Source organism: Oryctolagus cuniculus, chromosome 19 (assembly GCF_964237555.1).
Source record: "Oryctolagus cuniculus chromosome 19, mOryCun1.1, whole genome shotgun sequence".
In the NCBI taxonomy this organism is placed as follows: Eukaryota; Metazoa; Chordata; class Mammalia; order Lagomorpha; family Leporidae; genus Oryctolagus; species Oryctolagus cuniculus.
In genome coordinates, this window is record NC_091450.1 from 41565728 (window position 1) to 41701641 (window position 135914).

At 54.3% G+C, this 135914-nt stretch overlaps 8 protein-coding genes, 1 long non-coding RNA gene and 2 other non-coding genes across 28 annotated transcripts; 7 read left to right on the plus strand and 4 right to left on the minus strand.

Moving 5' to 3' along the window:
- The first annotated feature begins 7805 nt into the window (after positions 1 to 7805).
- On the plus strand, positions 7806 to 36407 carry ARPC1A (actin related protein 2/3 complex subunit 1A). Its single transcript, XM_002721868.5, has 10 exons — positions 7806 to 7961; positions 13154 to 13246; positions 18844 to 18948; positions 24877 to 25099; positions 28913 to 29020; positions 30708 to 30920; positions 31875 to 31950; positions 32152 to 32345; positions 34858 to 34948; positions 36032 to 36407. The coding sequence occupies exons 2-10, from the start codon at positions 13183 to 13185 to the stop codon at positions 36068 to 36070; spliced, it is 1113 nt and encodes a 370-aa protein (XP_002721914.1). The 5' UTR covers positions 7806 to 7961; positions 13154 to 13182; the 3' UTR covers positions 36071 to 36407.
- Positions 36030 to 40264, minus strand: LOC108175666 (uncharacterized). The gene is made up of 2 exons (XR_011384546.1): positions 39907 to 40264; positions 36030 to 39643 (listed from the first exon to the last, which is right to left on the minus strand). It is a non-coding gene; the product is annotated as an uncharacterized lncRNA (long non-coding RNA).
- A 156-nt stretch (positions 40265 to 40420) lies between these two features.
- Positions 40421 to 49414, plus strand: ARPC1B (actin related protein 2/3 complex subunit 1B). The gene is made up of 10 exons (XM_051847765.2): positions 40421 to 40553; positions 45131 to 45207; positions 45503 to 45607; positions 45966 to 46188; positions 46505 to 46612; positions 47541 to 47747; positions 47825 to 47900; positions 48113 to 48318; positions 48822 to 48912; positions 49112 to 49414. The coding sequence occupies exons 2-10, from the start codon at positions 45144 to 45146 to the stop codon at positions 49148 to 49150; spliced, it is 1119 nt and encodes a 372-aa protein (XP_051703725.1). The 5' UTR covers positions 40421 to 40553; positions 45131 to 45143; the 3' UTR covers positions 49151 to 49414.
- A 1270-nt stretch (positions 49415 to 50684) lies between these two features.
- PDAP1 (PDGFA associated protein 1) lies at positions 50685 to 61529 on the minus strand. The gene is made up of 6 exons (XM_008248922.4): positions 61392 to 61529; positions 58604 to 58695; positions 57244 to 57351; positions 55267 to 55388; positions 52359 to 52510; positions 50685 to 51383 (listed from the first exon to the last, which is right to left on the minus strand). The coding sequence occupies exons 1-6, from the start codon at positions 61399 to 61401 to the stop codon at positions 51325 to 51327; spliced, it is 543 nt and encodes a 180-aa protein (XP_008247144.1). The 5' UTR covers positions 61402 to 61529; the 3' UTR covers positions 50685 to 51324.
- A 223-nt stretch (positions 61530 to 61752) lies between these two features.
- BUD31 (BUD31 homolog) lies at positions 61753 to 68701 on the plus strand. 11 transcript variants are annotated; one of them, XM_008248926.4, is made up of 6 exons: positions 61753 to 61887; positions 62674 to 62822; positions 63055 to 63176; positions 66480 to 66602; positions 66776 to 66942; positions 68482 to 68701. In XM_008248926.4, the coding sequence occupies exons 3-6, from the start codon at positions 63083 to 63085 to the stop codon at positions 68530 to 68532; spliced, it is 435 nt and encodes a 144-aa protein (XP_008247148.1). In that variant the 5' UTR covers positions 61753 to 61887; positions 62674 to 62822; positions 63055 to 63082; the 3' UTR covers positions 68533 to 68701. The 11 variants fall into 11 exon arrangements, with proteins under 11 accessions (XP_008247148.1, XP_008247146.1, XP_008247149.1 ...); XM_008248924.4 differs by having other exon boundaries at positions 63065 to 63176; XM_008248927.4 differs by having other exon boundaries at positions 62674 to 62797.
- PTCD1 (pentatricopeptide repeat domain 1) lies at positions 68233 to 85717 on the minus strand. 2 transcript variants are annotated; one of them, XM_008248917.4, is made up of 9 exons: positions 85587 to 85717; positions 82361 to 82844; positions 78771 to 78911; positions 77276 to 77494; positions 74219 to 74320; positions 71989 to 72693; positions 70950 to 71066; positions 70686 to 70868; positions 68233 to 69214 (listed from the first exon to the last, which is right to left on the minus strand). In XM_008248917.4, exons 2-9 carry the CDS (start codon positions 82817 to 82819, stop codon positions 68990 to 68992), a joined length of 2151 nt encoding a protein of 716 aa, XP_008247139.2. In that variant the 5' UTR covers positions 82820 to 82844; positions 85587 to 85717; the 3' UTR covers positions 68233 to 68989. The 2 variants fall into 2 exon arrangements, with proteins under 2 accessions (XP_008247139.2, XP_008247138.2); XM_008248916.4 differs by lacking the exon at positions 85587 to 85717 and adding an exon at positions 85333 to 85575.
- Positions 85718 to 85721: 4 nt separating this feature from the next.
- CPSF4 (cleavage and polyadenylation specific factor 4) lies at positions 85722 to 99636 on the plus strand. Of its 7 annotated transcripts, none has more exons than XM_002721865.5 (8): positions 85722 to 85983; positions 89025 to 89075; positions 91234 to 91386; positions 93171 to 93266; positions 93559 to 93652; positions 94776 to 94848; positions 96244 to 96414; positions 98773 to 99636. In XM_002721865.5, the coding sequence occupies exons 1-8, from the start codon at positions 85881 to 85883 to the stop codon at positions 98839 to 98841; spliced, it is 810 nt and encodes a 269-aa protein (XP_002721911.1). In that variant the 5' UTR covers positions 85722 to 85880; the 3' UTR covers positions 98842 to 99636. The 7 variants fall into 7 exon arrangements, with proteins under 7 accessions (XP_002721911.1, XP_002721910.1, XP_008247143.1 ...); XM_002721864.5 differs by having other exon boundaries at positions 96319 to 96414; XM_008248921.4 differs by having other exon boundaries at positions 96322 to 96414.
- Positions 99637 to 100348: 712 nt separating this feature from the next.
- On the minus strand, positions 100349 to 108054 carry ATP5MF (ATP synthase membrane subunit f). Its single transcript, XM_017337872.3, has 4 exons — positions 107919 to 108054; positions 102578 to 102685; positions 101121 to 101237; positions 100349 to 100501 (listed from the first exon to the last, which is right to left on the minus strand). Exons 1-4 carry the CDS (start codon positions 107929 to 107931, stop codon positions 100473 to 100475), a joined length of 267 nt encoding a protein of 88 aa, XP_017193361.3. The 5' UTR covers positions 107932 to 108054; the 3' UTR covers positions 100349 to 100472.
- Positions 108055 to 112617: 4563 nt separating this feature from the next.
- TRNAW-CCA (transfer RNA tryptophan (anticodon CCA)) lies at positions 112618 to 112689 on the plus strand. The gene has a single exon. It is a non-coding gene; the product is annotated as a tRNA-Trp (tRNA).
- A 5238-nt stretch (positions 112690 to 117927) lies between these two features.
- On the plus strand, positions 117928 to 130950 carry LOC103345259 (zinc finger protein 892). The gene is made up of 5 exons (XM_017337861.3): positions 117928 to 118128; positions 118938 to 119100; positions 120436 to 120524; positions 123481 to 123607; positions 129639 to 130950. Exons 1-5 carry the CDS (start codon positions 117994 to 117996, stop codon positions 130823 to 130825), a joined length of 1701 nt encoding a protein of 566 aa, XP_017193350.3. The 5' UTR covers positions 117928 to 117993; the 3' UTR covers positions 130826 to 130950.
- On the plus strand, positions 127761 to 127867 carry LOC127491505 (U6 spliceosomal RNA). Its single transcript, XR_007920225.1, has one exon. It is a non-coding gene; the product is annotated as a U6 spliceosomal RNA (small nuclear RNA).
- Positions 130951 to 135914: the final 4964 nt, after the last annotated feature.

A 135914-nucleotide genomic window follows, 5' to 3' on the forward strand; every position in this document is an offset into this window, starting at 1 on the left:
ACACCGAACCTCTTTCCTAAGGAAACCAGAAGCTTGCCTCTGGAGCCCTATCATTTTTTTTTTTTTTTTTTTTGACAGGCAAAGTGGACAGTGAGAGAGAGAGAGACAGAGAGAAAGGTCTTCCTTTTGCTGTTGGTCCACCCTTCAATGGCCGCTGCTGCAGGTACGCTGCGGCCGGCGCACCGCGCTGATCCGATGGCAGGAGCCAGGTACTTATCCTGGTCTCCCATGGGGTGCAGGGCCCAAGGACTTGGGCCATCCTCCACTGCACTCCTGGGCCACAGCAGAGAGCTGGCCTGGAAGAGGGGCAACCGGGACAGAACCCGGCGCCCCGACCGGGACTAGAACCTGGTGTGCCGGCACCGCAAGGCAGAGGATTAGCCTAGTGAGCTGTGGCGCCGGCCATGGAGCCCTGTCATTCACACATAACCACCTCCTTCCAGGGGAAAACCCTGAAAGGGACCCTCCGGTTGACAGGGACCCTCCGGTTGAGTTCCTGCCTCGGCAGGGGCTATTCCCGAGGCTTCCAGCACACCCAGACCCAACAGGTGTTTCAGTCCCTTCCACCTGCTAAGCCTCAGCCCCCAGCATTGGGCTCCTCTCCAGCACATTCACCAGTCCTGGTGTGGTGTGGCGACTTTTTATTCCTGGAGTCCACTGGCCCTGATCCCACTTCTCTGTCACAGCAAGGCTCTGCTTCCTTCAGGATGCAGTCCTGCCATCAGCACCCAGAGGTGACAGGGCTGGGCCGCCAAGGTCTGCTGTCCATGTCCAGATCCAGCCTCCCTCCTGACATGTTTCCCCTGGTCCGCCGCAGGGTTGTGGGGATGTCTTAGGAAGCCAGTGCGCTGATGAGCACTGAGCCTAGACCTTGCCTTCGTGTTCACAAGCCACAGGGCTTAGTTTCCCAAGGCAGCATGAGATCCATTCCTGCATACATTGACCAAACCCTGAACATGGGCCAGGCCTGAGATCTGGAATACAGAGGTGAGTGAGAAACCAGCGTTCTCCCTGGAGTCCACAATCTGGTGGAGCGGGAGATGGAAACGGATACTACAAGGCCGTGGGCCAGTGTTCTGGGACGCATTGTCTGCATTTCACAGGAGCATCTAGTTCACCCCAGGGTGGTTAGGTGGAGCCACATCCACAGGGACATGACCTGTACCAGAGTCCAGGGCAGTGTCACTTGATGGGTAGTCCCTGACTGCCCATGATGACAACAAAAGCACAGAAACTGGAAGATTTTAGAAATTTCTGTAGCAACTGACACTATGACATTCCAATGCATGTCGGGTATATTTTACAGAACAAAGAATCTGTTTCTGGTAATGGTTAAAATTTAAAACCAAAAACATAACATTGATAAAATATTTTAACTTTTTTTATTTATTTGACAGATAAAGTTAGACAGTGAGAGAGAGACAGAGAGAAAGGTCTTCCTTCCGTTGGTTCACCCCACAAATGGCCACAACAGCCCCCCTTTCGTGGGGTCTGATGAGCAGTAGCTTTCTTCTCCTGGGAAAACACACCACAACAGCGAAGCGAGTCTCTTGGCCCCTCAAGAGACAGCACAACTCAGGGACCACTGGGTCCCAGGGGATCACAGATGCCTGTGTAGAGTTCAGGCTACATGACCATGCCAAGCCCAAAGAAAGCAGCTCTCAGCGCCTCCCAGCCTCACGCAGAACAAACCAGCCACGACCCCAGGGTATCTGAAGAGGAAGAAAGCCTGCGCAGAAGTAGCCCAGCATCTCAAGAAGGGCCTTTCTCACAACAAGGGAGCAAAAATGTCAGAATCCCCAGCTCAGCCCACATACTCTTTTCTCTCTCCCTCGCTCTCTCTCTCTCTCTCTTCCAGAGTGAACAGCAGTGCACTGAGAGGAGGAAGATATGAAAATCGAAAAGTGAGCCTATCCTGAGTAACTTTACTATGCAAAGGAAAGTACAAGCCCAGAGAGAGGAAGGCGCTGAACAAAACAGGTTTGGGTGTAAACGCACTACCAGAATAAGACGTAAAATTAGTGTGGCTTCTCAGAGCAGAGTGTGGTATACAGCATCTACATGAGAGCAACCACAGGTCTGTTGTACTTGAGATCCTACAAGTTCATGTCAAGGGTGGCATGTGGAATGTCTGTGACCTGGCGGTTTCTAGAAAGAATTCTTCATCTTGAATATTTTACTGCCTTGTCCCAATACAGCTCAAATCAAAGAAACATGAAAAAGGCTGACTAGAGCTTGTCTTTATTTTTTATTTACTTGAGAGACAGAGAGAAATAGCCAGACAGCACTCCCATCAGGTTGTTTACTCCTCAATTGTCTGCAATGGCCAGGGCTGGGCCAGGCCAAAGCCAGGAGCCAGGAACTCAATCCAGGTCTCCCATGTGGGTGGCAGGGAATCAGCCACTTGAGCCACTTGAGCTGCTGCCTCCCAGGGTCTGCATTAGCTTGGAGCTGGAATCAGAAGCCAGAGTCAGAATTAAACCAAGACGCTCAAATACAAAATGCAGGCATCTTAACTACTAGGTCAAACAGACACCCCCAGAGTTTGTTTTCAAATGAAGAAATTTTATTTTTCTAAGACTTCCAAATCCAGAGGCAATGCAATTGCTGAGTATCAGCGTTTTGTTATATCTCCTTCTCCTAATTCATAGGCCTGCTTCTATTGGAAACCATGAAAATTATGCAATTTTGGTGAACTTCTTTCCAAATTTTGAAAAGGTTCATCAGAAAACAGAAGACAAATGAGGTTCCTTAAAGTTGAAAAAGTTGCAGAATTGCCTGAGGGGACATGAAGACCTCTCATGGGTCAGGTCCCACAGGGCCCTCCAGGTTTGGCCTCATCGTCTCCTAGGAGACTTGGACACAGGCAGAGCAGCTCTGACGCGGGTCATTTCATGTGTTCTCTTGTTCCCTCAGCAACCAGAGTGTGCCAGGGCTGAAATGTGCACATGGTAAATACGTGCACGTGGTAAATACAAGGGTACTTCAAAAAGTTTGTGGAAAATGAATTAAAGGTTTTATTTTGTTATAAAAATTTTTTAATCCAGGCAGTTTTTTCATAATATCCATTTTGTATGAACTTTTCCTTATACGCCTGGATTTTTTTTGCAGTCAAATGTACTTATCTTTTAACCCTTTCTTTCCACAATTTTTTGAAGTGCCCTCTTATGTGTGGAGTGAATTAATGACAACATGAGCTGCCTCCCAAGGTAGTCCTCCGTAACATTGCCAGAACATTCCTCCTTAGATCAAGCTGAGACCTGCCCCCGATGCTGTCCACGTGCTGACCCTAGTTTTGACAACAAAGACCCTACAGAACAGCCTTAATGGGAGACAGTCTTCATGGTCCCTTCAAGTTTTCTACTACTAAGTCCTTCAATTTTCCCCCACGTGACAGAAGTTTCTCCAGTGACCTTCTGGCCCCTGATCTGGTTCCATTCCTCGCTTTTCTAGTTTTTGGAAGGCTCCCTGCTAGTTCATAGCCCTCAGAATACATTGAAAATGACAGATCTTTCACACTCCAACCTCTTTCCCACCCACTGGCAGACAGAAATCACCTATCAGGGTGGTGGAGGGAAGGATACTGTTTCTTTGGTGGGCCTCTCTCCATTTTCCCAAAAGGCCATGTCACACTTGCATTAGTTCTGAATAGGACACTCTCTAGGCAGCTCCTAAGATAACGTTGATTCTATTGATGCGATTTGCCCAAATGTGCAAACACTGCCCTCTTGTGGCAGGGTCTCTAACTGCTGTGTGTGCATTTCCTAGAACATACCAAGTCACAGGATCTTGGAACTCCAGTTGGCCCTCAGTTGCCGGGAGAGAGCGCTCAGGCTGATGGCTGGACTCTTCAGATAGTGGTGTGTCTAGCAGTCCAGGCAGGGTGGAACTGGACAAGGAAGGGCAGGGCTGGTCAAGGCAGGGTGGGGCTGTATTAGCAGGGCAGAGAAATAGGGGCCTGCTTGTTGTTAGGTAGGTGATGGGTCAATATGGATCTACGGCTTTTTGTCTTTGCTCCATCACCTGGGAAAGCAGCGGAGGATGGCCTAAGGGCTTGGGCCCCTGAACCCACATGGGAGACAAAGAAGACATACCTGGCTTTGGCCTGGCCCAGCCTCAGCCACTACAGCCATTTGGAGAATGAACTAGCAGATGGAAACTTTCTCTCTCTGTGTGTGTCTCTCCTTCTCTCTCTCTGAGTAACTGCCTTTCAATAAATAAATAAATTAATAATAGTAAAAAAGCTGAAGCTCCTGTAGAACCAGACAGGGCTGATGTTCTAGTTCAAAGGCAGTCAGGCAGAACTCTCTCTCTCTCTTACTCAAGACAGGGTCAGCCTTTTGTTTGATTCAAGCCTTCAAGTGAGTAGATGAGACTCATCTATATCAAGGAGGGCAACCTGCTGTACTTGATCTACCAATTTAAATGTCACCCAAAACACCTTCACAAAAAGACTCGGGATAATGTTTGGCCCAGTACCTGGTCTAATCATGTTAACACATAAAAATAAGAATCTACGACAAAGTGAGAAATAGAGGTGGTCCTGGTTTAGGATGGTTCGACCTACATTTTTCAACTTTATGATGGTGCAAAAGCCACAAAAAACAATAAAAACTCCACTTCAAAAATTGAATTTGGATCTTTTCCTGGGATAACAATACACAGTAAGACGCTCTCTGGCAATGCTGAGCAGCAGCAACAAGCCATAGTTCCCGGTCGGCCACACGATCATCAAGGGACATGATCACTATTCTAGTGTGATGTCCTGCTAAGCTTTGATGGCTGGTGAGTTTGGGGTAATAAACACATTTTTAAAAATATTTGTAGGGGGCAGCGCTGTGGCAGAGTAGGTAAAGCCGCCCCCCACAGTGCCGGCATCCCATATGGGCGCTGGCTTCTCAGCTGCTCCATTTCCAATCCAGCTTTCTGCTGTGGCCTGGGAAAGCAGCAGAGGATGGCCCAAGTCCTTGGGTCCCTGCATCCATGTGGAAGACCCAGAAGAAGCTCCTGGCTCCTGGCTTCATATAGGCCCAGCTCTACCCGTTGCAGCCATTTGGGGAGTGAACCAGCAGATGGAAGACCTCTCTCTCTCTGTCTCTCTGTAACGCTACCTTTCAAATAAATAAATCTTCAAAAAATATTTGTATTTATTTGAAAGACAGAAAGACACACAGAGACAAAGAGACCTTCATCTGCTGGTTCACCCCCAAATGCCCACAACGGCCAGGGTTGTTTGGTCAGGCCAAAGCTAGAAACTGAGAACTCAATCCAGGTCTCCCACTTGAGAGATAGGGCGACTACTTGAGCTGTTGACTGCTGCCCCCAGCATTAATGGGAAGCTGGAATTGGAAGTCGAGCCTGGATTCAAACCTGGCCCTCTGATATGGAATGTAGGTGTTCTAATCAGTGTCCTAAGCTTGGCACCAAACACCTGCTCCTAAATACATTTTCTATTTATGATCTTTTCAAGTTACAATGGCTTTAATCTGTACATAAATTCATCATAAGTCAAGAAGCATCAGGGGCCTGCACTGGTGGTGTGGCATAGCAGGTAAAGCCACTGCCTGCAGTGCCATGCTGGTTCGAGTGCTGGCTGGTTCGAGTGCTGCTCCACTTCCAATCCAGCTACCTGCTAATGTGCCTGGGAAAGCAGTAGAAGGTGGCCCAAGTGCTTGGGCCCCTGCACCCATGTGGGAGACCCGGAAGACTCCTGGCTCCTGGCTCCCGGCTTCAGATGGACTCAGCTCCAGCTGATTCGGCCAATTGGGGAGTGAACCAGAGGATGGGAAATCTCTCTGCTTCTGCCTCTCTCTCTGCCTCTCTCTCTCTCTGTGACTTTGCCTTTCAAATAAATAAATAAATCCTTAAAAAAAGAAAAAACAGCATCAATACTTGGCACTTGGTCAGTACTCATTTAAATTAATATCTAATGACTTGAATCTTGACAAAATCCTGATTCAACCCAATTAATAAAGTAAGCAAAATCATCCCATGTGAGTGTCCAACCCTACCTTCTTTCCAATTACTGTTTACTTTTTTTTTTTTTTTTTTTTTTTGAGAGAAAGAGAAAGAGAGAGAGAACGAGCTCCCAATCACTGGTTCACTCCCCATATGGCCAGAACAGCTAGGACTAAGCCAGGCCAAAACTGAGAACTCAATCCAGGTCTACCATGTGGGTGGCAGGGACCCAAATCTTTAGCCATCACCTACTGCTGCCTCCTACAATCTGCATTAACAGCTGGAATTGGGAGCAGAAGCCAGGATTTAACCCCAGGCACTCCAACATGGGATCTGAGAGGCCTAACCAGTGGCTTAAACACTAGGCCAAATGTCTCTGCCCATATTCCCACTTCTAAATACCACCTTCGCTGGTATCAGTTTTTTATAAGGCAGTCTTCATTTTCAATACTCACTCAGTGCCATTACATAAGCCTAAAAAAGAAAAACTCAAATACTAAAAGTAACTCACCCTCCTTGGAACTACAGTGGCTCTTATCTCAGGACATGACAGCACTTGGGAAACAGCAGAGCAGGAAGCTAGCCCTGGTCCTGCCTTGAAGATGTTGATCTTCATCAAGTTTCTGGTGCTATTTCCTCACTTACAGAATAAGGTGGTTAAAGAGCCCCGTTTAGACCTAAGATTCCACCGTCTGGAATGACATAAAATATGCAATACATCAAATGGGAAGCTTTGTTTAGGCTGAAACACAAGATGCTGACTCAAATGGTAGAATCAGAGACTACTGTTAAATGCGGTTACTTTTCTGGGGTTAACCTTTCTTTTTCTTTCTGGTTTTTGTTTGTTTGTTTGTTTTTGTTTTTGCCACTATCAAGTCAGACTTCATGTTCCTTCACATAAGGAACTGTCCTTTGTAAAGAGGTGGGATCTGAATAGACCATTATTAGTCTTTCACTCCAGGTACCGACCCCGCACACCTGGGGCCTGGCTCCCGCCACCTGCAGACCCACGAAGAATCCTGGCTTCCACCGCTGCTGTCCTGCTTTTGCCAGGCTGTCTCTAGGAGGGGGTGGTTTATGGTTTACAATGACCTTCCTGCTCTGTCCTTGTTCCCCCTATGACCAAAAACTGTAGTAAAATCAGTGACTTCGAGTGCATGAATGCGCCGCCAACAGTTGGATTAATTCACTCCAAACACGCTTAAAGTACAAAACTGGGGTGTCGGACGAGTTCACCTTGGTGAACACCACCCTCCATTCAGATGTTGGCAGGGAAAGACACGCCGGGCGTGGGAGGGGGATTTCCAGGCAGCGCCCACTGGAGGCTGGCTTCGGGGCATTCCTTCGAAACTGCCCTCCGCTGAGCAAACACATTTTCCTCACAGGTTTCGGGGGAGTTGCTAAGTCCCCCCAACTCTCATTTCCTGTGGCGAACAAGAGGTTCTAGCTGAGGAAGGGTCGAGAAGTTCCTCGGGGGTGGAGTCTCAGGTTTTTCAGAGGGGGCACAGTGGAGACGAAGGCTGAGGCTGCCCTCAGGGAACAGCAGCGCACGAGTCGACGGGTTTGGACTCGGATTCTCTCCAGGGAGAAAAAACTTGGTTGTTCCAAGTCCTTCTCGAAGGTCGAAGACCCCAATCCTCAGTCACTCGTGGGACACAAGCGCTTGGGAAACGTCCCGTAATCCTGAAGATATTCCGGCTGCCTGGCCCGCACCTTCCACCCGCTTCTGTGGCGCGGCTCCTCAGGGACCACCGCAGGAGCTCGGACGCCCAGCCCGCCCCCGCCACCCCCGGCTCAGCCCCCAACTGCGCGCCAGAGCCGTGCGCATGCGCACCCCGGCCGGGCGGCCGCGCTGCGCAGGCGCAGTGGCCGTTTCCGGGATCTGTCAGCCGCTCCCTCTGGGCCTCCGTTCTCCGCCCGCGCCCGCCGGAGCCTGTTCGCGTCGACTGACCAGAGTCCGCGAATTCGCCGCTCCGAGCCCTTCCGCACCTCCCCAAGCCCAGGTAAGGGGCGGCAGGGGCCAGCGTTTGGCCTTGGTGGCCTCCAGTGCCTGGGACTTAGACCGCGGGGGCGGTGAGTTGGGGGCTTAGGCCGCGGGGCCCCGAGGCTGAGGGGGCCGACAGGGGTCTTCGCTGCCGGGCCTCGCGAGGAAGTGGAGGACCCCCGGGGCCACCGAACCCCCACCCGCAAGTCTCTGGGGTCCCCACGCAGACAGATCGCTTCTTGCGGGGGTTCCGCGCCCCCAGCCGCCTCCGATGCCCCTTGTCCGGCGCCGCCGTCCTGTTTGCACTTGGGCGGGCATTGGTTTCGCAGCCCGCGCGTTCGTGTTCCTGCGGGAACATCCCGTGTCCGTCCCTTGTTCACGCGGGATGCGCTCCCGCTCACCGAGCGTCACGAGGGGCCATTCATCGCTTGCCTCGGTTTCTGCACCCGGGAGGGGCGCCCGTGGAGCGCGTACCTGCTGTCCGGGGCGGCTCTGCATCCTTGCGACGGGGGACCCTCTCGGGCCGCTCCTCTGCGCTCGGGTTGGCCCTAGGGAGTCTTGTATGTGGCCCTGCCGAAGTGCCGGTCCTGGACCGGTGACTTGTTGGATGGCCCTGGGGAGATCGTTTGTCCGTGCCTCCGTTTCCCCACTTACCATAAGGGTCTTCTGAGGACCAAGTGCGATTACTCGTATAACTTGCATAGAATGCTTCCCTAGCCCAGGGGAGGTGCGCAGTCGATATTGGCTATTGTTTCTGCTTCGGGCATGGCTGTGCGTACCTGTCTGACCTCCCTTCCCTACCTGCCTGCCCTCCACCCCCAGACTTTAGGACCAGAAAGATCTGGGATTTATTTATGTTTCTGGCACCAACCGTGTGCCTACGTCTGCTGAGAACACAGTAGGCGCTTAGACTGTGTCTTTGGACTCTTTGATTATAAAGCCATCTGTTCCTTGTATTGCAGCCTTAGACTCTTTTATCTACTTCAGCTCATTGCCTGAATTACTAAAGCCATCTTAGTTCTGCCCTCATTTATCAATTTTAGCAGAGCTTTCGGTTTCAGAAATCCTGGGTTTCCAGGTCTCTCAAAACAGAAGAGAGGTTACCAATTTTATGCCTTAACTGTGTGGCTGCTTCCGACACGGGGTGTTCAGGAAGCCTCTGGGGTTCGTCTGCTAAAAGGAAGGGATCACTTTGGAAAATTAAGTCTTGCTTTGGAGGGAGAGTAGCTGTGTTTTGATCTAGTTAATATGATGCTATGCTAAGACGGGTCCTGCATAGAGACATTTAAGATGGTCTGCTCGTGAGGCTGGCGCTTGGAGTCAGAGCCTGTCTCAATGTTGGGGAGGGTGTGGTGACCTTGTTAGAGTACCTGTGCTAGGTTGGGTAATGAGGGCAATTAGAAACCAGATGAATCACAATCTTGAAAACTGACCCTGAACAGGAAACTGAAATTCACACTCGCAGGAATACTTTCCAGCTCCGTAGGAGTAGGGCCAAGAATTTGCAGCATAAGTTGACATTTCCACTTTCAGAGGATACTAACCAAGTTCAGAGGCTACTTCTACAGAGGATTCAAAAGCCCTGGGTCAAGAGAAGAAAGGGAACTAACCTACTGAGATCTATTTTGGGCGAGACTGTATACTACCTGTTTTCCATTTTGTTCCATTTAGTCCTTCTACCAGAAGCCTTGTGATTTCAGTGGGATATTAGAGATAGGGAGTAGCTTGTTCATGGTCTCATCCAGTATGTGTCCAAGCCAGGATTGAAACCCAAGTCCCCTTGACCCAAAGCCCATGGCTAGTTATACATGGATGTGACTGTCTGCTCTGAGTAGTAGGAAAAGCACAGGAGTGAGGGTTCCCTGGCATCATACCATTGCCAGGCAGTGCAGTCAGCAGCAGAAATTGGTTCAGTTTGATGTCACCTCCTTTTTGTCTCAGTGTCTCTCTAGCCCAATTAAGACAAAGATTTTCAGACTTCATTTAACTATCAGCCACAGTTTAGAAATTATAATTATTACCCTATGACAGAAGGTACAAAATTCATGCTATTAGAATTTCTTCTGTATTCACTGAGTTTGGTAAACGTAAGATGTGTTGACCAGGTACATTATAAGTTTGATAGGCATGAGTAGTGTCTTGGCCTGCAGGCTTGAAATAGCTGCATGATTATAAAAGAAGTATGGGTCTGAATGTATGTCCAGCTGTGGAACTTAAATGACTGAACGAAGTTAGAAAATAATTGTGCCATCCTGTGAAAGCTTTGCTACCGTGCTTGTAAAACTGAATTATAAAACTGAATTGAAGGAGACAGTCTTTGCAGCAGTACCTCTTTAACTGTACATTAAATGTGTGTTTTTGTTGCACATAGATATATACATTAAATAATTAATTTGCAGACTAGTTTTGTTTTAGTTAACAATGGAGCTTATCAGATGTGGCTTTTGAACGCTTTTAGTTAAGGAGATCTCTGTGACGTGACATGTTATTTTGAGTAGCTCTGAATAAAACCAGTTGTGACAGAACAATTTGGGGTAAGTGTTTGATACCAGAGATGAGAGAAGCATTCAGTGAGCATCTGGAAACTTCCTTTTAGAGAATAAATTAAGCAATGTCATTTACAATTTTTTTTTTAGATTTTTCAGTTAAAGTGGTTTTTTAAGATCTATTTATATACTTGAAAGTCAGAGAGAGAGAGTGCTATCTTCCATTCATTGCTTCACTCCCCAAGTGGCTGCAATGGCCAGGGCTGGGTCAGGCCAAAGCCGGGAGCCCAGAACTCCATCCAGGTCTCCTAGGTAGGTACCAGGGCCCCAAGTTCTTGAGCCATCCTCTTCTGCTGTCCCAGGCGCATGAACAGGGAGCTGGATCAGAAGTGGAGCCGCTGGGACTCAACAGACCCCCATATGGGATGCCGGCATCGCAGGTGGCAGCTTAATGTGCTGCACCACAGCGCAGGCCCCAGTGAAAGTCTTTTTCTTTGTGAATTGCAGTTTGAATTCCAGAACATATCTAAGAAAAAAAGTAATGTCTCATTCTCAGAACGGAACGTGAAACGCTGTCAGTTGTGTGTCCGTTCAGGATATCAGATGTGTTTTATTTCATGGTGCACTTACTTCTTCTGCCCCTTGGGTTCCGCTTTCCTTGTGCCTCTCACATCCTCTGATGACCCTTCCTTTCATTCCCTGCTTTCATCAGGAACCCTGTCTCATTTCTTCTCCACCCTGTGTTAACATGACTACGGGCACCTGAATGTATTGCAACTTGAGTTTGTAGTGAGAGAGCCTCTTAGAAATGATAAAGTCAGGAGTGGTGGAAGACGAGTTGCTTTTCTGAAGAATTTCCTCCCATTTCAAGTAATGGTTGCTTCTTAAGTGAGTCTAGATTTGAGTATCTGTACAGAGAAGTTCATTTCATTTTTAGTCTAATGATGTTTAAAAAGTAGTATCACAACCCCCTGCCTGAATTCACCAGTTAACATTTCACCACATATACATACTCTCTGTTTTTTGGTTTTTTTTTTTTTTTTTTTTTCCTGAATCAAAATAAGTTACAGAAGACATCATGACTCTTCATCCCTAAACACTTCATAGTCTTTATACCCTGATAGCTAGGACATTCTCCTACCCACTGGCAATATCATAATCAGAGTCCAGAGTGCTCACCATTACACCATGGAACCAGGCTGGCAATATCATAATCATAGTTAAGAAAAATGAAAATAATTTCCATACTGTTACGTATACAGATTATTCTGTTGTACAGCATACATCGTTTATTGATATTTTAAAATACATAGATTATAATCCTGTTTTGTTTATTGAATTTGTTTTTGATAGCTCTTTAAATTTAGAATGGTTCTCCCTTTCTCCCTATATTGCCTTTTTTTTTTTTTTTTTTTTTTTTGACAGGCAGAGTGAATAGTGAGAGAGAGAGACAGAGAGAAAGGTCTTCCTTTGCCGTTGGTTCACCCTCCAATGGCCACTGCGGCCGGCACACCGCACTGATCTGATGGCAGGAGCCAGGTGCTTCTCCTGGTCTCCCATGGGGTGCAGGGCCCAAGCACTTGGGCCATCCTCTACTGCCTTCCCTGGCCACAGCAGAGAGCTGGACTGGAAGAGGGGCAACCGGGACAGAATCCGGCGCCCCGAGTGGGACTAGAACCCGGTGTGCCAGTGCTGCAAGGCGGAGGATTAGCCTATTGAGCCACAGCACCTGCCCCTATATTGCCTTTTAAAATATTTATTGATTTGAACGGCAGAGAGGAAGACAAGAGAGATCTTCCTTCTCCTGGTTCACTCGCAAATGCCTGTGCAACAGCCAGGATTGGGTCCGGCTGAAGCCAAGAGCCTGAAGCTCAGTCTGGGTGTCCTGTTTGAGCAGCAGGGACCTGAGTGCCTGGGCCACCGTTTGCTGCCTCCCAGGATGCACATTACTGAAACTGGAAACCTGATAGGGGGTCTATAGTCTTACCCCTGCACCAGTGCCCACGCATTTGTTGCCATTTTTGAGCAGTCTAAGATAATTGTTCTGTGGAATGGTACATGTCCTGGTTATAATTCTTTATTTCCTTCTGTGTTGTTTAACCAATTCCTCTCTTTTATTTTCTATAAACTGGAAATTAGGTCTGGATCATGATTAGATTTAGAGTCACTGCTGTTGGCCTTGATGCTTTGTAGATAAGTGATGTTCCTAGGTTTCTCTAGGGTAGTCCTGTGACCTGTTGTCTCACTGTAATTATTAATAGTGTCCCTTTTGATCTCAAAGATATTCTGGTCTGGATGATAATTTGACTCACTATTTATAAGTGATGATGTACGCAGTTGCCACCCATCAGGGTAGATTGTTCCACTATTTGTGATTCTAAGTTTGATCGCTTGTTTAAGGCGGTGACTGCCAGTTTTCTTCATTGTGAAGTTGTGTTTTTCCCTTTGTAATTAGTAAATAATCTGTGGTGTGATCATCTGAGACTGAATATACTGTATCCAGTAATCTAACCTATGGTTTGAGAATCCATTGATGATCGTTAATAGAATAAATTCTGTATTCATGATTACAATGCTAGTTCTATTTTAAATGGTTAAGTTTTGAAATTCAGATTGGTTCTTTTCTTATGGGGCAACAATGATTTATTTATCCCCAAACATATTAAGATCCTCAGATAACTTAAATACTGTGTTTAATTTGTGATTTTGTTGTTGTTCGTTGCAGCTTTCTATCTTTTGAAAACACTAAGAATAATGTCTCTGCATCAGTTTTTACTAGAGCCAATCACCTGTCATGCCTGGAACAGGGATCGTACCCGTAAGTATGCTGTCAGCTTTGCTGCTGTATTTTGGCACCTTTGCTGCATCTCAGATTCAAGCACTTTTCAGATTCACATATTTCAGTGTCGTGTAGAAAGGACATAAAGCTATTGATACCGGTTCACAAGGTACCCTGGTCAGTCCTTTGGCTTATAGAAAGTTCAGCTGACAACTGATAGATTCTTTGGCTTATGGGGCCAGCAGCCAGGCCCAGGGTGGCAGAAGGACTTTCCAGTGGTTGCATACCAAGTTAATGTTGGAAATGTTGCTAGCACCCAAGCCTTCTGGCTCCTTGTCGACCTCTTTTTCTACAGTACCACTTAAAGGTTTACATCAAATAGACCCCTTTCAGTACCCTGACAGCTCAGGGATCTTTTTTGTTAAAGGTTGGTTTATTTATTTGAAAGGCAGAGTTACAGAGAAGAAGGGGCAGAGAGAGAGAGATAGAGGTCTCCATCTGCTCGTTCACTCCCCAAATGGCCGCAGTGGCCAAACCTGCACCGATCCGAAGCCAGGAGCCAGGAGCCAGGAGCCTCCTCCGGGTCTCCCATGTGGGTTCAGGGTCCCAAGGACTTGGGCCGTCTTCTGCTGCTTTCCCAGGCCATAGTAGAGAGCTGGATCGGAAGTGGAGCAGCCAGGACTCCAGCTGGTGCTCTTATGGGATGTGGCTTTACCTGCTACACCACAGCGCCAGCCCCAACTTAGGGTCTTGTGCGGTTATGCCATGATGCCACACTCATCCAGTGTTTAATCAGAACATTACAACCTAGAAATAAGCTGTTATAGAGCTATAGGGTACTGCGTCCTTCATCAGCTTGAGTTTCTAGTCTTCTAGTACAAGCAGACTAGAAAGGGATAGAGAAGTCTCTTAGAAGTAGGCACAGTTTATGGGGCCAGCACTGTGGCATAGCAGGTAAAGCCACCGCCTGCAGTGCCAGCATCCCATGTGGGCACTGGTTCGAGTCCAGCAGTTGCGGCCATCTGGGGAGTGAACGAGCAGATGGAAGACCTCTTTCTCTTTCTCTGCCTCTGCTTCTCTATAACTCTGCCTTTCAAATAAATATAAATATGTCTTTAAGAAAAAAAAGTAGGCATAGTTTAGCATACAAAGTGATCATCAAAAAGTAAAAACATCTATAGAGATAGATATATAATATGCCCATGAATTTTTTTAAAAGATTTACTTATTTATTTGAAAGGCAGAGCTATGCAGAGGCAGAGAGAGAGAGGTCTTCCATCCACTGGTTCACTCTCCAAATGGCTGCAATGGTCAGAGCTGAGCCGATCCGAAGCCAGGAGCCAGGAGTTTCTTCTAGGTCTCCCACGCAGGTTGTAGGGACCCAAGGACTTGGGCCATTTTCTACTGCCTTCCCAGACCATAGCAGAGAACTGGATCTGAAATAGAGCAGCCGGGTCTCTAACCAGTGCCCATATGGGATGCCAGCATTGCAGGCAATGGCTTTACCCACTACACCACAGTGCTGGCCCCCCATATAAGTTATTTAAAAAGGTAAATATTTAGTGTCCTTAAAGTTTTGTTTTTTTTTCTCTTTAATTTTTTTATTTGAAAGGCGAAGAGACAGAGAGCTCTCACCCACTGTTGCACTTCCCTAAATACTTGGAACAGCGAGGCTAGGTTAGGACTGGAACCTGGAACTGGGAACACAGGTTTCCCACATGGGTGACAGTAGCTCCGTTACTGGAGCCGTCAGTGCTGCCCATCCAGGTCTGTATCGTTGGGAAGCTGGAGTCAGGAGTTGGGCCATGAACCTAACCCAGGTCCTGCAGTATTGAAGCAGGCATCCTATTTGGCATCTTTTTTTTTTTTTTTTTACAGGCAGAGTGGACAGTGAGAGAGAGAGACAGAGAGAAAGGTCTTCCTTTTACTGTTGGTTCACCCTCCAATGGCCACTGTGGCTGGCATGCTGCGGCCGGCGCACTGCGCTGATCCGAAGGCAGGAGCCAGGTGCTTCTCCTGGTCTCCCATGGGGTGCAGGGCCCAAGCACTTGGGCCATCCTCCACTGCCTTCCGGGCCACAGCAGAGAGCTGGCCTGGAAGAGGGGCAACTGGGACAGAATCCGGTGCCCCGACCGGGACTAGAACCCGGTGTGCTGGCGCCGCTAGGTGGAGGATTAGCCTATTGAGCCGCGGCGCCTGACCCTATTTGGCATCTTAACTGCTAGGCTGAATGCCCACCCCTCAAGTATCTTTTTTTAAATAACTTTAATAATTTTGTTAAGATGTAATTCATATAACATAAAATTAACTCTTTTATTTTTTTTTTTTTATTTATTTTTTTTTTTGACAGGCAGAGTGGACAGTGAGAGATAGAGAGACAGAGAGAGAAAGGTCTTCCTTTGCCGTTGGATCACCCTCCAATGGCCGCCGCTGCAGCCGGCGCACCGTGCTGATCCGATGGCAGGAGCCAGGATCCAGGTGCTTTTCCTGGTCTCCCATGGGGTGCAGGGCCCAAGCACCTGGGCCATCCTCCACTGCACTCCCTGGCCATAGCAGAGAGCTGGCCTGGAAGAGGGGCAACCAGGACAGAATCCGGCGCCCCAACCAGGACTAGAACCCGGTGTGCCGGCGCCGCATGGTGGAGGATTAGCCTATTGAGCCACGGCGCCGGCTAAAATTAACTCTTTTAAAGTGTACGATTCAGTGGGATTTTTTTTTAGCATATTCACAGTTTTTCAACAATCACTACCAACTGATTTCTGTTTTCATCTCCCCAGAAAGAGACTCTATGTCCATTAGTAGTCATTCTCTTTTTTGAAAATTTATTTTTTTATTTTTTTATTTTTGACAGGACGAGTGGACAGTGAGAAAGAGATAGAGAGAAAGGTCTTGCTTTGCCATTGGTTCACCCTCCAGTGGCCACCGCGGCTGGCGCGCTGCGGCCGGCGCACCGCACTGATCCGATGGCAGGAGCCAGGTACTTCTCCTGGTCTCCCATGGGGTGCAGGGCCCAAGCACTTGGGCCATCCTCCACTGCACTCCCGGGCCACAGCAGAGAGCTGGCCTGGAAGAGGGGCAACCAGGACAGAATCCGGGGCCCCGACCGGGACTAGAACCCGGTGTGCTAGCGCCGCAGGCAGAGGCTTAGCCTAGTGAGCCGCAGCGCTGGCCTGAAAATTTTAAAATCTTAAGTACCTCTTTGCACCTGGCTTCTTTCATTGTGCCTTATCTTTTCAGGGTTCACCCACAGTAGGGGACCTTACAGTACCACTGACCTGTCCCTCTGCGTCTGCAGGATCTGCTGTCGTGGACTTAACCAACCATATGTTCAGAGGGGAAAAAAATTATGCCTGCTCTGAACAAATGTGCTTTTCCCCCTTGTCATTATTTCTTAATACATATAACAACTGTTTATATAAAATTTACATTTTTTTAGATATTGTAAGTAATCCAAAGATTTGAAGTATATGGGAGAATGTGTGAAGGTTATATGCAAATACTATTCATTCTGTGTAAGGCACTGCAGCATCCACAGATGCTAGTATCTTAGGGGCTCCTGGAACCATTCTCCCTTCATTCCTTTTCATGGCTGAATACTGTTCCATTGTAGCAATATACCACATTGTATTTGTTTTTCTTGGTGGACTTTTGGGTTGTTTCGTCACACTGGCTAGTTAGAATAAACTGCGAAGACCATTCAAATATGTTTTTATGCAGACATGTGTTTTCAGTTCCCTTGATGTACCTAGGACTTGAATTGTGAGGTTACATGATGACTATGCTGACCATCCTAAGGAATTAGCAGACCATTTTCCAAAATGTCCATTTTACATTCTCACTACCAATACTTGGGTCCCTGCCCACAAGAAAGACCTGAATTGAATTTCTGGCTCCTGACTTTGGCCCTGGCCCAGCCCTGGCTGTTTTAGGCATTTGGTGAGTGAACTACTAGATGTGAGCTCTCCCTGTCTATCTCTCCATCTCTCTGTCTCTGCATCTCAAATAAATAAAAAGGAATAGATAAAATTTTTTTAAAAGATTTATTTCTTTATTTGAAAGTCAGAGTTACACAGAGAGAGGAGAGGCAGAGGCAGAGGGAGAGAGAGAGAGAGAGGTGCCTTCCATCCGATGGTTCACTCCCCAATTGGCCACAGAGAGAGAGAGAGAGGTGTCTTCCATCCGATGGTTCGCTCCCCAATTGGCCTCAGAGAGAGAGAGAGAGAGAGAGAGAGAGGTGTCTTCCACCCGCTTGTTCACTCCCCAATTGGCCACAATAGCCAGAGCTGTGTTGATCCGAAGCCAGGAGCCAGGAGCTTCCTCTGGGTCTCCCATGTGGGTGCAGGGGTCCAAGGACTTGGGCCATCTTCTACTGCTTTCCCAGGCCATAGCAGAGAGCTGGATTGGAAGTGGAGCAGCCGGACTCAAACCAGCGCCCATATGGGATGCCAGCGCTTCAGGCCAGGGTGTTAACCTGCTGTACCACAGCACCAGCTAGATAAAATTTTTAAAAAGATAATTTTAGGGGCTGGCCTTGTGGCATAGCTGGTAAGGCTGCCACCTGAAATGCTGGCATTGCATATGGGCAATGGTTCATGTCCTGGCTGCTTCACTTCCAACCCAGTTCTCTGCTAATGATCTGGGAAAAGCAGCAGAGGATGGCCCAAGTGCTTGGGCCCCTGCTACCTGCATGGGAGACACCAATGAAAAGAACATCAATAAGAGTTTAAAAATCCACTTCTCATATATTTTGGATTGGTCAAGGAGATTTCTCTTGAAAACATAATTTTGTTTTGTGATTTTAAAAAAAGGTTTATTTCATATATTTGAAAAGCAGTGACAGAAAGTGAAGGAAAGATAGAAAAAGAGATCTTCCATCTGCTGGTTCACTCCCCAAATGGCTGCAGTGGCTGGGGCTAGGCTGGCTGAAGCCAGGAGCCTGGAACTCCGTCTGGATCTCCCACATGGATGGCAGGGGCTCAGGCGCTTGGCCCATCTCTTACTTTCCCAGAGGTGTTGTCTGCGAGTGAGATCAGAAACAGCAGCCCAGACTTGTACGGGTGCTCTGATGGGGACGCCAGCATCACAGGTGACGGCCTAGCGTGCTACACCACATTGCTGGTCCCAGTCTTGTGATTTGTGTTGACTTTATTATAAAGGAGAACTTCAGTATAGTTCATCAACAGAATCAAAGTTTTCTGATAAACTAGTGGTTTCAGCCTGGGTTCATGAAGCAGTTACGCAAGTCTGTAAGTTATTTTCAGCATTTCAGAAAGTCAAAGAGACATTAAATATTTATCTCTAATAAAATTGCACATGTGAACTAATACGTCACCATTTTTACTGTGAGCTAAAATTATTTTAGCTAAGGATAACAATATTTATTTCTTGCTGGTTAGAATATATAACTGGCAGTTACATGTGTCTCTAGGAAAATGTGTTGTTAAATTTAGTTCCCCTATAAAATATTTTAAAATACAAGGACCAAATAGAAGTAAAGAAGGCTTCTTCGGGGTGAGTTTGGAGACTGCTTTCTGGAAACAGCCTTCCTGTTCCTTCAGTCTGTTTTAAACACCTGCTGTCTTTTGATGGCCGTTTCACGTTCAGGTGTTAACCACTGTGCTGACCTCTTTCTCCAGAGATCGCCCTTAGTCCCAATAACCACGAAGTGCACATCTACAAGAAGAACGGGAGCCAGTGGGTGAAAGCTCATGAACTCAAGGAGCACAACGGACACATCACAGGTAAAGGAAGACAGCCACGGGCTTGGAGTGGTGTTTCCGGCTGAAGCGCGCTTCCATTCAGAGAGAGTCTGATAAACCAGGAGGGCTGTGGTGGTCACAGTCGTGCAGTAACTCACTGCATATTCTTTAGACAACAAAGAAAATGCAGTCATGGTGTCGATTGTTACGGATGTCTTGTAGCCCAGCTGGTACCCAGCGCTCCACTAGTGTTACAGAAAGCCCTAAACCAAGTGCGTGTGAGCACTGAAGAGCTCAGACCAGGCGATGGAATGTGAAAATGTAAGCCAGACTGCTCCCGAGCGCTGAGGGGCCTAGTGTCTGGAAGGAATTTCCTTTGTGTTGTTTTGGGGCAAGGAAGACCTTCCAAAAGACTGAGAAGAACAAAACTTAATGTAACAGGTACTCCACAGCAGATTGTCTGCCGTCGGAATTACCAGTATTTCCCCTGTGCCAGGAAAGTTAGGAGGAAGGATGGAATAGTGTCGCTGTAGATACTGGTAAGAGTCTCCTCACCAACAGTCCTAGTCCTCGCCCCCAGAAGACAGGCTCCACCTGGCTATGACATCATCCTGCGCTGCGCTCTCTGGTGCTCTCAGCTGGTATTTTTACTGCTAAATAAATGACATCACACCGTACATCTCCTGTGGCTGGCTTTCGCATTTGATATTTATTCTGAGATCTATCTATGTTGATGTATTTAAATTAAGTTTATTCCTTTCAACTGCTCTTTGGCATTTTATACCTCATTCATTTACCCTTTCCTCCCCTGAAGGATGTTTAGGCTGTTTCCAGGTTTTCCGTATTACATTGAAGGGTCCTGCAGCGCTGTACCTGTGTGTGCTCACCTGTGAGCGTCCGTGGGGGTGGACTTGTGCTGTGGAGGTGTGCACATCCTCAGCCTTGCTGGGCAGCATCACGTTCCCTTCATTCCTCAGCCCTGTAATTTATGGGAGTGCCCATTTTCCCACACACAACACATATTTTAGTTTTCAAGAAGATTATTTATTTATTTTAAAGGCAGAGTGTCAGAGAGAGGAGGAGAGACAGAGAGTGATCTTCAGTTTATTAGTTTACTCTCCAGATGCCTGCAACAGCTGGGGCTGGATATAAGGCAGCCAGGAGCCAGGAACTCCATCCAGATCTCCCATGTAGGTGGCAGGGACTCAAAGACTTGAGCGATCATCTGCCTCCCAGGTGTGTTAGCAGGAAACTGAATATTTGATCCCAGGCCCTCTGATAGGTCCTTAACCCACTGTAACACAATGCCTGTCCCCTCCCAGCCATACTTGATAGTATCTGATGAGTGAAAGGTAGTAGTGTCTCTGTAAATTGTATTTTCATGATTTAAGAAGAATTGAGCATACTTTCAGATGTGTGTTAGGCAACTGAGTTCTCTGGTTTTTCCGTTCTTAACTCTTAAACCATTTTCCCACTGAGGGGATGTCTCATTGACATGTGGAAGGTGAGATTTTTGGAGCGTGTGGCTCAGGGCAGATTCCTGAGTATACATCAGCTTTTCTCTTTGACAAAAGATCAGTCAATAGATGGGTAGTGGTGGCAAGCCATGCAGTTTGTTAAGCAAGTGTCGGAGGAGGAGGAATGAGAGGTAAAAGTGGAAAACTTTTTACAATGGTTTTCACAGTTTGGTAAACCAAATTTAGATATCAAATTTCAAAAGAATTAATTCTGATCTGTTTAGAGAGCTTCCTTGATCTTTACTATCATAGTGGCTTCTTTTTTTATCCTATTTTATGGCAGAATAGTTTGACTTAATCACTTATTTTGAACAGTTTGAGCATAACCATAACTTTTTATGTACAGATTTCTCACAGTCATTAGATTGGGGTTTCCCCCTCCTCGCAACGACATTTGCATTTAAGTGGGCAGCAGTAGGATTTACAGTGATTTTTCTTTCTTTTAGTTAGATCCTGGAATTTTGCCTCTAATCCCCTAAAATACTGATTTGCATAAATATCTTTGCCCCTGTCCAGGGGAAGAAATTAGCATGCTTTGAGAGTCCAGCTCTTTTACCTAAGTTGTCACATTCACCAGCAGAGACTGCCTGGCCTTCTTGCTGTGATCAGTGATTTGCATGTGCCGCTCCTGTGCACTGGGAGCCACGCAGACCACAAACCAGCTCCAGACTTCAGTTCTGTTTTTGTTTTAATAAAGATTTATTTTTTATTTATTTGAAGGACAGAGTTACGGAGAGAGACAGAGACAGAGAGAGAGGTCTTCCATCCACAGGTTCACTCCCCAGTTGGCCTCAATGGCTGGTGCTATGCCGATCCGAAGCCAGGAGCCAGGAGCTTCCTCTGGGTCCCCCATGTGGGTGCGGGGGCCCAAGGACTTGGGCCATCCTCCACTGCTTTCCCAGGCTGCAGCAGAGAGCTGGATGGGAAATAGAGCAGCCAGGAATGGAACCGGCGCCCATATGGGATGCCGGCAGTGTGGCGGCGGCTTTACCCGCTATGCCACAGCGCCGGCCCCTTCAGTTCTATTTTTGTTGCTATTGTTTTCCCGTGGCCTTATTTCTATTAGGTTTGGCCTATTTTCTTTAAATCCCTTTGCCCATGGCCTAAGAATAAGTCCTCTTTAATTTGGAATAATAACATTAGGAAATACTTTTTTTTAGATGAGAAAAGGCTAAGATGAAAGACCAAAGAAACAGAAATGTGAAGCCGTCAGTCTGTCCTTTCCTCCCCGTACTTCCCTTTTGGGGTCTTTTGAACTTGGGCCTGTTTTCTGTCTTAAGTGCTCAAATGACATTTTTTTAGATCTTAAAAAAACTGCTGCTGGAGAAATCTAACTCTGTGGCAGGAGCCCAAGATCAGACGTGCTTTCCCAGAAAGCCTGGTGACCGTGGGGGAGGACCTCGTGACGCACTGGAGAGGAGGCGACAGCACTGCACAGAAGGCGCGCCCTGTGCTGGGGCCGCTCTCTGGAGTCGGGTTTTTGCGTGTTACATATTTGATCACTCTGTTTTTTAAAAAGTTCTATTGTAGAAAATTTTAAGCATTTAACAAACAGGATAGCATAATGAGCCCTTGTACTCACCACCCACGTTCAGCGACAGCTCACAGCCAGTCTTGAAGCACAGCCGAGACATTGTGTCATTTCAGATTTCAGTCTGAACCTCTAAAAGATAAGGATACTTTTTAATAATAACCAGTATTTTTTGATAATATCCACTAACTTAATTGGGATCCAAATGGATGCACAAATGGTTGCAGTTAGTTGGTATCTCTTTGAGTCTTTGGATATTTTGCATTTTCTTAAAGATTTATTTATTTGTTGGAGAGGGAGAGACAGAGAGAAGACTTCTGTCTGCTGGTTCACTCCCCAAATGGCCACAATAGCTGGAGTTGGGCTGATTCAAATCCAGGAGCCAGGAGCTTCTTCTAGGTCTCCCACAGGGATGCAGGGGCCCAAGCACTTGGGCTGCCTTCCACTGCTTTCCCAGGCCACAGCAGGGAGCTGGATCAGAAGAGGAGCAGCCGGGACTCGAACCGATGCCCATATAGGACGCTGGTGCTATAGGCAGAAACTTGGGCAATGTACCACAGCACCAGTCCCAGTGTAATGAAATTTTTAAGGAATCCATAGTGAGCCGCCAAAATTTCTTTTATGTTGTAGGAAAAAAAAAAAAGTCTTGAGTTTTATGCTATACTCATTTTAAGCCATTCTAAATCCCTGCACTTAAAAGAAGAAAGATAAAAGTAAGGCATTCTGAGTTAGGCCCTCTGAAAGATAAAAGTTCTGGGGTGGGCATTTTGTCCAGCAGTTAGGACACTGCTTGGGAAACTGACATCCTGTATCAGAATGCTTGGGTCAAGTCCCAACTCCTCTGCCTCGGATCCAACTTCCTGCTAATGTGCAAGGAGACTGTGGGTCATAGGTCAAGTACTTAGGTCCCTGCTACCTAAATGGGATACCTGGATTGAATTCCAGGCTCTTGCCTTTGCCTGGCTCAACCCTGGCTGTTACAGGCATTTGGTACTGAATGAGCTGATAGAAGATTGCCCTCTGTCTCTGTCTTTCAAATAAAGTGAAAAGAAATAAATTTAAAATAAATAACAATTAATAAAGGATAAAATTTCACGTAATGCACACAGTTAAGTAAAAGTAAAGAAAAATAAAGTGAAAAAATCTGTTTCAAATGTAATATCACAAAACTTTATTAAATCTATAAGTTTTGACCTCATAAGATTTATAAAATTGGTCTCTTCATCTACAAAAATCTGCTGACTTGATAATTTTCCAAGATATAATACTAAAATTATGACAATCTTATTATACTACTATGAGATAATCCTACATCATTAAAAAAATTTCCACTTTTTTTTTTTTTTTTTTTTTTGACAGGCAGAGTGGACAGTGAGAGACAGAGACAGACAGGAAGGTCTTCCTTTGCCGTTGGTTCACCCTCCAATGGCCGACTCGGCCGGCGCGCTGCGGCCGGCGCACCGCGCTGATCCGATGGCAGGAGCCAGGTACTTATCCTGGTCTCCCATGGGGTGCAGGGCCCAATTACTTGGGCCATCCTCCACTGCACTCCCTGGCCACAGCAGAGAGCTGGCCTGGAAGAGGGGCAACCGGGACAGAATCCGGCACCCCGACCGGGACTAGAACCTGGTGTGCCGGCGCCGCAAGGCGGAGGATTAGCCTAGTGAGCCGCGGCGCCGGCCGAAAAATTTCCACTTTTATTTATCTATTTTAACAAATGAGTGGAAACCAATAAAATGTTCAGCACTGAGGAGATGAGTTAGGAAATGAGGATAAGATTACCGTCCTGAAATAATGTTCACTAATTTACAGAAAACAAGGGGTAATGTTTGCCATGATAGTTGTACCATTTGGGAGGGGAGGGATGTGTATGCGGGCAGGTCTTATGATTTCTCTATGGGTCTCTTTGTGATGTTTATCTTGTAATGGTAGATAGGTATTGCCTTTGTAGTTAAAAAGTGAAATTTAATAAAGAGGATTGCAAGATAATCCTTTGATGAATGGATCTAAAATCAAAATATACTCCTCTTAAATACAATCTCCCATATTTTTTCCCTTCAATGATTCAAATAATTGAGCTACTGATATAGCTAACAAATGAATGAACTTCTCATACTGTTGAAGTCACTATGATTTATGATTATTGAGGCTGATTTATATGAATACAGAATACCAACTATTGATTTTTAGGGAAACATAATAAAAATTAATAATATTTCTGTACTTTTCAGTGTGAAATTTTATTTGTAGAAAATGAAGCATTAATAAATATAAAATGACTGAGTCATAGTAAATTTGCTATGGGTGTGTAACGAAGTGACCTTGACTTTGAGATCCTTCATGGAAGTACAGGATGAGTAGAAGTCTGCTAAAATAAGAGAAGGAAACCATACGTTCAGCTACGCACTTAGGTGTCTTCCTAGCTTAGATGCAAAGATGCTGACATACTCTTCACAGAGCCAGCATTTTGTAGAGAAGATATTTGGGGTGGAGAGACCTTCAGAGACCTTCAGGAGACTATGCAATGGATCACAGTTTAGACTCTTTCCTTGTTTATGGAAGATGGTTTTTTATTCTGGATGCTGTTTTAGTTGTATGTCATGTATTAAACCCTCCGTTAGTATCATGGAATGACATCTGTTAGTAAATAAATAAGGTTATTTTTAAACCAAAGAAAAATCTAATAAAGAGGAAAGAAACAGGAATGGAGCTCAGACCTCGAGGCGCTGTGTAGTGTGGGAGGGGTGAAGGAGTGCCCGTGCTGCGCTCTGCCTGCTCTGGCCACCCTGCCTCCCGAGCCCCAGACCCTTGCGGAGAAACGTCCTTGCGTTTGTGTGAAGTGTGCCCCCCCGCCCCGGCCTGCCAATCACTGTCACACCGTCACTGCCTGGGCAAAGCACACAGCCTACGTCTCACTTGCAGGTATCGACTGGGCTCCCAAGAGCGACCGCATTGTCACCTGCGGGGCAGACCGCAACGCCTACGTGTGGAGTCAGAAGGACGGCGTCTGGAAGCCGACCCTGGTGATCCTGCGGATTAACCGCGCAGCGACTTTTGTGAAGTGGTCGCCCCTAGAAAACAAATTTGCTGTGGGAAGTGGAGCACGGCTCATTTCTGTTTGTTACTTCGAGTCTGAGAATGACTGGTAAGCAGTAGTGAAATGTTTTTTTTTGTTTGTTTGTTTGTTTTTTTTTTTTTTTTTTATAATTAATCTTTCTGAGAGGTACAATTGGGGATGGGGAGTAGGACAGGAAGACATCATCCATCCGCTGGTTCACTCTACAAACAGCTGCAATGGCCAGGGCTAGGCCAGGCCAAACCCAGGATCCCAGAACTCCATCCAAATCCCCGACATGAGTGGCAGGGGTCCAAGGACCTGGGCCATCTTCCATTGCTTTCCCAGGCACATTAGCAGGGGGAGCTGGATCAGAAGTGGAGCACCAGGAATCTAATCAGTGCTCAGATGGGATGCCAGCATTGCAGGCAGCTTAACCCACTGCCACATGCCAGCCCCACATTGGAACCTTTTACATTAGGGCTGCCGTGTTCGTCCTGCCTTCTTGAAGCCCTGGGCGAAGGTTTAACTGTAAGTCCAGCTTTTCTCATTAGCAGACTTTTTTTGTTCCCATTCTGTCTGAGCATCTTTCCTCCTTATGTGTACTTCGGGCTAAATCTCATCTCATTAATATAGAGGTACTGTTTCCACGCTCTGATCTCCTAACTTGTTTTGCAGGCTGCTCCTCCTCTTCTCCCTCTGTTCTGCCCAACTTGCTGTGTTCTTACTCTGGTATATACATCAAGCTTGAAAGAGGCTCAGTGATTTCCTTTCCCACTGTGTTTGTTCACTTAGAATACCTTGGATTTTACAGATAACTGTGTTCTCCTTTCCTTGAAGCTTATGTGCTGACCGAATCTGTGTCTTGGTATATGCAATATTTTACTTGCTGCTGCAGTACAAATTCACCAGAATCTTATAAGTATAAATCACTTGCAGCCGAGCCAATCAAAATACAAGGGTTTATTATGTGGCTACTTATTTTAACTACTCCCTCCTGCTTATTTTGATAGGAAAGCAACTCTGTTCTGCCTGGCACGTATTCAGAATGGTGGTAAATGTCCTTCAACATGGCATTGATTGTTAGTGCAGAAGTGGCCATGTTTGTGTACCAGGAAAAACAGCAGGGAACACATTTCACTCTCGTGGTCTCTCTCTGCGTTCTGCTGCAGCAGCGACGGGAAGGGACCATCGTGCTGCATTTCATAACTCAGAAAAACTGCAGAAATTTTTTATCCTTTGGAAAGAAAGTCAGTTTGCAACAAGATTGAATTATGAATTCAAGACACACATTTTGCTTCCGCATGTGTGTTAAAAATAAGGTTAGCGGAATGCTGCCTGTCAGAAATCACCTGGGAGCTTCATTGGCATGCACAGATAAGAAACAAACGTCGTTAATGTTCCTACATGGCTACACTTTACGGCAGCTAAGTCCCAGCAGTCTTAGGAATTTGTACAGAAAACCCTTCTCCTAGCTGGGCGTCCGACTCAGTACTTGTTTACATTTGTATTCACTGAGTGGTCTCAAATAGAGGAAAATCGGACTTCGCTTCGGTATAAGGTGTCATGTTCAGGGCGGTTTCTCAACTGTTGGACAATATTTCATTATCCAGTATTCAGAAGCCTGCAATTCAGTCACTTGAACTGATTGTTTTGCTTGCTACTCTTTTCCTTAAATAATTTTTTTTGAAAAACGGCATTATAAAACAATTCAGAATGTTGACTTTTTGACAATAAGCATTCTCAAGTTTGTAAGAAAAAGATTCCATAGAAATTTTATTCAGTATTAAGTGTCCAAACTTTTGAACAACTTGGCATGATTCGTTTTTAAACAGTAGTTTTGGGGCTGAAATTGAATTACGTAAGCCTAAATAGTGACTGATTGTAAACATAAATAATCTTTTCTGAATGGCACTGGGGAATTAGTTAGTGGCTAATACCCCCCAGAAAAATGTTCTTCTAATTTCTTGGTTGTGATTTCTTTGTGAAAAAATAAAAGAAGTTGCAGATCATGGAGACTTGTGAAGAAATTAAGCTCTCTTACAACCCAAAATGAAATAACAAATCACTGAATATTTATAATAAAATTTAAATAATTTCCTTTTTTAATTAGTTTATTTATTTGAACGACAGAGTTACAGAGAGAGATCTCCCATCCATTGGTTTACTCCCCAAATGGTAGCAATGGCCGGGGCTGTCACATGGATGGCAGGGACCCAGATACTTGGGCTCTCTTCCCCTGCTTTCCCAGGCTTGTTGGCAGGAAGCTGGATTGGAAGCACTCAGGCATTGCTCGAAGTGGCTCTCAGACAGGACGCCGGCATCACAGGTGGTGGCTTTAATCCGCTGTGCCAGGAGTCAGCTCCAAAGTTCAGAGAACTTCCAACTTTAACTTTTGTCCAGTGGTAACATTATATGTATTCTGAAATCCCAAGGGGAGAGCCAGAGTTAATCAGGTTCTTCTCCATCCTTTACCAGGAGACCTAGTGGCCAGCGAGGGAACCTTGCTAAGGCACTTTCACCGTGGCCAGTGGGCCCTGGCTGGGCTTAAGCCAGGCTCTTCCCTCCGCGTATGAAAGAATCCAAGGTGGAGGCGTAAAGGGGTACAGAAAGCAAGGTTTTTTAAAAAAGATTTATCTGTGTATTTGAAAGACAGAAATACAGAGAGAGGGAGAAACAGGGAGAAGTCTTTATCTGCTGGTTCACGCCCCAAATGGCCGCAATGACTGGGGCTTCCTCTGGGTCTCCCACATGGGTGCAAGGGCTTGAACACTTGGGCCATCTTGCACTGCTTTCCCAGGCACATTAGCAGGGAGCTGGATCAGAAGTGGAGCAGCCAGGACTTCAACCAGTGCCCACATGGGATGCTGGCACTGCAGGCGGCAGCTTTAGCAGCTACACCGTAGCAGGACTTACTTAAAGCAAAGGAAAAGTGCACACTCCAGAACTGAGTGCTGGCAAGCTTAAGAGAGAGAGAATACGAACAAAAAGCTCAACACAGAAGCCCCTCTCGAGATTCAAGCTGTTGGGGCCAGTGCTGTGGCGTAGCAGGTAAAGCCCCCGCCTGCATGTGGGTGCATGTGGGTGCCAGTTCGAGTCCTTGCTGCTCCACTTTCGATCCAGCTCTCTGCTGTGGCCTGGGAAAGCAGTGGAAAATGGCCCAAGTCCTTGGGTCCCAGTACCCATGTCGAGACCCTGTCTCCTGCCATCGGATTGGTGCAGCTCTGGCTGTTGTGGCCAACTGGGGAGTGAACCATCGGATGAAGGACCTCTCTCTCTCTCTGCCTCTCCTCTCTCTCTGTAACTCTGACTTTCAAATACATAAATAAATCTTTTTAAAAATTGCATATTTAAAAAAAAGATTCAAGCTGTCCTAGCACACACAACGGGTGGTATTTGGGGTCGGGCTTAATTGAACATCCAAAGGGAGTGGAGGGTGGGGCAGGGCCTGATTGCCGCCCACTTCTGTGCCCTTTTTTGGATATATTGGAAGTGTCATGGCATGAGGTACGTGATGGGAATGGGAGTGTCCCCCACGGTAAGTAATTTGATTATAGTGACATTGTAATGGTCCACAGATGTTTGACCGCATCCTGCAGCCATATTGGATCGTTCCAGCTGGTGCTGGTCCTAGATTTGCAGCGTTGGGAACATGGAAGATAAGATTCAGGGGCATGGAAAGGAAAGGGGACTTGGGTGGTACATCTCGGGCCATCACTCGGGCTGTCCTGCCGGAAGTCGGCAGAGCTGTCACACACTGTGCAGGTTGGCTGGGGCTAACCTCAGCTCCTCTCTCCAGCTGCCTACCTTCCCACGTCATTTAGACGTGATACACATCTGTAGATTGCTTGGGGACTGTTGCTTGATGTGTAGATAAGCTATAATGATTTTCTCCTCTTGCAGGTGGGTAAGCAAACACATTAAAAAGCCAATACGCTCCACAGTCCTCAGCCTGGACTGGCATCCAAACAATGTTTTGCTGGCAGCAGGATCGTGCGACTTCAAATGCAGGTGGGCATGAGGGGAAGCTGATGGACTTGCTGAACATTGCTCCTCCTTCAGCGGGCACCGTGAGGGGCCCACGTGACAGGAGCTCGTGGTCCAGAAAAGGAGCCGTGCACAGGGACTAAAGCAGCGAGTGTGCACGTCACTGATGTCACTGATGAGGAAGGAAGCGGATGTGGAAGTGGGGGAGGAGGGAGATCAAAGGTGGGGCGGGGACAGCTTCCCTGGGCAGAATGTCCGTGGTTTCCAGTGTAGGGATAGGACGTGCAGACATGCTCTCTGTCGGTCTCTCTCTGTCTCCCTTCCTCCCCTTTTCTTCCTGTATGGCTCCTCTACAGCGTTATTTCTCCTTTCATACTCCAGGCAACAGAGTGCAAATTCCAGAGTGAAACTAAGATGAACAGAACAGAGCCAGACAGTGCACTGCTGAGCGGTTCCTGTGCTGTGCTGTCCTTGTCCTGGAAACGTGTTTGTTGTTAGCCTGAGGCTGGAGGCGAGGCAGCCACTTTGCTAAGAGCTTTAAGGGTCCTGTCGGGTAATTGCTTTATCAGGAAGGCCTTTCCGCCCACCCGTTAGCTGAAGAAAAGCACGGAGACGATGCCTCAGGTGGACTGGACTCCAGGGTGGGCGGGAGATAGGACACACCCTGAACCTGGCCGTGACTTGTATCCAGGGATTCTCAGGTTTTCAAACAGTTCCACGTGTGAGTGGTTCCAGGGGTGGGATTATGGTGGTGACAGTTCACTTCATATTCTGCGGTTTTGTTGGTGGTGATCTCTCTGCCAGAGTCCTTCTGACTCCCTTAGAAAATGGGAGGAGGTGGCACTGAACCCACCGTGTGGATTCTTGGGATCGACTGAAACGCCCGGTGAGGGAATAGGTTGCAGTCTTGTTGAGATCGATTTCCACAAATGGAGCTGCTTTGACACGGTCCTGTGGGGCCTGTGGGGCCTGTGGAGCCCGTGGGGCCTGTGGGGCCTGTGGGGCCTGTGGGGCCTGTGGGGCCTGTGGGGCCTGTGGAGCCCGTGGGGCCTGTGGGGCCTGTGGGGCCTGTGGGGCCTGTGGGGCCCGTGGGGCCTGTGGGGCCTGTGGGGCCTGTGGAGCCCGTGGGGCCTGTGGGGCCTGTGGGGCCTGTGGAGCCCGTGGGGCCTGTGGGGCCTGTGGGGCCTGTGGAGCCCGTGGAGCCCAGGACCACAGGTCCCTTCTCGGCGCTCGTGACAAAAGCGCTGCTGTTGTGATGCTGATGGGAAACGCAGATGCGATCCTGGCAGCATGTGACAGCATGGCGTTAGACTGACAGCTGACGCGCCAGCCTCGGCCCGTCTCATGCTGTGTGTCTCCCAGAGCTCCCACTGTCCTTGTCATCTGGGGTGGCGGGCACCCCCGTTCTTGTGGGAAGTTTTCAGGTTCAGAGGGGGTGAAATGCACACAGCAGCAGAGCATTGGTGGGCAGAGGGCCAGATTCCTTTGTCCCTTTCCCTTTCACGGAACAAAGAGAGAGAATTTGAAAAAGCCTGGTGACACCTGACTGTAGGACCCACCTTCGTCACAGAGGGTTCCGGCCACGGCGCCGGCCAGCACTGAGAGTTCTAATGAGTCAGCCTTGGGGTTCTGAGATACTTAGAGTGGCCTATTTGTATATACATGTATCTTCATCTTCTTTTTCCTTCCTTCTTTGCCCTTTGAATCACAGGGTGTTTTCTGCCTACATTAAAGAAGTGGATGAAAAGCCAGCCAGTACACCCTGGGGCAGCAAGATGCCTTTCGGCCAGCTGATGTCAGAGTTTGGGGGCAGTGGCACTGGTGGCTGGGTCCACGGGGTCAGCTTCTCTGCCAGTGGAAGCCGCCTGGCCTGGGTCAGCCACGACAGCACCGTATCCGTGGCCGATGCCTCAAAAAGCGTGCAGTGAGTATTTGCCTTTTGTTTGGGAGGTGCAGGCAGTGGGTGGGATTTCTCGCCCACCAGGCTGGGGCTGCCTCTGTCTGGTTGTACACACGGGACACAGGCATAGGAACCCCAGTGCAGTGTGCCAGGCAGCCTTGCAAGGTACACACACCCCAGCCTTAGATGAAACAGGACGTGTGTTCTTACCGCGTGCGGTCAGCCAGCAGTGACTGTTCATGGGGGCTCCCCACTTGTGTGTGCCGGAAGAACTGGAGGTGTGATGACTCACGGGTGACGGGGAGCCGCTCTGCCGTAGGCACCTCGTGGGGCATCGCAGCTCACGTCTGCTCACCTCGCGTCAGGGCGGGGGCGTTGGGATGCCTCTCGCCCTGTGACTGCCCTCCCTGGGGTCTTGGGTGTCTAGGGCCAGTCCCGCCGGGTGCAGCACAGACATGTTTCAGGGATGATGGCTTCTTCCTAACTGAATTGAATGTAGTTTTTTGGTTAATTTCATGTTTGTTTTTTTAAAGATATTATTATAAATGTGGTCTTCCAGAAGATTTCTGTACATTTCTAGGTTACATCTTTTTTCATTTTTTTCTAAAATGAGTACTTTATTAAAGTTTATTTTTTTGAGAGATGAGAACTCCCATCCACTGGTTTACTCCCCAAACGCCCACGAATGTCAGGGGCCAAAGCTGGAAGCCGGGAACTCAACCCCGGTTTCCCCCATGGGTGGCAGGAGCCCCACGGCTTGACAGGCTGGAGATTGCCGAGGGCCTCAGTTTCTGGGGGTCACCCCAGGGCCGCCTTGTGCTTGAGATTCCTGCGAGTCGAGGTCACGGGGCTCCTGGGTCAGCAAGCGTTCACTGGTGCTGTGGGGCCCCCCGGAGAACGGGCGCTTTGTTGGCCTCTGTGCTGTAAGGCAGCTGTGTGGCTGCTTCGTCTCCGTGTGACAAGTGTTCTTGTGTCCAGGGTCTCCACTCTGAAAACCGAGTTTCTGCCACTGCTCAGTGTGTCGTTTGTCTCCGAGAACAGCGTCGTGGCCGCCGTGAGTATTCCCCTTCATTCTTCCTCATAACGCACCGTGTCATCCTCCAGACGGGAACAATGTGTCCTCTGTGACGTGAGCTCAAAGCAGAGCGGCCCTGTAGACGCGACAGAGTTAGCCTTGAAGAGAGGAGAGGCCTGTCGGGGTGGGCGCTCTGCTGGGCAGGGTGCCCTCCGGGGGCTGACGGGGACCTTGTTTCAGGGCCATGACTGCTGCCCGATGCTGTTCAACTACGACGACCGCGGCTGCCTGACCTTTGTCTCCAAGCTGGACATTCCGAAACAGAGCATCCAGCGCAACATGTCCGCCATGGAACGCTTCCGCAACATGGACAAGAGGGCCACGACCGAGGACCGCAACACGGCCCTGGAGACGCTGCACCAGAACAGCATCACGTAGGTGCCGCTGCTTGTCCCCGGGCCTGGCCCCCTTAGAGCAGCGGTAGGGGACCCACCTGTCCCCTGCCGCCTTCCCCGCATACCGCCCATACAGGCGCGGGCCCCCCCATTTCAGCAGTGCACACCCCGAGAAGTGTGACTTCTGACTGCCAGGCTTGTATTTCCCGCTTCTAACAGACCGCGCAGAGCTGGGGCCCGGTGGGCAGCTCCTCCCGCTCGCTTTCTCAGCGACTTGGTGGGGAGCATAAGGAGACCTTCCTGGCCGGCGCCGCGGCTCACTAGGCTAATCCTCTGCCTTGCAGTGCCGGCACACCGGGTTCTAGTCCCAGTCAGGGCGCCGGATTCTGTCCCGGTTGCCCCTCTTCCAGGCCAGCTCTCTGCTGTGGCCAGGGAAGGCAGTGGAGGATGGCCCAGGTCCTTGGGCCCTGCACCCGCATGGGAGACCAGGAGAAGCACCTGGCTCCTGCCATCGGATCAGCATGGTGCGCCGGCCGCAGCGGCCATTGGAGGGTGAACCAACAGCAAAGGAAGACCTTTCTCTCTATCTCTCTCTTCACTGTCCACTCTGCCTGTCAAAAACAAAACAAAACAAAAAAAAACAAACAAACAAAAAAGACCTTCCTGCAGGCTGAGTGTAGGGGTGAGCACATGACAGGACTCAGGTCTGCTGTGTTTGGAAAGGTGACTCCAGCCACCATTCCAGTCGCAGCTTCTGCTAATGCAGTGATGTCAGATCCTCTACTTACGAAGGGAGCGGAGCCCTTAGCCTCCTTACAACAAAGCTGAGGGGTCTCCGGACTGCTGTGCCACCAGGCTCTGTGGGTTTACAGGACAGAAGAATTGTGTCTGGTCCTGAAAGTTTGATTGTTTTAAAATCTAGAGAAAAAAATTCTTGATATTTTGAGTTATTTGGGTACCATGGGATTTTTTCTTTCTGATTAGACCTTTTGTGTTGAGACTTTGATTGTGTCGGTGGCGGGAGGGCTAGTGGAGCCCTCTGGACTTTCTCCTCGAGACACTATTAAGTACAGGCTGTGCCTCTCATGTTCAGTGAGAGGCGGCTGAGTTGTCTGCTCCTCCTGAGCGGGGTGTACCTTCTCTCCTCACTTTAGAGTTCTGTCTGGAGTGACCCCGTTATCCTTGTGAATTTCTCCGAAGCTCCCCTGCCGGCCGTGTGTCCGCAGACCCCCAGCGCCGCTCAGCCTTGTGGGTGGGAGACGAAGAACCAAGCCCTTGCGGACTGCAAAGTGCACTTTTCTTGCCGGCAGTCAGGGCGTCTGTCCCTGGAGCCGTCAGCGGCTCCTCCTGTGAGGCCCCGAGAGTAGATGTGTCAGGCTCCGAGGAGCCGTGTGGCCCCTCTTGCAGCTGCTCACCTCTGCCTTTGGTGCAGACGCGGCCACGACGACACGGAAATGAGTGAGCTGGCTGTGGTGCAGGGAAGCTCGAATTGAACGTACTTCTCGCATGCCGTGAGACAGCAGTCTTCCTTGAATTTTTGGCCAACCGTTTAAAAACACGGAAGCCATCCTTAGCCCCCAGGCTGTACAAAAGCAAGCAGTGTGTGCCCTAGGCCGCCATCCCCTTCCCTAGCGGGAAGGTTCTAGACGCTGCAGAGGAGAAGGAGAAAGACTGTCTGAGCTGGGAATTGATTTTCTTGAAAGCTTTCCAGGTAGCGAGGCTGTTCGTCTGCTTTGCCTGCCTGACAGCCGCTAACATTGAGAATGAATGGTTAATTTCAAATGCAAGGAGGGCCCGGCTCAGTGCTCCGGCTGTCCTAGTGGGCCATGGGGAGGTTTGGTTTGGAGCCAGTTGGATTTCAGTCACGCTTCATCGCACCCCTGGTTTTGAATATTTATACATATATGTGTGTGTATACATATGTGTGTGTATATATACATACGTGTGTATGTGTGTGTGTGTATACACACGTCCTTTCCATTTCCATCCACACTGTGGCCTGCCCACAGCCTGCTTGCCAGCGTTCACCTGTCCTGGGGGCCAGATCTCCCGGCCTCGCCCAGCCACTCTCATCTGGACTCTCACCTGGTAGTAAGATGGTTTGGGTCTTTTCGGAGTTAGATTTCCACAGCCTCATACTGATGGGCAAGTGAATATTTAGGAGTGAACTGGGCCAGGGTTGTGGTGTGGGTTAAGCTGCAGCGTGCAACGCGGCATCTCCTATCAGAGCGCTGGTTCAGGCCTGGCTGCTCTGCTTTGGATCCGGCTTCCTGGTAACAGTGGAGAGTGGCCCAAGCACTGCCACCCATTTGGGGGACCCGGATGGAGTTCCTGGCTCCTGGCTTTGACATGGCCAAGCTGACTTGTGTGTGTGTGTGTGTGTGTGTGTGTGTGTGCTTTCCTTCTCAGCCTTTTGGATGTGTAAACCTTTAAAGAGCATATCCAGGAGTTAAAAGCAGCCCATTCCCTTACATTGCCCGTACACGGTGAGGAAGGCCAGGCTCACTTCCACCACGTGCCGGCAATCTCATTTGCTTTGCTTTCCTTTCAGTCAAGTGTCTATTTATGAGGTGGACAAGCAAGACTGTCGCAAATTTTGCACAACTGGCATCGATGGAGCCATGACAATTTGGGATTTCAAGGTATTTCTGCCTTTCGGAACGAATCTGTTTGTGTTCAGACTCTTCCTATAGAATAATGTTTCTTAGTTCTTGAAATGTTGTCCAACATTGTCAAGATGGAGAAGGAGGAGCCCCTGAGGGTCTTGTCAGGTCAGGGAGCGGTGGAGGGAAGAGTCAGAGCTCCGCAGAGGCCGGCACCCCTGTTTCTGCTGGAGGGAGGTGTCGGGAGGGCGGGACTTGGAGAGTAAACTGATGTGAGCAGGCTCAGAGCATACAGGGCGCTCCCGGCACCGCCCTGGCCTGGGCCCTATGGAGGCACAGGAGCTGGAGGGAGGAGCCAGGCGAGGCCGTGTGTGCAGAGGGCTGCGACTCCTCGGAACCCCAGGAGGAAGAGCAGGCCGCAGGCGAGGGCCCCGGACTGCAGCGCTGAGGACGGGCGCTCCGGCACAGGGCCGCGGCCGGGAGGTTCTAGAGGGCCCAAGAGGAGGGCCCAGTGACAGTCAGGGGCAAATCTGGACTCCGCCCTTTCTCACTGGGACTGCACCTGGTGGGCGAAAGAGGGAACCAGGAGGAAGAGCCAGGGCAAGAGAAAGGTTGGCTCGGGATTTAACTCCTTCCGGTCGTGAACCTCCGAAACAGATGCACACCGACACAGTTTTACCACTGGCTGCGCCTTCCACGGTGATGGACCCCATCCCCGTCTAGCCCAGGCTCGGAGCCTTCAGACGAAGAGCGGGCAGCACCTCCTCCCCTTCCTCCGCTCCTGGGCGGTTGGCACCACCTGGGCAGTTGGCACCCAGCCCCCAACCAGCTCGCCTGTTCCCTCTGACCCATGTGGGCCAGGAGCCATGGAGCATTTCTCCCCTTAATGCACGTGCGGGCTGTACCCAGCTGGCTGCCGTTCGGGCATTTAGTGTGGTGAAGAGGCAGGGCATGCAGCCAGGGGCCCTCGTCCACAAAGGCCAGTGACACAGGACGGGGAGCTAGGCCGGCCCTATGGGCTGGGAAGGCCAAGGGAGAGCCCCGCTGGCGCGGCTCTGCAGGGCGGAGGCGGGGAGGGGCTCAGCCGCGGGGAGTGACCGGCCCCTTCCTGCCTCTCTGCAGACCTTGGAGTCGTCCATCCAGGGCCTCCGGATAATGTGAAGCTGCGCGAGCCTCCGCCATCCAGCATGACCGCTGCGGCTCTGCCATTAGCATGATGGTGAGGAAAGCCAGCCCCGAGGAGACACAGCGCGCAGACCCCGCGAGTGTCTGACTGTAATTGGTGAAAGTGTCGGTTTTTTAAAGCAGCAGTGTTTTTTTTTCTTTCTTTCTTTCTTTCTTTTTTTTTTTTTTTTTTTTTTTTGCGATTTCATTCCATTCTTGACCAAAGCTTCTCTTTAAGTAGTTTATTATGGAAGATTGTCCACTAACTTAAAGGAAAGGGTGAGGGGGGTATGTAAATTGTCCACTAGAAAAGTAAATAAAAATCCTCAATGTGTTCGGTTTTTGTTTGCATTTTTAGTAGGAAAATCTGGTGAACAGGGTGAGGTTCTTCATCAGAGTGAATGTTCATTTATAGGCTGAAGTCTTAGATGTCAGCCTCTTAAACTGCCCGTCCTAGACAGCCTGTGACCAGAGAACCATGGACCGGGAGGGGAGGTCCCCGGGGGCCGTGCCCGTGGCGTCTGAGTAACAGGGCAGCCCGTGGCCCAGAGCGCCCGGCCGGCATGGGGCTCTGGAGTGTGCGAGTGGGAGGGAGGAGCCGCCGAGGGGTTCAGAGGTTGTGGGGCCCAGACTGACCGGGCTCGTCGTCCTCAGCTCTCGTGTGTGGCCCCCAAGGCCGAGTCTTAAGAGGCACAGCATACATGAAGAGCGAAGGACATGCACCGGGCGCTCGTGAGCGCGGCCCTGCCGCCGCCTCCCTGCACGGGTGACCAGGGCGGCGGGGCCGGCGCGCGGGCGGGCTGCCTGCTCTCGGAAGCGGCTCACTTTGCCCTCTTGGTGGCTTCCGGGAAGCCTCCCTTCCTCTAAGAGAGAATCTTAGCGCGGGGGTGCTGGCCGGCGGCGCTGCCTCCTCGCCTGTGCCGTGGCCAGCGAGAGCACCCCGTGACTGGTGTTTCTGTACGCACTGCGCCGGCAGGGCCATCAGCCACAGACTGGGGGAGCAGAGCCGGCCGGGAGGCAGGAATCGGCTGCCATCTGTAGTTTCATTACATCACACAGTTGACCAGCAGGCCTGGAGCTCTTTGGAGAGACAGTGTATGTAGAGAAACAACAAAAAGGAAACAGGATGTGCCGGCTTCGGTTGTTTCGGTGGTGGTGTAGGTGTAACCCAGGCCCCTGTAGTCGCGGCGCGTCCCACGCCTGCACACTCGGCCGTCACAGCTCAGAAGTGCGAGCACACCGATGCCGACGCGTGCTGGCTGTCTTCCTCGTCACTCCCCAGCCGTCTATAGCGTTTCCATCGTATTAGGGATCACAGGCAATCCAGAGATGACTGTAAGCATATGGGAGGGGGTGTTGGGCACGCGGTTCAGGCGCTGCCCGGGACGTCTGCGTCCTGGCTCAGAGGGCGTGGGTGTCAGTCCCAGCTCCGCTCCGGCTTCCGGCTCCCTGCTAATGCACACCCTGGGGTCAGCACCTGGGCCCCTGCCGCCCGCACGCACGGCAGACCTGGACTGAGTTGCTGAGTCGCAGGCATTTGGGAAGTGAACCAGCTGAGGGGACTGTGGGCTCGCTCTCTCTGCAGACTACCTGCAGACTACACCGTTTCACACAAGCGGCTCGGACGTCTGCCCATCTTGCTTCCTGCCGGGGCGGCCAGAGCCAGGCTCCTCCCTCTCGCCCTCCCCTTAGACTCCGGCCAGGCTGTAGCCCACTGTGCCCGAATCTGGCCAAGGCCCGAGATCTGAGCCCGGGCTTTCCTGTCAGTTTATCGTCCTAACAGGTCCTGTGACCTGGGCGAGTTAACCTTAAGGTCTCAGAACCTTAGCGCCTCCCTCTGTAAAACCAGGGTATTGCAGAATTGGCATTTCATAGTGGACGGCCCAGGGAGTTAGGGTTCGCTTTCAGACTTGGCACTGACTCGGGTAGGCCCCAGAGATCCTTACCCTAAAACGGGGAGAGGGACGGAGGGGAGCCATGAATGCGGGAATGTGCCAGCCGAAAGAGGTTCAAGAGTTTCCCCCAGAATATTAGCCTGAGCACACTGGGCCAGCCTTGGCGGCACTCTGCAGTCCTGTGTGAGCCCAGCTCTGCAGGCAGCCACGTGAAGACCCCAGACCTTCCCCCCCAGAGCCTGCCGGGCAGCCGAGGGGGCGCCATTACCCCCTGAGGAACAGGCCACCCTACCCAGCACGAGCAGGAGCCGGTTAGGACGCTCGGCTGGGGGTGTGCGGTGACCTGGACGCTAGCACAGTGCCACCCACCCCCTCCCAAAAACGTCCTGATCTCCAGGACGTGCGCATTTTACAAAAGCGATTCGAGATCTTGGGGTGGGAGCTGACCCTGGATTGCCCAGGCGGGGCCAGTGCAATCACAAAGATCAGGATCCGGGGAAGCACGGGTTGAAGAGATGCTGGGCGCGAGCCAAAAGCCAGGACGTGGACTTTCCCCCGCTGCCGGCTGAGCCCACCGCACACTTCCCACCCCCACCGCTCTACGAACCCCGGTGTATATGGTTTGCGGCCACTGCGTTTGTGGTCATTTGTTTTAGCAGCAATGGGAAAGTGATACCCCAGGTCAAGTTAGAAAAGGGAAGCAAATCCAGCCCTCGAGGTTCTCAAACCCAGGGTCGCAGCCCACCGGTGGGTGTCAGAGTCCATTGCTTTGCCTTCTTCTACTGACCGCCACCACGACTCTCGGGGTGATCCTGTCCTTGCTGCATTTCACATGTGACCCGGGGGTAGCCACTAAGCCCGTTCCCCACTGGCTAGGATTGGGGTGGAGGTGTGGGAGTGACAGCCCAGCCCTGCACCCAAGTGCAGGGGCGGGGCGGGTGGATGTCACAGGAACCCATGGGAGGGGACTCTGACCGCTTGTGGGGTTTCCCTGGACACCTGACTCAGATGAACTGAAGGTGGTCTTGGGAGGGAGGACCGACGGTGTCCCCCTCCCCTGCCACTGACAGTCACTATCAGGGGCTCCTCGGATACCTGAATCTCTGGAGGACCAGCAGTGCCCCCTCTGCCCCCACCAACAGTTACCGGGGGGACTCCTCTGATCTCGGAGACGGGCACCCACAGCTCCCATGCGAGGATGGACACACGTCCCTCTTATGGCCACGGAGACGCAAGGGAGATTGTGCCAAGCAGCCTTCCCGCCTGGCTTCCTGCTGCTTGGGCCAGCGCCCTGCCCTGCTTGCCTGCCGGCAACCTGGCCATCGTCGTCCCGTGACCAGGAGGAGGCCGCCCGGCTGCAGCTCAGCCAGCCCTGAAACCTGAGCAAGGGGGCGGGGCGTCTCCACCGCAGCCATCCCGCGGAAGCCGGTTCCAGGAAGCAGCAGCTCTCTCTCCGGTCCCCAGGCTCCGCTAACCTGGGGGAGGGGGGTGCTGAGGGGATGCGGCCCAGGGCTCCCCAGTGTGAGGTCCGTGTCCCGTCCCCAGGCCCCTCGGCCTCACCTTAGGGACGTGGAAATGGGCACGGCTGCAGTGGCAGGACCAGGATCGACTGCCCAGTCGCTCATCCCCGCACACTCCCGCATGCCAGGCGCCAGACACCCTGAGGTCCATGTTCCTAAGTAGGAGGTGGGCTTTTGAGGATGGGCAGCAGAGGAAAAACAAACAGCCCTCAAGCCAGCTTTAAAGCAAAGCAGGTCACCCGGGAAGCGGACCTGAGCCTGGGCTGCGGGCTGGGCTCAGGCTGACCTGTTTTCTGTGGGATTCCCGCAGCCGGGGGCCGGGCTTGGATGGGGTCGTCCCAGGTCCCAGGTCCCAGGTCCCAGGTCCAGGAAGGAGGCGGGGGACAACGTGGGATGAGCAGCCCTTGTTTGAACAAACCTGCGGGAGCAGCGAGCTGGGGGCCCCGGCTAAGGACCCCCGCTCCGCGCCGGGAGCAATGGCCCTCCTGGAAAGCCCGGGCGCCCCCACGCGCTCGGACACGGCGAGTCCTCCCAGCCCCGCGGACGCGTGGAACGCAGCGTGCCCGGGGCTGAGTGGCCCGAGGGGCACGGCCACACCCTGCAGCGCGGAGCCCTGCCGCCCCGCTGACCGGGGGCTGGAGCGGCCCGAGCCGGCGCCGGGGAGCGCGGTCCCCCCGCCCCTGGGCCTCCCCCGCCTTGCCCCGGGAGGGCGGCACCGGCGCCGTCTACACCCGCGAAGGGGCGGCGCCCGCGGCCGGGGACCGAGTCTGTGGGGGTCCTCCTGCCCTGGCAGGTGGGGGCAGTCGCCCCTCGCCCCCAGCCTCAGTTTCCCCTTCCGGAGCTGCGCCGGGCGCGCCGGGCGCCGACGTCCGCCCCTCTACCCCGAGGGCTGGGCGGGCCCTCGCCTCCCGCGACCGCCGTCGCCCCGGGTCCCCGCCCCCGGCCCTGGGGCTCGGCCCCGAGGCCCCGCCCCCCGCCCACGAGGAAGTGGCTGCGGCGCGGCGCGGGGCGCAGAGCCGGCTCGGCGCGTCGACTGCCCAGAGTCCGCGGCCGCGGCGCCCCGAGGTGAGGGGCTCGGGCTGGGGCGGGGGCGCGGGGGCCGCCCGCAGGTGGGGCGCGCGGGGGCGGAGGGGGCCCGGAGGTGCGGGGCGCGGGCGGCGGTGGGCGAGGGGCGCGCTGAGCCGGCTGTGCGCCCCGGGAGCGCTCGGGGGGGGGGGGCTCCGGCCCGCGTGCGCCGCCCCGCCGCGCGCCCCCTCCGGCCCGGCCTCGCCGCCGCCGCGGTGGCCCCGTTACTTGGGGCCGGCGGGCCCCCTGCCCAGTCACTTCCCCCGAGCCTTCCGGGTTGCGGCGGCCGGGAAATGAGCTGGCGCCCACGCCCAGCCGCACCCGCCCCGCCCGCGGGGTCCCAGGCTGCGGGGTCCCAGGCTGCGCCGCTCTGAGCTGCGGGGCGCCCGGAGCCGTGCGGCGCCTCCCTTGCTGGAGGGGCGCACCCGGGGGCAGTGGCCGCGGAAGCCACGGCTCCCGGAAGTCAGGCGCACCCGTGGCTTTTTAAGTCTCAGAGACACTGGGTAAAAATGTCCGCTTTACGGACCGCTGACCTAGGCTTGGCGAGCCTCAACATGCCCCATCTGGAAAATGGGCACCTTACGAGGTCTCATAAGACAGCTGGCGACGGGCCGGGCACAGGCGGACAACAAATGGGTGCTATTGTGGCCGGTGTAAAGCCGGCCCAGGGTGGCCAGTGAGTCTGCCCAGGTGGCCCTGACCTCCTGACCGCTGGGGTTTGGAGCTGGCGCCCTCAGCTGTGCCATTCCCAAGCTGCGGTCTCAGTCTGTTTCCTCCTGTGGCTAAGCAGAGGGAGAACGGGTCGGGCTAGCCCGGGGCTGTGTACCGCTGGCCGGGCTGGGGAGGGCAGTGGGCTTGGTCGTGTGGCCAGGGGTCTGTTCCGAGAGTTGCGCTCCTCGCCCGGTCACATCACAGCGCACCGTGGCCTTGTCCCCCGTGACGCTCAGGGTGACCCCGTGTGCAGAAGGCCGCGCCCGAGTGGGTGCGGGTGAGCGGGGTGCTGCCCGTGTCCAGCGATGCTTTCTGTACAGCCGCGCCAGCACTGGGTGTTCCGTGTGTCTTAGCTCTGGGTGGGTGACGCGCGCTGGTGCGTTACGGTGTCTTGTGACTGTTGTGTGACCGTCCCGTGTCCCTGGACTCTGCCTTCGCTTGTAAGGATTCTAGAGCCGAGGAGGGGAGGAGCCCCCGGGGGGCTGCTGCACGGAGTTGAGCAACCGCCTAGCGCGGAGCGCAGTGGCTCTGAGCACTCCGCTGGGCGGGGACTTCCCGGAGCGCCTGCTTGGTTTGGCCTGGGATGCAGCCTAGAGTCTCTGGGCTGAGCGCAAAGCCAGGCGAGGAGGGGCTGCCCGCGGGGGCCCTGGCCGGCCACCCCTTCCCCCGTCATTTCTGGAGAAGCTCCCCTCGCCGGGGGGGGGGGGGGTTGCCCCACCAGGAATACCCCACCAGCCCCTGCCCTGTGAGCTAAGCTGTGTCCCCCCATTCTGGCACTCCTGGACGGAAGCCCTGGCCCCACCCTGCAGACCCAAGCCCGCCCGCCCCGGCCCCTGCTGCGGAGAGCTCTGGCCTCCCTGCTCCGCCCCCACGCCATCCCTGGGTCCCTTGCTGGGCGTGGGCTGCGTGGGCTGCGCTCCTGGGAGTGCGGGATGGTGAGGCTCTGCGGGAGCCAGTGGGGGAGTGTGTCAGGGACTGGGCCCCTGGCCCTGCCCCCCGCTGGTTGCACTTGGCCTCTGGGGGCTGGGGTGGGCACAGCCTTGAAAGAGCCCCCCCCCTCTAGTTCAGCAGCCAAGGAGGCCATGGTGATGTGTGGCTGGGAGTCCTGGGGGCCACGGCCACCACCAGCCTTTGCCTCCCACGGCGCCACGGCTGAGTGCTGATGCCGTGGGCACAGCCCCAGCTGCATTCTTGCAGTAGGGGGCTGGCAGCGGGCGGGCCTGCCCCACCCGGCCCCTGTGCCGTGTCCTAGGCTTAGGGGACTTCTTGAGAAGGAGTGAGTCGTGGGCAGAGTGGCGGGGCTTGGGGGCTGCTTCCCAGGTCTGTCTGGAGCCCCCGCTCAGCCCTCTGACTCCCACTTCCTCCTTAGTCCAAGCTGCAGCCGGGGCGTCATCGCTGAGCCCCCGCGGGAGCCACCCACATGGGGAAGTGGACCGTTCCTCTCTGCCACCCCCTTGTCTCTGCCCTGCCCATTTAAGGGGTGGGTTCTGTTTCAGTTCCTGCCGCAGTGTGATTGGCACATAGGCTCCCCCTGAACCTCCTGCCCCCACTGAGAACCTGTGTGTGCCAGGAATTGGGGGACAGTGCTCCCCAAGTCCTCTCGGCTGCATCCCCCACGGGGACCTGCGGCTGTGCTCCGTCCTCACGGCCTGGGGCACACGGCGTGTGTGAGAGCCGAGGCCCTGACACTGGGATCTGCCCCCCGAGTCTGGGCTCCACCAGCCCCCCAGTTCCTGCTTCCTGGGCTGTGGTTGCGGGCTGGGGTGGGATGGGGGAGGGTTAGCCTCCTCCGGGCCCTGGCCGGATGTCACAGTGTTGCAGGTGGGCTTCCGGCCTTGGCCTGCTTCTGCCCGGGGTGGTGACCTTGGCAGTGGGGGTGGGGCGGGCGAGCATGGTCACCCCTCCCCTGTGCCCTGTCCCCTTTGTGAGCAGCCATTGCCCGGCCCAGGGTACCCAGCAGCCTGCTGGGCTGGCCAAGGGTTCTGAGGTGGCGCTTCTGGTGGCTACTTCACAAAGAGACCTTGTGAGGAGACAGGCAGGGAGGTGGCGCCCCGGGGGCCGCCTGCTTGCTCGCGCGGCTGCATGCGTCTGGCCCCGGCCCAGTCCAGCCAGGCTGAGGACCCTCCTGGGACCTCACTCTGGGCATGGGGGAACCAGACGCGACCCCGCCCCCTACACGTGTGCACGCATGTACGTGCCCTGTGCTGCTCCCGGGGACTCTACTGGGCCCTGCGACCAAGGAGAGCAGTGCTTGCATCGCCTTGAGGGGTCAGGGGCCGGACAGGACGGGCAGGGCTCACCGGGCTCTGCTGGGCATCCTCGGGTGCCTGTGCCTGGTCCCTGAGCCCTGGGCGCCGCAGCCCCTGCCTCCCACCTGGGTCTGAAGTCGGCACACACACACACACACACACACACACACCCCCGGTGAGGGAAACCAGGTGTCTGTGAGATCAGCAGCGCCCCCTGGGCCAGCTCCAACCGAGCCGGCAGCTCTCGAGGGGCCAGGTGGGCACCGGGGCTCCTGGTCCAGTCCCGGCCCCTGTCCCAAGGTGAGCTGCAGCCTCCCCAGGTGCCGCCCTTGGGCGCAAACACCTGCCAGTCTGACGAGGGAGGCAGCCAAGTTACAAGTGCCACCACCTTGGGGGCACCGACGCGGCTGGAGCCCAGCGTCTCCCACCCAGCGTGGCCGAGGCATTCCTGCCCGAGCCGCCTTGGTGGATGTAGGCTGCTGGTGTTTAAAATAGCTGTGTAAGGCTGAGAACTCCGGCAGGGAGACGAGAAAGATTATCTACCGAGTGCCAGGCTTGCAGCCCTGGGGGCAGGAAGTGAACCAGATAAGAAGCATGAATGAAGGTGTGTACTCGCCGTATCCGCAGGCGAGGCTGAGCTGGGCTGGGGACGGCTCCCTGGAAGGTGGCACTGGAGCCTAGGGTGGCACAGCAGCAGGTGCAGAGGGAAGAGTGTCGCAGGCCGCGGGGACAGCCAGTGTGGACGCCTGAGGCGGGAGCGTGTCTGTGCTTCAGCACTGGTCTGGCTGGGTGCCATCACGCTGTAGCGGCCAGGGGGTGCCACATCGTGGCCACCTGTGGGGTGCCGGGTGTGGCAGATCCTGTCTCACCGTCTCGGCACATCCAGGGGGAGGCAGGATTCCTGTTCCCATTCTGCAGGTGAGAAAACTGAGGTTCAGAGAGGGCGCCCAGCCAGCAAGCTGGGCTGCAGGCCCCTGCGTCTCTGGGACAGGGAGGCAGGGAGGCGGGGGGAGGGCAGCACCCACTCGAGGGAGTGACCTGTGTTCTACGCCTTCTGAACGGGAGGACTTGGCCACGTAGAGCTGGGTAGGCATTCGGGGGGGGGGGGGGGGCGCTGGGCTGCACACGGGCACGGCCTTCCCTGTGGCAGGAATGGCACAGTAGAGGCCCAGGAGGCGGACCTGCTTCTGGCCAGACACGGTCAAGGGCGGCACGCAGTGTCCTGAGGAGGCGGAGTGGCCAGCAGGCCAGGGACAGCCCGGGAGGAGGCGCCTGGGCTCGGAATGAGCGGGGCTGGGTGGAGGGATGAGGGTGCTGGAGGCTGCCCATGAGCGCAGGGGCAGGGGCAAGGCGAGGCGGGAGGCATGGTCGTGGGGCTGCTGTCACACCCCCCTCCTCCAGGTACCCAGCTGCCCTCTGTCCCATCCTTGACCTCTGTGGCTGGGCCTGGTGGGCACCTCAGGCGGGGTCTGCCTGGCCAGGGTTCCCCTGCGGCACGCCCCCACTGCTCCCTCCCGGAACCGCCCCGGGATGCCGGCCAGTGGGGAGCCCTTCCCTGCGAGCTGTGGGCCGCTGGAGCCCAGGGCCCACGGATTCTCTCCCCCGTGTCGGGCGCAGGAGCCGAGCGGCCATGGCCTACCACAGCTTCCTGGTGGAGCCCATCAGCTGCCACGCCTGGAACAAGGACCGCACCCGTGAGTGGTGGAGTGGGAGCTCCGGGGGCACGCAGCAGCCCTGAGGCCCAGGGCACAGCCTGACCCCGGCACTGGGCTGCGTGAGGCCGAGGGGTCGTTGGGAGCACTCGGGGGGCAGAGAGCCATAACAGGGCAGCCGCCAGCCAGGGCAGAGGGTCCCGTGGCCACGGCAGGGGCGTCCAGGGGTAGTGTGGGTGCAGGTGAGAGGTGGCCAGGCCCGGGAGCAGGAGGGGCAGAGGGCAGGCCCCGGCTGGGCACCCACACCTTGCACTGCCATCCCCCCTACCCCCCGCAGAGATCGCCATCTGCCCCAACAACCACGAGGTCCACATCTACGAGAAGAATGGGGCCAAGTGGACCAAGGTGCACGAGCTGAAGGAGCACAACGGGCAGGTGACCGGTGAGTCGGGCCGGCGGGACCCCGGGGCCGGCGCGAGGCAGGATGCAGGGGACGCGCCCCGGTGCAGCCTGGCTCAGGTCGCAGGAGGAGGACCCTGTGAGGGCTGTGGGCGTCCGGAGGCTGGATCCCGCAGCTCGGCGGTACCACGCCTGCTATTTTCTTCCTCTCGTCTCTTGGAGGGGCTGTAGACCCCCTCCTAGCCTCTAGGAGCCCCCCACCCCCACCCCACATAAACGCTGGATCCCAGGAAAAAGCCCACATGCTGGGCACACGCGCCCCAACGTGGCCAAGGCCACTGAGCAGCCATGGCTGCCTGGGTGGCTTCAGCCTCGGGTGTGCCCGGCCCCTCCCCGCACAGGCATCGACTGGGCCCCCGAGAGTAACCGCATCGTGACCTGCGGCACGGACCGCAACGCCTACGTGTGGACGTTGAAGGGGCGCACGTGGAAGCCCACGCTCGTCATCCTGCGCATCAACCGGGCCGCCCGCTGCGTGCGCTGGGCCCCCAACGAGAACAAGTTCGCCGTGGGCAGCGGCTCCAGGGTCATCTCCATCTGCTACTTCGAGCAGGAGAATGACTGGTGGGTCCCCCGGGCAGGGCCGGCGTGGGCTGGGGGAGCCTGGGGGCCCGCCGAGAGCGTCTGCAGACAGCGGGGACACAGGCCATGGCGCCCACCTTGCCGATGCGCTGAGGGAGGCCCGCGGCACTCACCTGTCAGACCCCCAGCACAGCCCCACCCACCCCACGATGCCGAGATCCAGCCGAGGCAGAGGGGCCCCGCCCTAGGGGACCAGAGCATCGCCGCCCGCCCGCACCCTTCCCTTCGGGGACCTGGGTGGCTGCCGGGGCCCGGAGCTCCGGCCACCCACCTGCCGTGTCTGCCCCTGCCCGTCCAGGTGGGTATGCAAGCACATCAAGAAGCCCATCCGCTCCACCGTCCTCAGCCTGGACTGGCACCCCAACAACGTGCTCCTGGCGGCCGGCTCCTGCGACTTCAAGTGCCGGTGAGGGGGCAGCCGTGGGGGCGGGGTGCCCCGCTTCCCCAGAGCGCCCGTGAGGGCTTGGGGTCGTCTCAGCAGGATGCACCCTTTGTCACCTGGGAACACCAGCAGGGTCCTTCCCAGGCCCCCGTCCACTGCCTCATTGGAGCTTCTCACCCCTACAGCATCCTGGCTTGTTTGAAGGAACATGAGTGGGTGTACTTATTCATACTAGGGTGTGAATGACCGACATGCTGGGAAAACCCTGCTCACTGGCTTACGGCTTGGAATTTTCTTGTTGGTTAAGATTTATCTATTTACTTATTTGAAAGAGATATAGAGAGAAGGGCAGAGAGAGACAATGCTATCTTTTCATCTGCTGGTTCATTCCCCAAATGGTTCCAGCAGCCAGGGCTCGGGCCAGGCCAAACCCAGAGATTCAACCACTTGGGCCACCCTCCGCTGCTTTCCCAGGTGTGTTAGCAGGGAGCTGGATCGGAAGTGGAGCAGCCGGGACTCGGACTGGTGCCCATATGGGATGCTGGGCTGCAGGCAGAGGCTTAACCTACGCCACAGCGCCCGCCTGGAATGTCGAGTCTGCAGTTGCTTTTCACTGCTGGGCCCAGGGCCATAATCCCCCTGCACCAACTGCCCCTTCGGACCCTGGCTGTGTGCAGCGTGTATCCTAGAGGCTGGGGGCCGGGACAGCCACGGGCTCCCATCAGCTATAGATGCTCAGCTCGCCTGAGGTCCCCCAGGCTGTCACACAGAGTGGGGCACTGAGGCCCAGGGTTAGCCAACAGGAAGACGAGGTCGAGCAGGGCCAGTTTGGGCAGGTGACCCCCCCACGCCCTGACTGCTGGGGAGGTTGCCTCACTGGCCAGCGTGGGGAGGGGCTCCCCTTCCCAGGCCCCGCGAGTCCCCAGAACCCCCTTTCGGCCTCTCCGGGCAGGATCTTCTCGGCCTACATCAAGGAGGTGGAGGAGCGGCCGGCGCCCACCCCGTGGGGCTCCAAGATGCCCTTTGGGGAGCTGATGTTCGAGTCCAGCAGCAGCTGTGGCTGGGTGCACGGCGTCTGCTTCTCGGCCAGCGGCAGCCGTGTGGCGTGGGTCAGCCACGACAGCACCGTGTGCCTGGCTGATGCTGACAAGAAGATGGCGTGAGTGGAGAGGGAAAGGGCGTGGGGAACCCGCGGGGACGGGGCGGGCGGAGGGGCTGACGCTCTGTCCCCCTCAGCGTGGCCACCCTGGCGTCTGAAACGCTGCCGCTGCTGGCCGTCACCTTCATCACGGACAACAGTCTGGTGGCCGCGGTAAGTCAGGTGGCCGCGCGGGCCTCCCTCCCCCTGGCGCCCGGGATGAACAGGGCAGCGGCTGGGCACAGGACAGGGCCATCCTTGCGCCGTCTCTGTGACCAGTGCGTGGCTGGGGAGGGCGGGAATGCGCTCCCCGCAGGGCCGTCAGGGGAACTGTGCGGGCTGGACTCCCCCCGGCCACACCAACGCCCCCTCCCCCGCCCGCCCAGGGCCACGACTGCTTCCCGGTGCTGTTTACCTACGACAGCGGCGCGGGGACGCTGAGCTGCGGCGGGCGGCTGGACGTGCCCAAGCAGAGCTCGCAGCGCGGCCTCACGGCCCGCGAGCGCTTCCAGAACCTGGACAAGAAAGCCAGCTCGGAGGGCGGCGCGGCCGCGGGGGCCGGCCTCGACTCGCTGCACAAGAACAGCGTCAGGTGAGGGCGTGGCTGCGTGGAGGGGGCCCCCCAGAGCGCACAGACCCTGGTGTCACACACGAGGGACCGGGGGGGGGGGGGGGCCAGCCAGTGGGGGCAGAGCCGGTGAGGGGCTGGGGCCTGCAGCTCTGGATGGCCAGCAGCCAGCAGGGTGAGGACAGAGCTAAGGGTTCCTCCACACCTCCCTGAGGACCAGGGCTGGGGTGGGGCAGAGCACCTTCAGAGAGCCACAGGGGTGCACGCCCTGCGGAACGGAGGGAGCGCTCTGCCTGCACCCTCCCGTTGCTGCCCCATGGACTGCACCCCTCTGCCCCTTCTGGCCTCACCTCACCTCTGTGCCGCCTTTCCTGCCACCTGCCAGCGTCTGGTGCTGTTTGCTTTCCTGCTGCTGACCCCCAAGCAGGCACTTGAGCCCACTGGCCGTGCCGTCCCTAGCCGGGCACACCCACCCCCACTTCTCCCCAGAACTTCGGGGAGCAGTCAGCCCTCCATCCTCTTTGCAGCCAGATCTCGGTGCTCAGCGGGGGCAAGGCCAAGTGTTCGCAGTTCTGCACCACGGGCATGGACGGCGGCATGAGCATCTGGGACGTAAAGGTGAGGCTGCCTGCCCGCACCCGGGGGCCGACCCCTCCTCTCCCGCCCTCCCCGGCGGCTGCCTTGGGTGGCTGGGGGCTCATCTCACAGCACCATTCAAACCCGGGTCTGCGGGACCCCATATCCTCTGCGGTGGTGGAGCACGATGGGGGTGTCCCTGGCAGCCTGGACCCAGCCTGTCCCCTCTGCCTCCTTGCAGAGCCTGGAGTCGGCCTTGAAGGACCTGAAGATCAAGTGACCTGCGCGGAGTGCCGCCCTCATCCCTGTTGCCGGGAACGGGGACAGGCTAGGGGTCGCAGTGCAGGTTCCCACGGGCTGCTCCCTCAGAAGGGGGCAGGGGTGGCTGGGGACTCTTACCTACTCAAGAAATATGTGCCTTTTTCGGAAAGAAATGCTTTTGTTTACTGTCAGACGATGCCCCCAAAGCACTATGCTGGTCATGAACTGCTTCAAAACGTGGAGGTAATAAAATGCAGCGTGGACACGCTTGACCGTTGGCAAAGAGCCTGGTGTTGCATGGGCACCGCTGGCCTTCCCAAGCCCTGACCCCTGCGCCCAGCCCTGGGTGTGCCCTTCTCAGAGCGGCCTGGAGGAGGTTCCTGTGAATCAGGTTCCTGGACAGACTGCGCGTCCCGGCTGCTAGGGACCTCAGTGAAGACGCATCCCTCACTGCTTTCTGATAAACGCGCCTCGTTTAGGAAGACCTTCCCCTTTCCTAGTTTTGTTTTGGATTTTCACTTTATTTGAAAGGTGGACTTCTCCATCTGCTATTTCACTCCCCCAGTGCATGCAACAACCAGGGCAGGGCCAGGCGGAAGCCCAGAACTCCGTCTGCGTCACCCGCTTCCTCCCAGGGTACTCGTTAGCGGGAGGCTGGATTGAAAGCAGCTGGGTGTGCAAGCCACACGTGCCAGTACAGCTGTGGGCACCCCAGTGGCAGAAACTCCTGCTTACTCAGGTCGTCCGTGCCCTTTGGTTACCTACTTACGTAGTCCTGGTTTTTCTTTTAGTCTGAGAGAGGTTTCCTAGTGGAGCATCTTACAGCTGTAGGATAAGTGGAATCTAAAGAGCCCTCATCCCCCACTGTTCTAGTGCCTGTCCCTCAGGTCACTGCAGGAGCTCAGGTGACCACAGGTCAGGCCACGCAGGCCCAGTGCCAGCCTTCTCAGCCCACTGCCCAGACACCTGCACACTGCTGTGGCTCCCTCAGACAGAATGGCCCTGGCACATGCCTTCTCTGAGACGCCCTCAGCGGTGTGAGGCAGGGGCTCTGCAGACATCAGCCGCAGTCTGCCTCAGAGGGGCACAGGCCACCGTCAGGTGCTTCCTGCAGGGAGGGAGACAGCAGATGGCGTGGTCAGGGGTGTCGGGCACCTCCACAGGTGCTCAGTTCCATCTCTGCAACCCCGCCCCCAGCGTGGCACCCAGTTGTATCCACCGACCCACAGAGCTCTTGGGGCCATGCACAAATGTGAAGCGCCCCTCAGAGGACAGGCACCGTGGGGAAGGTAGTGTCCCCACCCTGCTGTTCCTGCCTGTGTGGCACATGATGGGTGCCTGGCTGCCCTTGCCTACGACCCCTGCTTGGTTCAAGGAGGGAGGGGCACTGGATCTGGCATCAGAGGTGTGTCCTCGCCCCGTCCAGAGGTCCAGCCCACACACCCTGCTTGGTCCTGCCTGGGTACGTGCTCTCTGCACCTGCCTCAGCGTTGTACCACACCTCGCAGTGTGGAAGCGGGGTGGGCACAGAAGCCAGACTGTAGTACAAGGACTACGATAATGTCAAGTTTAATCTGCCAAATATACAAGTTGAATTTGTGGAGCATGTCTTGCCTGGGTGCTACACAGTACACAGAGGTTCCTTGAAATGATTGATGGGCAGGGTTAAAAACGGGCACTGACCTTGGCCAGGTGGGCAGGAATGGGGCAGGGATAGGCAGAGAAGAGGCCTCAGTCGGAGGGGACTGGCCAGGGAGAAGCTGGGACCCTCAGGGACCTAGGGGCCCAGACTTGCGGACAGCAGCCCCTCTGAGCGAGCACCCAGGCAACACAGACTAGGGCCGGCCGTCGGGTCTGTCAGCAGCTGCCTCCGGCACAGCCGCCCGCTAACGTGCATCTACCAGACAAATAGAAGCTCTTCTTCCCCCACCTCCCCGGCACCCCCAACAAGGGTTCTGACTTCTAAAAACAGCAAACATTCACATGGTTACACAGGAGGTGCCGTCCTGCATCTTTCTGTCTCAAAGGTCGCAGCTGCCCCCCCCCACACCCCCACACCCCCGCCGGGTTCTGTGCCGGGATGAAGAGGCGGCCCCAGGCCGTGGGGGCTGCTGCAGTGGTGCCAGGGCAGGCGACAGGGGGCGGTCCCGGCGGTGCGGCCGTCTCCCCGGCACGTCCTCCCACAGGCCGCGCCTACTTGTTCAGGGACAGCGCCTGCATTCGTTTTCCTGACAAGGTTGCATCGTCTTTTGCTGAGGGGTCAGAAGGAAGGCAGGAGTTAGAACCAAGCACCTGGAACCACAGAACTGTCCACCTAAGTGGCTTTGTGACACATCTTGTGCAGTTGGCTTGGGGGGGAATGAGAAAGAGGCCACGAAGGGGTCCCCGGGGGACCTTCCTGGTAGTGCCCTGGCTGCCCCTACCTCACGGAGCACTGCACCTGCACAAAGCCACCAGCATGCACCCTGGCAGGCACACGGAAGCCCTTACCACGCTTCCCTGCCAGCGGCCTGCAGCGCCCACCCTGCCCCACGGGCACTGAAGACAGCGCCAGCATCCGGGTAGCTACACAGGCAGCAGCTCTGTCCTGCTGCGTTGTGGGACACACAGCTGGGATCATGACCTCGGGTGTGGGTTACAATGCCCCTGAGCAACTCAATTCTTATTCCCAGGCCTCAGTTTCCCCATGATCTGGTGAGGACACAGGACAGCAGGGTCACGAAGGGCTACGGACCCCTAGGAGGCAGAAGGTCATGTGTGTCATGCTCCTATGTACCAGACAAATCTCCCCTGGCCCCCAGGGGCCGTCACTCTCTCTGACCACCCGGCGGGAAGACCACGCCTGGTCTGCCCACCCGCTCAGGCCCCTCAGATGGACAGCGTTGCCCAGGCGCTCGCCCAGCTTTCACAGAGCACCAGGGACCCAGTGGGACACTGGAGGCCTATGGCCGCTGGGGCGTTCCACTGCTGGAGCAGAACCCCACTGTGGGCAGAGCTCCGAGACTCCAACCACGTGCAGCTCCTCAACGTCGCGGGACACTCTGACACGCGGGAGGTGGCAGGCAGGAGCACCCCTTCCCTGAAGCGCGAGCGAGGTGGGCCTCTCACGCTGACGCGGTCAGGCAGCTGACGCTCCGCTCCTGCGCGTCTCGCAGGCCGGGACACTGCAGGTTTGGCAGCTGGCCCAGAACCAGGCAGGTGGTCCCGGCGAGCAGTCCAAGGCTTACCTTTCCTCTCCTCCTCCTTCTTCCTCGCTGCCTCCTCCCTCTGTTTCCGGATAATTGCCAGCCGGGCGAGGTCAGCCTTGGCTTGCTCTGTCTTCCCAGCTAGATGCATTTTCATGTAACGCTCTTTTGCTTTCTGCTTCTCAATTTCTTCTCTGTTTGGATAAAATGGTGTCAATGGGGACATCTTCTTCCCTATACTGTGAGCTGAGCTGGACGTGGAGCCAGAGTAATGGCCAAGTACTCCGGCCCAGGGCCAAAGCAGAAGAGGGCGCCCCAGCTGAGGCAGGGTGCTGGCTCCACACACCCCACTTGATGGACACTCGCCAAACAAATAAGCAGACAGAAAACACTGTGAGGAAACAACGAACTACAGGAGGGGAGGGGAGGGTGGCCAAGGGCCTCAGGACTAGGGTCTGGTGGCCATGGTGAGAAAGGTGGGCACAAGTGGACCGTGTGTCCCAGAGAAGCCACGCTATAAGGAACCGAGAAACAAGTGGACCAAGTAGGGGCTGGCATCCCACATGAGTGCCGGTTCAGGTCCTGGCTGTTCCACTTTGGATTCAGCTCCCTGCTAATGTACCTGGAAAGCAGCGGATGATAGTCCATGCACTTGGAGCCCTGCTACCCATGTGGGAGACCCAGATGGAGTTCTAGGTTACTGGGTTCGGCCTGGCTAAGCCCCAGGCACGGCGGCCATTTGGGGAGTGAACCAGCAAATGAATATTCCCCCACCAGGTCACTGCTTTTCAAATAAAATAAATCTTTAAAAAAAAAATGGGGGGGGGTGGAGTTTGCTCAAGTAGCTGCCAAGCAGGGAACGGGGGCCATAGGTGGGAGCCACACCCAATCTTAGGTACATTCTTAGAGTAGCTAAGATATGCACGAGGCTGCTTCCCAGGGCAGGGGGCCAGACACAAAAGTTGGATTCCCACAGAACAAAGGTGTCAGTAACCACCCACTTAGTAGACAGGGGGTGAGGGCCATCAGCTTCTCAGATTCTGAACAGGAGTGGGCACCCTTCAGGGTGTGAGACTGGAGGGTCCCGTTTGCACTGCGCTCCTGTGAGAGTCCTGTCTGGCAGGAAGTTGGCAGAGGGGCTAGCCCTCCCAGACGCCTTTGCAGCCCACAAGGCTAGAAAGAATGAGAACCAAAGCAGGTGAGCGCGGATGGAGGGGAGGGCAAGCAACCCACCAGCAGGAGTTACCTGCTAGAGAGGTGAGGCGATATCACCTGTCAGCCAGCAGACCCACCTGGCAGGGAGGTGTCACACTGAAGAGGCTGGGCTGAGCCCTTGGCGTGAGCAAGGCCACCTGCAGAGTCTGCTGGGCCGCTCTGAAGGCCCAGTGCCAGGCAGGTGCACAGTGACTTGTTCAGCTGCCAAGGGGGCAGAACCTGGGTGGGGCCTAGGCCCTCTGCTCTGGGAAGACCTGCACCAGCCCAGGCTGCTGGGTTTCTGGGAGTCACTCCTGAGAAGGAAGCTACCGGAGGGGCGCACAGAGTCCTCTGCAGCCTGCCACCGTACCCTAAGCTCATGTCTTCCTCAGGGGTTTTCAGGAACACATCCCTCCACAGTCCTGGCTGGTGGATGGAAACCCTGGCAGCTCAGTCAGGAGGGAAAGCAGGCCTGCTTCCTGGGGAGCCCTCAATCTCTTGTAAGCCCTGAGGTCATCTGGTTCCCACCCAAAGTCAAGGAACCACTGACCATGTGCCGGCCACTTTAGTCCCCAGTGGACTCACGAGGAAGGGATCTGCAGCTCCACTCGCACGCAGGACTCAGAGGCTGGGGCAATAGGCTGCGCTGAGCAGAACCTCCCCTGCACTGGGCGGGCTGCCTTCTGCCAGGCATGGACCCTCAATCACCTCTCAATCTCCACGGCCACCACTCGGGAAGGACGCAGGCTAGCAACGGTCAGATCAGGCTGGACGGGGGCAGGAAGACACCCTCGTGTCCCTGGGCCATTACTTCAAGTGCAACACTCAGAAGTGGCTCTGCTCTTCTGTCTTCCCTGATACCACGTACCTACTGGTAAAAAATGTGCACGCCCGTGTGCGTGTGTGAAGCTAATAAAATGTGCATGCCCATGTGTGTGCGTGTGTGAAGCTATTAAAATGTGCACACCCATGTGTGTGCGTGTGTGAAGCAATTAAAATGTGCGTGCCCATGTGTGTGTGTGTGTGTGTGTGTGTGTGAAGCTACTGTGAAACCTTTGGGGAATGAGATGAAACAGGTATAAACAAGATGGGGCAGGCATTTAGCCTAGTGGGTGAGATGCCAGTTAAGATATCTGTGTCCAGAGCCAGTGCTGTGGCACAGGAGGTAAAGCCGCTGCCTTTGTTGCCAGAATCCCATAGGGGCACCAGTTTGAGTGCTGGCTGCCCCACTTCTGATCTGGCTCCCTGCTAATGCTGACGCTAATGCAGGAAACCAGCAAAAGATGGCCGAAGTCCTTGGGTCCATGCATTCACATGTGACCCCGAAGAAGCTCCTGGCTCCTGGCTTCAGCTTTTCAAAATATATAAAGAAATCGTAAAAAAAAAAAAACAAAAAAACGCCTGCGTTCTGTATCAGCATACCTGGGTTGGACTCCAGCTCTCCTAACTCTGCTTCCTGCTAATGCAGACCCTGAGAGGGGGCAGTGATGGCTCAAGTTCGGGTTCCTGACACCCATGTGGGAGACCTGGGTTAAGTTCCAGGCTCCCATTGTTGGCATTTGTAGAACAAACCAACAGAGCAGCTTGCAACTATGTGCTGTGTCTCAAATAATGAATAAATTTTAAAAAGAAACCAACGTAATTAAAGGCCCACCAAGCCACTGGGGTGGGCCTGAGGAACCAGGTGCCCCAGCCCCCCAAGGTCCAATCCCCAGGCCCATGTGACCAGACACACGGCCCTGGCCACAGACATTACCGTTCTCTCCTTGAAAGTTCTTTCGGCCCGTCCAGATCCAGTTGTGTGACCTTTTTGGTTGTCTGTGCCACCCGGTTGGGGTTCTCGATGTCAATGAGCCCTTCCACACCTTTGCGCTTTTGCTAGGACAGGGCAAAAAGATGGCTGTTGAAGTCTGGGTCCTGCAGAGCCCCTGCAGGCCAGCCCACCCCATCTCCCAGCAGCCACCTGCCTGGGGATAAACTCCTGCGCCCCAGCCCACGTGATGCTGAGCCCAAGTCTCACAGTGGGGCCAGGACTCAGGGGTATCCTCACCGGCATGGGAAGGACAAGAAAAAGGAGAGTGGGTGACCACAGCTCAAGTAATGCCAAGCACCAGTGCCCAGACACTGCTCTCCGGTCCCAGAGGTGACAGAATGGCAGCTTAGGGGTAAACATCTAGCCCAAGGTCAACCAGGAAGTGCATGGCAGATGACAGCCCCACTCCACTCCCAAGCTCTCAATGGAGAACTCTTCTCCCCGATTCAAGGCAGCCTCCAGGAGCAGTTTTCCCTTAAACCCATGCTTGGCTTTCCCCGCGAGAGGCATTATGTGTGCCCCAGGGCAGGGCAAGCCAAGCCTATGTGTTCTCGTGACCAGGCCCCAGCCCTACCCATCTCAGTGGATGGAGAGGAAGTGCTACTTGGGAATGAGCCACTGGATCAGAGCCCAAGTCCAAGAGTCTACAGCCTGCATCTCTTGCTTCCTCTGGGGAAGTTCAGGAAACCAGAACCAGAACTCGGTCAGGGCAAGTCCTGTCAATCTTAGCTCTTCTCCATGAATGATCCGGCAGACAGCTTCAAAATGCCAATCAAGCTGACCACTCCACAGAGCTCCATGTGCCTGTACCCACTGTGGCTACAGGCTTTTGTCTCCACTCAGATGCCAGACACTGAAAACTTCAAGGAGAAGACGAATTCAAGAATCAGCCCTTCCCAGCTGGCTCCTGCCCTCAATCCTAAGCATACCTTTGACTCCTCGTTCCCTTGGCAACACCAGGCATGCCTCAACTGTGTCCTCCTCCTCCAGGGCCACTGCCACAGTAGTGCAGGCCACCAATTCTGATCTGGATGCCTGTTGCCACTCCCTCCCTCACCTCAAACCCCCTACAATTCTGATCACAGAGATGGCAAAACCATCTTTTAAAAGCAAATCTGGGCCAGCGCCGCGGCTCACTAGGCTAATCCTCCGCCTAGCGGCGCCGGCACACCGGGTTCTAGTCCCGGTCGGGGCACCGGATTCTGTCCCGGTTGCCCCTCTTCCAGGCCAGCCCTCTGCTGTGGCCCGGGAGTGCAGTGGAGGATGGCCCAGGTGCTTGGGCCCTGCACCCCATGGGAGACCAGGAAAAGCACCTGGCTCCTGGCTCCTGCCATCGGATCAGCGCGGTGCGCCGGCCGCAGCGCGCCGGCCGCGCCGGCCATTGGAGGGTGAACCAACGGCAAAAGGAAGACCTTTCTCTCTGTCTCTCTCTCTCACTGTCCACTCTGCCTGTCAAAAAAAAAAAAAAAAAAAAAAAAGAATAAGCATATCTGGTTATCGCTCCCACTTCAAGGCCTCTATCAGCTCCCCACTCCTCATTATAATGAAACCCAGCCCCCTCCATCAGCAGCAGAGAAGGTGCCCTTGCCAACCCCCCGGCCCCTCCATCCCACTCCACACCAGCTAAGTCACCGCCCCATGGCCTCTTTCCAGCCACACCTGTTCCCAACCCAGAACCTTTGCACTCGCTACCACTGCCTCAGCTGCTCTGCACCCCCGGGGTCACGCGGCTCCATCTCCTTCCAGGTCTCAGCTTGTGAGCTCACTCACCAGCACAACAGGACTCTCACCACTGTTTTATCCTACTTCACTGCCTTATCTCCCCTTTAGAATGCGAGACCTGAAGACAAGGGCTGCCTGCTCCCAACAGGCACTCAATGCGTGCGCCCAGGCCCAGTTCCCCGCCGTCAGAGCTAGCACCTGGCAGTCATCGTCTTCATCCTCACTCTCGTCTGAGTCTAGTGGCTTCTTTTCCTTTTTGGGGTCACCTGCAGCCCCATCGCCGCCTTCTTCTTGCTCCTCTTCTTCCTGTTTCAGAAACGGACAACCTGCAGAGTCAAAAATGCCACACAAACCCCCAGGACTGTGACCCCTGCTACCACCCTCAGACTGTGGGCCTGGAGACACTAAGCCTCCGTAAGGCTGGAACCAAGTACACCACGGGTCTTTCTCTGCTCTCGGATGCTCTGGTGAGGGAGCGGGCTCAGAGACAGGCAGCCCCTGCACACAGCCCCACAGCCTGGAGGCCAGGCCTACAGCTCTATGCAGCTCAGTCACCCGGGCAGCCTGGACGACAGCCCCACCTCCCAGGGTCAGAAGGACTCATCCGCAGGGTGATGCTACCCAGCCCTCCCACCTGCAGCACAGAGTTGCCAAATTCCCCTGGCTTTCCCAGGCAACCCCCCCATCCCCCATCCCCACCACCTCCTGCTTTCCGCTCCCCTGGCCCAGCCACTCGACCTGCCCACACGCTGCCCTGCTGCTCCAGGTTGCCAAGACCACAGCTCAGCAGGCTGCTTGCTCCACCCTTCTTGCCCTATCAAAAACCATCCTGCCAAAAGCCTTACATTCTCCCCCGCTTAGCGTTTGCCCAGATACTCCAAGGTCTGCCTTCGCTGCCAGCCCCTCCAAGAGGCCCTCCCAGACCACCCAGCTAGAGGCGGCCTCTCACTTCTCGGGAATCGTAGGGTACTTCACAGGTGTGCGCCGGTCTGGTCCTAACCATGTGCCCCAGAGTCCTTAATCCAGGCATGGCTCCATGGTATGGTACGAGGTACTGACACCAAGGGTGACAGAAACACGTTCTGGCTCCTAACAGTGGCGGTGCAAAGCACCACAGGAAAGAAGAGAGGGAACCACTAAGCCAGCTTGGACTGGACGGCAACGGGTGGACTGGCTACTATCAGTAAGAGTCACAGAGGTGACGGTAAACAAAGCCTTGAGGAATGAATAGGATGTTGGGGGTGTGGGAAGCACAACAGCAGCTGTGCCGATTCTGGCAAGCACTCCTGTGAGGTGGGGGCTGCTGGGAGCTCGGGCTGCAGATGGACAGAGGGCCCTAGGACAGCAGGCACGCGTGAGGACCAGAACCAGAGACCCGCCAGGGCAACTGCCACAGAGTGAACACCCCGGCTCCCGGTCACTGGTTGCTCCAGGACTCTCACAGCCGCCGCTCCGTGCTCTCCCCACCATCCTGGCTGCCTAAGAAGCAGGATTCTGCGTGACCTTTCTGGAAACCGAAGACCCTGGGCACGGAGGGGCCCGGCAGGCGGGTACTCACCCTAGCCTTCTGCTTCTCCGCCTGCAGCTGCGCGTCGATCTCCTCGGGGCTCGTGTACTGCCTTGCCCGGCCTTTGTGGCCTCCCTTCCTGCCTGCGTGAGGACCAGCAGTTTGGGAGCGTGAGAGGCCAGCAGCTGCCTTGACTGCCCCGCACCCCAGGGGGCTGTGTCCTGCCCCTCACCGAGCACCGCCCACGCCTGCACCTCCTCCACCCTCATGCGCTCAGGGGCGTCTCACACCACACCACACCTGTGCTGGATGCAGCTGCCCACAAAGCCCCGGGGTAAGACCTGCGGACGGTGCACCACAGTGGCACTGGCTACACTCCCTGGTGCCTTCGAATTCGAACAAAGTGGATTCAGATGGAAGCACAAAACGTGTAGCACTTCCGCCCCTCCTGTCACTACAGAGCTTTTTATTCGCAATGTTCTGGCACGGCCATGGCTCGCCGGGTCCTCAGCACAAATCTATCGTGCAGGAGTCACTGCTGGGCCCACTTTACAGACGAGGAGACTGAAGACCCACGCACAGGGTGAAGAGCAAAGCTGCTGGAGCCTAATCCCTGGGTTCAAGTCTCGGCTCTACCACTTGCTAGCCCTGCGACTGGGCAGAGCCCAGCCCCTCTGCATGGTTCCTCACCTGTGCCTCTACGTCACAGGACGGCCATGAACAGGTCAGTGCCTGGCACCGGAAAAGCACAACAACAATGCTGGCACAGATGTGTCACTTTCCTAATACTGGTGCAAAAACACAATTACACAAAACACCGCCAGCCACTTAAGGGACTTACTGCAAATGTCAGAAACAGAGTAAAACACTTCCTGTTCATCTTATTGCTAAGGTAGAGGAAAATACTTAAAGGGGGAAAAACCCCGAAGCCTACAGAAAAAACTTTTGTGCTTGGGTAAGAAACACGACTGGCAAACAAAGATGAACTTGCAAATGAACCTGACTAGTCTAAGAACTAAACATGTGACTGACTAGCAGTTCATATTCTTCTAGGAGAACCAGTTTGATTGGCTGACCCTCTCGGCTTCATCCAGGTCTCCCACATGGCTGCAGGGGCCCGAATACGTGGACCATCATCCGCGTTTTTCCAGGCACACAGTGGGGAGCCGGATCAGAGGTGCAGCAGCAGGGACTCAAAAGGGCGCCTGCGTGGGAAGCTGGCCCTGCAGGCGGTGGTTTAACCACTGTGCCACAGCGCCGGCCCCACGGCTGACCCTCTGGAGCCAGGACACTGGACTGACGCATGCGACGCTATCGGCCAGTTTTGCAGCAGGACGAGGGGAGAGCCCCTTGCTGGTGTTGGAGGACTGGGGGGGGGGGGGGGGGGACAGAGGCCGTGACCTCCCCAACCCCTGCACTCTGCTGGAAGCGGAGACCCATCTTACTTCCTGAGAGTCCCTCGCTGTGTGCAGACAGCCTGCAGTTAGTCGGACGGCTCTGGCCTCCCGAGACAGGAGCAGGGACACTGCCTCCTCGGATTCCCTAGACCGCAGCTGCAGCGCCATAATTGGGCTGCTACCGTCCACACCACCCATCTTTAATGACTACTTGGGCTCCCAAGGGTATCTGTGCTGCTCATCGAAGTCCTTTTGTGAGAGACCAAGCTTGCCATTAAAAGAAAGGAGGGGAAAAAAAAAAAAGCTTTCTTGTCCTCAATATTCCAGGCAACAGAAACCCCCCAACGGTGTCATTCTGGGCTCCCACTTGGCTGTGGGAGGCTCACCTCAGCTGGTCTACAGAGGCTCAAGATTGGAAAAAAAAATGCCTCACAGCACAATGGACACACGAGTGGGTCCTTTGCTATTGGAGGATTTTCTACTCGTAACAGATAAAGGAACCCAAGAAAGGGCACCTACACCCTGTCTGCCAAGGCTGTGCCCGAGTCAAGAAGCCAAGGCATTTGGCCCTAAATTCCTATTCCCTAGCTTCTAACTGACAGTTCCAACCTTGGCCCGGAAGTGCCCACCCAGAGAGACCAGGCTCTCTGGCCACAAAAACCGATCAGCAGGTTCAACTCCGCGCAGGACTACAGCCGGGGAGCGACTTGGGTCTGGAAAAGCTCCAGGCGGACGTGCCCGCGAGCGGAGTGCGCCAACCGGCACGCCGAGCGAGCGCTCACGGAACACCTGCTCTCCGCCAGGAGCTCCGGCGTGTGCTCTGGCCCTGCGGACTACAGCCTGGTGACCCCAGGAGCCGGCGCCCACACCAGAGACTGCACGCTTCTAAAGCCGCGAGGGCCACCAGCTAGCCGCGGGCGGAGCGCTCCACCTGGCACGGACAATCAACGGAGACACGCACACAAAGAGCTCAAGCGACCGGCTCGTGAGCGCACGTCCAGCCGCCACCAAATAGCTGGGGAGAGCCAAGCCCGGTCCGCCAGGCTCAAGGGCGCCGTGCTAGGTCCTACAAAGGAGAGACCACGTTTCACGGCCCAACGCAGGCGGCCGCGGCACGAGCGCGGGACGCGGTGACTCAGTCCCCCGCCAGCCTCAAACACGCGAGACAGCTCCGGGCTCAGACGGGCGCCCGGGGCTGGGTCTTCCACGTCGGCGGCCATCCAGCGCCTCCGAATCCCCTGCGATCCCCGGAGAGAATGACTGTGGGCCGCCACGGTCCTCCCATCGGGACAATTGGGCGCCGAGGCCCACGCCTGGCCCTCAGCCGGCGCGGACGGCCGCCCTCTGCGCCGCCCGCCGAGACGCCTGCGGGCTGAGGAGAAGCCGGAGCCGGACGCTGGCCGCCCCTCGAGGCCCCCGGGCCACGCGCACCCGCCCCTCACCTTTAGGCATCGCGGCTCCAGCGGCTGCTGCGGCGGCGGCGGCGGCGGCGGCGCCTCGAACTGACACCGGAACCGGAAACGAATTGGGCTCGACTTCTTCCGCCCGGCCTAGCCCCGCCCTCTGCGCGCTACCGCCCCCGCCGCCGCCGCCGCCGCCGCCGCCGCGAGTGCCGGGACCTCACGGAGGTCTGAGCACGAAGCCGGACTGTCCGGGGTGCTGCCTGAGTCCAGGTTCCGCCGCGCGCTGCCGGGCAACGGCGTCCTCAATCTCCCCGTCCAGCAAGACGCGTGGCCTTGCCGGCCACTCCCCAGGAAGTGAGGACAAAAGGTAATGGCCACTCTGAAATTCTATTCAGGCAGCACTGCGGACACCTAAGATGACGTCATCTCCGCGCGGGACTGGGCGGGGCTCCGCGGGGTCCTTATCCGTCGGCGATCCTTGGAGGAGCGGAAGCAGGCTACAGAGAAGCCGCGGGTCGTGGCGCGGGCGCTTCCGGTGAGTGTTTGCTACTGCTGGACCTTGGCAGCGGCGGGGTCCAGGGGCCGGGGTCGTTCGCCGGCCCCGTGGCCATCTGAGTGGTTGGACTGGGATGGGTTCGAGTCTCTGGACCAAGCGGCAAAGCGGGCATCTAGCGCCTTGTTGATTCTGCCGTGGGGATGGTAAATGGAGGTTTTGTTTCTTGCTTCTAGGCTTCCTTTCGTGCCATTTTGTCTCTCGGCAGCGTTTTGTGCCTAAATATTAATTATTTTCCTAAGGCCGATTCAGACGCGGGCTCTTTATACGAGTTGTTCCTGCAGACCCCGCGCTGATGTTTCTCCCGCGGCACCTCTGGGTCAGGCCGGCTCCCACCTGTCCGTCCCGCGGGGGCCGCCTCGGGCCGCCCCCCACACCCCAGGCCCTGAGGTTGTGCCGGGTCATAGCGAAGCGATTGTTTAGTCAGGGCCGCGGCCGGAGTCGGTCCCTCTGTAGCTTCAGGGCCGCGGAGGCCGGAGACCGCCGACTGGGCTGGGGGGAGCCCGCGCCCCTGTCTGCCTCGTAGCCTGCGAGGTTGCTGGGGGAGCTCGCAGAGGGAGGCAGCGAATGAACTGGGGGGAGGGGAGTGGGCGACTCCCTTGCCTTCTCTTTGCCGGCTGGGAGGTAGTGCCGGCTTTGGGGAAAGGAAAAAACAAACAAACAAACAAACAAACAAAAAAAAAACGCTTTACTAGTTAGGTCTGGCTTTTTGTGGGGGCCGTGCCTTTCTGTGTCTGCAAGGGACTGATCCCCTGCCCTCATTTTCAGGGGACCCTGAGGGAAAGGGGCCTCCCCAGAGTCCTGGAGCGGTGGGCAGAGCTGCGCAGGGATCTGAGCCCGTGACCCCAGAGACCGGAGGCCTTCCTGCCCCTCTTGGGAAGCAGACCGTAAGGTACTTCGGTCTTTAGGGACAACAGGTGGGTTCAAGTCTGGCCAGGGACCCCGTCCGTAGGTTCCGTCATCCCCCTTTCACAGGTCGGGAAGCAGATGTAGGGAGGGTGGGTTGCTGACGCTGGGTAAGTAGCAGAACTAGGATTTGAACCGCTGAGCCAGTACCCTGGCTCCCCCGAGGAAGGAAACATGGATGCAGACGGCCTTTGGGGGCCTGGGACCCAGAAACCCATTCGTTCTGTCTTTCCCCAACCGGAGATCTTTGCAGATTATCTTCTGGGCAAACATGCCTAAAGTCAAAAGAAGCCGCAAAGCCCCTCCGGATGGCTGGGAGTTGATAGAGCCCACGCTGGATGAATTGGATCAGAAGATGAGAGAGGGTGAGTGGGGGTGCTCCTGTCTGGGTGCGCTGGGTCAGGGTCGGGGCAGGCCTGCGTGTGCTCTCCCGACACGGGCGTGTTTTGTTGGCTTAGTAACTCAGGAGTACTGTACGTGTAGGAAACTAAACGTTAATGAAGAGGCCCTCAAAACAAGTTTTTGGCTTTAGAGAATGCAGATCAGATAATCACTGTTTCGGTTAGCTGTGTATTTAGTAATACAAAATGTTTGTACTTGGAAATGCTACATTTTCCACTTTCAGGCTTTATGATTTTTTTTTTTTTTCGGTTTTTAAAAAAGTATTCTCGCTTATTTGAAAGGCAGAGAGATGAAGGTCTTCCATCCCCCCCCCCCCCCCCCCAGCCAGGGCTGGGCCAGGCTAAACCTAAGAACTGGGTTTCACATGTGGGTGGCGGGCACCCAGGTACTTGAGCCGTCACCTGCTGCCTCCCAGGGTGCGCATTAGCAGGACGCTGGAGCCAGGCGCAACCAGCTCCCCAAAGAGCTGTGATAGCCAGGGCTGGTCCAGGCTGCAGCCAGTAGCCAAGAACCCCATCCAGGTCTCTTATGTAGGTGGCGGGGGCCCAAGCACTTGGGCCATCTTCCACGACTTTCCCAAGCTCATCAGCAGAAAGCTGGATCAGAAACGGAGCAGCTGGGCCCTGAACTGGCACTCGGATACAGGACGCTGGTGTTGCAAGCGGTGACTTAACCTGCTGTGGCACGCCCTCAAGTGACTCTTGAGGAGGGAGGGCCCTACCTTGTATTTAGCCACGTGGACATTTATCCTTCTCCTACCTTTATTTAACTGTGTAGCCGTGCAGCGTTTCTTTGCCTTCCCATTTGTGGTAAGCAGGTTTGAGACCTCGTTTATGTTGCTCCTAGTGATGAGTGGCACTGGACGTTCGGATTCGTTGTTAGGAAAGGAGCTCTGGGGATGTAGCAGCGATGTAGGGGAGGGGAGACGCCGAAGCCTGGAGCCCGTCTTACCGTGTGTGAACGTGGGCTCGGCACCGGCACAGGTGCGGAAGTGAAGGGCGCGGGGTGGCAGCTCCTGATGCAGGACTTTGGTCGGAGGATCTGGACTTGTCAAGTCTGCCATGTTCAGGTGTCTACCCACTGCCGTGTCCTGGGCACCCAGCAGGGCCTCCCCCGAGGTAGCCACACAGTGTGCACTTCTTGAGTCTTCAGCTTTCATCTTTAATCACAGGATGCAGTTGTTGAATTATAAACCCCGCATACTGGGGAGCTGGCGCAGTGGTCTGCAGGTTAAGCCTCCGCCTGCAGTGCTGTCATCCCATTTGGGCGCCGGTTCATGTCCCGGCTGCTGCTCTTCTTCTTTTTTTTTTTTTTTTTTTTTTTTTTTTTTTGACAGGCAGAGTGGACAGTGAGAGAGAGAGACAGAGAGAAAGGTCTTCCTTTGCCGTTGGTTCACCCTCCAATGGCCGCCGCGGCCGGTGCACTGCGGCCGGTGCACCATGCTGATCCAATGGCAGGAGCCAGGTGCTTCTCCTGGTCTCCCATGGGGTGCAGGGCCCAAGGACTTGGGCCATCCTCCACTGCACTCCCTGGCCACAGCAGAGAGCTGGCCTGGAAGAGGGGCAAGCGGGACAGAATCCGGCGCCCCGACCGGGACTAGAACCCGGTGTGCCGGCGCCACAAGGCGGAGGATTAGCCTATTGAGCTGCGGCGCTGGCCTTGCTCCTCTTCTGATCCAGCTCCCTGCTAATGACCCTGCACTCACATGGAAGACCCAGAGGAAGCTCCTGGCTTCAGATTGGCGCAGCTCTAGCCATTGCTGCCATTTGGGGAGTGAACTAGCAGATGAAGACTTGTCTCCCTCTGTAGCTCTGCCTCCCAAATAAATAAATGCCACATAACGGAATGGCTTAAAAGTTGGAGAAGGAGGTGTCCACTTGACCACTCCTTGAGTTTCTCCTGTGCCCTAACACTGGGAGGCAGTGGGAGAGCAGGGTCGACTTGGCACTGGTGAGCTCCACCAGATGCGGTGCTCATGGAAGGAGGAGCCTGGTGCACTCACGACCTCCAGACCAGTGCAGTTTGCTCTGGCTTTTCTCAGCCCTCAAGGAGCTCAGCTGGCTAATGAAATCAGGAGTACCTATCTGCAGAAGCAGAATTACCTGGGTAGTAGAAACGGGTCTGGAATGGGGCTGGACTGTGGCTCAGCGGGTTAAGCTGCTGCTTGCTACACTGGCATCCCAGTGAGTTTTTGAGTCCCAGCTGCTCCACTTCCGATCCAGCTCCCTGCTAATGCACCTTGGGCCCTGCCACCTGCGTGTGAGACCAGGATGGAGTTCCAGGCTCCTGGCTTTGACCTGATGTAGCCCTGGCCATTGCAGCAATTTGGAGAATGAACCAACAGATGGAGGATCTCTCTTGGTCTCTCCCTGACTTCAGAAAAAAGAAACAGGCCTGGAATAATAGATCAGGTGTTAATGATGGGTATCATTAATTTTCTTAACCTGTATTTTCTAATTTATCTAGTTAAAAGGACATTTTTTCCCAAAGACACCTTTTATTTAATAAGTACAAATTTAGGATATAGTATTCTTTCCACCATACCCACCCTCCCAGCCAACTTCCTCCTCCCTCTCCCATTCCCAGTCCCGTTCTCCATTAAGGAAAAAAATAAAAAAACTGTTCCTTGACAGTCAAGACAAGGGCTGTTGAAGTCATTGCTTCTCAAAGTGTCAATTTCACTTCTACAGATTTCCTAAAAGGACGTTTTAAATTTAACAACCCATGTCAACTTAGTTTTTTTTTAATATATCTTTATTGAGCTATAAATCAACTACTATAAAATTCACCCTTCGGAAGTATCTGCTGGCCATGGAGTGCATCTAGTCGTGCGCTCCCCAGTGCAGTAGTCTTACATTTCGAGGGCCAGCTCTGTGCCGTCTCAGACCTTCACTCCCCTTTGTGACTGAATCGCAGTCCGTCGTGGGGTTCGGTCATTTGTTCGGTCATTTGGGCTGTGTCTCCTTGGCTTGTAGGAGCCTCGCGTACAGGTTTGCGTGTGAAGCGTGTTTTCATGTGTGGACTCAGGCAGGAATGAAGCTGGTGCTGGGTCACGTGGTGACCTAGGTGGAGCCTCTGACTGCACCACTACCACGGCGGCTGCACCACCCAGCATCCCCATCTGCCAGCACCTGGGACTGACCCTCACTTTGGTGGCAGCCGTGCTGGGCAGACAGCGGCACTGGTCGTGGGTCTTGATCTACATGCATGTAAAGCCCACCCCGTCCTGCTTGCCCAGCCCCTCACACCCGACTCTCTCCCCGCAGCGGAAACAGAGCCTCACGAAGGGAAGCGGAAGGTGGAGTCTCTGTGGCCCATCTTCAGGATCCACCACCAGAAGACGCGCTACATCTTCGACCTCTTTTACAAGCGGAAAGCCATAAGCAGAGGTGACGGCAGACCCTCCCTTGGCATTTCGAGCTCGGGCAGCCTCTGTGGTTCCTGAGGGAAATGGTGGTGATCCTTGCCAATGCAGCAAGCACCAGTTTTTCTCACTGCTGACACGGGGAGGGATGAAGGCTGTTACAACGTGGTCTGATGACGCTTCCCCGTCTTTTGACAGAACTCTACGAATATTGTATTAAAGAAGGCTACGCGGACAAAAACCTGATTGCGAAGTGGAAGAAGCAAGGTTACGAGAATTTGTGCTGCCTGCGGTGCATACAGACACGGGACACCAATTTTGGGACAAACTGCATTTGCCGGGTTCCCAAAAGCAAGCTGGAAGTGGTAATGTCTTGACGACTGAGTTTGGTGCTGTTTTCAGTTCAAGGTCCTGTGTAGTTGACCCTAAGGCACTGTATGTTGTATGGTTGGGCTGGAATGTAGTCTTGTCACTAGGTGTCCCCTGGCTGTCCCCGTCTGTCGAGGGAACTGTGCAAGGTGGAGTTCGGCAGTGGTTGTGTGTGGTGGGTCTGGAAGCCAAAATGAACTCCACCTTTCCATACTTGGAAATGGTGGTGGCGATACCATCCTCCAGGTGGGGGGAGGGCTACACCGGGTGATCAGAATTAGGGCAGGCACTAGGCTAAGGGGGAGGATTCCTGGCCATGCCCCCGAGGGGCTGTTTGTGCCGTCCCTGGGCAGACAGGATGGTCCATGGAGTCAGGCCGGACCACCCATCTCCTGGTGGTCTTCTTTCCCAGCCTCACGCAGCTGCCTCATCACATGAGCCCTGTCCGCTGCCGTGAGCGCTTTGGGCTTGACCTCTGCACGTAGCTGCATGTCCTGCCTGTGTGGAAGCTCAAGGACAGGCTGCCGAGCAGTCGGGGGCAGGCTGAGGCCCCTCCCCACCAAAAGGTGCTGAGCCAGCTGTTTGCTGATGGTAGCAGAGCAACAGAAGGCCCCATGAGACGTCAGGAGCTGCCTCAGCCTAGGGCCCTAACCTTGGCTACCTTATTGATTCTTTAAGATTGATTTTATTCGAAAGGCAGAGTTAGAGAGCGAGATCTTCCACTGGCTCACTCCCCAAATGGCCCAACAGCCAGGGCTAGGCCAGTGAAGCCGGGAGCCTAAAACTCCATCCAGGTCTCCCGTGTGAGTGACAGGGCTCCAAGCACTTGAACCATCATTGCCGCCTCCCAGGCACATTAGCAGGGAACTGAATCAAAAGTGGAGCAGCTGGGTTTGGAATCAGCACTCACATGGAATGTTGGTATTGCAGGTGGCAGCTTAACCCGATGGGCCACACAACACTGGCCCCTCTGACAGAGGCGAGCTAGATTTCCCCAGAGGATTTTGTCTGCTTAGATGACAGTCTTGCGCCTCCAGAAGTTTGAAAAAGTAAACAGAAACCACTGCTCGTGAGCCTTCTGTCTGCTGGGCAGGTCCTGGGCCAGACATCAGGCCAACCCATCCTGGAGGACAAGTGTTGTCCTTTGCCACCCCCACCCACCCCCAGCAAGTTTCCCAGCTCAAAGGCGGCCTGAGGTCCCTGGCAGTGTGCCCCACAGCAGCCACAGGCCTGTATCCACTCACTGCGGGCTGTGCCACACTGATTTAGCAATGAGAAGACTCCAGTTTTTCTCTTCTCCACAACTGCATATATTCAATTTGCATAAATGCATATACCCCATCCATGTAACTTCCGTGCCAACAGCAGCACCTGAGTGTTTGTGTGGGAATCAGCTTTTCCCCATCCAGGGCTGTCGGGAGGTTTCTGAGCTGTGTCCTGCAGGGAGCTGCCCAGAGGGTGGCTGTGTGCGTGTGTGTGTGCAGGGGTGGTGGGTGGCAGCGCAGCGTCTCAGCCTCGGCCGTCCTCTGTTGCAGGGTCGCATCATCGAGTGCACGCACTGTGGCTGCCGGGGCTGTTCCGGCTGAGGCCCTTGGACTCTGGACTCTGCGGTTCCTTCCTCTTACGCCGCCCGCTTGCTGGGAGCTGCTCTGCAGAGCACAGTGCGCCAGGCCCCAGTGGGAGCACGGCCTCTACCGGCAAGGGCTTCGGGGTCATCAGCTGTGATTTGTAAAAATAAACCTTTTAACCTCTTGGGCCCTGTGTGCACTGTTTTAGACCAGCAGTCATAGGGCCCAGTGGGAGGGCCAGGCACTAGAGCCCAGACTCCCCTAGGACTTGGTCCTGGCTCCCCCTTGTGGGAGCCCGAGCAAGTGCACTTTGCTCATGTGCCACAGCGAGTGGCCCGAGGTGACGAGGGACGGTGGCTGAGCTGCCCTTGGACCCACTGTGAGCCTGACAGCTGGGCCCAGCACGCGTCTTCCTACCAGCGCCTGAACGTGCTGCAGCCTTTCCTGCATGCGGGAGGCCACAGCCAGCCCCTGCTCACTTGTCTTCAGGAGGGAGGGGACTCCTGGGCACTCCCCCCTCACTGGCCCCAGCGCCGCGGTCCGCGTCAGCCTCTGTGGCTTCGTCTTGGTGCCCCTTGGGTTTGAGCTCAAACTGCTGCCAAGGGTGGGGGGTTTCCTCTGCCGGCATCCCTTTTAGCCACTGCTTGTAGTAGGCCCGGAAGCCATCGATCTTCTCCAGGTAGGTGTTCTTCCCCTTGTACTGTAACGGGAAAGCAGGGGGCTCAGGGGTGTCTGACCTTAGAATCGCAGCAGGTGAGGTACAGCTGACCCCACAGAAGCCAGCCCTGCCGTCCTCCCCTCCAGGTAAGGGGACCGGGCAGACAGGCTGTTCCCACCTTGGATACGAGAGTACCTAGAAGGAGTACGTTCCAGGCAAAGCTGCTGTGTGGGGGTGTGGTGGGGGGTGGTCTCCGTGTACTGAATGTCGCTGTGGTGGCCGTGTCCCCCTACATGTCCCCCTAGCACTTCAAGCCACCACCACTGGGTCCTGCCTCTGCTGAGCACCTCTCCCTCAGCACAGCCTCTGCCTCCCTCTAACCAGTAACCTTCAGGCCTCTGCAGCTCTCTCCCTGGAGAAGTGGGAAAATGGAAGAAACAAGACCCACCAGGCAGATACCAAGAGAGCTGCTCGGGGGGTATACAGAAAAAAAAAAAAAAAAAAACAGGCAACAAAGTATCAGCGATAGTTAGCATGTAATAAAAGCTGTTAACAGCTCTAGACTTGAATGTATATGGTATTGCCTGAAAGTACATAAATGAAAACCTGGGAGAATCTCAAACAAGTCACGGTTATAGGATGGTGAGTGTGATTGGAATATACTAATTTTTAGACCTGTGGTATTCTTGTGATTGATTGTTGAACCTAATACAACCACTAGTGGGCGCCACACTACACAGTGAAGACAGCCACTGATAGCAGATACTTGGAATGTGTAACCAACAGAACACTCAGAAATCAGTGAGGGAAGAGGAGCCAGCAGTTCAGATGCCACTTACTGGCCTGTCTGGCTGTCCAGGAGCCCCTGCTCCTGCAGCCTGGCACGTCCTTGCTGCTGTCTGCCTCCCCATCGGGGCTGTGTTCTTCCTGATGCCATGGACCCAAAAGCCCAACGCGAGTCTGACGGCCTCAGAACAGCAGGAAGAGAAGTGGCCACTACCCAAGTCCATCTGCCCTGCTGCTGCCCGTGCACTAAACAGTGGGCTGAGAGATGTGCACACCCGGGGACCCAGGCGAATCAGGCAGCCACCTACAGATGCCTGGGATTCGGTGAGTGGGAGTCACGCACACACGTGTACTTACCAACCAAAACAGGGGGACCTCAACAAGTTCACAGGAAAATGGAATAAAGATGCACGTGTCCCATGGCCTTTCTGGAGTCCCCACACAGCCCCAGGACTAGGGCTGTACGCAGCCTGGGGAGGGAGCCACTTCGGGGGGACCTCCAGGAGGAGGGGCCCGACCTGTGGAAAGCTGGCAGAGCCCATCTGATGCAGAGGCAGGCCAGCGGGAGCTGAGCGCCCACCCAGGGAAGACAGCCATGCGGACAGGCTTGCAGGCTGTGGTCTGAGGCCTCCGGGATCTCTCCTGTGGAAGCTGCCGCACAGTTGAAGCATGGGCACACCCATCCCCAAGAGGCCAGGACTGGGAGTGAGGCTGGGGTTGCACATACCCGGTCGAAGGAGGGTGGGTACTGGGCTGCAAACTCCAGCTGGCGGATGACCACCTCGTTCACGGGCACTGCGCTCTGCCGCATGTCCTTCAGGATGCTGATGAGGTAGCTGTAGTCCAGCCTCTTGAGGGCCGCGTTGATGAGGCTGCTGTAGATGTGGGTGTTGGGAGTCAGCTGGCACTTCTGCAATGTCAGGGCATCACCCGGTAAGCAAGACGATGATGGACAACTCACCCAGTCCCACCCGGGCCCAGGTCTCCTCACCTTCATGTCTGCAAGCAGCTGCAGACCGTCCTTGGGCCGGTGGCACCCGATGGCCAGGTTGCAGAATGTCTGTAAGTTGGGGATGAGTCCCCTCTTTGCTAGGACTGGCAACAGCGCCTGTGAGGACAGGCGTGGCATGAGCGTAACCTGTGACCCACGGGCCCTGATGACAGCCTTCTGATGAAGCCCCTGGCTGGATGTGGGGGCCCTGGGGCACAGCTTGGCCGAGGCCTCACAGCTCTTGCTGACCGCATCACACCCTGCTGAAGGCTGGGCACTCCAGACTCTGGGGCCTGTGCAGCCCACACTGAGGACACGGCTCCTAGAATTGCTCTGCTCTGCACGTGTCCTGCCTGCCAGCCTGCCCATCTCCAACACGCTGTCCCTTCGGGCTCCTGCCCCTCCCACCTGCTGGCCGTCCCAGGAGCCTTGGCGGCACCTAGTCCAGCACAGTTTGAGATGCCGGCTTTGAGTCTTGGCTTTGGTCTTGAGAGGCAGTACCAGGGTCCCTGCTGTTCACATGGGAGACCTGGACTGAATTCCTCGCTCCTGCCTTCGGCTTGGCCCAGCCTCAATGGTTACAGGCATTTGGGAAATGAATCCGCAGATGGGAGCGGTTTCTCTACCTCTCAAATTACAAAACCTCGAGCACCTAACAGATGTGATGCTGTCAGAACATTTAGCAGAGTGAGCACAATGACGGGGACACGGCTGTAAAGGGGAGGACCCTCAGGGGCATCACCGGCACTGAAGAGGCTCTCTCGGGTGACTGACAGCTCGGTCACGTGTTCCGACAGTCCCTGTGCAACTGTACCACCGTCAGTGCACGACACACTTGGTGTCTGCCCACCCCCACAATCTGTGAACCCCCTGAGGACAGGACATGTGCTGGGCTGGTGCTGCCCAGTTCCCGGCACCCCATGCAGGGCCAGGCCCAGGACAGTGTGCCAGACGTGGCCGCTGACCCCCAGTGGGAACACACTACAGACCAGGCAGGTGAGCCAAGAGTTGGGAGCTGGGGCCTGCCTGAGCCCCTCACCTTTGCCCCTTCCAGGTCTCCCAGCTTGCTTTTTTTCCTCATCAGTGTGTTGAAGAATGTCACGTCGGGCTCCACATGGTATCTGTCCAGGACAGTCAGCAGCGTGGAGTCCGCAGGGCTCCCAGGCTCTGCCACCTCGGCCAGCATGGTGAGGGTCTTAATGTCGGGCTGCAGCCCATGCTCCACCATCTTGCCCAGGAAGCCCTCCAGGCCCCCCATCAAGGCCAGCCTGTGACCTGGGGTGGTCACCGTCCCAAAGGAGACCACAGTTGGAGGGATGTCCTCAGGGGTCAGCAGGTTGACCTGCAGCTCCAAGGGAGGCAGCCGTGGTGCCAGTGGGCTGAGGGGCACCGTGTGGTTGGGCTCTGCCCTGGTGTCCACCTCAGGCTGGGCCTCACTGGGCACTCTGGCCTCCTGAGACTCTGCTGGTCCTCCAGGTGCCCGAGGAGCTTCCAGAAACAGCTGCCTCTCCAGGGCTTCGACTTGCAGCTTGGCCAACGTGTTGTCACCAGCCCCAGCCTTGGCTCCCTTCCTTGCCTGCCGGCCGCCTGCTGGGGGCTGCAGCAGGACTTTCTCCCTGGGCCTTAGAAGCAGCTCAGAGGCCACCTCTGGGTCCCCCAGGCCACAGTCCCGGGCTGCCCCCAACAGCAGGTTATAGCCGTGCCGGTTCGGCTTGAGTCCCAGGCTCAGCATCTGCCTCCACACCTGCGTGGGGAGAGACAACGTCAGTGGGCGCTCCTGCCTCCGAACAGTTCAGCAGAGGGGCACTGGAGTCAGCAGTCAGGCCAGCAAATGCAAAAGGCGCAGGAAGATTCCGGAATATGTTTAATCCTACACCAGGCTCTGGCAACAAGGAATTGTCAGAACTCCGAAACTTCTTGGGAGACCACCTTTCCTTCCTTGAGTTCACCCCAAAACTGTCTCAACCTCACCCTCTGCCCTCCCCCCAGGGTCCCTGGACCCCTGCCACCCTTCCTGTGCTCCCCAGGGAGGCCAGGATCCAGAAGAGTCCAGGCTGACCTTGAAGGCTGGGATCCATGAGCACCTCCCCAGTGCCCACTGGGACCCCAGCCCCAGATGAGTGGGCCCTGCAAGAGAACCACTGCCCACCGGCTCAGGGTCAGCCACGCAGGCCAAGCAATGGCGGGGAGAGCAGCGTTGGCAGAGATGCCCACTCTGTCCCACAGCAGCAGAGAGCAGCAGCAAAGACAGACTCCAGTTCAGGTCCCAGCTCTGCCCCTTGGTGGCTGTGGGGCCTCAGACAGGTGACCTCACCTCCGCAAACCTCAGAATGAGGCTACTGGCGCCTGGCCTGGGCAGTTCATTAAGTACATCACACACACTGGCCACCAGTCCCACGCATGACTGCTAACAATGGACGGAGGGCCAAGGTGTGGGAACAGCCAGGCCCTGGCTGGCTTTTCACCGTAAAGAAGCGTGTGAGGATCAGAGCGGGGCGGCTGGCCCCTGCTTCCCCGGACTCCGCAGGAGCAGGGCGAGCGCCTGATCCCAGGCTGCCCCAGATCGCGGGGACTCACACTCCGATCAGCGCCCTATCATACAGTCAGCACCCTGGGCATCTTGCTAAAACACAGATGTGTGCACAGAGGTCTGGGTGGACCGAGATCCTGCATTTCTGCAGCTCCCAGTGGGGGCTGGTGCTGCCGGTCTGCGGGGCACAGGGCGCACTGGTGGGCACACTGTGGGAGGCTTCAGAGAGCTCTGAGAGGCCTGGAGGGCAGCTGTGGGGCTGGTGCAAACACCAGCGCCTCACGTGGTGAGGGCGACTACCTGGGGATGAGAGCAGCGTGTTCAACTCGAGTGTCTGTGAGATGCTCGTGGGGTGAACGGAGACCCCTGGGTCACACCTGCAGATCCCAGTGGAGATGGGGTCTGGGGGTCAGGCTGAATGAGTACCCCAGGCACGGGCGCTGCAGGTTTTCAGGGTGGAGGCTGGTGCACAGAAGGCCACCCAGCAGAGCAGGACTGGTGTGGGCTGGCTGCCCCCTCACCCAGGGGCAGCCTCCGGGCCCCTGCAGGCCGCCTCTCTTGGCAGTAAGTAAAACGGAAGCAGCTCTGCGTGGCCGCTGATAGGTCAACAGGTCACAAATGTAAGAACAGCCGGCACAGGGCCGCAGGAGGTGCTCAGGAAATGCACACAGCAACATCATCTTGTACCCTGGCGCAGCACATGGCGGGAGCAGGTGGGATGGTGGGGGAAGGCACAGACCTGCAAAGCGTACCGGAAGCCCGTCTTCTTGTCCTGGATGCAGCCCATGAGCAGGAAACTGAAGGTCTCCTCTGTGACCGTGTGCCCCTTGTGGATGATTTCCTGGGAGCAAAACAAAGCGGCCCTACTGAGGACCTGCAGCAGAGTCCCGGCCTAGCCGCTGGCGTCTGCTGTACTCAGGGCAGGACCAGTCTGCAATCTTTTTAAAAAATAATTATTTATGGGGCCAGCATTGTGGTGTACCGGATGAAGCTGCTACCTGCGACGCCAGCATCCATATGAGCACCAGTCAGAGACCCGGCTGCTCTGCTTCCAGTCCAGCTCTCTGCTAATGCTCCTGTGAAAGCAGTGGAGAATGGTCCAAGTCCATGGGCCCCTGCATTCATGTGGGTGACTTAGATGAAGCTCCTGGCTCCTGGCTTCGGCCTGGCCCAGCCCCAGCCATTGTGGCCACTTGGGCAGTAAACCAGTAGATGAAAGACCTATCTCTCTCTCTGTAGCTTTTTCAAATAATCTTTTTAAAAATATATATTTATTTGAAAGTCACTTTCAGAGAGAGAAGAAAGATAAAGATCTTTCACCTGCCGATTCGTTTCCCAGATGGCCACACTAGCCAGGGTGGACCAGGCTGAGGCCAGGAGCCAGGAGCTTCATCCGGGTCTCCCACACAGATTGCAGGAGCCCAAATACTTGGGGCCATCCTGCACTGCTTTTCCCAGGAGCATTAGCAGAGAGCTGGATGGGAGGTGGAGCAGCCAGGACAGTAACCGGTGCCCTACGGGATGCCCGCGCCCAGGCTGCGGCTTTGCCAGTGCTACAACACCAGCCTGCAGTCTGGAATCTGGAGAAGCTGGTGCCCACATGTGGCTCCGGGGCTGGAACCAGCTCCCACGCAGAGCAACCCAACCGCTCTGCACTGGGCCTCTCTTTCCGGCCCTGCGCTCAGCGAGCCTGCACAGCCCCTCAGCAGGGCCCACCCCATGGCACTGACTGCCTCTGGACTCAAGGCTCTGGACTCTCAAGGACATGGCTTCAAGTGTCAGCTCCACCACTGGCCAGCTGTTTCCTCACCTGGGGGTGGGGTCCCAGGGAGTCTTCCAAGCTCTCTGGAACAATCCTAGGACAGCATGGAGCTACGTACAGCCAGTCTCACGGCGCCAGCTCCCGACGGCCCCTCCCAGGCATGCTGGGATTGGCTCCTTCCACCTCCCAGCACCTCAGGGGCTTCTCCCCTGTCCCTCCAGTCAGCCCAGGGGCTCCCCAGCCCAGCAACTGCTGCTCGCCTGCCTCCCCCACCCCAGGGCTGCCGCCTGTGCAGCAACCCATCTGCCTCAGCGAGTTCTGGAGTGTGCTCTCGCTTCTGAGACAGCCGCAGCCATGGTGACCTGCCCACACTAACCTGACAGCTGGGCCACATCACCCAGAGGCTGTCAGCCGCTGTCCCCTTGCAGAAGCCTTGGGCAACGCCCTGACAGCATCGTCGGAGAGATTCATCCTCCAGGGAGGGCTCAAGCCTGCTTCCCCAGCCAGAACTGGCCGGGCTATCTGGGCTGCTCATCGCCATGTAGGGACTGGACTGGTGGCCAAGTCCAGTCTCCTGGCGGGGGCAGGTGGGAACCTGATAGGCTCAGTGGGGAAAAGGGTCTGCCAGTCAGGGGCGGAGCACAGACAGAAAGGCACGGAGTCAGCATGGGGACAGACCCTAAGAGCGCAGAGCCAAAGGCAGCTACTGGGCCAAGGGCTAGCATGACAACAAGGTGGTCCCGGCACACGGCACCTGGCACTGCTGCAGCTCTCCTGAGATCTGGCATGGGCCCCCAGAGCCGTCCCTGCTTCCCAAGCATCCTTCCCTGACGAGCTTCCTGTAAGGCGTGAACTGGCATCTGCCCACTTCCGTGCAACCTCACACAGAACGCGGAGCTGCTCCAGTCCTCTGCTCACCCTCGTCGCGCTCTCCTGCTCTGTGACCTGGGAGTAACGCACCCTCCCTAGGGGTGGCGAGGGAGTAGAGGACAGTGAGAGGTGCAGGAAAGTGCTCCGGAAATGCCTATTATGAAAAACCTACGGGGGCCAGCACTGTGGCGCAGGGGATTAAGCCACAACCCGTGACACCAGAATCCCAGATGGGCACCAGTTCCAGCCCCAGCTGCTGCACTTCGGACCCAGCTCCCTGCTAATGTGCTGAGCAGCAGTGGAAGACGGCCCAAGTACTTAGGTCCCTGCCATCCATGTGCGAAACCGAGATGGAGTTCCGGGCTCCTGGCTTTGGTCTGGCCCAGCCCTGGCCATGTGACCGTTTGGGGAGTGAATCAGTAGGTAGATCTGTCTCTGAAACTCTGCCTTTCAAATGAATAAATTAAATCTTCAAAAAATCATGAAAAAAAGAAAAGCCTATGTTTGCATTTCAAATCTTTTTGCGCCCAAATAAACTTATCTCCTAATCCCATTGATCTACAAATTTCCCTTGTACAGACTGAAACCCTGGGATACCTCGCACTGGACCCTTCCAGGTGGACTTGCCCCACGTCCCACGCACCGGACCCTTCCAGGTGGACTTGCCCCACGTCCCTCACACCGGACCCTTCCAGGTGGACTTGCCCCACGTCCCACGCACCGGACCCTTCCAGGTGGACTTGCCCCACGTCCCTCACACCAGACCCTTCCAGGTGGACTTGCTCCATGTCCCACGCCTGTCCCCACCTTTGTTCCTGGAGCCCCATGCACCCACAAGCCTGGACCCCTCAGCTCCCTGATCCAGGGTTCTGATGCCCACAGCTCCTTAACACTCAGGTTGTGCACACCTCCTCCATGAAGCCCTCCCTGCTCAGTGCTCCCCTGCCCAGCCCCACTCAGGGCACCCAGCAGCACACACAACTTCCTGTTTCTCAGACCCAGGCCTCTGAAGGCAGGATCTTCCTCTGCGAGCCCCAGCCCCAAGCCCGGCTGTCCCCTGGTCTTCCCTGTCCGCCCACGGCGGGGGAGACAGGGGACTCGGCCTCACAGCTGCCACAGGGACCGGCCCCGTGTGGGAGGGGCAGGAGGAAGGGGCGTCCCCACCTTGAACACATCCAGGCACATCCTGAGGTCTGCGCACTTGGCAGCCACCTTCAGCAGGGCGTGGTACGTTTTCAGGTTGAGCTGGAAGTTCCTGGCCTGGAGCTGCTGCTGGAGTTTCAGGGCGCTCTGCAGGGCGGAGTCCTTCCAGGGGGACTCGGCACAGACGTTGAACAAGGCCGTGTACGTGGCATCCGAGGGCTCCAGGTCACGCTTCTTCATCTGCCGAGACGAGAGTAACTTAGGGGTGGCTCTGAGATCGGCACGGTGCACGGGCAGGCAGCTACCCCAGGGGGCGCCTCAGAGCCTGGTCTTCAAGCCCAGCTCTGCTGGAGGGACTTTGAAAAACCAAACATCCTGAGACAGCCCAACAAGAAGCCATCCGCCCCTGGGTGCCTGTCAACCCGCTGTGGGTGCGGCAGGGTCCTCCCGAAGTCTCCATCCTCAGGCCTGTCCAGGGCCCACAGGGAAGCTCTGCCCCGGGGAAGGGAGCGCAGTGTGACTGACCGCTGGTGGGCCGCCCGGGTGGGCAGTCGCGGGGATCAGCTAAGAGGGCGCTGTGTGGAGGAGCCGCCGGGGGAAGCTTTCCTGGGAAAGCTGGTGAGCCCTGAATAGAGCCGGGTTCAGTTAGCAGCAGCGTCTGGCTGCTGGCTGCCGGGTTTCCACAAACACGCCATGATGGCCTGAGGTGTTCATTGGCAGAAGCTGGGTGAGGGGTCTTCGGGAACTTTCTACGCTATCTATACAACTTTTCTACAAAAGTAAAATTAGTCCAAAGTAAAAAGTTTATTTTGAAAAAAAGTCGCTCCCAGACGGCTGGTCGCGGTACACAGCCCCGCCACCACCCCTCACCTGGGGCCTGAGCTGGCCAGGGAAGCCTCCCGTCCTCCTACGCCATGCCACTTCCTGGCGTCACCTTCTCCCTCTTGCCCCAACAGCCCAGGGCCAAAGTGTGCCGGGCGTGGAGGGGACTGGAGTTCCCAGGAGCCCTTGCTGGCGTGAAGGGCCCACCCTGCGTCTGGCTGCAGGAGACTACGCCAGTCTGCCCCCCCCCCAACCGCCTCAACCTCCCTCAGGCAAGACTTCCCCAGCTCAGGATGGAGACAGCTTCCTGGCTCTGCGAAGGACAAAAATAACACACCCCAGAGGACTTCCAAGAGGAATCAAAGCCCTTTTTCAAAGGACCAGCTTTGGCGCTGGGTCCCTCTGTGGGCTCATATAGGGGAGGCAGAAAGGAACAGGAACCAACTGGACATCGTGGTGGAAATGGAAGGGGTTGGGGGGGACCCACGAGGGCCGGGCAGGTGCTGCAGGACTGGTTGCGTCATCTCACTTCATCCCGACCAGCACCTCCGTTGCACAGATGGCGACTCTGAGGCCAAGGGCTGAAATCGCCCGGCTGGGGTCAGGTGCGGCAGGCGGCGCCTGGATCTGCACCTGCTCGCTCTGGTCTCGCAGCCCAGGCTCTTCAGAGCCGCAGGCCCAGGGTTACACTCACGTCGTTGTAGAGCCGGAAGGCTTTCTTCAGGTAGCCGGCCCGGCCGCAGCCGCCGATCAGCACCGTGTAGTTGCACTCCAGGGGCTGGAGTCGCTCCTCCCTCAGCATCTGCCTCTCAAACAGGTCCAGGGCCTCTGCCAGCTGGGGAGAAAGGGGCGGCACGGAGGGGCTCAGGACAGCCTCGGCGACCCTTAGTGGAGGGAGCAGTCTGTCTCCATCCTTAGGGGTCGGGGAGGCCACGGGACACTTTGCGACGGTGCAGGACAACAGCCCGGGGTGGGGGAGCTTCCCCTAAACCTCCAGGGTCCAGAGCTGTCTTGGTCCCGTCCCCACCCCTATACTGCTCCGGTGAAATCCTCAGTTCTCTCCTTTGCTCCTTAATGATTTTCATTGGTCCATTCGAACGAGAATTATTGAGTCCTATCATGAGCCCAACAAGGTCTACACAAGGTCACAGAGCTCACATTCTAGCATCAAATGACAAGCAATAAAAATATACAGGGGGCAGCCGCTGTGGTGCAGAAGGTTATGCCTCTGCCCGCAGTGCCAGCATCCCATATGGGTACTGGTTCGTGTCGCAGCTGCTCCACTTCCCATCTAGCTCCCTGCTAACGTGCCTGGGAAAGCAGTGAAAGGTGGCCCAAGTCCTTGGTCCCCTGCACCCACATGGGAGACCCAGAAGCTCCTGGTTTTGGCCTGGTCCAGTCTCAGCTGTTACAGCCGTTTGGGAATTGAACCAGCAGATGGAAGATGTCTCTCTCTCTCCCTTCTTCTTTCTGTATCTCTGCCTTTCAAGTAAATAAACAAATCTTATATATATATGTATATATATATATATGTTTCTGTACATTTATGTATATCTATAGTTTGGGGTCAGTGTTGTAGCACAGTGGGTTAAGCCATTCCTTGCAATGCCAGCAACCCATACTGGAGTGCCATTTCAAGTCCCTGCTACTCTGATTCTGATTCAGCTTCAGCGAGAGCACCTGGGCAGGCAGCAGAAGACGGCCCAGTTACTTGGACCCCTGCCACCCATGGGGAAGACCAGGATGGAGCTTCTGGCTCCTGGCTTCAGCATGGCCCAGCCCTGCCTGTTGCAGGCATTTGGAGAGTGAACCAGCAGATGGAAGATCCCTCTGTAGCTCTGTCTTTCAAATAAATCTTTAAACTCAGAGACACACACATTATGATGGGGTGAGTGTTTAGCCTAAGGTTAACATGCCACCAGGGACACCCACATCCCTTATCAGAGTGGCTGGGTTCAAGTCCTGGCCATGCTCTAATTCCACCTTCCTGCTGAAGCAAACCACAGGAGTCGGCGGTGATAACGCAAGGACTTGGGTCCCTGCCACCCACGTCAGAGACCTGGATTGAGTTCCCAGCTCCTGCCCTTGTGGGCACTTGAGGAGTAGACTGGCAGATGGGAGCGGTCTGTCTCTCTCTGCCTCTCAGATAAATGAACAAATAATCAGGAAGAATGGGATTCACTTTTCGATATGGCCAGACAGGGCCTCACCCAGAGAGTGACATTTGAACAAAGACCTGGAGAAGGTGGAGGAAGCCACGTGGCTCTCTGGGGGAATAGCCAATGCAAAGGCCCTGAGGCAGGACCGCGCCTAGAAGCTGATGAACAGCAGAGGGAAAGGAGGGGACAGACAAGGGCAGAGAAGTGATAGGGTGCTGACAGCACAGCTTCAACGCTTCAGAAGCCATTGTGAGAACTTGCGCTTCTCTTTGTTTAATTCCTAACTTTTCATTACAGAAAATTTCTAATGTACACAGAAGTAGAGTGAACAACATTACTATAATGATCATCTGTTCAGCCAATCTTATTTCACCCATAGCCTGTGCTCTCCCACCACAATTTTTTTTTTTTTTTAGAGACTTACTTATTTCAACGTCTAAGTTGGTGGGAAGAGGGGAGGGAGACAGAGATCTTCCATCAGCTCCTTCACTTCCCAGATGGCTGCAACAGCCAAGGCTAAGCCAGGTGGAAGCCAGGAGCCAGGAGCTTCTCCCAGGTCTCCCACTTGGGTGTAGGGGCCTAAGCACTTGGGCCATCTTCTGCTGCTTTCTCAGGCACATTAGCAGGGAGCTGGATCAGAAGTGGAGCAACTGGGACTTGAACCAACACCCATATGGGTGGCAGCTTTTACCCACTATGCTGCAACACCGGCCCCTCCCTCCGTACTTTTTAAAAACATGGTATTTATTTTCATTTTAATTTAAGGCAGAGAGATAGAGACAGAGACAGATTTTCTATCTGCTGGTTCACTCCTCAAATGCCCACAACAAGGACAGGGAGCCAGGCTGAAGCCAGGAGCCGGAAGCTCATCTGAGACTCCCCTATGGGTGGCAGGACCTGTGTATTTGAGCCATCATCTACTGCCTCCCAAGGTGTGCAGTAGTAGAAAGTTGGATCAGAAGCAGACCAGCTAGGACCCCAACCAGGCACTGTGATGTGAGATGTCCCAAGTGCTACTCCGACCACTGTGCCAAACGCCGCCCCCAAATATTTTTAAAAAAGATCCTAGAGGGGCCAGCGCTGTGGCATAGCGGGTAAAGCCACCACCTGCAGTGCTGGCATCCCATATGGGCACCAGTTCAAGATCTGGCTTCTCCACTTCCATTCCAGCTCTCTGGTATGGCTTGGGAAAGCAGCAGAAGATGGTCCAAGTCCGTGGGTCCCTGCACCCCTGTGGGAGACCTGAAAGAAGCTCTTGGCTCCTGGCTTCGAATCGGCACAGCTCTGGCCGTTGCAGCCATCTGGGGAGTGAACCAGCGGATGAAAGACCTCTCTCTCTCTCTCTGCCTCTCCTCTCTCTGTGTAACTGTGACTTTGAAGTGAAATAAATAAATCTTAAAAAAAAAAAAATAGATCCCAGACATCCTATCACTTTATCCAAAAGATCTTCAACATATATTTGTAAGAGATTTTAAAACATAAATCCAATGCCATTATCAACACCTAGGAAAATGAACATTAAAATCACTGAATATACTAGAAATGTTGGAGACAGGATCAATGTGACCCGCCTTCTGCTTAGCAGGACATCCATGTGCCGTGACACGCAAAGCAGCGAGCCCAGGCACCAGGGTCCTAACGGCTGAGGGGACAAGGAGAAGGCCGAGCCTGGCATTCGGGGGGAGAGATGTGAGAAGTAGTTAGGGCTGGGGACATTTCTGAGTTAGAGCTGGTAAGAAAGAACAGGCAGGACCTGAAGGCAAATGGAATGATGGGGCTGCCACACAGTGAGATGAAGACATGTGGGGAAAACAAAGTTGGGAAGGAAAACTTCAGGCTTGGCTTTGTGTAGCTGCCGACAACCATGAGCGTCTGGGAGACAGCAAAGAGGAACCTGGCTACACAGGTCAGGAAGGCAGGGCTGGAGGCAGGAAGGTGGAAACCACAGTAGAGGGTGCCCAGGGCAGCATACGTGAAGCCCGGGCTGGGGGTCACCAGGGGGAGTGAAGATGGATCCCAGCACCGGCCGACACCTGGAGACCGGGAAGGTACGGCTGGCCCTTCACCACACACCAAGCCGACAGGGACGCAGAGGCGAGGCGCGGCAGACCCGAAGCCCCCTCACCTTGCCTTCCCTGATCAGGCGTTTGCACCGGAAGAAGTACCACCGTGGGGTGTTCCTCCGGCCCTGCCAGGATTGGGGTTCCAGATCCTCATCTTCCTCAACACTCTGTTCCCGGAGCCGGAGGTTATACAGCTGGGCTGTAGATTTGCGGAACATCCTTCTGGAGGAGAAGCTGTCGGAGAGGGTCCCGAAGGGCTCTTCCTCCTCTTCCTCCCGAGCGCCCGTGGGGCTGGGCTGGCTCGGGCCGGAGCGGGCGCTGCCCGAGCTCCTCTGCCTCCCCTGGTCCAGGGGCAGCTGAGAGAGGGAGCTGTAGGAAGTGGCTAACTCCAGGCGAGTGAGCCGCGCAGTCCTCAGCCACACCCACTGCCCCCCGCCTCTGACAGGGCCGAGGGGCTGCAGAAGGGCCAGTCCCAGGGCGCGGGGGCCACGGAAGAGCTGGGCGAGTCTCCTGAGGTCCATCTTTGCCGTTCCTGTCCGTCAGGGCCTGGAATGTGTCAGGGAAAGCAAGGAAGTCAAGCAGGGTTCCCAGTGACAAGCAGCAGAAAGAGGACAGAGGAGTGGTTCCAAGAGCAGGCTCTGGGGCTGGCGCTGTGGCGTAGCGAGTAAAGCCGCCACCTGCAGTGCCACCGTCCCATATGGGAGCCGGTTCGAGTCCTGGCTGCTCCACTTCCGGTCCAGCTCCCTGCTACGGCCCGGGAAAACAGAAGAAGATGGCCCACGTCCTTGGGCCCCTGCACCCACATGTGAAATCCAGAGGAAGCTCCTGGCTCCTGGCTTTAGATCGGCTTAGCTCCAGCCGTTGCAGCCATTCAGGGAGTGAACTAGCAGAAGGAAGACCTCTCTCTACCTCTCTACCTCTCTCTCTCTCTGACTCTGACCTTCAAATAAATAAATAAATCTTCTAAAAAAAAGATGTTTTTAGCACAATACCTGGCATTTAATAGGTGTTCAAAAAATGTAAGGCCTAAGCAAAGGGAAGTAACCAGAGCATTCATTTTTTGAAACTTCACAGACAAATGGGAAGCGCTGTGATATCCAGTACAGCAGCCACCAGCCACACACAGCTACACAGCACTTGAGATTCTGCACTGAAGATGTGCTGTAAAATACACACCAGACTTCAAAGTCTTTGTACAAAAAGAATGCAAAATACAAACAAACAAATAACTGTCTCACATGTGAAAATGGTATTTCAGCTATAGTAGGTTAACTAAAGTATATGATTAATGTTAATTTCACACTTTCCTTTTAATTTAATGTATCTACACATTCAAAGTTATAGCTGTGATTGCACTGTATTTCCCCTGGACAGTGCTGGGCTCCAGGCTCTGGCCTGCACACATGAAACTCTTTCATAGGTTTAGCACACCAGTGGGTCACCACTCAGGACACCCACATCCCATATCTGAATCCCTGGTTCAAGTCCCAGCTCTGCTTCCGAGTCCAGCCTCCTGGGAACAGCAGGTGACAGCTCAAGTACTTGGGTCCCTGCCAACCACTTGGGAGACCTGGATGCGGCTGGGGGCTCCTGCCTTTAGCCTGACCCAGTCATAGCTGTTACAGGCATTTAACAGGAAAATATTTTAAGGCCTGGTTATGTGAGATGGTCACACTGCAAAGACTTCAGGGTGCTGGCGGACTGAACACATTAATGACTGAGAGGGAGTGAGGGGAAGAGACTTGCTCCGTCCTGCAGCCACAGGGCCACCAGCACTGGGGCTGGTGCGGGGCTGGCTTTGAACCCAGGAGCACGCATTAGACACTCCAGACCAGTACCTGAGTGACACGGTGCAGACGGCCTCAGCGGCCCTTGTCTGCATCCCACAGGCCTCCACTCCTGACAAGCATTAGTTAAAACACACAGGGTTACCAGGAGGGTGGGAGGCAGGGAATATCATTATATTCTCAGAACTGTATCCAAGACCTATACTGTTAAAAAGTGACTTGAGGCTGGCGCCGCAGCTCACTAGGCTAATCCTCCGCCGCGGCGCCGGCACACTGGGTTCTAGTCCCAGTCTGGGCACCGGATTCTGTCCTGGTGGCCCCTCTTCCAGGCCAGCTCTCTGCTGTGGCTCAGGAGTGCAGTGGAGGATGGCCCAAGTCCTTGGGCCCTGCACCTGGCTCCTGGCTTCGGATCAGTGCGGTGCGCCGGCCGTAGCGGCCATTTGGGGGGTGAACCAACGGAAAAGGAAGACCTTTCTCTCTGTCTCTCTCTGTCTAACTCTGCCTGTCAAAAAAAAAAAAAAAGTAATTTGAAAAACAAAAATAAATCGTGAACAATGAAAAAAATAGGGGCCGGCGCTGTGGCATAGCGGGTAAAGCTGCCACCTGCAGTGCCAGCATCCCATATGGGCGCCAGTTCGAGTCCTGGCTGCTCCATTTCTGATCCAGCTCCCTGCTATGGCCTGGGAAAACAGTAGAAGTCCTTGGGCCCCTGCACCTGAGTGGGAGACCTGGAAGAAGCTCTTATCTCCTGGCTTCTGATCAGCACAGCTCCGGCTGTTGCGGCCAATTGGGGAGTGAACCAGCGGATGGAAGCCTCTCTCTCTCTCTCTCTGTCTCTGTAACTCTGACTTTCAAATAACTAAATAAATCTTAAAAAAGAAAAAAATAAATAAATCACATAGAATCAGCAAAACAATACCTAGATATAGAAAGAGGCATTTTACACTATGCTCTGTGTCCCTCCATGGTTTTCCAGCGTGAGCGAGCTGCATGGACCCTCAGCCCCCCTCGAAATGACACGGTTTCGGGCCCTACCCCAGCTGCTCTGTCAATCAACTAAATGCAATCAATGCTCGATCTCACATCGAGAAAACGAATAAAAAGGGCAATTTTGTTCCCACCCAAGTCCACTAACGCACCCAGGTTAAAAACCCCCGGGGTTGAGAGCCCCGCGGCCGCCGTCCTCCCTCGGACCCCGCATTCCCAGACGCTCGCCCGGCCCCCTGGTCACCCCGGCCCCCTCTCACCCCGGTTTCCTCCGACGCCCCCGGGCCTCCCTAGGCTCGGGTCCCCGGGCCGCTGTGAGGACCCATGGGAACTCCCAAGCGTAGGGGTCGCGGGCCCCAGGCCCCAGGGACCCGGCCTCACGCGGCCCAGTCCCGCGTGCCGAACCGGCCCGGTTCCCCTGTGGGTCACCCTCCGCCAGAAGCACGCGCCCCGCGGAGCCTCGCCCATGCGCAGTCCGCGTCGCAAGCTCCCACGCGCGGGGGTTTCGGCTTACCGGCCAGGCGAGGGGAAGGGAGGCGCTGCGTTCGGCGGGCGGCTAGCCGGGCCTGGCAGAGCGGTCGTCCTCCGCTCTCGATTGGCCGGGTCTGGACGTGCAAAAGCACCGGCGCGGGCTCGGGCGCTCCCGGCATCCCTCGCGCGGTGGTGGCGGCGGCGGTGGCGGCAGTGGCGGCGGCGAGGCGGAGGCGGAGGAGGCGGACTGCGTGCGGCTGGGGCCGGCGGCGGGTGGAGGAGTGAGGGCAGCGAAAGACCTGAGAGGAAGTCGGGCCGGGGGGCCGCCGCCGCCGCCATGCAGGAGATCATCGCTAGCGTGGACCACATTAAGTTCGACTTGGAGATCGCGGTGGAGCAGCAGCTCGGGGCGCAGCCGCTGCCCTTCCCCGGCATGGACAGTGAGCGCGGGGCCGGGGCGGGCGGGCGAGAGCGACTCCGCTCCGGGACACCTGTCTCTCGGTCCCGGAACCCCTGCTTGCCGGGGGCCGGGGTCCCCATTTTCTTCCCTCGGACTCCGGAGCCCCCTCCCTCCCCCCACCGTGCGCACTCTCTCGGGTCTTTGGACCCCTGGGGCCGCTCTGAGGTCCGCTTCGGGCGGTGCTTGTGTAGTTCTGGAATGAGGGCGAGTCACGCTGGGTCGGCAACCCCAGCCCCGGGCAAGTCCTGGGCTGTGCGCCCCGCCGCCTCCCGCCCCACTCGCTGAGCGGCCGCACTGGGTCCGAAGGGGAGCCCTGCCGAGGAAGGGGCCTCCTCCCCTCTGTAGGAGACCCCCAGCCAACCCCCGTCTGCTCCTAGGACTCGCTCTCCTGGGAGCGCATCTCCAGTCTGGCCTTGTCCCCCACTTTTTCTCTGGTCCCCGGGAAAACATCGCACCCGGGCACCTGAGCCCCCATTAACCGTCTTCCTTCCCCTGGCTTCTCCACCTCCCAGCGCAGACTTTAAAAGACATAGCAGTTTTCTTATCTCCTCTCGTTTGTGCACCTGCTTCGGATCTGCAACTGTAAAGCGCACGTCACGGACGGGGAACGGAGGCCCCGGGTGGAGAAGGGACTTGGAGCCCACGTACAGCCAGGCTGTGTCCCGCAGCTGCCAGCAGCAGCACTGCCCTCAGGCAGCCCAGCCTTCTCACACCCACGTGATCCGCCTCTCTGCTAGCGAGGGCACGCCCAAGAGACCACCATGAGAGTACCCCTGGGGGGCCCCCCACCCCACCCCTCCGACCACCGAGGAGAGCCCCCCGGGCTCCCCGACCCCAACGACCACCACCGATGAGAGTCCCCCTGGGCTCCCCGACCCCTCCGACCACCACCCCTCCAACCACCGAGGAGAGTCCTCCGGGTGCTCCCCCCGACCCCTCTGTCTGCGACCTCTCGGTGCGCACACACTCACGTGCAGCTTCTCATTTCTCACTCTTGGTCTCTTCATGTCTCAGGGGCACTGGTTTGAGGCCGTGGGACCATCCTACTCCCGCTTGGCAACACAGATCCAGGAGCCTGTGAGGCCGGGGGCGGGGCCCCACGGGGCTGCCCCGGGACACAGGCAGCCCGAGCACTCCCCACGTGTCCGTGCTCACGTGCCCTGCGTACCTTCCCTGAGCTGCTTCCCCATCCCAGTGCTGGGAAGAACCCCTTCTGCCCTTGAGACAGGCTCCTTATCCCATCTGCCTGAGCCTCAGTCAGACGTAGCAACAGAGGGAGAAAGAGAGGTCTTCCATCTGCTGGTTTGCTCCCCAAGTGCCCACAGCAGCCCGGGTCTGGACCAGGTGGCTGAAGCCAGGAGCCTGGAACTCCATCTGGGTCTCCCACGTGGGTAGCAGAGACCCAAGTCCTTGAGTCATCATCTATTGCTTCCCAGGATGATTGACAGCAAGCTGAATCAGAAGTGGAGGGGCGGGACTTGACCCAGTACTCTGACGATGGGATGTGGGCATCCCAAGTGGCCACTTAACCTGCTCTGCCACGCCTGCTCCTAAATGGTATATATATTTTAAGATTTTATTATTTATTTATTTGAGAGGGAGCGACAGAGAAAAAGGTCTTCCATCCTCTGTTCACTCCCCAAATGGCCACAATAGCTGGAGCTGAGCCAATTAGAAGCTGGAGCCAGGAGCTTCTTCCAGGTCTCCCACGCAGGTGCAGGGGCCCAAGCACTTGGGCCATCTTCTACTGCTTTCCCAGGCCATAGCAGGGAGCTGGATGGGAAAAGGAGCAGCCGGGACTCGAACTGGCGCCCATATGGGATGCCGGCACTGCAGGCGGAGGCTTAGCCCACTACCACAGCAATGGCCCCAGTGGTATGTTTTTAAATGCAAGGTTTTCAGATTTTTGAGATGCGAACAGAATGACACCCCAAGTTCTACAACCTTAGCTCTGTCCAGCACAGTCTGCCTGTTTTGAGAAGCCAAGGAAGCCACTCCAGAGAGACCGCCAGTGGGTTTCAGCGGTTCTGAAATGGCTGCTGGTAGAGAAGACTTCGTGAGCCCAGGGAACGTTTAATCTGCTAGCCATGGCCAGTGGATTCCTGGACTCGCAGACCCTGGCCCCAAGCCCCCCGACTTCCCTGCGCTGCACCTGTGGGAATGCAGGCTGGGCCCCTCAGCAGCAATGTGGGTGCCGCGTACCCAGGGCCTTCCTGCCTGTGCTCTGCCCCCTGACCAGCGTCCCGAGGCCCCCAGCCCCTCCTCCCAGGCCCCGTTTGCTTGTGCTGCCTGTCCCATCTTCCCCCCTGCCTGTGAAGTAGCTCTCCTGGAAGCGCTGAGCGGGGGGATTAGCTCATTTCTGTGAGCCTGTGTGCCAACTTTCCTTCCCCCACCCACTCTTAACTCCTTGGAAGGAACTTGTGGACAGGAAGCTCTCGGCAAGCCTGGGTTTCACTGTGTGCATCTCACCTTTCACTGTGTGCATCTCACCTGCCGGGTAGGACGGAAACAGGCAGCTTTGTCCTTGCTCGGCTGGGTCTCCTTACTCCATTTCCTCCCCCTGAGCCCGTCATGAGTCAGACTGAACAGGGTCCTCCCTGGTAGCTTTTTTTTTTTTTTTCTTTTTGACAGGCAGAGTGGACAGTGAGATAGAGAGAGAGAGAAAGGTCTTCCTTTGCCATTGGTTCACCCTTCAATGGCTGGCGCACTGTGGCCGGCACACCGCACTGATCCGATGGCAGGAGCCAGGTGCTTGGGGTGCAGGGCCCAAGCACTTGGGCCATCCTCCACTGCACTCCCTGGCCACAGCAGAGAGCTGGCCTGGAAGAGGGGCAACCAGGACAGAATCCGGCGCCCCGACCGGGACTAGAACCCGGTGTGCCGGTGCCGCAAGGCGGAGGATTAGCCTAGTGAGCCGTGGCGCCGGCCTCCTCCCTGGTAGCCTTAGCCGTCCCCAGCACAGCTGCGCGCTGTGCTGATGTAGCACTGGCTGATGCCGCTCCTCTCCTCTCCTCCCCACAGAATCCGGGGCTGCTGTCTGCGAGTTCTTCCTGAAAGCTGCCTGTGGCAAAGGTAAGGGATCCCCGCCCCCTGACGCCCCCGAGGTGATCTTCCGTCACCGCATCCGCCAGCAGACTTGAGGGCCGCCAGGGCTCCGGCTAGCATTGCGTTCTGCAGACTAATGGCGCCCCCAAACGCTGGCCCGCTCCTCCTCTGAGGCTGCCTGCTGACCTCCTCTTCCCTGAGGCCATGGGCTGACCCGGGACAGGGACAGAGCCTTGAGGTGTTTTTGGAACACTCTTAGGGTCACAGAGTTACTCTGGGCCTGAACCCCATGTCTGAACCCAGACATTTCTGATTCCACCGTCTTCATAGGCTCGCTGTCCTCTGGCTTCTTAGCAAAACACCCCACCATTAATGATCTGCCTTTGCGGAAAGCAGGGGTCGGGCTTTTTCGCACTAACCAGGCCCACAGGCCGCAGAGCCAGATGTCACCCGTGTACGGGTCTTGCCACTCTTCCCCGTAGCGAAGTTTATCTGGGATCTGGAGTTTGAATCCCGGGGACGGCGTCCATGCTGACTTTGGGTTCTGCCGCAAGGACGTGCCACAGAAGCAGCAGACCTTGCACGTTGATGCCCCAGGTGGGCGTCGCGCTCTGCGGTCAGGACACCCCCACACTGGGCTCCCCGTCTCCTTCCCGGGTTTTGAGTCATTCTGCCCTCCCGAGCACAGCCATCCGTAACTCAGGGCGCTGCTAGTAGAGCAGCCACTCGCCACGTGTGCTGCGCAGGCCTCACATGAATTAAAACTCAGTCAAATGCAAAATGCATTTCCTGTTACACTAGTGATGTTTTCAGTGCTCGGTGGCTACGTGTGGCTGCTGGCCGTGATACTGCGCAGCAGAGAGGGAGAACATGTCTATCCCTGTAGGAAGTTCTGTTGGACCAGGGTGGTCACAGAGCCTCATTCTGGTTAGGCCTTCTCCGTGGTCCTGCCAGGCTACCGGTTGGACGCTGACGTGCTGGGGGTAGCTCACCTGGACCGATGACCTCTCGGGTCCTGCTGCAGAAGGCACACCTCTGCTGTTTGAATTCATCACACTGGCTCACTTCTGAAGTTCATCTTTGTTCATCTTGGAGGCTAAGTGGGCACTTGTAACTGGCAGTGGAGCCTACCTGGAGTCCAGGCTTCTGCTGGTGGCCCTCTTTCTCCTCTAGACTTTCCCAAGCTCCAGTCTGTGACCCCTGGAATTATCCCTTAATTAAAGAAAGAAACTACCTCCCCCTGCACCTAGTTTTGTTATGTGTCCATCTTACAGTGACAGCTGTGAAATCTTCATTTGATGTTTTAGTTATATATATATATATTTTGACAGGCAGAGTGGACAGTGAGAGAGAGAGACAGAGAGAAAGGTCTTCCTTTGCCGTTGGTTTACCCTCCAATGGCCGCCACGGCCAGCGCACTCAGCTGGTGCACCACACTGATCCGAAGCCAGGAGCCAGGTGCTTCTCCTGGTCTCCCATGGGGTGCAGGGCCCAAGCACTTGGGCCATCCTCCACTGCACTCCCTGGCCACAGCAGAGAGCTGGCCTGGAAGAGGGGCAACCAGGACAGAATCTGGCGCCCCGACCGGGACTAGAACCCGGTGTGCCGGCGCCGCTAGGCGGAGGATTAGCCTAGTGAGCCGCGGCACCGGCCTAGTTATATTTTTCTAGAACATCTCAAAATACTGTTGAAAAAATTTTTAAAGGATTTTATTCATTTATTTGAGAGGTAGAGTTTCAGATAGAGAGGAGGTGACAGAGAGAAAGGTCTTCCATCCCCTAGTTCACTTCCCAAATGGCTGCAACTGCCAGAGCTGGACCAGGCCAGAACCAGGAGCCGGGAGCTTCTTCCAGGTCTCCCATGTGGGTGCAGGGGCATCTTGTACTGCTTTCTCAGGCCATTAGCAGAGAGCTGGATCGGAAGTGGAGCAGCTGGGACTAGAACCAGTGCCCATATGGGATGCTGGTGCGGCAGGGAGAAGCTTAGCCCACTGTACCACAGCGCCGGCCCCCAACTATTGAAATTTGAAATGTGCCCCAGAGCACTACCTAAAGTCACCTTGTCTTCTGCCAGGGGCACCTCCGCCCCTTCCAGGTAGTGCCGCTTTCAGGTGGCTCAGGGAGGTGTGGGGTGCAGGCACCAGGGCTCCCCTGCTCTCCTCACGCCACTCCCTTTTCCTTGGCAGGGGGCATGTGCCCATTCCGCCACATCAGCGGCGAGAAGACAGTTGTGTGCAAACACTGGCTGCGCGGGCTGTGCAAGAAAGGGGACCAGTGCGAGTTCCTGCACGAGTACGACATGACCAAGATGCCCGAGTGCTACTTCTATTCCAAGTTCGGTGAGGCCCGTGGAACCTTGGGAGGCTCGGTCAAGAACCAAGACCCAGAGGGGTCAGGTGGCAGCTCAAGGCCCGCAGCGTCTCTGTCTGCCTTCTCCCATCCTTCCAGCTTGCAGCTCTGAACGTAGGCAGCGCCTGCCAGGGCCTTGTGCTTGAGAGCCTCCCCCCCACACACACACAGGCTCTTCAGTGAGGTGTCACGGTGATTCTCTGATACCTCCTCGTGCCTCTGTAGTACTCCAGAGTGTGGAGCACTTTGAGTACTTAGGGACTGGCTTGTTGAGGCTAGCGAGGGTCCCAGTGAGCAAACAGGAGTGCTGCTGGCTGAAGGCCTTGCTCCACTTGGCTGCCTTCTCGCTGAAGTCTGCTCCTCCTCGGGGTGCGTTCCCTCATCACCCCCGGCACTGAGCTGCTTCCTTCTGTTTGGGAGCGTGACCCTGGGGAAGCTCCGCATCCGATTGAGCCCTTCAGAGCCGTGGGTCAGGCAACCGCAAGCCCCTTTCTTCACCGTGAAGCTGAGATGGCCTTATAGAGCAGAGCACGTGGCCGCAGCTGTCCTGAGGGGCTGCCCTGAGACGCAGGCAGGGGGGCTGCCTGGTGCAGAGCTGAGCAGCGCTGCCGTACTCCCTGATGAGACGAGTGCCCAGAGTCTCTGTTCCTCTCTGCTCTTCAAGGTATCCCAGAAGCACCGTGGGTCAGCTCAAGGGTTGGCACTGGCCCCAGGTCCTGTGCAGGGAGCCTGTGGAGGCTGCAGTGAGCTGGGGTGTACTGGGTGCGCCTCCTGCAGCACCCCAGGCGTGGCCTGCTGGCTCGTCATAGTTGTGGCTGGTTTGTGGAAGGGGGGCATAAGCTGAGAAGTCAAAGCAGACAGAAACGGGACCCAGGTTTCTCAGATCCCACCCTCCAGCAGCTGCAGGGCCTGTGGCTCCCGTCCCCTGCGGCATAGCCCTGGCAGTAGGGAGGACAGACTCGGTCCTTGCCTCCTGGGGCTTTGGCCCTGGGGGAGAGGCAGCTGCTGTGCCAGTGAGGCCGCTGAGAAACTGCCACCTGGAAGGCCTGAGGGGATGAAGGGGGGCGGCTCCACGGCGGGACCTGCCTCGGGCTCAGTGGCCAGGGCGGCGTCCGGAGGAGACGTGAGCCCGGAGCTGCAGGCTAAGAAGCGGCCAGTCCTGGCTGAAGGTTGGTCCTGGCCAACTGAGGCCAGCTGCGGGTGCTGAGCCTGTGGGGGTTGGGGCAGGAGTTTGCCTTTGCTCTGTGTTGTGAGCCAGGTGTGCGAACATGGATTGGAGGTGGACGGGCACCGGGGAGGTGGCGCTGATGCTGGGAGCCATTTAGGCCGTTTGCCCCTGAAGGGTGCCGTCATCACCATCGTTGAGCACCTGCCACCAAGGGACCCCGCCCCCGGCTCCCAGATCGTTCCTGCTGTGGTCCTAAAAGGTGGAGATCTTCAGACCCTGCCGTCCTGGCTCTCAGATGGAGCGAGCCACTGCCCGTAGCACGGTGGTTTCCTGCGCTCAGTGAATGCGGCTGCGTGCCAGGCCCCCTCACTGTCCACTCCCTCTGCCTGGGTGAGAGGCAGAACACTGGATTCGGGGAGTCGGTGCCCTGGCCAGGCTCTGCCGCTGTCATTGACGCCCGCCCCTGAGCAGTACTGACGTGTGTGAGAGACGGAGGCCCAGAGAAGCTCGGCCTCGGCCTCAGGGCTCACCAGGCCCCTGCTGGACACCAGAGCCGCCTGGCCCCTCTGGCCACGGGAGCAGCCTCATGCCTGGGTTTCCCTGCAGGGGAGTGCAGCAACAAGGAGTGCCCCTTCCTGCACATCGACCCCGAGTCCAAGATCAAGGACTGCCCCTGGTATGACCGCGGCTTCTGCAAGCACGGTAGGCACCGGAGTGGGCGGGGCACCCCGGGAGAGCTCATGCCAGCTGGGTGACGGGGGACATCAGCCCTCACTGCACGAACCCTGACCTGCCGCTGGAAGGCGCCTCGTGCCTGTTCTCGCCTGCCTCTCTGATGAGACCAGTGAGGGGCCGAGGCCCCGCCCGTGCCCCCTGTGAATCAGATACAAAGCCTGCACTTGAGCCGGACTCTGGCTCTCTGCATCCCGGCAGTGTGGGTGGGGCCTTGGCTGGTAGAGGGGATGTGTGTGTGACACAGCACTTGGTTCTGCAGGTCCCCTGTGCAGGCACCGGCACACGCGGAGAGTCATCTGTGTGAATTACCTCGTGGGATTCTGCCCGGAGGGACCCTCCTGCAAATTCATGCAGTGAGTAGCCAGCGCTGCCATCACCATCACCATCACCATCACCACCCCTCGCTGCTGTCCTCCGGCTGCCCTCAGTGTCTTTCTGGGTCCAGCTGAGCACGGGTCACGGTTTTGTCAGCACGAGGGTGGGAGGTAGGGGAGGAACCACTGCTTCCTCCCGAGCCGAGAGGAGACTCTGTCTAGACCCGCATTTAACCTTCCTTGGGTCACGCGTTATCTGGGAATGTGATGAGGGCTGGGCCTGTGCTCCAGACACACACACACACACACACACATACACACACAGCGCCTTACATTACATGTCACCTAGGGAGCATAGGGACTACAAGTTAAGACTCCATGTTCGCAACACACACACACACACACACACACGACACCTTACATGTCACCTAGGGAGTGCAGGGACCACAGGTGAAGACTGCGTGCTCCAGACACACACACACACACACGGCACCTTACATGTCACCTAGGGAGCATAGGGACCACAATGAAGATTCCGTGCCCCACAGGAAGGGGACTAGTTTCAGGGCCTCCTCTGGAAGTCCTCAGCTCGAGGTCACACACACAGAGTAGTGCAGGTCACTCCAGCAAGTGTGGAAGAGAGAACGTCCCCATTTCACACACTGGCAGCTTGAGGGCTTCTGCCTGGGGTAACACTGGGACTGCAGAAAACCCCTCCTCATCCCCCGCCTGCTTCCCCCGCGCTGCTCAGCCTGCAACAGGAGCAGTCACTTGGTCTCTGCCTCACCGTGGCTCCAGACTTGAGAGCCCAGGAGCCAGTGCGTGGTCCAGGGATTCCTGCTTGTGGGCCAGGCGAGCCACCACAGCTTCTGTGCGTGGCCCACGCGTGCTGACACTGAAGTCGGAGCCCACGGTGCAGGCTGGCATATGCCTGCTGCCGAGACCGGCCCCACCATTCATGTTGTCTCGAAGCAGCACTGTCCCCGGCCTCCTAGCACAGTGTGGGCAGAGCTGGGCCTGAGCCCAGGACCCTCGGTTGTGCTCCTGTCACCATGTGTGCCGAGGCGTTGCTGGGTGCGACTGGGAGCACATGCTGACCTTTGTCCTCTCTCATTGGCTCTTCTTCTCTTGTTCTCTTGCCCCCTGGCTACTGGGTGACCAGCCCTCGGTTTGAACTGCCCATGGGAACCACGGAGCAGCCCCCACTGCCGCAGCAGACACAGCCTCCAAGCAAGGTACCGTGCCTGGCGCCTCCTCGGCCCGCGCCTCCATGTGCAGCCTGCCACAGACGTGGCTGGGCACCGTGGGAGAGGAGGGGAGTCTCCCACATCCCCACAGAAAACTCGGGGAGCAGAGCAGCGTGTGTCCCTCGGGAGCTGACTTCCCACGGGGCCTCCTGTTGCCTGGCCAGCCTAGGACCGCCGAGAGCAGGCTGCAGATGGGGTTAGGTGGTATGGGACCGGCTGCTCAGGACTGGGCCTCACATCCGCTTGGTCTCTGGGTCTGAGCCTGTCCTTCACAAACACGGAAACGGACTGCTGGTGTGGGGGGACGGCGGGCCCGAGCGAAGCCTGCTGGACGGCCAGAGGTGGGAGCAGACCGAGGCCTGCTGTTCTCTGTTCCCTGGCCGTGTCCTCGCTGCTCCTGTGCAGCGTCCTGCACACCGGCAGTGGAGGGTGCGCAGAGAACGGGACGGGAGGACGAGCTGGCTCCAGTTTGCCAGGCAGGGGCTCCACCACCAAGCAGCTAGGCTGCCCCTCTAGCAAGAGACGGAAATGCCCTAGACTGGTGGGGTTCTGCAGCAGCCCCCCACCCCGCAAAACCAAGGGTACCCAGTTGTGGGAGCCCCAGAAGGCCTGGCCTGGGTATAGGACAAGGCCCTTGAGAGGCTCACCCAGCAAAGTCGCCTGCTGATCCCGAAGCCTCACCTCGGACCCGCTGGGTCTGAGCCGGCTGCCGGAGGCTCAGTGACAGGTGTAGCTGCACTTGCCCTCCCCTCAGCCCCACCCTGGGTGCTGCTGCCAGTCGCACCGAAGTCTGGGGCGGCTCTGAACGCAGCTGTGACTGCCTGGGGGTTTCCTAGGCCAGAGCCTGCAGTTAAGGGGTCCGAGCCAGGAACCCAGCTGGCTGGGAGATGGCCTGTCAAGTCCCCAGCCAGGAGCCCCCGCCCCCTCTTTCTTGCGTGACTCCCTGGAGGGCCCTCTCAGCCCCTAGACCCCAGGGCAGCGTGGCAGGCTCCAACTGTTTCTCTGTGACTGTTGCTCGCCGTGTAGGCCGCTAAACATCTGGCTGAACCAAGCGTTCATCCTGACCTGAAGCTAGAACCTCAGAAACAAAAGTAAGGCTGACCATGCCCTCGCCCCACTGCCCAGAGACCTCCTCTCGTCTCTTTGATGTTTTGTTTTCCACTTTTATTTTCCGTTTTTGTCTGTCTGCATGGTGTTTTTCGGGCAGCGGCTCCTGCCATCATCACCAGCTGTTTTTCTGCCCTCTGCAGAGGGGCCATGGCGGAAGCCCTTCTTCCTGCTGGCTGAGCGGGACTAGTCCCGCCCTCTTTTTTTCCTGACCCCATCGGTAGTCTGCGTGCACGTGGTTTCCGCAGTAAAACCGTGTTGTGTAACTCTTTCCAGCAAAGTAACAATCCGCCATTACAAAGGTCGTCCTCCTTGATCCAGTTAACGAGTCAGAACTCTTCTCCCAATCAGCAGAGAGCCCCGCAGGTCATCGGGGTCATGCAGAGTCAAAGCAGCAGTGCTGGCAACCGGGGACCCCGGCCGCTGGAGCAGGTCACCTGTTACAAGGTGAGTGTCGGGGCGGGGGGCAGGCTGGGCTCCTCTCTCCCTCATTCCCGAGGTGCATGGTGCATCTTGCAAAATGAAAACCTCTTTGTTTTTGCCGACCGTAAGAGTAAAGTTGGGCCACTGTGGTGGCTGGAGGCCAGCTGCTTCTACCGCCATGCCCAAGGCGAGGTGACTGACAGCATGACGTGCTGCCAGGTGCACTGCGCTTGGAAGAAAGTGCGGGCAGTCTAGGAACAGGGAGAGCAGTCCAGGCAGTGGCCCTGAGGCCCTGGAGGCCGTGGAGGCCTTGGATCCTGCGTGGGCACACCCAAGGGAACAGGACTAAGTGGGGCCCGCGGGGGGGGGGGGGGAGGCCTGGATTAGAACACCCCTCCTGTTCCCCATCTCCCATACATTAAATGAGATGTTACAGGGAAAGAGTGAACTTAAAGAACCTACTAGAAAACCTGTTTTTCTTATTCCTGCTCTGGGTGGGAAGGAGGGGAAATCCCTGGAGAGTGTGCAGGTGCTGTCTGGCTTCCTGTGAGTCTGGGGCCTGTGCTCACGACCCCGGTGAGGGCTCAGTCACTCCGGGGTGGCATGCACGTGGCAGGAGCGACCCCCAGTGCTCTGAGGAGTATGTTGTCAGCCAGGCCACACACAGTTCCCCCAGCTAAGGGCTCCAAAGGATGAGTTTATGACTAAAAGTCACAAATACAGGGAAACAAGCTCCACGAGTGAGTCACAGAAAGAGCCCGCAGAACTAGACCCACAGAGACTGCAGCTCCCGGGCCTCTAAACATAGAATACGGGATTAGTACATGCTGTTGGTAAAGGGTTTGTACAAGACCGTCTACCCTGTGTAGGGGACAGTGAGTACTGTCCTTCAGAGTTCTGGTGTCACACTTTGGTTCCCTTAAAGGAGAACACATCAGGGACCCCACGCCATGTTTAGAAACTACCGTTCCTCACACAAGTTCAAGTCTAATAGCGATTTTAGTACAGAGCCCTGGCGTGCACAGCATTCTGCAATCTCTTTATAATATCTGCGGCTGCCTCCATAGCAGTGTATAGAAATGTGATCTCTTCCAGCGACTGCGTTACAGCGATCACAGCTCACTTCCCAGTGCTCTGTGGGTAGACGCTTAACAGTTGTGCTGCTGATGGCGGTGCTGAATCTGACACTTGGCCATTTCTGGAATCTTGTCTGACGATGGTGTTGCAGGCCATGCCTGTAAGAGGCAGGTCTGAGTCCGAGGGCTTACTTAAAGCCTTGCTAGAACTTGCCCAACAGAAAGGCTGCGTCCTGGGACACTCCGGAGGCCATCAGGTTATTCACGGAGCCCCGGCTCCGCCGAGAAGTTGGATCCTGCTGTGGCTCTTTCCTCGGAGGAGTCTGCATGAATGAAACTTGGGTGTGTGCATTTAGGGAGTCTCCCTAGAGACTTCTGGGCTGAGCCCTGGCCTGTGAGGAGCACAGCCAGCCTCCACGGCGCAGGGAGAGCCGGCATTTCACCCCATCCCCACCCAAGATGTCCAGCAGGGCTTCCTCTGTGAGGCCACCTCTAGGCCTCGAATCTTAGAAAGGCGGGGGGTTTGGGGCACCCGACTTTACCACAGCTGTCACTCCATGAATGTCCAGGAACCTGGGTCCTCAGGGTCAGCTGTGGAGGCTGTGCTGGCTCCCTCTGGTCGTCACATCTGCTCGAGGGCTGACTGGCAGCTCCCTGGGCCACTCCCGCAAACCGAGCTCAAAACTACGAGGCCTGCTGGACAAGGGGAACGGAACAGCCCAGTGCGCTAGGCAGTGATGGAGACGCACTCACTGCAGGCAGATGGAGGAGGGAGGGGGTGCGGGAGGCTGCTGCTTGCTTCCTTGTGGTTCCCTTGTGTGTTCTGAAAACATCACTAGAAATGAAGAGAAGCTAGGAAAGGCCAGGTAACCAGGCAGGGGAAGTCGGCTGGGCCAGATTGGAGAGGTGAACAATTCCCCCAGGTAGCTTAGAAGTGCCAGGGCCAGGAGGTCAAACTTGAGGCACAGCCTGGGGCGAGCACCTGCTGGCTTCTCTCACTTGTTCCCTCCTGCGCCCTGCCAGGGAGCCCTAGAGGTAAGTGACTGGGCTGCCGTGCCACCACTTCATGCCCGGTGGCCAGCACAGGCCATGGTGGCCTTGTTCTCCATGCGCTGGGTTGCTGGCTGCAGGGTAACTGTTGCCGTGGGACCCTCCTTGACCTGCCTCTCCCTCCTGACTGAAGGGAACTCTACACGGAGAACCTCGGAGCCCCGTCCCCAGTCTGGTATTTGGTAGGTGCTGCCTGTTGAAAAGTGCATTCAAAAACTGTGTTTTTGTCTCCTCCTTCCCCCCCTGCTGTTCCCAGTGTGGTGAAAAAGGACACTACGCCAACAGATGCACCAAAGGGCACTTGGCCTTTCTCAGTGGACAGTGACAGCAGGCGGAGCCAGCTCAGAGCAGCCCGAGGGGCCCCGCTGTTGGGAGCGTGCGTTTCACTGCTCAGTGCAGTGGCGGTGCGACCCTGGCTAGAGCTGGCAGGCAGGTGCTGGGGGGCCACGTCTGTTCATTCCCTATCATTTTGCTGTAATCTGTTTTTAAAAAGGGACATGCGCTTCAGTTGGGTCCCCTAAGTCGCCATCATGTTTGTCTAGACCTTTCTGGGGCTTCCTGCCACCACCCCCCACCCCCGGGGGACTGGGGGAGGGTAAGGGGCGGAGTTGCTGGGAGGATGGCCTCTCCCTCAGTGCCTCCTTAGACACCAGCTCTTGGTGACCCCAGGGACAGGTGGGTCACTCAGAGCCGTAGCCAGGTCATGCCTGCTTCCTTGGTGTCCTGCTGAACCCTGAAGCTGTGCCTGTCCGTGTGACTTGAAGGAGGGGTCAGCCAAGTGCACTCACTGCCTCAGCCGGGCCCTGGTCCACCACGGACGTGCGAGGGTGCAGGACTCTCAGGTGAGATTCTCCTGGGACACCTGCCTGGCAGTGTTTCAGGCCCACCTTCAGCTGGAGCTGCAGACTGCTCTTTAAATGGCTGACCTAGCCCACCTGCGCCTACCTCCTGCCCACCCAGCGGCTACTGTCACTCGGACACCTGTGGCATGCAGAAGAGACCGCCCTGCCTGAGCCTGGAAAATGTGAAACCATCGCCTGCAGCCTGCAGGGCAAGTGGGCCTACCCAAGTTCAACTACAGGAACAATTTTTATGGAGTTGATTAAAGCTTGTTTTTTAAGCTGTGTCTCATTCCTTCAGGGACGACATGCCAAGGAGAAGACTCAGACTGGCTGTGCTAGCCGCCCCCACAAAGCTGGGGTAGCAGCATTTTCTTGTCCCTCTCAGAAGGGAAGTGCTGCTGCCAGAAGGCCTATGGGGAGATGTTCTCATGTCCATCCAGATTCACAGCTAGGAGGTGCTGGGCACGGCGACCCCAGCCACACCCACTCGGTGCAGTGTGCATGCTCACCATACAGCTTCAGCAAAGAAGTGCTGGCCTTCATCCACCTGAAGACCCCGGGTGACAGGTAGGCAGTGGGCCGTGGTGTTTCCAAGTAGGAGGCCATATTCCCTGCAGCCTGGGTGCCAACACTGCCAGAGGGCTCTCTGGGGGCAATGCAGGAAGGTTGTGGAGAGGAAGCCAGTCACCCACAAGATTGCCCATCCAGAGCCATAGGATGGCCAGGGGTGGGTCTGGCATTGCCTCACACCAGTGAGCACCAGCACTGGGCTGACCAAAGGCCAGAGTGCCCACACACTCATGGCAGGGAACACAGCTCTGCTCTGGGCAATGTTTTTGGAGACCAGAGTCCCTTAGTGAGCACTGTGAGGAGCCTGCTGAGGCTTTGTGGGTCAAAGCACCGTGTCTCACCAGGGCTGGCTGCTAGCTCCTCCCCGCAGTGCAATGGGAACCCTGGAGCACACGGTGGTGGCTACACCAGGCAAGCAGCACACGTACCCATCATCTTTTATTGGGCGTTAGTTCTCAGTTACAGTATGAAATTCCTCACAGAGGGGAGCTGGGCCAGGAAGGTCGAGGTCAGGAATGCAGGGTGTGCCCTCCACGTCGGCCTCTCAGTGGTACTTGCGTCGCCGCTCGTGTTCTGAAGTCAGGAAGGCAAGATGGTGAGCTTCTTAAAAGGTTTTAGTGAAAGCACACAGGAGGACAGGATCCAGGCCCCTCCCCACCTCACCCCCCCTCCCCCTGGCAGACAGGTAGACTGTGGGTACTAAGGCACCTCAGAAGCCCACCTGCTACCTGGCCAGGCTCTTCCAAAAGGGACGCCAGCTCCAGAGGCAGCAGGCCCTGGCACATAGACTGGAGGGGGCTGAACAGCCCAGGCTGCCACTAGCACTTCCCGACATCCCCGACCACCTCAGGGCCGGGAGCAACAGTGTCTTTTCAAAGCACAGGACAGGCGTAGATTGTCCCACTCAGCCTGTTTCCCTCTTCACGCTGGCCGCTGGGGGTCGAGCCTATTTTAGCAGAGCCTGCAGTCTCTCCTAGAACATGCCCTTGCTCTGGCTTCATCTCGTCTCCTATCAATGTCCTGTCACAGTTTTCTCACACAGTGTCCCAGGCACTGCATTCTGTAAGTCCCTCCAATGCTTTTGGGTGGGAGTGCAGGTAAGGAACAGGTAAAGGCCCCTCAGCACCAGAAGGTGGGCTGCCACATCGAGCAGTGATCCCGCCCCCCTCCGCGGGGCACGGGAGGCACTCACTGAGCTCCTTGTAAGAAAGGCAGTAGCTGAAAAGCACGTAGGCTGCCAGCACCATGTTCACCCCGGCGATGCTCCCCTTCTTCACGTTGATGTACTTGTTGTAATACCGGTGGTAACCTGCGGACAGAGGAGGCGCTCACTGCCTGCCTTGCTGGGGGGGTTCAGAGTGCGCAGCGGAGTCCAGCTGAAACTCGGGGCCCAGCTTCTGCTCTGCTTTTCAAGCCACTCGCCCTGTGTTCACTGGGTGGTAACGGTGAAAAGCACAGATGCCCCATAGGCCAATCCCAAAGCCACACCTAACCCCACAGTGGCTCTGCCACTATGCGCTGGGTCTGACATTGCACACTTCGCTCAGCTGCCCAGCCTTTGATCCCACCGCCAGCCCTGACGGTCTCCTTACCCTAATTCTAACCCAAACTCCCCGATTCTAATAACAGCCACTTGCTCATGGCCAAGTGGGCCAGCCAGGTGCTAGGGGAGGGGGCAGGCTTCCACGCGTTCATCTCTTCACTAAGTGCCCAACCTCATGCAGAAGCCCACCGCAGGGGAAAAACAGTGCCTGCCCTCTTGGTTCACAGAGGTGAATTAGAGGAAGGAATGATGGCTCAGAGCAGTGCGCTCTGGGCATGACAGGCCACATGCACCACCCTGGAGTTAGAGGGGGCGGGGCTTGCAGCTGAGGGGGAAGTCTAAGGAAGGCCCTGGACAAGAGGAAAGGAGCCACAGGGCAGCCAGAATTAGACAAACGGGAAGGGCCCTCCTGTGATGTGGGTCAGATCTGCAAGCCGGGCCGCTGTAAATGCTTGCCCTCCAGGCTGTGGCAGGGAGATGGGGTCACACACTGAGGTCCACTGGGTCAAACTCATCTTAGAGAAGTTTCAGGTGTAAAAATGCTCACAGGTGGGGCCAGCGCTGTGGCGTAGTGGGTAAAGCCACGGCCTTCAGTGCCGACATCCCAGCTGCTCCACTTCCAACCCAGCTCTCTGCTATGGCCTGGGAAAGCAGTGGTAGATGGCCCAAGTGCTTGGGATCCTGTACCCATGTGGGAAACCTGGAAGAAGCTCCTGGCTTCTGACTTCAGATTGGCCCAGCTCTGGCCATTGCAGCCATCTGGGGAGTGAACCAGCAGATGGAAAAGACTGATCTCTCTCTGCCTCTGCCTCTCTGTAATTCTGTCCTTCAAATAAATAAATCTTTGGAAAAAAATGCTCATAGACATTTTGTCAAGAAGCAGGCAGGGGTACTGATTCCAAGCAACAGAAGCCATTTTTCTACTAGGCTGACTACGGCAGAGTGCTGCTGGATGGGGCCGAACAAGGAAATCCAAGGGCTAGTGATACCTTCCTGCCCTGCTCCAAGAATTTACTGGGCCGAAACTGGGCCCAGATGAACTCGTAGCATAGAGACCCGCAACACAGAGATCTGTCTTTGTTTATACCCATCTAGAAGACTCTGACCTCTCTGAAACGCTCCAGCGATGCCTTTAGGGGTGAAATCCCGCATCAGGAGCCAGCTTGGCAGCTCCCCCACTTTGACATCCATCAGTCTCTTCTCCTTCAGTGGTACTGAAAAGAATAAAAAAAACACCCACTGAATAATCTCCCATAATACGAACTATCCTTTTATGTGCAGCACATGATGACACAGAAGCTGCACAAGGAGGATACTCGGAATAAACACATTCATCAAGTCCAGTTTTAACCCTGGATCTATGCCACGGCAGGACTGCCACAGTGACAGCCTTATTAACCAGCAGGATGTTTGAATGGCAACTTGCTGGGAACAGCTTTACAAGCCCAGGGCCACAAGGAAGAAAGCAATGAAGTGGAAGACAGTATAGATTACTACAAAACGCACACCAACTTTATTAGCTTGTTTTATCTTCATAAGTAGGGTGAGCAGGTGGGCAACTTGGCCAAGGTCACAAGTGCAGCCTGGAGAGAAGACCCCCCAAGCCACTGAAGCCAATCTGGGGGTGAGACTGTCCAAGGCCTGGGGACCTGTGGCTAGATAAAGGATGGGAGGGGGTGCAGAGGGAGAGCAGTGGGACGTGCCCTCAAGTATCTCACTAACTGAAAACCCTGGTTTACTGGACAAGGACACCAGCATTGGGCTCACACAGGTGCCAACCTTCCCAGACACACCAGCTGAGTAAGTCCAACAGGACCAGCCCACGGCAAGCGTCCCACCTGAGACCAGGGAGGTCAACAGTTCAGAGAGGCAAAAATAAGAGCCACGTGTTCCAAGTCAAAAGACTCAGTAAAAACCTCTCCAAGTGACTCAGTGGGCCTCAGATCACATCCCAGTGAGAATCCTGGGACAAATAACAGGAAGTCTCCCGGTTGAGGCCATAACTGTACTCGTCTCTGGGCCCAAGATGAAATCAAGGAGGGCTGGTCTCCTGTCCTGCCTGCAGAGGTCAATTCTGAAAAGCTTTCAGCAGATGTCTCCAGGGCAAGGAATCCAGGACTACTGTCTGTTCTTAAGGACCAGCCAGAGGAGAGGCGAGCCAATCACCCCAAGGTTCCTCCTGCATTTTGTGGTTCCTTCAGATCCAGGCCCAGGAGTCCACTGAGGGGAAGCCCATGGGTGCCCTGACAGCTCCCAACACAGCCAAGGCTTCAAGGCCACTTGTAATCTGCTCCGGGCCACCTGCGGAAGCAGACACACAGCCTTCATCAGTGTGAAGACCGGTGCTTGAGGCGGGCACTATGGTACAGCGGTTAAGCCACTGCCTGGGACACCTGGCCAAGCTTCAGCTCCCCTCTTCTGATGCACCCTGGGAGGCAGCAGATGATGGCTCAGGTGCTTGGGCCCCTGCCACCCACATGCAGACCCAGATGGAGTGCTGGACTCCTGGCTTAGGGAGTGAACCAGCAGATGAAAGAGCGAGCGCACGCGCTCTCTCTCTCTAGGGGAACACAGGTGGCAGGTGGAGAGGTGGAGGCTTCGGCCTATGGTTTGCATGCATGGTTTTAGGGACACTGTCCAGGTGGCCCTCACTTTCCATCCAGCCTCGTCCACTAAGTACTTGCACCTACTGCTCACCAGGCAGCAGGCCACACGCTGTGCACGTGGCACTCAGGAAAGCCTTGCTCTCAAGCAGCGGACATTCTACTGATGGTGCAGAGCTCCTAACCTGCTCATCTCCCTGCACTCCTCCCATTTCATCCCAGCCCCTCCCCGCTCAGATGCCACAGGCACCGCGAGAGAGATGCGAGCTGTGCCAAATGCCTGGCCCAGAACTGTGCTTGAGGTCAGTGTTTTAGACTGCTCTCAGACTGGTGGCTCCAAAAGAAAAAGAAAAAAACAACCATTCCTGGGCACAGTGAGGCTACTTTTTTTCCCCTGTGTAAACAGGGCGGCACTGTGGCGTAGCAGGTAAAGCCACCACCTGCGGTGCTGGCATCCCATGTGGGGTTCACTTCCAATCCAGCTCTCTGCTAGGGCCTGGGAAGGCAGTGGAGGATGGCCCAAGTCCTTGGGTCCCTGCACCTGCGTGGGAAACCCGGAGGAAGCTCCTGTCTCCTGGCTTCAGACCAGCGCAGCTCCGGCTGTTGCGGCCAATTGGGAAGTAGACCAGTGAATGGAAGACCTCTTTCTCTCTCTCTCTCTCTCTCGGCTTCTTCTCTCTCTCTCTGCTTCTCCTTCTCTCTCTCTCTCTCTGCTTCTCCTTCTCTCTCTGAGTAACTCTGACTTTTGAATAAATAAATAAATCTTTAAAAAAAGAAGAAGAAACTGTGTAAACATATCCTGCACATACAGGACCATGCTCAGGGAATGGCGAGCTGCTTGGCACATCACAGGAAGACAGACAAGGCCCAATCTATTTTTCTACCGATTCACATCTCAGCACTCTGAAGACAAGAGTGTTTCCTTACATGAAGAAATCTATAAGCAAAGAAAACCAAAGCCATCGGCCTATGTAGAAGCCCACCCCACTCATCAGAGGTGCGTCTGCACTTACGGAGTGCAAGGCGACCTTGCGCCCTGGGCAGCAATGCTGGAATCCCTCCCCAGCTCTGGGGAGACATGGCAGGTGACACGCAAACTCTGAGGCCAAGTCTGCTGGGTTTGGTGCCACTTTGTAGCTGTGCGCCCTGCCTCAACTTCTTGTTCTGTCTCAGCTTCCTTCTTTGTAAAACCAGAGTAATAAAGTACCCACCTTGGTCCTTGGCTTTAGGTACTACCAAGTTGGGAACTATTACCCTTCTGCCTGACTGGGAGCTACCTGAGGGTGGCACAGCCCCCCACAGCTCCTGGTATGTGACAGACTCAGCAGTGGCTGTGGAACAACCATAGGTCCTTGAGGGGGTAGATGAGTCTCTGACTTTAAGAAGCCTACTGTCGGGGCCAGTGTTGTGGCACAGCGGGTAAAGCCGCCACCAGTAATGCCGGCACCCCATATGGGCACAAGTTCATGTCCTGGCTGCTCCACTTCCAATCCAGCTCTCTACTAATGGCCTGGGAAAAGCAGTGGACGATGGCCTAAGGGGTTGGGCCCCTGCTACCCATGTGGGAGACCAGGATGAAGCTCCTGGCTTTGGCCTGGCCCAGCACCAACCCATCTGGGCAGTGAATCAGCAGATGGAAAAGCTCTCCTTCAAAATAAATAAATCTTAAAAAAAAAAAAAAAAAAAAGCCTACTGTCCACTTCCCTTGCAGCCACATGGAAAGGCCAAGTGCCTCCAGATGCTCCAGCCAACCCAGGGCCTGGCCAGAGAGCAGACTGTAGGCTTTGCAGGCCTCGTAAGGTCCCTGTATCATAGTCTTTTTCAAAAACATTTAAACCATTCTGAGCTCATGGCCACACAGAAACAGGCGGCAGGGTACTGGCCCCGGTGGGCAGCCTGCTCGCTGTGATCCTATCAGCTGTGGTCAAGGGCACAAAAGATCATTATACTTAGAAGAAGGGGACTCCAATTTCACCTGGGGTGATGCTGAATGGGCCGGGCCTGGACACGACCTTGCCTAAAGGTCAGAGCAGAAGCTCGGTGCTCAACTGTGGACCAGGCCGTGTTCCACGTATCTTCCAGCTACTTAACTGTTTAACCTGAGTCCAGAATGTTCTTCTTTATAACTCGTCTCCCACTTACACAAGGCGCCAGGCCTCAACACTCCCTTTCACGCAGGGTCTCCTTTAAACAGCACAGTGGGTGAGGAATATTATCACGCCCATTGCACAGATGGGAAAACAGCTTCTCTCTCTCCTTTTCTTATCCTTTCTCCACTTCTCCAGCCTGAGATGACAGAGAAACGGGGGCAAGTGTTTGGCCGAGTGGTGCAAACACTGCTTGGGAGGTGGAATTGCTCCGTTTCCAGCTTCCCGCTATTGCACACCTGTGAGTGGCGGCAGGGCCAGGCGCTGAGAACAAAAATGAGGCCCTTGGGGACCTAGGTATTTGCCAGTCACACAGGACACCTGGATTGGGTTCTCAGCTCCTGGTTTTGGCCTGGCCCAGCCCAGGCTGCTGTGAGCATGTGGGAAGTAGATCAGTATGTGGGAGATTTCTGTCTCTGTAGTCTCTCTGCCTCTCAAATTAAATAAACTAATGTTACAAAGAATATACAGGGGCCTGCACTGTGGTGCAATGGGTTAAAGCTCCAGCCTGCAGTGCCAGCATCCCATATGGGCACCAACTGCTCCACTTCCAATCCAGCTCTCTGCTGTGGCCTGGGAAAGCAGTAGAAGATGGCCCAAGTCCTTGGGCCCCTGCACCCGCGTGGGAGACCTGGAAGCAGCTCCTGGCTCCTGGCTTAGGGTTGGCGCAGCTCCGGCTGTTGCAGCCAACTGGGGAGTGAACCAGTGGTGGAAGGCCTCTCTCTCTGCCTCTCCTCTCTCTCTCTCTCTCTGCCTCTCCTTCTCTTCTGTGCAACTCTTTCAAATAAATAAATAAATCTTTAAAAAAATTAATATAGAAACTGGGGTAAGACACACAGGGTTTAATCAAAACTCTGCCACTGTCATTGTCTGGACCTCAGGCCCCACCACCTCTCAGACCTTTATTTTCCTCATCTTTAAAATGGGATCAACATTCCCAGCACTGACTCCCTGACAAGGCTCCTCTGAGGGCCTAGGACTTAAAAATGTTTCCCTATTTGTATATACTTACAGCATATATTTTTGTAATGACATTTATATAGTCACAATATTTGCATGTATATATTTGAAAATAAGGAGTCTAGAATGTCACCGAAATGCTTGCCGGCCCTAAGTCACCCCGGCGAGGAAAGCTCATTGACACAGAGGCCCCAGGCGCCGGGGTTTGAACCCCAGCCCCAGCCCTCAGACTCGTGACCTTGAGCAGGTCACTTCACCTCCCTCAGCCTATCCTAACGGATACGCATGGAACCTCCCGTGATGTAAGGCACCGGGCTAAGCACAGGCTCCTCCCGAGCTCCAGCTCTGGGGAGGATGGAAGCTACACGGGGGATTCAGGTGCGATGCGCCCGGGGCGCGGCGGGGAGGAGAGCCGCTATTCCCCAGCGCAGACAGCGAGCGCGGCCCAAGGTGGCGCCTTCCCAGCTCCAGAAGCGCGGCCCGCAGCGGCCTTCCGAGCCGAACCCGGGCGGCGCGGGCCCTGCGTAGCAAAAGCCGCAGCTGGACAAGCCGAGGGTCAGACGGCTCAGGACCCTGAAGCCAAGGGCCCGGGGTGCGTCAGGCGGGGCCGCAATGTCACAGCGAAGGGCCGGAGGCTGCGCACCGCGTCCCCTCCAAGTGCGGCTCTGAGCCCTGAATCCCGGATCCTGACGCCAACTACGGAATCCAGACAGCACGCCCCAGAGCGGCTCACTCACCGACTGACGCCATCTTGGAGTCCTGGTGTCCCCTGTGCCGGCCGCGCGAAGGCTGCTGGGTAGAGAGGACGCGCGCTTGCGGGCGCGGAGAGCAGAGGGTCACGGGAAGCAGGTCACGGCTGCCGCGACTCTGGGACTGTAAGAGCGCCATGAAGTGAAGGGCGAAGTCGCTGAAGTGCCTCAGGCTAGACTCTGTATTCCAAAGGGTGGGAAGGGGTCCTCCCTCCAAATAATCGGACAAAAAGGAATAGGGTTGGACATCGTTTCTAGATCCATCTGACTTGATTCCCATCAAATTAAGAATAAATAGCAGTGGAGTCGGCGCTGTGGCAGAGCGAGTTAAGCCACTGCCTGCGAGGCCAGCATCCCATAGGAGCACCAATTCAAGTCCCAGCTGCTCCACTTCCAACCCAAGGCCCTGCTAATGCGCCTAAGAAAACAGCAGATACCACTCACGTCGGAGATCCAAATGGAGTTCCTGGCTCCTGGCTTCACCCTATCCTCTCTCTCGCTCCCTCCCTCTTTCTGTAATTCTGCCTTTCAAATACATAAAACAAATAAAAGTAGTATACACAGGATGATCATATGTTAATAAAAATTATAAAAATAAAATTCTTGTCCTGTAAAAAAAATAAATAAATAAAAGTAGTATACACAGAAATGAACCCTTAGAAAATGTAAGGACTTAGGCCATGTAGGTATGTGTTCACAGAGGATAATAGTCCATCAACAGTGTTGGTAAGATAAGTTACGAACCAACAGCCTAATATGTGGGTTTCCTCATTCTTTTCTTCGGATTGGAGATTTCCATCCACTGGTTTACTCCCCAAATGGCCACAATGGCCAGGGCTAGGCCAGGCCAAAGCCAAGACCCAAGAGTTTCCTCCAGGTCTCCCACATGGGTGCAGAGGCCCAAGCACTCCAAACCAGCACCCTTATGGGATGCCAGCATTGCAGACAGTGGCTTAACCTGCTGCACTATGATGCTGGCCCCAAATTTCTTGCATTTTAATGGCAATATTTCAAGCAACCTCTTATTCCAATGTTCATATTTGTATGGAGAGGAAAGTTCCCAAGAAAAGTAATCATTGGGGCTGGCACTGAGCGTTGTGGGTAAAGCTGCCACCTGCAGTGCTGGCATCCCATATAGGCGCCGGTTCAAGTCTGGCTGCTCCACTCCTGATCCAGCTCTCTGCTATGGCCTGGGAAAGCAGTGGAAGATGGCCCAAGTCCTTGGGCCCCTGCACCCGCATGGGAGACTCAGAAGAAGCTTCTGGCTCCTGGGTTCAGATAGGCGCAGCTCCTGCTGTTGCGGCCATTTGGGGAGTGAACTAGCAGATGGGAGACCTTCCCCCTCTGCCTCTGCCCCTCTGTAACTCTTTCACATAAATAAATAAACCTTAAAAAAAATCACTTGGCACCCTATAAATATATGCAATTTTATGTCAATTTAAAAAAGAACAAAACCTCTGGCACAGAATTTAGGTTCACCCTTCACCATTAGCTATCAATCCACCTTACCAGGTTTTCTTAATAGAAAAGTCGGCATTTTCCGTGCGCTAAAGACTGGTCTCCCACGTGGGTAGCAGGACTGAAGCACCTCAGCCGTCTCCCGCTGCCTCCCAGGATGGTCATCAGCAGGAAGCTGGTTCTGAAGGAGAGGCAGGACTAGAACCAGGCACATCCTAACTGCACTGGTCCGTATTTCTAAGACTTGTTTCCTAATCTGGATGGGCTGTCATTTACTTCACCCACACTAATCTACAAATACCAGATGGCTTTTCAGATCCGGGCTGTACAAACGGGCACACCTAACTTCTCCCCACCCCTAGTCCCACCTGGTCCCGGACTCAGCAGCGCATCTGGCGGCTGCAGACCGGCACCGGCGCGGGGTGGACGAACCTGGAAGCAGGGAACCGGGTTAAGGCAGCAGCAGCCACGGCCCTGGACAGCGATGGGGGCCGAAGCCAAGGGGTGCAGTGGGCGTAGATCAGTCTGTGCCTGCACAGCGGGTGGGGCGAAGGACGGATCCCTCGGCAGTCGGAAAGGCAGGCCCTGGGCACCCTGCGTGGCTCTCACGCCCCTGCCAATGCCACGCTGAGGCTCCCGCGCCCCTCACTCCACCCGTCCAGGACCCTCCAGGACCGCGCGTCCTCCTCCGGCCCCTGAGCCCCCGGCCCTCTTCCTCCAACTCCTGCCTCGGGCTCCGCGTCTCGCTCGACCCACTTCACAGAGACCCCGCACTGGCCCGGAGACATTGGCCGTCACGACGTCGGGTGAAGACGCCCCCAAATCCGAGGGTCCCCCAAAGTGGCACTTCCTTCCGGGTAGGCGGGGGCGCAAGGTGCAGCCCGAGCTCCGGAGCCAAGCAGGCGGGCTTCTTGGCATGGCCTTGAGGGCTGGGACAGTCCTCTCCTCTCTCCACCCCCACCCCCGACCCAACTCCCTCCACACACCTCCCACCGCAGCCTCCCTCTGACCCCGCCCCTCCCGAAGCTCCGCCCAGGACGCCCTGCCGTTTCCTTGGTGACAGTACACCAACCTCAGCTCAGCCAATGAGGTCATCTCTCAGAATAGCCACGCAGGTGTCCAGGAACTGGACAGCTCCCGGCTAACGCGCCTGGGAATGCGATGGAGGATGACCCAAGTGCTTGGGACCCTGCACCCAGGGGGGGAGATCAGATGAAGTTCCTGGCTCCTGGCTTTGGCCTGGCCTATTTGGAGAGTGAACCAGCAGATGCAAGATTCTCTCTCTCTCCCCTCCCCTCCCCTCCCTCCCAATCTCTCCCTCTGTCTCTCTCTCTGTAACTCTTCCTTTCATTGGATTATTTTTTTTTTTTGACAGGCAGAGTGGACAGTGAGAGAGAGAGACAGAGAGAAAGGTCTTCCTTTTGCCATTGGTTCTTAAGTCCAATGCCTTAACCACTCGGCCATCCTGGTGCAGGCATGTAACTCTGCCTTTCAAATAAATTTTTAAAAAAAATTCACTATGGGGGTCGGCGCTGTGGCATAGATGCAGTGCTGGCATCTCATATGGGCGCCAGTTTGTGTCCTGGCTGCTCCACTTCTCATCCAGCTCTCTGCTGTGGCCTGGGAAAGCAGTAGAAGATGGCCCAAGTGCTTGGGCCCCTGCACCTGCGTGCGAGACCCAGAAGAAGCTCCTGGCTCCTGCTTTGGATCAGCGCAGCTCTGGCTGTTGCAGTCAACTGGGGAGTGAACTAGCAGATGGAAGACCTCTCTCAATATCTCTCTCTCTCTCTCTCTCTCTCTCTGCCTCTCCTCTTTCTGGGTAACTCTTTCAAATAAGTAAATCTTAAAAAAAATTCACTGAACTGAGTCATGTTCCCACCACCTGCAAAATGCCATGCATAGATGTGTCCCTTTATTTGACACAGTATTTTTTTTAATATTTATTTTTTATTTATTTGAAAGACAAAGCTACAGAGAGGCAGAGGCAAAGAGAGAAAGAGAAAGTCTTCCATCTGCTGGTTCACTCTCCAAATGGCTGCAACGGCTGGAGCTGGGCCAATCTGAAGCCAGGAGCCAGGAGCTTCTTCTGTGTCTCCCACTCGAGTACAGGGGCCCAAGGACTTGGGCCATCTTTTACTGCTTTCCAAGGCCACATCAGAGAGCTGGATTGGAAGTGGAGCACCCAGGACACGAACTGGTGACCATATGGGATGCTGGTGCTGCAGGTGGTGGCTTTACCCGCTACGCCACAGTGCCAGCCCCCTCTTTACCACATTATATTAGAAAATATGTCCAGCGTCTTAGTGGAAAAGCCAAATCCTATGTTTAAAAAAAAATGAATCTGCATAATCTCACTTTTGAAGAATATGCTCTATTAATGACCTCTCTCTGGCATCTTTAAATTTAGCCTTTTGACCATTTTTTTTCAATATGCTGCTTGTCACAAGAAAAAATACCTTATGATGCCACTTGTTGGAGGTCCCTGCAGGAGTAAAATCTACGGAGACAGTAGAATGGAGGCTGGGCTGAAGAGGGAGACAGGAAGATTTTTTTTTTTTTTTTGACAGGCAGAGTGGACAGTGAGAGAGAGAGACAGAGAGAAAGGTCTTCCTTTGCCGTTGGTTCACCCTCCAATGGCCGCCGCGGCCCGCGCACTGTGGCCGGCGCACCACGCTGATCCGATGGCAGGAGCCAGGTTTTAATAGGTGTAGAGTTTCAGTTTTGCGAGGTGAAGAGAATTTTGGAGACTGCAAATCTATATAGACTGATACTGAAAATGCAAATCCAGTCTTGTCCAAAACTCCAGGGGCAAAGCCTCAATCCCCTCAGCTAACTCTTCTGGCTGTGTGTGTGTGTGTGTGTGTGTGTTTGCCCCTGTGTCTGGTGAGATTTCTCCAAAGCCTGGTACCTCTTAAAATAAAATTAAATAAAAATAGAAAACGCTCAAGTAAGTGCCCTGTGTGACAACAGGAAATGCTCTCCCCGCCTGACCCTCGGTGCACCTGCCGGTGGCCTGGGCGCAGAAGGACCGCGGGGGAGAGAACCCGGATCCCCGGAGACCCCATCCCGGCCTCTCTGGCGAGCGGCGCTTCGCAAAGGTGGCTCCCTCGGCGTCCCCGGGCAGCTCCTGGCCGGCTTCGTTTGCTTCTGCACAGGCCCTGGAGAACACACGCCTGAGGCGCTGCGCCCAAGCCTGGCTGCTGCAGACCCGCCTCTGCCGTGCGTGGGGGACCTCGTGGCGCAACGGTAGCGCGTCTGACTCCAGATCAGAAGGCTGCGTGTTCGAATCACGCCGGGGTCAGGACAGCGGTGCTGTTTTACGTTTTCCTCAGCCCCGAGGGAGTCATTTTCGTGAACACCTCGGCGAGGACGACGGGGAAGGCGAGCAAGAAAGACGGGCCAGGATCCTTGGAGTTGATAGCCCGGACATCGCTGGGACTGAGGACTCGGCCAGGGCTCCTCTCTCCCTTCGGTTCCTGCATCCGTTCTTCGCCGAACCTCAGCTTCACAAATAGCCTCTCGTGGTTATTAAAAAAAAAAAAAAAAAAAAAAAAAAAGGTAATAGGAGAGGGGGGGTGTCCGCCGAACGAGCCATCGCTCGCCGCGACGCGAAGGGACTCGAACGCGCAACCTGCGGGTGTCCGCACGGAAGCGCGGCCTCGCCCCTAGCCAGCCGCCGCGGGCTCCTCGCTCCGTGCGGGATCTTTCAGTTCCATCACCGCCGCGGTTGGGAGCTTCGCAGGTGTTTTGGAGGAACAACCCGTGCGCCCCGGCTCCCGCAGCGAGCGCCGCTGGCGGGGACACGCGGGGTCCTGGGGCTGAGCGCCCCCCGAGGGAGGTTCTACGCTCCCGGGAAGCCCCGATGCTCACCGGGCGCCCCCCTGCAGCCTCTCCCCACGGCATGCGCATTCCCGGGGCTGGCTCCCGCGTCGTCTTCCCGCGCACTCCAGGAGGCCCGGGATGTGGTGTGCGGCTGCCCGGAGAGGTCCCCCACCACGGTGTCCCGCAAGGAGCCGCGGGGGCACTGGGGTCCTTTCCTCCTCTTTAGAGCGAGTGGAAGAGCCGTCCATTTGCACAATCATAAGAATACACCCCCACACACGCACACACACACACACGCGCGCACCTCTGGTTCTAGGAAGTGGGACTTGTCAGAGTAAGAGATGCACCAGGCCTCGGGCTCCCAACGGAACAGATTCCGGCCAATTGATTTATCTGAAAGGCAGAGAGAGAGAGAGAGAGAGAGAGAGAGAGACAGAGAGAGAGAGACAGAGAGAGAGAGGCGGAGATATAGACAGACAGAGAGAGAGAGAGAAATGTATCCTTTTTGCTGGTTCACGCCCCCTATGTCCTGGAAGACAATGAGGGTCTCCCACGCAGGTGGCAGGGACACTACCAGGTACACCCTCCACTATGTCCACCTGCCAGGGTCTGCATTAGCAGGAGAGACTGGAGTCGGCAGCCAGAGCTGGGTGTGGAACCTAGGTAGAGGAACGTGAGGCACCAGCATCTTAATTGCTAGGCTAAGTAGAGCTGTTCCCATTTACTTATCAAAAAAAAAAAATTGTTTAAAGGCAGAGACAGATAGGTAGGGACAGAAGCAGAATTCCCGACCTCTGGTGCGCTCCCCCTAATCACGGCACGGCCAGCACTGGAATTCTATCTACGCCTTTCACGTGGGTGGCAGGGACCCACCTACTTGAGCCATCACCTGTTGCCGCCCAGGGTGCACGAGTAGGATGCTGGAGACGGGAGTGAAGCTTGCACGCTGACCTAAGCACTCCAGTACGGGTGTGCCCCAAGGGATGGCTAAGCTACAGCACCAGATACCCCACCTCCACTTCCTTTCAAAACACAAGAAAGTATATCCCTTGAGTATTTTTACTAGCTCTTACATTTATCTGTGAATTGATCATTTACTTATGTTTTCATCCTCCTAAATTCCTTAGAATTTTTGTTTTATTTCCCTAAAATCCAAAATATTTAGTCTGTGTATTTTTAACTTTCTTTCCAAACAATTAACATATTTATAATGATATTATTTTTCTCTGTATATATCTTTGACCTTCTTTCATCAGTTTTAATATAAAAGATTCATATTTAATTTTTCTATTTAAAGGCAGAGAGAGAACAAGAGAGCAAGGGAGAGCGAATGTGTTCCCATTCATTCCCCCAAAAGCCTGTAACATACTTGGAACCAAAAACTCAGCCAAAGTCTCCCCATAAATGGCAGGAACCCAAACTGAAGCCATTTCCTGCTGCCTTGCAAGGTCTGCATTGGTGGGAAGCTGGAATTGGGAACCAGGAAATGGACCCAGGCACTCCTACATAGAGTGGGGACATCTTAATTGCCATTAAAAAAGAGGGATTTATTTATTTATTTGAAAGGCAGAGTTACAAAGAGACATGAAGAGACAGAAAGACAAAGAGATCTAGCCATTGGCTCACTCCCCAGATGGCCACAACAGGCAGGCCTGGACCAGGTTGAAGTAGGAGCTGCGCCACAACACCAGCCCCAGTAAAAATAAAACAAAACATAACACTTTTGATCACCGTTGTAAAGTTTTGGGTTTTTTTTTCTGAATTTTTTAATCTAAAACATTCTATCACCTGTAAGAAATTATTATTTCTTTTTTAAATAAATACTTTTTTAAAGATATATATATTTGAAAGGCAGAGTTAGAGAGAGGCAGAGGCAGGAAAGAGAGAAAAGTCTTCCATCCGCTGGTTCACTCCCCAGATGGCCACAATGGCTGGAGCTGCACCTATCCGAAACCAGGAGCTTCTTCAAGGTTTGCTACATGGGTTCGGAGGCCCAAGGACTTGAGCCATCTTCTACTGCTTTCCTAGGTCATAGCAGAGAGCTGGATCAGAAGTGAAGCAGCTAGGACTTGAACTGGCGCCCATATGGGATGACAGCGCTGCAGACCATGGCTTTAACCCGCTGCACCACAGCGTCGGCCCTGGAAATGATTACTTCAAAAGCACTTGATAGCAAGCAATCTTTTGTATCCCATAATAACCATTACATGTGATTTACAACCTGGAAAATCCTTCTGAAAAAGAAAATAAATTCAAAAGAGTGAGGTAGGTAAAAGGTGGTATCTGTGTGGGAAGCAGATAAAACAGATTTCAAATAAGGCCCTGTTCTCCAACTCATTACAAAAAGCAGCATGAAATTATTTGTTACAAAGCATTCAAATAATTTTATCACAGTTATATATTTTTCACATTTAAATGTATTTGAATGACTGCCAAGCTATATGTAACTTATCACTAAATGAAAGGTCAAAGTTATATAAGAATTTTTATTTGATACAAAGATTTATTTATTTGAAAGGCAGAGTTGCAGAAAGTGGTATCTGGACCGGTTTATAAATGGAATTAGAAGAGGAGACAATCACGTATAAAAGAAGATAACCATGGAGAAATAAAGGGCTACTAAACAATGTCAGGACCCAGGCAAGACTGGGAATAATTAACTGTGGAATTGTGTGCACTTAACAGGGTATGTGCTTGGCACTTGACATGGTGATGCACCAAGGTATGTGGTATTAAAAAAAAAAAGATTTATTTATGTATTTGAAAGTCAGTGTTGGGATCAGCACTGTGCACAGTGGGTTAAAGCCCTGGCCTGAAGCACCGGCATCCCATATGGGTGCTGGTTCTAGTCTCTGCTGCTCCACTTGCGATTCAGCTCTCTGCTATGGCCTGGGAAAGCCATAGAAGATGGCCCAAGTCCTTGGGCCCCTGCACCTGCGTGGGAGACTCAGAAGAAGCTCCTGGCTCCTGGCTTTGGATCAGCGTAGCTCCGGCCATTGCAGCCATCTGGGGAGTGAACCAGCGTATGGAAGACCTTTCTCTCTGTCTCTACCTCTCTCTGTAACTCTTGCAAATAAATAAAATCAATCTTAAAAAAAAAAAGTAGCTTTAAAAAAAAAAGTCAGTGTTAGAGAGAGAAGGAGAGAGAGAGAGAGAAAATTATCCATCTGCTGGTTCACTCCCCAGATGGCCACAATGGGGCGAAGCCAGGAGCTTCATCCCAGTCTCCCATGTGGGTGGCAGGGACCCCCAGCACTTGTGCCATCTTCCACTGCTTTCCCACGTAATAGTAGAGAGCTGGATCCGAAGAGGAGAAGCCAGGACATGAACCAGCACCCATGTGGGATGCTGGAATGGCAGGTGTGGATTTACCCACTAAGCCCAAGGCCGGCCTCAAGGTAAGGGGTCTTTGAACCCACTGAATACACAGTGAAATGGGGAAGATGCATATTACACAACAGCAAAAATAAATGTATACTTATAAATTGTGATGTCTAGAGAGAAAGGCCATGTTTTTGTGACAAAATCAATTTGCATTAGAGGAGGTAGTCTTCTCTAAGAAATAACATTTGAACTGAAATTTGAAGGATGACTAGATAGATTCCAAGCAGTGGAAATGAATGTATGTATTAAGGGTATATGTAGTAAGTCTGGGATGTAGAAGATATTGTGTGATCTCAGTATATCCAATTATATGGTGGGGCCAGCGCTGTGGCATACTGGGTGGAGCTGCAGCCTGCGCTGCCAGCATCCCATATAGCCGCCATTTGGGAGACCCGGCTGCTCTACTTCCCATCCAGCTCTCTGCTGTGGCCTGGGAAAGCAGCAGAGGATGCCCCAAGTCCTTGGGCCCCTGCACCCGCATGGGAGACCCGGAAGAAGCTCCTGGCTCCTGGCTTCAGATCAGCGCAGCTTGGCCATTACGGCCATTTGGGGAGTGAACCAACAGGTGGAGAATCTCTCTCTCTTTAACTCTGCCTTTAAAATAAATAAATAAATCTTAAAAAAAAAAAAAAAAGAATTATATGGAGACAGCACCAAACAATTCAAGGTTCACGCAGCCAGATAATGCAGGATTTTTTAATTTGTTAGCAAGGTTACATCTTACCCCCAGATAGCCAGCTGAAGAGCTCTGAGAAGTGATATGAACGGATTTAACTGAAAATTACTCAGTTATTTGAGAGACAGAGAACTCCATCTGCTGGTTCAAGAGCAACCCTTGGGGGTACCATGGGTTCCAGCCCATGTCTGCGGAGAGCTCGCCGTTCTTCCGACACAGAGGGAAGAAGTACCTTTTGCCCGGTGGACCCTAACTCCCTTGGCTCAAGGAGAGGGGTCCTTGGGGGCTAATGTTAATTCCTGGTGCACACTTGGCCGCGACTCAAAGCCAGTCTGCCTACTTGCTTCTTTCTCATGTCTAACCTCCCCCTCGGAACTCCTTCTTAGTCGTGTTCTTTCGTCTCCACTGGGGACAAGGGCGCCTCAACCCTGCTCTATTCAATAGAATACAGCAAGATCGTCACCGGCACGCGGGCTTGATTCTAGGGAACAATGGAGGGCTATTGGGGAAAACACTTTGCATCGCACACCTCTCTCTCCAGAATCAACAACCACACACTAGCATAATCTGGAACGTTCCAGTGACAGCTTCTCGTTTTACCCATAAAGGGGCCCGACGCCCCCCGCCCCCCACGGCTGGCACCGGGGTCCCCGAGCCCTCTGGGAAGTGGAGTCTTTCCGCCAGGACCCCCGCGACCCGGCGCGCTCGCCGCCAAGTGCGCAGATGCGACTGCAGGCGAGCCTCGGGCTCGAGCCTTTTGTGTCCCCGCGCGCCGTGGGCCGGCACGCGGCCCTGCCCGCTCCTCCCGCGCCGCGTCCCCGCCGCCCGCGGACCCCGCCGCGCCGCACACGCCCAGGGGTAAGAGGACGCGGGGCCTGGCTGTGCGCGCGCGGCTCCGACTCCGGCGCCGGTCCCCTCGCGGGGGCTCGGCGCGCCCTCCCGGAGGAGACCTCCGAGGGGTCGCGCGGGAATTCTGGGTCCCGGTCTGAGCGAGGGGGCGGGGCAGCCGCTAAGGCCTCTGGGAGATGGAGTCGGGAGCGGAGGATTCTGGGAGCGGGAGTCTGGGCCGGGCGAGGACGTGGGTTTCTGAGGTGGTTTCGAGTGCGAGCGCCTCCCGGAGGTTTTGGCTTTAAATCTCGCCACTCGGCCGGAGCCTCAGGGGACAGAGAGGAAGAAAGGGGGCCCGATGCCCTGTCCGTCTGCCTTCTGTTTTGCCCTGTTTTAGGGTTCTGGGGCTTGCCTGTATTTGGGGGACCAGTGCACGGGGTCCGATTCTGGACGCGCCGGGTCTTAAAAGCGAGTGAGGACTCTGTGTCGAAGGGTCCTGGCTTCCTATTGCCTTGTGTTTGTGAGCGTTGAAGGTGAACCAGCCGAGGGAGCTCTGCTGACGGTTCCTGCCACGTGTGTGCGTCCGCCTCCATGGGCGTTCCCGGAAGATTCTGGAACTAGTTGGTGCGCCATGTAATGGCTGGTGCAACATGTACTGGCTGACCTTGGTATTCCAAAGAAAGATCTTCCAGCCGTGGGGATTAAGGACCCAGTCCTAAGGTTTCCAAGCAAAGTAGATTTTTGTCTGAGGCCCTAGGAGGAAATGCATGGTAGTAAGCCCCCCGGGGGTAGGGACAGAGGGAGATGTCCCGCAGGAAACTCTCAAAGTCTCTCTCCAGAGCTTCAGAGCAGAGTCCTTGGCCTGCAGAAAGTGCGGGTTGTGTAGCGCTGGAAGTCTGCGCTCATCTCTGAAGCAGTGGCTACGGAGGAAGGCCTGCCAGTTACAGCACAAAGAGCAGAAGCCGAGCATGGATGCCGTGGCCGTCCAAGTGGAAGAAGAAGGTAAGGGCTGCTGGAATAAACACGAAGTTGAAAGTGAGGAGAATGGAGAGAAACACCCTTGGTGAGAATGAAATAGCCAGGTGCACCCACGTGGCAGGAAAGAGCAGACGACACGTGTTGGGAGAAGGCCCGGGAGTAGACCACAGCACAGCCGATGTTGTAGAGTAGAGAATAGAGCCACTGCCTGTGATGCCGGCGTCCCCTGTGGGTACCAGTTTGTGTCCAGGCTGCTGCACTTCCTACCCAGCTCCCTGCTAACGTGCCTGGGCAAGTAGCAGAAGGTGTCCCAAGTGCCTGGGCCCCTGCACCCGTGTGGACGATCTGGAGCTCCTGGCTCCTGGCTTCAGCCTGGCCCAGCCCCAGCTGTTGAGGCCATTTGGGGAGTAAACCAGTGAATGGAAGATCTCTCTCAATTTCTCTCCCCCCTCCATCCCCCATAACTCTGCCTTTCAAACAAATAGAATAAAACTTACAAAAATCACTTTCACTTGGTTATCTTTTTTTTAAAGATTTATTTTATTTATTTGAAAGTCAGAGTTAGAGAGAGAGAGAGATCTTCCATCTGCTAGTTGACTCCCTAAGTGGCCGCAATGGCTGAGGCTGAGCCAGGGTGAAGCCAGGAGCCAGGAGCTTCTTCTAGGTCTCCAGCATGTGTACAGGGCCCAAGGACTTGGGCCATCCTCTGTTGCTTTCCTAGGACCAATAGCAGGGAATTGGATTGGAAGTGGAGCATCTGGGCTCGAACTGGTGCTGATGTGGGATGCTAGCGTCACAGGTGGCAGTTTTACCTGTGACACAATGCCAACCCCTTACTTGGCTATCTTATTCTATGTACTCTGTCAACATCTGAGGTTTTTTTTTTTTTTTTTTTTTTTTTTTTTTTTTTTTTTTTTTTTATAGATTTATTTTAAAGGCACACAGAGAGAGAAAGAGAGAGAGAGAGAGAGAGATCTTCCACTACTAGTTCACTTCCCAAATGGCCACAACATCCAGGACTGGGCCAGGCCAAAGCCAGGAGCCAGGAACTCCAGCTGGGTCTCCCACGTAGGTGGCAGGGTCCTAAGTGCCCAGGCCATCATCTGCTGCCTTCCCAGGAGCATTTGCAGAGAGCTGGATCAGAAGCAGAACATTGAGGACTGCAATGTGGGATGCTGTCATTGCAAGTGTGGCTTAACCTACTGTGCCACAATGCTGGCTCCTGCATCTGAGCTTTTTGAGTTAAATATTGTCAGCCTTATGTACGCAACCTGGCCTGTGACAGCTTTTGCCCTAGTGAATATGGAAATGCAAAAATAGAATTTACCTACTTCATAGCTTATTTTCGACTCTTTTCAGCTGTGACCACTGAAGATGCTTCTCTACTCCAACAACAAAGCACAGAAGAAATGGAACCTACTGTTGAGCTGCTTCCTGTCGAGTTCCAGGTGAGTTTGAGTTTAATTTCCCTCCCCTGAAATCTTACCATGTGTACAGTGTGTCCTTGTTTCTTTCATATTGTTTCAGAGATCCAAGGAAATCCCACCAAAAGAACTGAACCAACATACTTCTTTAAAAAAGATTTATTTATTTGAAAGGCAGAGTGGGGCTGATGCTGTGGTGTGGCACATAAAGCTGCCGCCTGCAGTGCCGGCATCTCATATGGGCAACAGTTCAAGTCCCAGCTGTTCCACTTCTGATCCAGCTCTCTGCTATGGCCTGGGAAAGCAGTAGAAGATAGCCCAAGTGCTTGAGACACTCAACCAACATTTTTTTTTTTTTTAAAGGGCAGAGTGATAGAGAGGGTAAAACAGAAAAAGAGGTCTTTCACTGGTTTCTTCCCAAATGGCCACATTGGCTAGGGGCTAGGGCTGGACCAGGCCGAAGCCAGGATCCTGTAGTTCCATACAGGCCTCTCACATTGGTGGCAGGGATCCAAGCATTAGGGCCATCTGCTTCTTTCCCAGGTGCACTTATAGGGAACTAGATTGGAAGTGGGACAGCCAGGACTTGAACCAGCACTCATATGGGGTGCTGGCATTGCAGTTGGTGGCTTAATTCACTGAATCACAACACTGGCTCCTGAACCAAAGGACTTTTTCCTTGAAGACTTGAAACTCTTGGGAGAGTTGGGGCTGGAGATTTAAATCTGAGAATGATCTATATGTGTTTTTTTTGACAGACAGAGTTAGTAAAAGAGAGAAAGGTCTTCCTTGTCCGTTGGTTCACACCCCCAAATGGACACTGTGGCCGGTGCACTGCGCCGATCCGAAGCCAGGAGCCAGGTGCTTCCTCCTGGTCTCCCATAGGGTGCAGGGCCCAAGCACTTGGGCCATCCTCCACTGCCTTTCTGGGCCACAGCAGAGAGTTGGCCTGGAAGAGGAGCAACCGGGACAGAATCCGGCGCCCCAACCGGGACTAGAACCCGAGGTCTGGCGCTGCAGGCGGAGAATTAGCCTAGTGAGCTATATGAATAGTAGTTAAGCCATGAAACTGTGGTCACTAAGAGAGTGGGTATAGATGGAAAAGAGATGAGAGCTCCTTGCTGAGTGCAGTAACTCTCCAACGCTTAGAGGTCAGGGAGATGAAGAGGAGACCGAGAAGATGTGACCAGTGAGGCTGGCGGAGCGCAAAGACGTGGCAACCTGGAAACCAGCTGAAGTGTTGCCAGGAGAAGGGAGTGATCAGCTGTACTAAATGCTGTTGCTCAGCCAGGTGAGGTGAGGCCTGGCAATGGAGCACTGAGTTTGCACGTGTGCCGGCCCTTGGTGATGGCAGAGAGCAACTTCACGGAGCGGTAGGAGTGGAATGGGGAAAAAAATGAGGGGGGAGAAACTGGAGCCAGGGCCTCTGGACACCTGTTTTGGAGAGTGTTAGTTTAAAAGAAAGAAAGGAAGTAGAGCGACAGCTGGAAAGAGTAGTAAGACAAGACCAAAGAGGTGGTTTTCAAAAATGTTTTAAAGGTAGGAGGAATCTTGTTGGTATGTAAGTGTAGATGGAGAGTTGTAAGCTCTGAGTCTTGGGGAACTCCAGCGTATAGAGATGCCTTTCAGACATGACTTCGTGTGTTTTCAGTAACCAGTCTAGGGAGTAAAGGATAATACCTATTTCACAGACGAAGAAACAGGCTCATGGTAGTAGCTTGCTCGGATTCATCAAATGCTTGAACCCTCGTCAGAACCCGCTCATATCTGATTCGAAATCCTGTGCCACTAACGATTCTCTTGAGTTCTCCACAAAGTAGTGTGCAGTTAGCTATGGCTAATAACATATACTTACATGGCTGTCATTGTAACAGAGTAAGAATCTGACTTTAGAACCGTTGATCATTTTCAACAAATCAGTAAATTCATTTGTTCAGACAGCTTTAATAAGTGTTAAGTAAATCTAAACTCACAACCCAAAATACAGAGAAAGACAAGGCTTTTTCTCCTTTTTTTTTAAAGATTTATTTATTTTATTTGAACAGCAAATTAAATAATGAGAGCTGGATCGGCAGTGGAACAGCCAGGACTCAAACCGTTGCCCATATGGGATGGCAGCACTGCAGGCGGCGGCTTTACCTGCTATGCCACAGCACTGGCCCCGAAGAGACTTCTATAAGAACAATCTGAATTTCTTTGAAATTTCAGAATATACCTATTAATATGGCACCATAAATTACACATCTGAGCCTATTGTAGCCACAGCATAATCAATAGTTAACATTTAGTTTTCATTTGATAGTTTATTATATTGATTTAGTAAAAGGCAGAAGAATATAATTAAAAATATAAGTTTGAGGGGCTGGCGCTGTGGCTCACTTGGTTAATCCTCCCCCTGCGGCGCCGGCATCCCATATGGGTGCCAGGTTCTAGTCCCAGCTGCTCCTCTTCCAGTCCAGCTCTCTGCTGTGGCCTGGGAAAGCAGTGGAGGATGGCCCAAGTCCTTGGGCCCCTGAACCCACATGGGGGACCAGGAGGAAGCTCCTGGCTCCCAGCTTCAGATCAGCACAGCTCCAGCCGTTGCGGCCACTTAGGGAGTGAACCAACGGAAGGAAGACCTTTGTCTTTCTCACTGTCTGTAACTCTTACCTGTCAAATAAATAAATAAAAATATATATATGTAAGTTTGAAGTCAGACTGTCTGGTCCAAATGCCAGATCTGACCCTTACACTTAAAAATAATGTTAATAACACTACTTTCCTCTTACCTTGTATGGTTTTTATTTTGAGAAAGTTTACTCAAATAACAACACATAGGAAATAAATTATAAATATTAGCATTCATTATTATATTCCTTAGCACAGACTCATATTTCATAATTTTAGAACATTTCATTAAAGTTAAAATCTTCTAGATTGTTCCTTTCCCTTACCATTACCAAGCCCTTTAGGAATGTGAAGAATGTCCTTGTTCTTCCAGGAGTTGATGACAGTCAAAGATGAAGAAATGGACTTCACCCAAGAGGAGGTAGAAGAGCTGAATTCTGCCCACAAGTACATCGGCATGGATATGAAGGTGGAGCACTGTGGGAGCCTTGTGTTTTGGGGTAAGGAAATCTTATTTTGTAATGTGGGCTACTTACTACAATATAAATGTCTCAGTCTGTCTGAGCTACTATAACAAAATACCATAAACCAAGAGGTTTATGGACATCAGAAATTGATTTCTCATAGTTCTGGAAACTGGGAATTCTACAATCGAAGTGCTAGAAAATTTGGTGTCTGGTGAGGGCCTACTGTCTGGTTCTTAGATGCTACCTTCTTATTTGGTGGAAGGGGTGGGGAGAGGTCTCTCTTGGGTCTCTTGTATAAAAGTATTAGTCTCATTCATGAGGGAGCTGTAATTCATAAAATTTGGTGAAAATTTGAAAATTTTGTGGTTGGTAGGGTATAGGGAAGAGTCCAGGATGCTTCTCAAGGTTCTGACTTTCAATTACAGAAACTGGGGTTGGGCTGGCACTGTGGCATAGTGGGTAAAGCCACTGCCTGCAGTGCTGGGATCCCATGTGGGTGCTGGTTCAATTCCCAGCTACTCTACTTCCAATCCAGCTCTCTGCTAAGGCCTGGGAAAGCAGTGGAAGAAGGCCCAAGTCCTTGGGCCCCTATACCTGCATGGGAGACCCAGAAGAAGCTTCTGGCTCCTGGCTTCAGATTGGCTTCAGATTGGTCATTGTGGCCATTTAGGGAGTGAACCAGCGAATGAAAGACCTCTCTCTGTTTCTGCTTCTGCCTTTTTGTAACTCTGCCTTTCAAATAAATAAATAAATATTTAAAAAAAAAGAGAAACTGGGATTTTCTGAAGATTAACTGTGTTAATATATTTAATCTCTTACAATAACAGTTCACACATAATAAAAACAGAATTGTTAATCTAACATTATAGTTCATAGTGTATACTAAATTTTATTACTTACTGTTCTCAACTTATAAAAATCACATTAAAATATATTTACTCAAATATTTTTATAGTTATATTTCTATAATGAGGCAAAATCTTCTTTTTTTAAGATTTATTTATTTGAAAGACAGAGTTATAGAGAGAGAGAAGAGAGACAGGTTTTCCATCCACTGGTTCACTCCCCAGATGGCCACGATGGCCAGGGCTGGGCTAGGCCGGAGCCAGGAGCCAGGAGCTAGGAGCTAAATCAGGGTCTCCCACATAGGTTCAGGGGCCCAAGTAGTTGGCCATCTTCCACTGCCTTCCCAGGCATGTGAGCAAGGAGGTGGATCAGAAGTGGAACAGCCTCGGGACTTGACCAGTGCCCAGATAGGATGCTGGTGTTACAGGTGGTAGGTTTTACCCCATTATGCCGCAGCGCTAGTCCCAAAAGTGTCTCAGTAAGGGCTTACTGAACTCTCAAGTTGCCTCCTTATTTGTATTGCTTGTGTTCAGTTTTGCTCATACAATATATAGTTAGGGGCAGGTGATTGGCTCAGCAGTTAAGATGCCACTTGTGATGCCACATCCCACGTCAGAATGTCTGGGTTCAGTTCCTGCTGCACCTCTGATTCCAGCATCCTGCTAATGCACACCCTGGGAGGCAGCAGTGAGGGCTCACGTGCTCGGGTCCCTGGCACCCATGTGTGAGACCTGCATTGAGTTTCAGTTTCTTGCTTTAGCCTGGTCCAGCCCTGGCTGTTAAAGGCATTTGGGGAATAAACTCCAGCAGATGGAAGATCTCTGTCTCTGCTTCTCTCTCTTTCTCTCTGTGCCTTTCAAATACAAATAAACAAATAAATGATTTTATTTAAGATTTATTTATTTATTTGAAAGTCAGAGTTACACAGAGAGAGGAGAAGCAGAGAGAGGTCTTCCATCCAATGGTTCACTCCCCAATTGGCTGCAATAGCTAGAGTTGCGCCAACCTGAAGCCAGGAGCCAGGAGCTTCTTCTGGGTCGCCCACTCGGATGCAGGGACCCAAGGACTTGGGCCTTCTTCCACTGCTTTCCCAGGCCATAGCAGAGAGCTGGATCAGAATTGGAGCAGCCAGGTCTCAAACCGGCACCCAAATGGGATGCCAGCGCTTCAGGCCACGGCATTAACCAGCTGCGCCACAGCACCGGCCACAACAAATAGATAAATTTAAACCATATATTTAATGTGTGCTTACTCTCTACCAGCACTAGGATAGGCCCTGAGAAATATGAGTGAACAAAGGAGATATGATGTACACTCTAGAAACTTACCTTTTGGTGGTAGAGCCCATATTCTTGTATAAAGTCTCCTTTTTTCTGAGCATGATGATGTTGATGTTTTCTGAGCTAGTGAAACCTGGAGAGTGTGTAGGTTAAGGGAGCAGATGAGTCAAAGTGTAGATTCGAGGATACTCCAAAAAGCTCATTGAAAGTGGCACTAAAAGATAAGTTTATTTTGAGGCTAAAATTTTTTAAATTCACAAATAGTGTTTTCATAATATGCATTTTCATGAATGTTTTGAAAGCCTCTTGTGCACATAGATTACAAAAAATTTTTGCACAAAATAAAAATTTTTTCATTGAATTTTTCATGAACTTTTTGACATACTCTGGTAGAGTAAATTCAGGATTTCCAAATGGATATATAAATTAGATAGCCGAGAACATGGATAGGGAGAAAGAACTAAGCTGGAGATAGGGGTTTGGGTGGAATTATAGAAAACAATTAAGACCACGGGATGGATATGGTCTTTAACCTGCTGTGCAGCAATACTGGACATGTATGAGATCGTTACAGGAGAGAATGTAATTGGGGGAGGGAGCAAGGGCGAAAGAGGGGAGCCTAAGGCTGAATGCCAAGAACTATCAACACGTAAGAAGAACAAACAGCAGAAAAAGTTCCCGAGAAATAGAGATCAGGAAAAACCTAGACAGCGTAGAAACACAAAAGACAGGACAGAATGTTGGCAGCTGGAAGGCTGAGCCACAGCATGCAGTGCTGCTGAGATGCCAAGCTGAACAATGCCCACGAAAGAGCCCCACTGGGTTTAGATGACCAGGAAGTGGTTGTTGACTTCAGGGAGAGTAGGGAAAGTAGTAGAGAGAGAAGCCAGACTAGTGGGTACAGGAGTATACATGAGAGAATGCGCATAAGCTCTTTGAGAAATTTGGCTGTGACAAAAGAGGAAGGAAGATGGAAGGAAGGAAGCAAAGAAGGAAGGAATTTTTGCTTTTGCAAGGGAGGGAGGGAGGGTAGGAGGGAAGATGGAAGGAAGGAAGGAAAGAAAGGGGTAGTGGTTAGTGGAGACACAAGTTCATACTTAAAGCATCTAAAAGAAACATTTTGCCTCTATGAAAAGACCAGAGAGTATTATTTAATTTATTTGACAGGCAGAGAGATACAGAGCACTGACATTTACTGGTTCTCTCATGCTGGGTGTCCATGCAAAATGGTCAGGCCTCTGTGGAGGCTGAAGGTAGGAGCTATTTGAATCCACTCCAGGTCTCCTGCATGTGTGGGAGGAATCCAGTGACTTGGGCATTCACTGCTGCCTCCCAGGGTCTGCATTAGCAAGAAGCTGGAGTTAGGAGCCAGAGGAAGGTATTGAACCCAGGCACTCCAGTATGGGGTACAGACATCTTACCTGCTAGACCAGACTCCTTCCCCTAGCGAAAACTGTTTAAAAAGTAATGGGGCGGTAGGACAGCGGCACTGTGGCACCGAGTTCCAGCTGCTCCACTTCTGATCCAGTCCTTGCTAATGTGCCAGGGAAATGCAGTGGAAGATGGCCCTCGTGCTTGGGCCCCTGCACCTACATGAGAGACCCAGAAGAAGCTCCTGGATCCTTGCTTCAGCCTGGCCCAGCCCTGGCTGTTGCAACCATCTGGGGAATGAACCAACAGATGGAAGATCTCTTTCTCTCTCTCTCTGTATCTCTCTCTCACTCTCTCTCTCTCTCTGTAATTCTACTTTTCAATATAAATAACTAAATCTTTAAAAAAAAAACACACATAATGTATGAAGCAGGCATTTGGCTGAGAGGTTAGGATGCCTATATCTCATATCAGAGTACCTGGGTTCCAGTTCTGGTTCTGCTATGATTCTAGGTCTCTGCTGATGAGCACCTTGGGAGGCAGCAGGTGATAGCTTAAGTAGTTGGATCCCTCCTATCCACATGGGTGATCTGGATGGAGTTCCTAGTGGCTTCTGCTTGGAGAACGAACCAGCATATAAGAATTCTCCTGTGCCACCCATCTCTCTACCTCTCAAATAAAAATAAATAGTGCTTCCTTTAGCAGCACATATACTAAAATTGGATTGATACAGAGAAGGTTAGCATAGCCGCTGTACAAAGATGACATGCAAATTTGCGAAGTATTCCATGTTTGTTTTTTTTTTTTTACTATTTATTGAATTATTTACTTAGTGTAGGGTTAATCTTATGAGTATAAAATAGACTGAGAGTAGATCATTCTAAAAATTAAAGGAAGGAATGAAAGGAAGGAGGAGGGAGGGAGAGTGGGGTGGAAAGTATTACTATAAATCTGTATATATGAAATACATGAAATTTGTTCAGCTTAAAAAATTTAAAAATAAAAAAATACTATATAACCATGAAAGAGAATAAAATCTTGTCACTTGCAACCACATAGATAGACCTGGAGGTCACCATGTTAAGTGAAATAAATCAGCTGTAGAAAGGCAAGTACAACATAATCTCACTCATTTGGGGAATCATTAAAGTTAATCTTGGGGTTGGTGCTGTGGCATAGTGGGGTTAAGCCTCCGCTTGGGTGCCAGCATCCCATATAGGTGCTGGTTCCAGTCCCAGCTGCTCTACTTCCAATCCAGCTCCCTGCTAATGGTCTGAGAAAGCAGTGAAAGGTGGCCCAAGTACTTGGCCCCTGTACCCACTTGGGACACCCAGAAGCTCTTGGCTCCAGATCGGCCCAGTTCCAACCATTGCTGCCATTTAGGGAGTGACCGAGCAGATGGAAGACCTCTCTGTCTCTGCCTCTCTCTATCTGCAATTCTGTCTCTCAAGAAATAAGAAACAACTTTTTTTTAAAAAAAAGTTAATTTTATATAATTTAGGAATATAATAATGGTTACCAAAGGCCAGGGAAAGTAAGCAGAGGGAGGGATGAGGAAAAATTTGATTAATGGGCGCTAAATTAAGTAAGAAATTCTAGTCTTCTACAGCACAGAAAGGTGACTATAGATAATGATAATGTATTGTGTATTTTTCTTAAAAAACAAAACAACACCTAAAACTAAAAGAAAGGATTTTGAATGTTTTCATTGTAAAGATAACATTAAATGTTTGAGGATATAGCTGTGTTTACCCTGATTTGACATTACAAAATATATACATGTATCAAAATATCGCATGGTACCGTATAAATATGTGCAATTTTGTATGTTAATTAAAAGCTTTAAAAATTTTAAATAGGATGCTGTGTTGTGGTGTAATCCTGAGATGGCAACACTCCATATGGGCACTGGTTCAACTCCAGTCCACCTCCCTGCTAATCACTTGGGAAGGGCAGGACGATACCCCAAGCACTTGGGCCACCCTCCGCTGCCTTTCCAGGTGTACTGGCAGGGAGCTGGACTGGAAGCAGAGCAGTCAGGGACATGAACTGCCACCAGCATGGGATGCGGGCACTGCAGGTGGAGGCCCAGCGCTCTACGTCACAGTGCTGGACCCTCAAATAAATAATTTTAATATCTATCTTTTAAAAAAAGATTTATGTACTTATTGAAAGTCACAGGTACAGAAAGAGAGGGGGAGGCAGAGAGAGACCTTCCACCTGCTAGTTTACTCCCCAGATGGCCAGAATGGCCAGGGCTGGGCCAGGCCAAAGCCAGGAGCCAAGTGTTTCATCCAGGTCTCCCACATGGGTGCAGGGGCCCAAACAGTTGGGCCATCCTCCACTGATTTTTCCAGGGCATTGGCAGGGAGTTGGATCAGAAGTGGAGCAGCCAGGATACAAACCAGCACCCATAGGGGATGCTGGCATTGCAGAAGGCAGCTTTATCCACTAAGCCACAATGCTGGTCCCGTAGGCATAATTTTAAAATATTATCATAGTCCCTCTCACAATTTTATTCCTCTCAATATAGAAATGACCAACATTTGTACTTTTTGTTATTTTAGATTCTGAATCCATGCCTGCAACTGAAGAATTCCTTTTAAAGCAGGAAGATTATGAACGATCACCTGAAAGAGAGCTGATACTGGAAAGACTGCAAAAGGGTGATGCTTGGAGCTCTAGGTTGATAGGAACCTGGGAATGTGAAGGCCCGCTAGGAAGGCAGCAGGGAAACCAGAAGAGAGACTCAAGGCGTGTCACAGTCAAACACAGGAAAAAGCCTACGGGTTGTTATGAACCTGGGGAAAGTTCAAACCCCATCAGACGTCGGAAGATGCACCCTGGGAAAAAGCCGTGGGAGTGCACCGCGTGTGGCAGGTGCTTCAGTTACTACTCCGCCTTTGTCCTCCATCAGAGAACCCACACTGGCGAGAAGCCCTATGCGTGTAGCCAGTGCGGCAAGGCCTTCATTCGGAGTTCTTCGCTCCTTCAGCACCAGAGAATCCACACTGGAGAGAAGCCCTACGAGTGCAATGTGTGCGGGAAAGCTTTCTGTCACCGTTCGGCCCTGCTTCAGCATCGCACCACTCACACTGGAGAGAAGCCCTACGCGTGCAAGGAGTGTGGGAAGGCCTTCAACCAAAGCACGTATCTCATTCAGCATCACCGCACACACACTGGGGAGAAACCCTACAGATGCAAGGATTGTGAGAAAGCTTTCAGCGATACCTCATCCCTCATGAAACACCAGAGGGTGCATCCTGGAGAAAATCCCTACAGCTGCAAAGAGTGTGGGAAAGCCTTTAGTGATCGGTCAGGCCTGACTCAGCATCGGAGAAGCCACACGGGGGAAAAGCCGTACGAGTGCAGTGAATGTGGGAAAGCCTTCAGCTACTGCTCAGCTCTTATTCAGCATCAAGGGACTCACACTGGGGAGAAGCCTTACAAATGTAATGACTGCGAGAAAGCCTTCAGTGACCGCTCAGCCCTTGTAAGACATCAGAGGATTCACACTGGAGAGAGACCTTACAAATGCAGAGAGTGTGAGAAGGCCTTCAGCCAGAGCTCATCCCTTACAAAGCATCTGAGGACTCACACTGGCGAGAAACCCTATAAATGCCATGATTGCGACAGAGCCTTCAGCCAGAGCTCATCTCTTATTCAACACCAGAAAATTCACACAGGACAAAAAGCCTACAGAAGTAAGAAGAAGGGTGAGAAAACCTGTGTGTTCAGCCTTGCATCGACATAAAGAGATTCATGATGAATAGAATGCAGTACATTTACAAATAATTATTCTCCCCTGATTGTGTAGATCTGTTCTAAATACTGTAGACCATATTCCAAAACCATAAAGAAACCGTGCCACTCACAAAATAGCCTTCTTCCTTGAAATGTTACTGTGTATGGAAGAGGGCAGCAAGAGGTAAATGTCGCTATCTGTGGGCTTTTTTTTTAAAGATTTATTTATTTTATTTGAAAGGCAGAGTACAGAGAGGCAGAGAGAGAGAGAGAGAGAGAGAGAGAGGTCTTCCATCTGCTGGTTCACTCCCCAAATGGCCACAAGGACTGGAGCTGTGTTGATCCCAAGCCGGGAGCCAGGAGCTTCCTCCTGATCTCCCATGCGACTACAGGGGCCAAAGGACTTGGGCCATCTTCTGCTGCTTTCCCAGGCACATTATCAGGGAACTGGATGGGAAGTGGAGCAGCTGGGACTCAAACCAGCACCCATTTGGGATGCCTGCACTGCAGGCGGTGGCTTTACCCACTACACAACAACACTGGCCCCTATATGTGGCTTTTATTTTTTATTTTTAAAGATTTATATATTTATTTGAAAGAGCTACACAGAGAGAGAAACAGAGGCAGAGAGAGAGAGAGAGAGAGGTCTTCCATCCACTGGTTCATTCCCCAAATGGCCACAACAGCCGGAGCTGGGCTAGGCCAAAGCCAGGAGCTTCTACCAGGTCTCCCACATGAGTGCAGGACCCAAGGACTTGGGCCATCTTCTGCTGCTTTTCCAGGCCATAGCAGAGAGCTGGACGGGAAGTGGGACAGCCAAGACTCGAACTGGTGCCCATATGGGATGCCAACACTGCAAGCAGCGCCTTTACCCGCTATGCCACGGCACCAGCCCCAACAGTATCTTCTTTTTTTTTTTTTTTTTTTTTTTAAGAAGAAAGAGGTATTTATTTGAAAGTAAAAGTTAGAGAGGAAAAGACAGAGAGCAAGCAATCTTGCATCTGCTGGTTCACTCTCCAGATGGCTGCAATGGCCAGGGCTGGGCCAGGCCAGAGCCAGCAGCCAGGAGCTTCATCCAGGGGACCACATGTTTTTCAGGGGTCCAAGCACTGGGACCATCTTCACTGCATTTGCTGGGTCATTAAGAGGGAACTGAATAAGAAGTGGGGCAGTTGGGATACAAACCAGCACCCCTATGGGGATGCTGGTGTCCCAGGTGGGTGCTTAACCCACTATGCCATAACGCCAGCCCCAGTGGTATCTTTTTGACCTGATTTTTGATCCCTTTTCTTGGCCCTTTCTTATTAACCTCACGATCAACCTAATACTAATTTCTTCTGTGGCCCTAACTGACTCTGGCTAATGTGCTCTTTTTAAGCCTGGCTGCAACTCTCTCAGCTGCTTTTGTGTGCTGGGATAATACATTGTGCTTGCTTACCTATGGCTTCTTGGTAGCAAAAGTTAACAATAATGAAGAAGCTTAGACGAGGACCTACAAGTGAGAAGTGGCATTCTGTCACTCAAACTCATGTGATCATTTATCCTTGATCAATTCATCACACTTAATTTAGGTCCTAAGAATTTAGATTCTTTCCTTTTTTTTTTTTAAAGATTTATTTTATTTATTTGAAAGAGTCACAGAAAGAGGTAGAGACAGAGAGAGAGAGGTCTTCCATTCACTGGTTCACTCCCCAGATGGCCACAATGGCTGGAGCTTTGTTGATCTGTAGCCAGGAGCCAGGAGCTTCTTCCGGGTCTCCTATGTGAGTGCAGGGGCCCAAGGACTTGGCCATCTTCTGCTGCTTTCCCAGGCCATAGCAGAGAGCTGGATCGGAAGAGGAGCAGCCTGGACTAGAACTGGTGCCCATATGGGATGCTGACGCTTCAAGCCAGGGCTTTAACCCGCTGTGCCACAGCGCCGGCCCCAGCTTCTTTCCTTTATACTTGTACAGCCATCAGCTGGGGAGGTTTCCTTCCTCCAACTGGCTCTAGAATGGTGTAATTCCACTATTGTTCCTTTATTTCCTTTATGAATGTTCTCCCAAATAACCGTGTAGGCCTTTTTATACATTTATGTCACATTACAATGGGAAAATAGGAGGTGTAGTTTTTTTGTGTTTGAGAGGCAGAGAGAACTCCCATAGTGAGTGGTTCACTCCCCAGCAATGGTGGAAGCTGATGAGAGACTGAAGCTAGGAGTAAAGCAAAAAGCAAAGTAAAACTGGTTGTCTGCTAGTGAGTGAAGGTTACAGTCACCTTTCTCTGAAGAGCCACAGGATGTTATTGAAGAATGGCAGGCAATTACATTTAAGATGATCAACTATAATATATATTCCCTATCAGATAGGCTTGTATGAGTCATTGTTATCTGCTGTTGAAAGAACATTGCCACGTGGGCAGGCAGATTTTTATGTGACCTGTGTTGGCAAAAAAAAAAAAAACTTATCCAGAAGAAACAGAAAGTTATAATGCAATAGTATTGAAAAAAAAAAAAAAGAAAGAAAAGAAAAGAAAGCATTTCTTTAAGAGCTCTGTCAGGAATCCTGGTCTCTTTTTATTTTTTAAAAATTTTATTTATTGGCCGGCGCCGCGGCTCACTAGGCTAATCCTCCGCCTAGCGGCGCCGGCACACCGGGTTCTAGTCCCGGTCGGGGCGCCGGATTCTGTCCCGGTTGCCCCTCTTCCAGGCCAGCCCTCTGCTGTGGCCAGGGAGTGCAGTGGAGGATGGCCCAGGTGCTTGGGCCCTGCACCCCATGGGAGACCAGGAAAAGCACCTGGCTCCTGGCTCCTGCCATCGGATCAGCGCGGTGCACCGGCCGCAGCACGCCGGCCGCGGCGGCCATTGGAGGGTGAACCAACGGCAAAGGAAGACCTTTCTCTCTGTCTCTCTCACTGTCCACTCTGCCTGTCAAAAAAAAAAAAAAATTATTTATTTATTTATTTATTTATTTATTTGACAGGTAAAGTTATAGATAGAGAGAGAGACAGAGAGAAAGGTCTTCCTTCTGTTGGTTCACTCCCCAAGTGGCTGCTACAGCTGGCGCTGCGCTGATCTGAAGCCAGGAGCCAGCTGCTTCTTCCTGGTTTCCCATGCGGGTGCAGGGCCCAAGGACTTAGGCCATCCTCCACCGCCTTCCTGGGCCACAGCAGAGAGCTGGGATGTTGGTGCCACAGGCATTAACCAAGTGAGCCATGGCACCGGCCAGGAATCCTGGTTTCTTTATGTTTCTGTGAATCATAAGAATGTAACTTCCCAGAGGACAGAGAGGTATAGGAAGAGGGATGAGTGACATGTCGGAAGTGCTCAGTGAATCTTTTCAACTTCATTTCAGTTTAAAAGATGTCTCATGAGTAACACTAGCACAGTTTAGGAGAACCAGAAGAGTTAAATAAAGGGGACAAGTGACATAGGAAATGCCTGAAGCCTCCCTGTTTCCAGACCCAGCAGGCACTTTTGCATCAGGTCATAGAGATAAACAGAAACAATCCAGTCTTTCACTTCTAGCTCCACTGTATCCCAACCCATTCCTTCCTCCTGTGTTGGAGGTCATCCCATTTGTTTTTAAGGCTGATTGCTATTCTCATGCTTCTGATATCAACTATTGAAATATTATGAGAGAATTTGAGTTACTGATACCATATTTCTAAATTTAAAAACTAAAGAATAACACTACTTTTCTCAACTCCATTAGTTTAAAAAGTTTAAACCTAGATTAAATGGATAATTTTTTTTTTTTTTGACAGGCAGAGTGGACAGTGAGAGAGAGAGACAGAGAGAAAGGTCTTCCTTTGCCGTTGGTTCACCCTCCAATGGCCGCCGCGGCTGGCGTGCTGTTCCGCGCTGATCCGATGGCAGGAGCCAGGTACTTATCCTGGTCTCCCATGGGGTGCAGGGCCCAAGCACCTGGGCCATCCTCCACTGCCTTCCCGGGCCACCGCAGAGAGCTGGCCTGGAAGAGGGGTAACCGGGACAGAATCCGGCGCCCCGACCAGGACTAGAACCCGGGGTGCTGGTGCCGCAAGGCGGAGGATTAGCCTAGTGAGCCGCGGCGCCGGCCCTTTTCCCTTTTAAAAGCTTCTCCCCCGTCTGGCCCGGAACCTTTCCTGATGTCCCCCGTAACGGTCGCTTGTTGTTGTCAAAGTCTCGGCTTAGCAGTCGGTCTCTTGGTTGCTCATTTCATGTGGTCGAGTGAAAAAGCTGGCAGGCAGTTAGCGGACCGAGGCCTGACCCACAGCAAGGTAGCTTCCCGGGTAGGCTGCTGCCAGCTGTGGATCAGCGACCTCTGGATCTTAGCCCTTTGCGCACCCAGTGTCCGGCAGAGAGGTGCTGGGAGAAGGCGGGGGTGGGGGTGGGGCGCCAGGCACAGCTTCCCTTGCAGACAGCTGTGGAAACTGATGCAGCTTCAGAAACTCCAAAAAAAGACTGTTCTACTGACTTTGTAGTGATCGGGTCTGGGGATCCCCTCTCCCAGGTCTGCCTTCTCAGGAAACCTTCAAGCTGGGGCCGGCCTCACCTGTCATCCTTCCTTCTTCTCCAGCTTGGCCTGATGGCTGGGAGACAACCGCTTGGCAGAGCTGGGGCTGGTGAAGCCATGTTCCCAGCACCGGGTGGAAGCTGCAGCTCCTCCTCTGTCTCCGCTAGCGTCACTGTTGCTGAACATCACTTTGTCCGGGCCCAGCCCTGGGGAGTATGGCCTGGGGAAGCTGGCCATACTCCACTTGGGAGTTTTCCTTCATGGGTGCTATGTAGTGAGGAGCACAAAGTCTGCAGTCTGTGGGTTCAAATCCAAGCTGTGTGTTAGATGTGTCACCTCCAGCAAGTTACATAAGCATTGTGGGCCACCGTTTCCTTGTCTGTGAAATGGGCCATTGCATCTGTAGCATTTCGAAGGGTGATAAGACGTTGGGTTTGAAGGTGAGGAGCTAAGTTAGGAAGCTGTCACAGCAGTGGGAACAGAAGGTGTGGCCGTGCTGCAGTCTGGCAGGATTGCTGCCTTGGGATCGGAGGGATCCCACTGAGCGCTGAGTGCTTCCCAGGGATCGCGAGGCACACCTGCCTTTGCTGCCTCCCCTCCAGGCTGTCCCTGAGAGCCAGAGAA

What these genes read in the sequence shown, in the direction of transcription:
- ARPC1A (XM_002721868.5), top strand. Translation starts at nt 13,183, where the DNA reads ATGTCTCTGCATCAGTTTTTACTAGAGCCAATCACCTGTCATGCCTGG. An exon ending in CTGGAACAGGGATCGTACCC is followed by an intron (nt 13,247 to 18,843) that starts GTAAGTATGCTG and finishes CTCTTTCTCCAG; the next exon opens with AGATCGCCCTTAGTCCCAAT. An exon ending in GCACAACGGACACATCACAG is followed by an intron (nt 18,949 to 24,876) that starts GTAAAGGAAGAC and finishes TCTCACTTGCAG; the next exon opens with GTATCGACTGGGCTCCCAAG.
- ARPC1B (XM_051847765.2), top strand. Translation starts at nt 45,144, where the DNA reads ATGGCCTACCACAGCTTCCTGGTGGAGCCCATCAGCTGCCACGCCTGG. An exon ending in CTGGAACAAGGACCGCACCC is followed by an intron (nt 45,208 to 45,502) that starts GTGAGTGGTGGA and finishes TACCCCCCGCAG; the next exon opens with AGATCGCCATCTGCCCCAAC. An exon ending in TTCGAGCAGGAGAATGACTG is followed by an intron (nt 46,189 to 46,504) that starts GTGGGTCCCCCG and finishes CTGCCCGTCCAG; the next exon opens with GTGGGTATGCAAGCACATCA.
- PDAP1 (XM_008248922.4), bottom strand. An exon ending in ATGAAGACGATGACTGCCAG is followed by an intron (nt 55,389 to 57,243) that starts GTGCTAGCTCTG and finishes GCCCTGTCCTAG; the next exon opens with CAAAAGCGCAAAGGTGTGGA. An exon ending in GAACTTTCAAGGAGAGAACG is followed by an intron (nt 52,511 to 55,266) that starts GTAATGTCTGTG and finishes TTATCCAAACAG; the next exon opens with AGAAGAAATTGAGAAGCAGA.
- BUD31 (XM_008248923.4), top strand. Translation starts at nt 61,769, where the DNA reads ATGACGTCATCTCCGCGCGGGACTGGGCGGGGCTCCGCGGGGTCCTTA. An exon ending in GGATCAGAAGATGAGAGAGG is followed by an intron (nt 63,177 to 66,479) that starts GTGAGTGGGGGT and finishes CTCTCCCCGCAG; the next exon opens with CGGAAACAGAGCCTCACGAA. An exon ending in CCAAAAGCAAGCTGGAAGTG is followed by an intron (nt 66,943 to 68,481) that starts GTAATGTCTTGA and finishes CCTCTGTTGCAG; the next exon opens with GGTCGCATCATCGAGTGCAC.
- PTCD1 (XM_008248917.4), bottom strand. Translation starts at nt 82,819, where the DNA reads ATGGACCTCAGGAGACTCGCCCAGCTCTTCCGTGGCCCCCGCGCCCTG. An exon ending in GCCTGATCAGGGAAGGCAAG is followed by an intron (nt 78,912 to 82,360) that starts GTGAGGGGGCTT and finishes CTTTCTCCCCAG; the next exon opens with CTGGCAGAGGCCCTGGACCT. An exon ending in TGTGCCTGGATGTGTTCAAG is followed by an intron (nt 74,321 to 77,275) that starts GTGGGGACGCCC and finishes TTTTGCTCCCAG; the next exon opens with GAAATCATCCACAAGGGGCA.
- CPSF4 (XM_070064393.1), top strand. Translation starts at nt 85,881, where the DNA reads ATGCAGGAGATCATCGCTAGCGTGGACCACATTAAGTTCGACTTGGAG. An exon ending in GCCCTTCCCCGGCATGGACA is followed by an intron (nt 85,984 to 89,024) that starts GTGAGCGCGGGG and finishes TCCTCCCCACAG; the next exon opens with AATCCGGGGCTGCTGTCTGC. An exon ending in CTACTTCTATTCCAAGTTCG is followed by an intron (nt 91,387 to 93,170) that starts GTGAGGCCCGTG and finishes GTTTCCCTGCAG; the next exon opens with GGGAGTGCAGCAACAAGGAG.
- ATP5MF (XM_017337872.3), bottom strand. An exon ending in CGCTGGAGCGTTTCAGAGAG is followed by an intron (nt 101,238 to 102,577) that starts GTCAGAGTCTTC and finishes CTCTGTCCGCAG; the next exon opens with GTTACCACCGGTATTACAAC. An exon ending in CCTTTCTTACAAGGAGCTCA is followed by an intron (nt 100,502 to 101,120) that starts GTGAGTGCCTCC and finishes TCCTGACTTCAG; the next exon opens with AACACGAGCGGCGACGCAAG.
- LOC103345259 (XM_017337861.3), top strand. Translation starts at nt 117,994, where the DNA reads ATGCGACTGCAGGCGAGCCTCGGGCTCGAGCCTTTTGTGTCCCCGCGC. An exon ending in TGCTTCCTGTCGAGTTCCAG is followed by an intron (nt 120,525 to 123,480) that starts GTGAGTTTGAGT and finishes TTGTTCTTCCAG; the next exon opens with GAGTTGATGACAGTCAAAGA. An exon ending in TGGGAGCCTTGTGTTTTGGG is followed by an intron (nt 123,608 to 129,638) that starts GTAAGGAAATCT and finishes TTGTTATTTTAG; the next exon opens with ATTCTGAATCCATGCCTGCA.